The 118,486-nt window shown below is 51.0% G+C and overlaps 3 protein-coding genes and 2 non-coding genes across 19 annotated transcripts; 4 read left to right on the plus strand and 1 right to left on the minus strand.

Annotated features, from left to right (window-relative positions):
- Positions 1 to 2,841: 2,841 nt before the first annotated feature.
- Positions 2,842 to 82,076, plus strand: Prrc2b (proline rich coiled-coil 2B). Of its 15 annotated transcripts, XR_005976391.1 has the most exons (34): positions 2,842 to 2,960; positions 30,681 to 30,849; positions 31,309 to 31,486; positions 33,749 to 33,851; positions 35,686 to 35,758; positions 39,794 to 39,937; positions 42,244 to 42,485; positions 43,075 to 43,196; positions 43,525 to 43,664; positions 48,342 to 48,432; positions 50,552 to 50,744; positions 54,656 to 54,971; positions 56,955 to 57,178; positions 58,328 to 58,334; positions 58,939 to 59,136; positions 63,681 to 63,897; positions 64,509 to 66,554; positions 67,658 to 67,851; positions 68,180 to 68,325; positions 68,765 to 68,906; positions 70,372 to 70,454; positions 70,889 to 71,080; positions 71,162 to 71,380; positions 71,705 to 71,791; positions 72,609 to 72,713; positions 72,869 to 73,061; positions 73,770 to 73,867; positions 74,974 to 75,101; positions 75,435 to 75,675; positions 77,580 to 77,735; positions 78,178 to 78,269; positions 80,175 to 80,256; positions 80,802 to 81,050; positions 81,454 to 81,564. XR_005976391.1 is itself a non-coding variant. In XM_041675121.1 (33 exons), the coding sequence occupies exons 2-33, from the start codon at positions 30,735 to 30,737 to the stop codon at positions 81,583 to 81,585; spliced, it is 6,699 nt and encodes a 2,232-aa protein (XP_041531055.1). In that variant the 5' UTR covers positions 2,842 to 2,960; positions 30,681 to 30,734; the 3' UTR covers positions 81,586 to 82,076. The 15 variants fall into 15 exon arrangements, 14 of the variants coding, with proteins under 14 accessions (XP_041531055.1, XP_041531062.1, XP_041531057.1 ...); XM_041675121.1 differs by lacking the exon at positions 80,802 to 81,050 and having other exon boundaries at positions 81,454 to 82,076; XM_041675128.1 differs by lacking the exon at positions 80,802 to 81,050 and having other exon boundaries at positions 71,183 to 71,380; positions 81,454 to 82,076.
- LOC121463189 lies at positions 73,439 to 73,523 on the plus strand. Its single transcript, XR_005976407.1, has one exon. It is a non-coding gene; the product is annotated as a small nucleolar RNA SNORD62 (small nucleolar RNA).
- On the plus strand, positions 77,005 to 77,089 carry LOC121463190. The gene has a single exon (XR_005976408.1). It is a non-coding gene; the product is annotated as a small nucleolar RNA SNORD62 (small nucleolar RNA).
- Positions 82,077 to 88,554: 6,478 nt separating the features above from the next.
- On the plus strand, positions 88,555 to 107,132 carry Pomt1 (protein O-mannosyltransferase 1). The gene is made up of 20 exons (XM_041674390.1): positions 88,555 to 88,688; positions 89,277 to 89,428; positions 90,688 to 90,794; positions 90,930 to 90,980; positions 92,188 to 92,334; positions 94,683 to 94,794; positions 95,182 to 95,247; positions 95,336 to 95,429; positions 95,692 to 95,847; positions 97,156 to 97,286; positions 97,682 to 97,777; positions 99,206 to 99,298; positions 100,138 to 100,234; positions 102,350 to 102,442; positions 102,619 to 102,736; positions 103,245 to 103,342; positions 103,869 to 103,982; positions 104,917 to 105,043; positions 105,637 to 105,814; positions 106,368 to 107,132. The coding sequence occupies exons 1-20, from the start codon at positions 88,653 to 88,655 to the stop codon at positions 106,540 to 106,542; spliced, it is 2,241 nt and encodes a 746-aa protein (XP_041530324.1). The 5' UTR covers positions 88,555 to 88,652; the 3' UTR covers positions 106,543 to 107,132.
- On the minus strand, positions 107,127 to 113,421 carry Uck1 (uridine-cytidine kinase 1). The gene is made up of 7 exons (XM_041674391.1): positions 113,228 to 113,421; positions 112,905 to 113,064; positions 111,969 to 112,065; positions 111,715 to 111,857; positions 111,532 to 111,626; positions 109,098 to 109,146; positions 107,127 to 108,366 (listed from the first exon to the last, which is right to left on the minus strand). Exons 1-7 carry the CDS (start codon positions 113,333 to 113,335, stop codon positions 108,185 to 108,187), a joined length of 834 nt encoding a protein of 277 aa, XP_041530325.1. The 5' UTR covers positions 113,336 to 113,421; the 3' UTR covers positions 107,127 to 108,184.
- Between the last annotated feature and the right edge of the window lie 5,065 nt (positions 113,422 to 118,486).

Here is a 118,486-nt window from a genome sequence, read left to right on the forward strand (position 1 = left end):
ACCTACCTACTTACCTATCTATCTATTTATTTTTGAGACACAGTCTTTCAGTGAAGCTCTGGATATTCTGGAACTCGCTTTGTAGACCAGGCTGGTCTTGAACTCACAGAGACCCTTGCCTCTGCCTCTTGAGTGCCGAGAATAAAGGTGTGTATAACTGTGCCTAGCAGAATTGCAGTGTTTTTAATTGGCCATATAAAAATGCCTGCTCTTATAGAAATATGATGGTTTAATTACGGAAACATATGCTATTTTCCTAGCACCATTTCTCAGTATCTTTCTTTGTATTGTATTGTTGTGATGATTTGCTTTAAACTTTACTATTTGAAAGATGGATGGGGTGGTGCACACCTATAATCCTAGCACTTGGAAGGTGGACGTAGTTGGATGAAATCACCATACCTGGTCTCATGACTGGTATTTTTTATTTAGTGTGTTGAATAAAATCCATAGTTGTTCCACAGTGGGGTGGTAATGGATCTAGGACTCCTTGAGAAGACCAAAATGCAAAGACACCTCAGTCTCCTACGCCAAGATATTTACCTATGACCTACACACAGCCTCCTGGATCCTTTCATCATTTTCAGGGTGCTCTTGCTACTCACTAAACCTCAGGAGTGATGTAGAGAGATGCTCTGCCTTGCTGTCTTGGGAATAATGACAGAAATAAAGTCTGTTTATGTCCAGTATGCATTTTTTTTCTGTTCTGTCTTTTCTTCCTTCCTTTCTTTTCTTTTTTTTTTTTTTGTTTTTTTTTCGAGACAGGGTTTCTCTGTTGCTTTGGAGCCTGTCCTGGAACTAGCTCTTGTAGACCAGGCTGGCCTCGAACTCACAGGGATCAACTGGCCTCTGCGTCCTGAGTGCTGGGATTAAAGGCATGCGCCACCACTGCCCTGACTTTGAACTTCTGATCCCCTTGGCTTCCCTCTCCACAGAGCTGGGATTCCATACTTGTCTGTACCACCACACCCTGCTGTACTCATTTATTTTTTTTTTATTTTTTTATTTTTTGGTTTTTTGAGACAGGGTTTCTCTGTAGCTTTGGTGCCGGTCCCGGAACTAGCTCTTGTAGACCAGGCTGGCCTCGAACTCACAGAGATCTGCCTGCCTCTGCCTCTCATTTATTTTTGAAACAAGGGTCTTGCTACAAAGGTCAAGCTTTGCTGAACCTCACTAGGCAAGGCTGGTCTCAGATGAACAGCAGGCCTCCTGTTTCAGTTTCTCCAGTGTTGGGATTATGGACATGTGCCACTATGCCTGGCAGGTTTATTTTAAAGAGGAGATAACATAAAAGTCATCATGGACACAAAGCAGTAAAAATGGGAAAGCATGGGAAAGGTGGTAAAACTCCCCAGAACCTCACTCCCCATGCACTGGGCCTGGCATTCCAAGTTCCGCAGAAATGGGTTAACAGCCTTGGGAAAGCTATGTATGCTCTCGGTCCCTCCTTTTTCTTATCTGTTAATTGGAGCAATAATAAGTGCTCCGGGGTTGGCATTAAATCAGACAAACCCAACCCACTAACATAGGGCTTGGTAGCAGGCAGAGCTGGGATTTAGCCTTTCAGAAAAATACTCAAGATGCTGTCCGTGGCTCTACTCTTTTTTTCTTTCAGTAACTGAACCCAGGGCCTCCTGCGTAATAATCACGAATTCTACAACTGAGCTATATCCCCCCCCAACAATTCTCTTTTATTATTGCTTTTGTTTCTTTAATTTTATTTTTAATTACCAGGGTATCTGGAATAAACAGGGAGAACTCCCTACTTTGCATCACACTAGTAACCGCGAGGGGAGCCATTCTCTCTCGCAGACCTTTTGTTTTGCATCCACACAAATACAAGGTAACACCCAAGAGGGGTAGTGTATGACGTCTTTAACAAAAGGGGTGAAGTATTCATACTGTGCATTTGTTATGAAACGGAAACAACAATGAGATACTTCTTTCTCCCCCCCCCCACCCCACCCCCCGCGCCCCCTCAGACACCGTCGAGCACAGCCCGGGCAGTCGGGCTGTCAGGAGGTTCTATGGCTCTGTGGGTAGAGGGGCAGGATCCAGGCTCGGTCCCTTTTTTGAGCCTTCCCTCCTGCTTGCCTTCCAGGCCCTAAGTCTGCATCCCCTGCCTACTCAAGAGCCGCGCCCTTCCCACCTCCCCTTCCCACTCTCACCCCAGAGCTCTCCCTGGGGTCCTCTCTCGGGAGCCCCTTCTCCCACTCCATTGAGGGCCTCTCCATGGCGGGAGTGGTCTCTACCCAGAGCCCCTCTCCATTGAGGTTCCTCTCTCCATCCTGTTCCTTCTCCACTTTTTCTCCATTTGAGCCATCTTCTCCGTTGCAGCCCCTTTCAACCCGGGCCCCTTCTCCACGGGGGATCCCTCTCTCTCCAGGTCCCTTTCCACCTAGGCACCTTTCCTTCAAGATCCTGCACTTAGGTCTCTTCTCTACCTAGGACCCTTCTCCACCAAGGTCTCCCTCCATTTAGGCATCGTCTCCACCTAGGCCTCCTCTCCACCTAAGCCCCTCTTCTCTATCGAGGTCCCTCCCCACCGCGTCCCCGCTCCAGCCGAGCTAGCTTCCTCTTCATTGAGGTCCCTCTCTTCCGCAGCCCCTCTGCACCGCGGCGGCCCAGCCCGCTCCCTGCACCCTCCCTCCCGGGACAGGGGCAGCGCGGCAGGGGGCGCTGCGCGGGCCACCGTGCGGGCGGCTGGCGGCGGGCGGGGGCGGCGCGGAGGCGGGGGCGGCGGCGGCGGGGGGCGGGGAGCCGAGCGCGGGCGGGAGGCGGCGGCGAGCCACAGCGCCGAGGCTCCAGCGAGCGCCGAGGAGCGGGAGGAGGAGGAGGCAGGAGCGCAGAGCGCCGAGCCCCGCGCCGCCGCCGCGCAATCCGCCGCCATCCGCCGCTCCCGCGCCCGGCCGCCGCCCGACCGCCATCGCCCGGGCCCGTCGCTCGCGGACGCAGACCAGGTGGGCCGGGGCCGGGGCTGCGCTTTGTCTCCACTGCCGTGCGCTGCGGCGGGCTCGGGGCTGCGGCCTGGTCGGCGCTCTGCAGCTCGCCATTGTTGTGTGTCCGCGGCCAGGGCGGGAGGACGGCGGGCCGGGCGGGGCCGGGATCGGATCGCGGTCGGTGTCCGCGGAGGGCTCTCCTGCACCCGGGGACAGCGTCCTCGTAGGCCGAGGCGGGGGACGCGGGACCCCGAGGCCGCCCGGAACTGCAGGCCGAGCGCCGCCCCGGCTCGGGTGGGTTCGGCTGCGGGAAGTGGGGTGGTGTTTTCAGGGCACCCGGAGCCGCAGCTAAAAATGTTTGCTAATAAACAGGATGTCGCTGCTCGGGGCCTGCTAGATTGATGATTTTTTTTTTGTTGTTGTTTTTTTCTTCGCCTACCTTTTAAGAGAGAAACGCAGCCCTTTTGAGGTGGTGGGCCTTTTTGGAGAGGTTCTGCCTGCACAAAAGTGGACGCTGCTTTCCTTTCTTTGTAAATATCGTGGGGAGACGAAACCCACTGTTAGGCAAGAATAGGTGTCCCCCCCTGCCCCTCCAGGCAATGGTGAGCTTGAAGGAAGTGGGAGAAGGGGGGCGCCGATGCTCTCCGGAGTGTGTCATTTGCTAAATGGCTGCCTGGGAGAAGCCTTTATATACGCCTGTCTTTTGCAGCACAGTTAAAATTTACCTACGGTTTTCTTTCCTGGAAAGGTTAGCGTGTATTTTCGGTGTGTTGTCTATTTTATACATCTCCTTTGGGCTTTCAGTCCGTCCGTTTGAAGCCTTGGCGTCTTTTCGTGGCAGTACAACTGCAGGGGCTCGTATTGTATCGTAATGTCTGCACCGTCCTGCTGCAAGCTGGGACCTGAGGGGTACGGGCTGTAGAATGGGATACCTGCTGCCACCACCTCCAAACCCAGGGAGACATGACTTGGCATGCGGTCGTTGCTCTATGGTTACGGTGTTGTCAACCTAGGATAGAAGGTTGGCCACTTGTGGTGTCATCCATGCCGGAGCGTGCCACAGGTGCTGACTTTGGAGTGGCGACATTGGAGAAGGGATGCAAAACATTGGGAGGTGTAGGAGTTCCAGGTCAGCCTGGCCACATCGTGAAAACCTAACAAAATACCCACGGTATTTAGGTGCTTGGTCAGTGTGGGCTTCTGTGGGGAATGAGCTTGGGAAGACATGTGTAGCCCACAAGAACCTGCTGCCTCTCTAGTGCAGGCCTTTGTAGTGGTTGCCGGGTTTCAGAGGGCTGGAACCCTGGGAAGGTAACAGCCTTCCTTGGGGATAGGCAAGTAATTGGGAGCCTTCAGCTTGTTCAGGCAAGTGAGCCTTTGGAGCCCTGCTCAGGTACCCTTGAGTTACTTAAGTCTCTGAGCCCCAGCTCTTGCATCTATAAAATGGGAATAATTACGGCTGCTCGTGCATCTCGTGGGAGCCGCAGGTAAGATTCAACAGCAGAGCGTGTCCATCGGTGGGAAGGTGGTACGCATGCATGTTCTTGTGGTTCCTTGGTTGTATTGGTCCCTTTTAATTCCTTGCTTTTGTCCTTCTGTTGTGTCTTCTGCGGTGGTGGCCGTTTTTATAGTCTCTGTATTACCCTCGTGCCTAAAAGCAGTGGGCTGGTTTAGAAGACTGAGGGAGCCCAGCCAGATTCCGAGGTGGCTGGGAGACCATGGAAGGACCGAGGATAATACACGGAGGGTGGGAGGGAACCAGTATTTGTCTCACTGAGTGGTGACTGAGGCCTAGCTTGCCTCTTGGACTAGCCCTGAGTGACTCCTTCGTCCCCTTTGGATAAACAGTGACTTGCATCCGGGAGGGGGTGGGGGGGGGATTGTCTCACTTGGTTTGGCTTAATCATCTTGTTTAAGGAACTTCCTTGCCCCCTCCAGGCCCTTTATTCCCCTGCCTTTCGGCAGGTCTGTGTTTGGCCTCCTTCACTGGTCTGGTCCTAGCCTTCTGTGTCAGGGAAGACAGAGTCTGCTGTCCCTGCCTCCAAGCTTGAATTCGTTGTGCTGCTTGTGCCGGCACCCTGGTGGGGCCTGCCCTAGCCCTGCGCACTCTTCACTGGCTTGGAATGGGTGAGGGGAAATCCCAGGGCATTTACAGTCAAAAGCCTTGGAAAGTGGAGTTTCTGGAATGGCCGGTCAGAACTGGCTCCTGAGCCTTGGGCTTTGCTGAGGGATTTTTGTTTGGCCTCTTAACCGTCCTCCATCCAGTTTGATACACACACACACACACACACACACACCACCTTTTCTTTGAAAGATTATTTTATTATACTTTAAGCTTTCCTCCCCTTTCCTTACACAAAGTACCAACTCAAGTTGCCAGTGGCTGTGGGTTGGTTACCACTCCCATTGTTCTTTCTACCATTTAAGATTGGGCATTTTGGTGTTTGTTTCTATTTTAAACCGGAATAGGCTGGGAGGACCAGTGCATGTCTTTCTGAATTGCATACCGAGGTTCCTGTGCTGTCACATGTCCGGATCGTGTTACAGGCTAGCAGGTATTAATAGGGCCTGCCCAAAGCAGACCTTAAAACATTTTTCTCTTAGAAAAAGAAGGAAGAAAATGGCCAGCAGACGCTGCTGAGTTTTGTACTGTGAGCTTGTTACTTTTGGTTTTGAAATGAATATTGCATGCAATGGTAGGACTTAGTAAGTCTAAGGCCATTTTTTTTCCAAATCATAGTCAATTGTATTTATTGTGTGTGTCTGTTCATGTCCCATGGTACCCTAGTGGTGGTCCTAGGCAACCTGTGGGAGTTGGTTTCTCTCCTTATATTCAAAGTCAGGCTGTCGTTGTTGTTGGTCACCCTTCCCAGGAGCCATCTCTCGCACCTCAGTGTTTATTAGTGTTTTATTATTTGGGTTTGCTAGACTGGGGATCATTTGGATGGGGCCACACATGGCCTGTGTTGTGTGATGCTGGAAGCCTTGGAGAAAGGTGGTCAGCTTTCCAGAGCAGGAATATTGTTTACGATGAGCCTTTAGGTCTCCCAGGGCCCCCTTTGGCCTCCTCACCTGGGAGCTGGCAAACCTGGGTCTCACCGCAGGTGATGCCACTGTTTGCACCAGCGGGCCCGCGGGAAATCTGTGTGCCAGGAGGGTGTTTGCCTTGGTGACTTGAGTCGGAAGCCTCGCTTGAGCTTTGTTCTCAACTGCACTTTTTTTTAAATCCTGTGCTAGCTGAGAAGCGTGATTCCCAGACCTCCAGTGCTGTAGCAGTGCTGGCCTGTGAAGCGGCTCCTGCAGTGGAGGTGGCTGGCCACGCAGGGTGAAGTCCACCTTGATTGTGTACCTATTGTCTGAAGTGTTTGCCTCTGTGCCTCTCTGCAACCAGCCTTGGTCCTCTATCCCTCCTTCCGGACCATTGCCTTTCTCTGTGGTGCAGGAGAAGCTGAGGTGTTGGGAGAAGCCGAGTTGATTACGTTTTCAGTTCTCCCATCCTGCATCAGATACTCCATGATCACTTCTTTCCCTGCCATTGTGTAAGGCCCTTTAAAATAGCGTTTCTAAACCCTATGATTAAAGTGAAATTCCTGAGGAAAAAGATTAGAAAACACTGAGAAGGATTAATGAGGAAATAGGGAAGCAAACCATCTCTCCTCGCCCCTAGACTGGAGAACCAACAGGAATATGTTGTCATCCTTACACCCAGAACATTCCACATACACTGTGCACAGTGACAGCTTGGTTCTTCCTGTGAGTGTTGTATTTCGTGCATCTGCCGTGATTTATTTAATCTTGCAATTTGTTAGGCAATTTGGTTGTTACTCACTCCCCCACCCCCAAGACATTCCTCTCTGTTCTTATCTCTGGCTATCACTCCTGCAGTGGGATTTCTGAGGTCAAAGGGTGTGAGGACTGTTCTGGTTTTCTTCTGGAGTTTTTAGTCTGACCTTCCTCTTCCTCAGGTTTTGGGTGGCTCTATCTGGAAGAGGGGCATTTTATTTTTTTAAGGTTTATTTTGTTTAATTATGTGTATGTGGTATGTGTACAGGACTGCAGTGCTCGCAGAGTTCAGGAAAGGGTATTGGGTGCCCTGGAGCTGGAATTACAGGTGATTGTTAGCAGCCTGACGTGGGGGCTGGGAGCCTATCTTAATGCTTCCCCATCTCTCCAGTCCCTGGTTCAAGGGCTTCATCACAGACTGGACGGAGTGTAGGCAGCACTTGTCTCAAACCTCCAATTGTTCTGGCGGTATGGCAGGAAGCCCCTCCCAAGAGACTTTGGGGACCGCCCCAACCTGTCATTACTTTCTTTTTTTGGTATGTTTGGATTGAAGTTGTGAGCCACCGCCTCCCCAGGGGTGGGGTGGGGTGGGTAGTGGTTTCTGTTTGAGAGAGTCTCTCTTTGTAGCACTCTGATGAGGCCTGGAATAAGCAGTGTAGCCCTGGCTGGCTTCAAACTCACAGAACTAGGCATGGTGGTATAAGCCTTTAATCCCAGCAGATCTCTTTAATCCCAGGCAGATCTCTTGGAGAGCATGGCCAGCCTGGTCTACAAAGCGATTTCCAGGGTAGCCAGGGTTACACAGAGAAGAAACCCTGTCTTGAAAATACAAAAAACCAAACCAAAACAAGCAACAGAAATCCCCAAGTCTCACAGAGATTTTGCCTTTTCCACTGCCTGAGTGCTGGTGATTAAAGGTACTGGCCACCTTGCAGTCCCAGAGAGCCTCGACCTGGCCACTGCCTGCCTCCTCTTCCCAGGTACCGAGATTACAGTGTGTGCTACCATCTTGGTTCTGCTTTTCCTTATTGCACTTTTAACAATTGTAAACAAAGCTTTAAAATAATTTTTGTTTTATTTTGTGTGTGTGGGTACAGTGTATACGTATGTACATGGATGTGCGCATGCTTGTGGAGGCTTGCAGTTGAGTTTGGTGTTTTCTTGGATCGCTCTCCACCGTCTGTGTGGTGGCACAGCCATTGAACCTAGAACTCACCGATCTGGCTAATCGAGCTACCTCGTGCAGGTGGACCGCCAAGCTCGCTTAGCTTTTATGCTTTTCCATGCATGTGCAGCAGGCACTCTACACACAACCATCTCAGCCCCTAAGCAGTTTTTATTGTGCTAAAAAATTCATTGTTTGTGAGTGTCCAGGTCAGTGGCATGAGATCTGGTGACAGGGACACTCACTACCAGCCATCTCCAGGCCTGTCATCCTGAACTGACACTTCCTCTTCCTCCCTGCATCGTCAGGCAGCCGCCAGCCTGCTTTGTGTCTGAGTTTGGCCATTCTGGGTACCTTGTATAAACAGGATAACCCACAGTTCATTTTATTCCTGGCCTACTTTATTAGCATGCTCGCAAGGCTCATTCCATGTTGTAGTGTTTCTGAGCTTTCTGAGCTTTCTGAGGCTGAGACAGGAGGATCAAGAATTTCATTGTAGTCTGGGCTGCAGAGTCAGACCCTGCCTTAAAAACAAACAGTAGGATGGCCAGATGGCGCAGTACGTAAAGGTGCGTGCCACCTGACAGTGCAAGCCTGAGGACCTGAGTTCAAATCCAGATAAAACTAGGCGAGAACCAAGCCTCCAGAGTCGTCCTCTTGAGCACCACACACACACACACACACACACACACACACACGAGAGGCTGCCCCACCCCTCCCCTCACACTTTTCTGTGTGCACATGTACTACATTTTCTTCATTTCTCTGTAGCGCACAGCTACCCCGGGTGTGTGCTGTTGTTTCCTGTGTAAATGCACTCTGTGGTCACCTGTAAGTGCGGTGAGCCCAGAGTCAGGCTCAAGTCAGCCTGGGAAAGTTGGGGTGGTGGTCTGCAGTTTGGCAGAATTGAAGTAAGAACCCACTTGGAAGTAGTATGCTGAGGCCGGGGTGTTTTATGTTGAGATGGGTACTGAGGCCATTCGAGTATGGACATTCTCTAAGTGCTCCACCTCCCAGCATGCCTTGGGGCATGGCTTTGTATGGATGATTGGATAGGAGAAGGGGTCTGTGGCCAGCGTCCTTTCCCAGGTCTCTTTGTGTTCCACGGAGCTTTTTGGGCAGGTGGTGTTTACAGACCGTCCAGAGCTTAAAGAACAGCTCTGTTCCCACAAGGACAGAAAATACAGGCCTGTCTGGGAGGGACCGGGTCCCTCCTGCCTGGGTGACCTGAATGGGCTCAGTGTTTAGAAGTCACTACGGAGAGCAGAGGTGTTTTGAGACAAAATATGACATTTTCTGGTGTTTGTTTCCCCGATAAATTAATTACAAAAGTGCGTATGTGTGCATGCAATACTGGTTTAAACAAAAGAAGGAAAAAGTGAGTGAGCGCAGAGAAGCGCACGCTGTTTACAGTTTGCACTGTTGATGGCGGTGCTGGGGTGCAGCGGGGTGTAGAGTGTAGGTGAGCTCACACCAGGTCCTGGGTTGTTTTTTTTTTTTTTTTTTTTTTTTTTTTTGCCAAGGTTTCTCTGTAGCTTTGGTGCCGTTCTGGAACTAGCTCCTGTAGAGCAGGCTCTGGCCTCGAACTCACATAGATCTGTTTGCTTCTGCCTCCCAAGTGCTGGGATTAAAGGCGTGCACCACCACCACCCGATCCTAATTAAGTTTTTAAAAGATGAACAAGTATATATATAAAAAAACAAACAAAAATAACTCAATCCCATGGCCCAGATATTCCCAGTAGGCTTATTTATTTTAAAAAGAGGTCTCACGGGTTGTCCCACACAACTGATAGTGTAGACCAGGCTACTTTGACTGCACAGAGGTCCACCTGCCTCTACTCTGAGAGCTGAGATTAAAGGCTCATATGCCACCACACCTGTAAATACATAGATTAAGCTGGGTGTGGTGGCTCTTGCCTTTAATCCCAGCACTCAGCCGGCAAAAGTAAAAAATTTTTTTTAAGAAACCAATTAACAGAAGTGAAATGAAAAGCAGTACTAAGATGGCAGCACTCGCTGTAACCTTGGTACTTGGGAAGTGGAGGCAGGAGGATTGCCAGTTGTCTTAGAGTTTTCAAATTGGGGAGGGTTTATTTGGCTTATACTTCAACATTGCTGTCACTGAAGGAAGTCAGGACAGGAACTCAAACGGGGCAGGATCCTGGAGGCAGGAGCTGGTGCAGAGGCCATGGAAGGTACTGCTTACTGACTTTTAAAGAACGGGGGGGGGGGGGGGGGGGGGGGGGTGTGTCGCTGGGCGATGGTGGTGCACGCCTTTAATCCCAGCACTCGGGAGGCAGAGGCAGGTGGATCTCTGTGAGTTCGAGACCAGCCTGGTCTACAGAGTTAGTTCCAGGACAGGCTCCAAAGCCACAGAGAAACCCTGTCTCAAAAAAAAAAAAAAAAAAAAGAGCCGGGGGGCGGGGGGCTGGAGAGATGGCTTAGTGGTTAAGAGCATTGCCTGCTCTTCCAAAGGTCCTGAGTTCAATTCCCAGCAACCACATGGTGGCTCACAACCATCTTTAAAGAGGTCTGGCACCCTCTTCTGGCCTTCAGGCATACAGACAGAATATTGTATACAAAATAAATAAATATTAAAAAAAAAAACGAGGGGAGGACACGACACGACGACAACCAGCCCAGTGGCCACCCACCATGGACGAAAATGCTTTACAGCTGGATCTCAAGGAGGCATTTCTTCAACGGAGACTTCTTCCCCTGATGACTCTGGCTTGGTTCAAGTTGTCACACAAAACTAGCCAGTCCACCATTCAAGGCCAATTTAGGTTCATAGCCGAGTATGGTTGCGGGCACCTTTAACACCAGCACTGGGGAAGTAGAGACAGGTGGAACTCTATGAGTTCCAGGCCAGCCGTGGCTACATAGTGAGAGATCCCGTCTCAAAAATTGTGTCTCAGTGTGTGCAAGCATGAAGTGCATGTATGGAGGACAGCTTCCTCTTCAAAAGCATGCTGTATGTTAAATAGCCTATGAGCGGGTTGGCGGCTGCTACTTGAGCAGCAGCGTCTTGTTAAGAACCCCAATTTGCCTTTTGTGCGCCTGTTGCTGTTGGTATCTAGTAGGGGTGAGGTGGGTCTCAGTGCAAGGCCTCTGGAGTTGGGGTAGTAGGGCCAGAGGCTGTGAGCTGCTGCTCTGTTGCTCAGAACTGAATTGTGGATGTGGGTCCCTTGTGCAGGGCCGCTGCAGGAGCTGCTCTGGTGGTCGGTCAGGTGAGGACCCCTATGTGGCTGGGAGAGGGTGCAGTGGGGTCTAAGAAGAAAGATGATCCTGGAAGCAGAGGCAGGCAGATCTGTGAGTTTGAGGGTAGCCAGGGCTACACACAGAGAGAAACCTTGTCTGGAATAAAAACAAAACAAATTATATATTTGTGTGTGTGTGTACATGTGTGTGCACACGGATGTCACTGCACGTGTGGAGGTTAGAGGACAACTTACGGGAGTTGGTTCTCTTCTGCCGTGTAGGCGCCCCTGATTAAACTGGAATTGTCAGTTTGACAGGAAGTGCCTTTACCTGCTGAGCCCCCGTATTTTATTTATTTATTTATTTATTTATTTATTTATTATATATGCAGGGTTCTGTCTGCATAATACCTACAGAGCAGAAGAGGGCATCAGATCTCATTACAGATGGCTGTGAGCCACCATGTGGGTACTGGGAATTGAACTCAGGACCTCTGGAAGAACAGCCAGTGCTCTCAACCACTGAGCCATCTCTCCAGCCCGCCCCTGTATTTTAGTTTATTTTTTATTTTTTGGTTTTTTCGAGACAGGGTTTCTCTGTGGTTTTGGAGCCTGTCCTGGAACTAGCTCTTGTAGACCAGGCTGGTCTCGAACTCACAGAGATCCGCCTGCCTCTGCCTCCCAAGTGCTGGGATTAAAGGTGTGCGCCACCACCGCCAGCTCTGTATTTTATTTTTTTGAGACAGGGTCTTGTGTTGCTTAGGTTGGCCTTTGATTCATTAGGAAACTGAGGACGCTCTTGACATGGTTGTGACTTTACCACACCTAAAGCATAGAGTGACTGAAGAAGCAGATCTGGTAAGACCTGGGGCAGTGGGGGGTTAGGGACTGGGCTGCAGCGTGCCCAGAGAAGGCCTTTCAGATGTCAGGTCAGTGCTGTCATCTCTGCTGCTGCTTCTGTGAACTCAAACTCAGGAGTTTACTGGAGGAGAGGCATGGCCGCACCCCGCCTGTGCCCTCTGTGGTGGGTGCAAGATCTACTTTGGGGTCCACTACCTTCAAGTCCAGAGTACTTTAAGCCGATGGCCTTCGCCTGGTTGTTTAATCTTTTTGCTCTGCTCTGCTTGGCTCTAGAATGCTGCAGCAGCTCCTTCCTTCCAGACTGGAGGAGAGGATGTGGAAGGTCACGTACCTAGGTGTTTATAAGGCACCTGGCACGAGGCAAGCGGGCTCTCAATAAACAGAGCTATTAATGGCCCTGAATTCAGCACTCAAGGAGAGCCCAGGGGTTTGGAGTAGGCAGGCTGAACACTTGGGACTCATCTGTTTACTAGATGCTGAGGCTTCTAATTGTGCTTAGACCTGGATCCAACTCTACACTCCCTTTTCCTCCAGGGCTCAGACCCCTTAACCAACATTTGCCTTGCTGGGAAGCAGGTGCCCTTGGGCTCTTTCTGCCACTTACATCTCCAAGAATTCCACTGTTGTCCTCTTTTCCAGCCAGTAAGGGTGTTTGACCACTGGCTGGCCTCTTGGTGGGGTCTTTTTCTCTTGGAGAGAAAGTGAAGGCGGTTCTGAGGCCCCCCCAGTTCTGGCTGTGCGGCCTTCCCGCCCACCTGCAGTAGGCTGTGGACACAGGGCCTGTTAGTTCTGGGAGACTCAGTTTCTCTGCTGCTGTGTGGGGATGCAGCTGCCTCATTTCCCCAGCTGTGGCACTGCACTGGCGCATAGTGACTGCACGGGCACAGGGTGGAAACCGGGCCACCCAGCGGTGTTATGTGGCGTGGGTTCTGCATTTTGTACTTCAAAACACCAATGCCCCCAAAACAAGGCATCAGTGAACATCCATGCTTGTGACCAAAGTCTAAGCACTTGTATAGCATGGGAAGTAGAAAGTGAAAGTCATTGCTTCCTCCCTGCTGGTCCTCCTCACACACAGCCAGAGGAGTCCTGTCCTGAGAGCAGCCCCCAACAAGGCTGTTCTGTGCCCGGGACACCTGGCATGCTCCTGCCTGACCGCATGCAAAATGCCTGTCAGACGTGGGTCCCTGGGGAAGAGGCCGCTGTTGCTGCTCTGCATCCTGGGCGGATCATGGAGCTGGGCTGGCGACGCTGACTGGGAACAAAGTAGAGATTTAATTAGCTGAAGAGCCCTGCACTCCTGAGACCTCAGCTCACCAGCCCTGCACCCCTGAGACCTCAGCTCACCATTTATTTGTTGCTGACACTCAAGGCCCAGGGAATGGAACAGGGTGGGCCAAGTCTCCAAGCTGTGGACTGGTTAGGATAAGATTTTTTTTTTTTTTGGTCAGGCAGCTGTGATGGGGAGTTGTTTGTGGGATAAATGTGTATGAGCGAATGATGTGATATTTCTTCCTTTTTCCTCTTCCTAGACGGTTTCTCGGTGCAGCCCTGGCTGTTCTGAAACTCTGTAGACCAGGCTGGCCTTGAACTCAGAAATGTGCCTCTGCCTCCCCAATGCTGGGATTAAAGGCATGTGTCACCAAACCTGGCTGTGTGGTGTTTTTTTTTGTGTTTTTTTTTTTTTTTTTTTTTTTGTGTGTGTGTGTGTGTGTGTGTGTGTGTGTTTAGACAGGGTTTCTCAGTGTGTAACAGCCCCGGCTGTCCTAGAACTTGCTCCATAGACCAGGCTGGCCTTGAACTCACAGAGGTCCTCCTGCCTCTGCTTTACAAGTTCTGGGATTAAAGGCATATGCCACCACCACCTGGCATAATATTTCCTTTTAAAGACTTATTTATTTATTGGTTATTTTTCGAGACAGGGTTTCTCTATGGGGCAATCCTGCTGTCCTGGAACCAGGCTGGCCTTAAACTCACAGAGATCCACCTGCCTCTGCCTCCCCGAGTGCTGGGCTTAAAGGCCTGCGCCACCACCATCCAGCTGTTTGTTTTTGTATGTGTATTTTGCCTGCTTTTAAGCCTGTGTATCACGTGCATGCAGAACCCAAGGAGGCCAGAAGGTGGCGTTGGATTGTTCTGGGACTGGTATTACAGAAACCTGTGAGCTGAGTGCTGAGACCCAAACCTGGTCCTCTGCAAGAGCAGCACCTGCTCTCACCCGCTGAGCCACCTCTCCATCCCTGGCTGTGGTGTTTCACGTGAATAAGTAGGATCATGTATATCAGGGCTCATGGTTTGCTGGACCCATCAGCATCCTTGGGGAATGGCTGGCCCTTATAGTGAGTTTTCTCCATCAGTTTTCCTTCTGACCTGGTCTTGTCTGTTGGGGAGCCCACTGTGTGGATTCCCTATATAACCCTTTGGGGATCCGTGAGACTAATTCAGCCCTTTTCCCCATCCCCACCTTCAGAATTTTACCTTTCTTTTAAGAGAAGGGAGACCTTGTGGGGGCTGTTCGGGCACTGCCACCTTGGCTCTGAGGACAGCCACTTCCACAGCCCTTTGAGTTGCCCTGTGCAGTCAGAAGTGTTCAGCTAGCCTGATAGCTGGGGCCTCACTCAAGTTAGATGGAGCTCAGAACGGCCAGCTGAGAAGGAGTCTCCTTAGGGATTTTTTGTATTTTTTTATTTTTTTTAATCTCACTGTAGAACCCTGACTGGATTCAAACTCAAAGCAGTTCTTGGGTCCGCCTCTGCAGTGCTGAGATTATAGGTATGTGCCTCTACATCCGACCCCTTGGGGCGTCCCATGGCAGTCACCATTGCCAGCTTCTTCCTCTTCCGGCAGTGCAGCAGTCCGCCATGCAGAAAGAATTTGAGGTTTTGCTTTGTTTTGAGTGGACTGTGCTTTGCATCATCCCCAGAATTCTTAGTGCCACTCCCCACCCTCTCCTGCCTTCTTCAGTACTGTGAACACAAGTTTTAAATGTGGTTCATTGCTAGGCGGGCGGTGATGGCCCCTACCTTTAACTTTAAATCCCAGCATCCTGGAGGCAGAGCTAGACCGATCTCTGAGTTTGAGGCCAGCCTGGTCTACAGGGCAAATTGTAGGATGGCCAGGGCTGCACAAACAACCCATCCCCCCAAACAAACAAACAAACAAACAAATGGTGGTTGGGAGGAATGTCAGGTGGGGCACAAGTACTGGTCCAGGTGTGTAAGGTGTGGATGCTGTCCAGGAGCCCGGCCGTGGGTGGAAGAGAGCCCGTTCCCACTGGTTGTCCTTTGGTGCGCACATGCACACACACACATCAAAAATAATAAATAGATAAAGCTTAATAAAAATCATGTCTTTTGAGACACGGTTTCAATGTGTGTCCTTGGCTGGTCTGGAACTTGCTCTGTAGACCAGCCTGGCTAGGAACTCACAGAGATTGCCTGCCTCTGCCTCCTGAGTGCTGGGATTGGTGTGCATACCATCACTGTAGCTGTCTGGAAAAAAATTTTTTTTTTTAAAGCCACAAAAGTTTGTTTTCGCTCTCAGGTTTGAACTTAGGTCTGGTATCCTGCGTGTTAGGTAAGCAATCTACTCCTGAGCCACATCCCAGTCCTGGCTTCAACTTTTATTCTGTAGATGTAGAAAGTTACTAAATTATCTTACAGCAGGCGTCCATCTCCTAATGATAGTCTCTAGTCATCTCAGAAATAGTTTCCCAGGGTAGCAGATAAAGGCTCTTACAGCAAGTGAGCCTAGGGGTGGTTTGAGACAGACTGTCTCCCTGGTGGGAGCAGCCTGGGCTTTTAAAAAATTTTTATTTTCCTTGACAGGGTTTTTCTGTGTAGCCCTGGCTATCCTGGAACTCTGTAGACCAGGCTGGCCTCAGCTCGGAGATCTGCCTGCTCCTGCCTCTCAGTACTGGGACTAAAGGCTTGCACCCCCACCGCCTGGCTGCGGCTTCCTTCCTTCCTTCCTTCCTTCCTTTCTTCCTTCCTTCCTTCCTTCCTTCCTGCCCAGACTGGCCTGGAACTAATAGCAGTCCTGCTGCCTCAGCTTCCTTAGTGCTAGGATCATAGATAGGCATGGGCATCATACTTGGCTTCTATTTCGTTATTTTAGGCTCTGTGGTTGGAGATCTTATTTGCTTTTCTGAATTTGGGACTTTCCTTCGAATCTGCGAGGGCTCCTGTCTGAACATGTCTGTGCTCTGCTTTGTGAGCTGCTGTTTTCTCTTGTACCAATTTGAGTGGGCTGTATGTACCAGGCTGTGGAAACTTAAGTATATTTTTCTCTTGTGTTTATGACTTCTGTCTTTAAATTGCTCTGCATATTTAGGTTCATGTCAGTTACACTTTTTGTGTGTGGATTGTTCCCCACCTTTGTGGGTTTCATCCATGTAGCTTTGTATTTATTTGTTCTCGCTTCTGAATAGGTTTGGTTCTGTGAATACAGAGCTTGCCCACTGTAGCAGTGATGGGCATCTGGCCTATTTCCGTTTAGCTGCTCCAGATCACGAGGCTTCTACAGTCTCGGATGTGTGTGTGTATGTATGTGTGTGTGTGTGTGTGTTTGCGTGTGTGTGTGTTTGCGCGTGCGTGCATGCACGCGTTCTGTCAGTCATAGGCAGGGCTGTGGCGGTGTTGCAGGTGCATTCCCAGTCGCGGCTTGGTTAGTGCAGTGCTGGCAGTGTGGGAGCTGTCGTGACCTCACATGCTTACCAGCTTGTGGGTCCTTTAAGGGTGTAATTTCTGCCTAAACTGATCTCTAAATTCATGTAATTCCAGGGACAGTCCCAGCAGGCTTTTCTTCTCCTGTTGACATTTGTTTGGAAATAGACAAAGCGATTTTCTCACATTTCTTTGAAAATGCAAAAGCCAAGAATAATCAGGGCATTCCTGAAGAACATAGCTGAGGAACTGTCTCACCAGCTATGGAGATTTCACCAAAGCAACAGTAATGCGGGTGTTGACATACAGGCAAAAGGGACAGTCCGGCGAGGTGATGGGAAGGAGCCTAGAAACAGACGGCACGCTTTCAGATAATCTGGCTGTCTCCCTGGACTGTAACATACCTACCTGTGGTGAGTTACTCTGCCCGTGTGCTGGCTGTCTCCCTGGACTCTTAACATACCTGTGGTGAGTTACTTAACAAGGAGAAAGCCTTACTTTGGCCCTCAGTTTTTCAACTTCCAGTCCATGACCTTGTCCATGACCCTGTGACGAACCTGCCCGCTGTTGCTGGGAGTGTGTGACTCTCTACTCCTTACCTACCAGGGAGTGAAAAGAGAAAGCTGGGCGTGGTGGCGCACACCTTTAATACCACTGCAGGTAGGCGGATCTCTGAGTTTGAGACCAGCTTGGTCTACATAGTGAGTTCCAAGACAGCCAGGGCTGTTTGGAGATCCTGTCTTAAGAAGGATGGGGAGACCAGGGCCTCACAGTCCTTTACGGGTGTGGCTCATTTGATCTGAGGACCAGCTGTTAAGCCCCACTTCTTAAAGGTTCTGCCATCTCCTGTAGTGCCGTCTTGGGCTGGGAGGTGGGGATGGCATCAAGGCTTTGCTACCTAGGGGCAATAGCACCCTGGAGCCCCTGTCCTGGTCTTGGCTGGGCTCTTTCCCCACAGCGCTGCTGCTGTCCTGCCAGGTGTGTGTGGCTGTCACCCTGGAGCCTGTCTTTGTCTTTTGAGCCCGTATTTTCTAGATCCTATGTGTGTGTCATTTTCAGAGACTCCAGCATCCAAAGGCAGCAACTGTCTTAGACAGTGAGAATGTTTTTTATGTGAGAAAGGTTAAGTCCAGAAGCAGGCCGCAGAGGGGTTCACTGGCCCAGTGCTTCTGCCCCTGGGGACTTAGCGCTCTGATTTGTCACTAAAACCTAGGGACTGAGTCCGTCATTGGTGGGCTGGACAGAAATGGCTTGGTGATGTTGGCTGGTGTTTGATTAGAGGGCACCCTGCGCACCTGAGGGGGTGAAGGAACCTGTGGGCCTTGTGTATGAGTCTGGAAGGTGTTTTTTCCTCCCATCTGCTGACTGTTGGATTCATCACTGGCCCGAGTGCTGCTGCAGGATGAGTTCAGGGGTGGGCCATGGGGGGCGAGGCAGTCATGGCTGCAGGAGTGTGACGTCAGTGCCAGGGCACAGAGGGAGGTGGGCTCTGCAGCTCAGCTCACTTTGTCTTTCTCATTCAGTCCAGCACCCCAGCCCATCACCCCACTCCCCAGGCTGGTTTCCATAGTCAGAAACTGTTCCAGGCTGGGACTCATTGCTTCCTTTCATTTTAAGGGGGCTAGTGGGTGGAGACAGAGTGAGAAAAACCTTTCTCCTAACATCTGGGATTTTATGTGCATCGTGTGTTCTTTCTGTGCCCTTCATTCGTCTCTGATTTCTTAACTCTGGGGATTTTTCTCGAATATTTTTCTTTGAATTTTTAATTTTATGGTTTCTTTCACACTTGAGAGAGAGGGAGAGGGTGATTATTTTGCTGGGGCGGACTCCTGCATTACTGGGACATGGGGGGAGGACACAGGTAGTAGGTCCTCCTGGCTTCCTTTTTTTGCTCAGCACTCTGTCCAGCCCCCATGTCCTTGGGCCTTTCTTAGCCTGTTTATCCAGTGGGGAATCTGGCTGACACACTTGTTTGGTCCTCTTCCTTTCAGAGTTAGGCACCACTTCCTGGCACCCCGGGGTGCTCCTTCTGAGAGTAAAAAGACAGTCCCCTCTGCAGCCGTGTAGCATGTCTGCTGCTGCCAGAATTGCCCCTCAATTTCAGGTTCTTTACTCATTCTCATTTTGGAGGGTTCTAGAAGAGTGTGTGGTCCTTGAGCAGAACGCCCCTGGGGGTTGGGATGGTGTTTTTCGGAGTCCCGCAGAAGAGGACTATGTGGGCTAGCGGCCGTTCTGTAGATGTGTGCACACGTGTAGATGACACAGACATCGGAGTGTTTCTGTGAAATTGTCTCTCTGATGCCTCCTCTGCATTTCCCCTCTGGTCATGGCTCTGACATTCTGGTCCCAGAAGGAAGTCATTGTAACAGTCTCCTTATAACGCCTACACCGCCCCTCTAAGGAGAGCCCTAGGTGGATAGCAGTCCAAGTCTTCTGTAGCACAGGCTCTGTGTTCATTTGGGGTGTCGGCATGTCACCTGGCCACTGACTCTGAAGTCGCCATCTGTCCCCATCTCCCTGGCTCCTCTCATGCCCATGTTCTGGCAGAAAAGCTTTGGCAGGGGATTTGTCCCCTGCCAGAGGCCCCACTTTACCTCCGTGAGGTGGAAGTTAGCAGAGCAAGCCAGGCTGTTCCTGGGGCATCGTGGGAGTACTCTTGGGCTCTGCCCTCCATGCTGGGTTGGGTTGAACTGAGGAAGCAGTGACTGGACAGGCTAGAGAAAGTTGCTTCCTGCCCGAGGCCCACAAACCTCATTCCTGGCTGCCCAAACTCCAGCTTGCTCTGGGTGACGTCATCCACAGAGAGGCTCTCGGTGTAAACAGTCACAGCTGGGCCACTCGGGGACAGCTGCAGCTGGCCGAATGGCAGCCGCTGAGTGTCTCTTCAATTTCCCATCCGCATGTCCGCACATGCGCACACACAGCGCAGATTTGTTTAAAACTTGGGTGCAATGCTTTGTGAGCTTTATGGATGATGGTTTTCTTCTCCAGAAATTATTTGTATTTGTGTTTTGAGGCAGGGTTTCTCTGTGTAACAGTTAGCTGTCCTGGAACTCACTTTGTAGACTAGGCTGGCCTTGAACTCACAGAGTTCCACCTCTGCCTTCTGAGTGCTGGTATTAAAGGCATGCACCACCACTGTCCAGTTCCTTGGATTTCTTTTTTAAATTTTTTTTTTCTTTCTGTGCTGTGAATGGAACTTAGGGTCTTGTGTGTTCTGGGCAAGCACTCTGCTGCTGCACTACAGCCAGCCCTCATTGAACCCTTGCAATGGGAACCCAAACCATAGTAGATCAGGGTAGTAACTGGAAGCAGGTCATTGACATCATGGGAGGGTTCCTGAGAATCCCGGCGGCCTGTTGCAAGGAAGTGAGAGATAAGGCCTTGTGCCTGGGAGCGGGATTAAGTGTTTGTGTCTGTGTCTGTTCCGCATTTGTGTGGTGCGTGCACACAATTGTGTGGGCACCTGTGCTGCAGGGCTAAAAAAATCTTTCATTCTTTGCCTTAGGGCCTTGAGTCAGGGTCTCAAGGATCCAGAAGCTAGTCTTTTGGGTTAGGGTGGCTTGTGAGTGAGTTCCTGGTCCTGGAATTACAGGCATGTACAGCCATGCTTGGCTTTTGATGTGAGTGCTAAGGACACCCACATGCATGCATGAAAAATTTAAAGCTATCTCAAGTGTGCGTTTCATTTGTTAGTTAAAAACAAAAACCAAGCAACAAAAACAAAAATCAAACAATGTTATGGAAAGAAACCCAGGCAGAGCCGGTGAGCATCCATGCTTGTTGTCCATATTCCCCTCATGGACAGTTTGATGGTGTTTAAGATGCAGTCACGGTGGACCGCTGATCTCAAGGGATGCCGGAGAATTACAGCACACAGGCTTCCGAGGGCTCATAGGAGCTGTGCAATCTCAACCTGCGTCTCATGATTTCTGGAGGTGTACATGAGTGTGGGGACAGGTTCCCGGTGATGGAGGACAGGGCTGGGTAGCTGGAGCCCCAAGGTGGGGAAATGGAGGCCTCGGTGGCTACACAAGAGTCTGGAGAGAGCTGCTGAGAAGTCTGCAGGGTGGGTGCTGCAGTCCAGACAAACCAGTCGGCTTCTGCTGTGCATCTAGAACCCACGGAGAGCGAGACCTGGCTTGTGTGTGGTCTTTATGTTCCATGTAGCCCGAGGTTGGCCTGAAACTCTACATCCTCCTGCTTCAGCCTTAGTGCTGGACTTTGCAGATCACCGCCCAGCTCTTTTTTGTTCCTTAAAATAGAAGTGTGTGTGTGTGTGTGCGCATGCTATGCTCCGCATCCAGCCTTGTGCTGGCTAGGCAAGTCTTCTGTCACTCAGCTGTCCTCTGACCCTTTCATCCTTTACTCACTCTCTGAGGAATCTGGTGTGGGGTGGAGGCAGGTTGCAAACGCTGTGTTTCAGAAAATGACTGGGGAGAAGTTTAAGGAACTGTGTTGTGTAGTCAGCAGCCCCGGAAGGTGAGCGGGCTGCTCTCAGCATGAGCTGTCTGCTATCCGCACTGTGGTCCTGATGGAGGAAGGGGCCTGAGGATCAGGAATGGAGATCAATGTGTGGTCAGGCACGCGGAAGAGGCTTGTGAACTAAGTGCCGGAGGGTTGGGCCTGGGAAGAGGCTTCCTTTCTTTTTTTAGTTTTTGGTGCGTCTTTGGGCTTGGCGTCCTCCGTGGTGTCTGATATCCTGTAATAAATTCTGGCTCATTAGGATCCCCAGATAGAGCTGTTTCCTCACGTTTATTTGAAGCTTTTTTTTTCTTCTTTGAGACGGTGTTTCTTTGCAGCCCCAGCTGTCCTGAGTCTTGAATCTTGCTCTGTAGATCAGGCTGGCCTCGAACTCACAGAGATCTGCCCGCCTCTGCCTCCTGAGCGCTGGGATTAAAGGATGCACCACCACCGCCGGGCTCCCAATTTTATTTTATTTTATTTATTCATTTATTTATTTATTTATTTATTGCTTTTTCGAGACAGGGTTTCTCTGTGGCTTTGGAGCCTGTCCTGGAACTAGCTCTGTAGACCAGGCTGGTCTCGAACTCACAGAGATCTGCCTGCCTCTGCCTCCCAAGTGTCCAATTTTATTTTTTAAATCAAGTGTATGTCTGTGTGTTGTGTGTGGGTCTTGAGGGTTTGCACATGACCACTATGCCTATAGAGGCCTGCAGAGGGTTAGCTCCTCCAGAGCTGGAGTTAGAGGTGGTTGTGAACCACCTGCCATGACTGCTGGGAATTGAGTTCCAGTCCTTTTTAAGAGCAGTGTGCACTCAGCTGCTGAGGGATCGCTTGCTCATTCCTGCCTTTCTTATGCTGGGGTCTCGCTCTTGCTGAGTGAGGCCCTAGAGACAACACAAGGAGACTGGCCCATCCTGCTGTGTGTCTGTCGAGCCTTCTGTCTGGGGTTCATCTTCGTTTCCCTGTTTGACCTGTGCACCAAAGGGCAGAAAGCCATAGTCCTGTGTTCAGCCTAGCACCTGCTTTTGTGGATGAGGATTTTCTGCTCCCTGTGTTTGTTATTTTTATTTGTAATACTTACACGCCGTGGTGATGCATTGGGCAGGCCCAAGCAGTTCAACATTGCGGCTGAATGTTACTTGTTGTCTGGCCTTGTGTATAAGAAGTTAGGGGACTTCCTGCTGTTGGAGTACCAGATGGCTGCTCGGTGTGTCTGTGTTCCGCTGCACCAAGTGGTTCAGGGTCTGGAGCATTGAAGTGTCTGAAATAAACAATGGGATCTTTGTTTGTTTGTTTGTTCAAGACAGGGGTTTCTCTGTGAAGGCTTGGCTGTCTTGGAATTTGCTCTGTAGACCAGACTGGCCTCAAACTCAGAGATCCGCTTGCCTCTGTCTCCTGAGTGCTGGAATTGCAGTCATGTGCCACCACCACCCGGCTTTTTTAAATTTTTTGCTGCAACCCTTTAATACAGCTTCTTGTGTTGTGACCACAACCACAAAATTATTTTGTTGTTATTTCGTAGCTGTAATTTTGCTACTGTTTTGAATCGTAATTTAAACATCTGATGTGTGACCCCGAAAGGGTCACGACCCACAGGTTGAGAACCACTATCCTAGCAGTACCATAGTGAGGCACTGCTTTGTTTAACTATGTGAACCTATAGGGACATTTCTCATTCAGACCAGCACATGACCATGCCCCATGCCTAGCCAGCCTGCTGACCCTGCTGAGGAATCTTAATGACTGTGTTCCTGGTCCCTGTAGGTGTTTCCTGGATTGTTTGCTTACCTGCTCTCTTTCTGGGCAGGTCATGGTTTTGCCATCTTGTATGGTGATGCCCCTCCCCCCCTTTTTCTGTGGGTGCCTCTCAGCCGTGGCCTTGGCTGCACTCAATGTATGGCTTTTCCAGGTGGCCACTGTGCTCTGAGCTGGCAGAGATCCTTCACCAGTGTGGGTGATGCTGTTCTCGGTCTTGAGGGTGAAGACTGAGAAGGCAGGCCGTAGATGTACTAGCACCAGGGAGGCTGTGAAAAGAATGGGCTTTCCCTGAGGAAAGCCTGGATATGAAGCCAGGGTGTGGATTAGAGCTCTCTTTTGGGGTTCCTCATCCAGTGCTGTCACCTTGCAGGTGGCCAGTGCAGTGCCTGAGGTGACGGCTGCGACAGCCTTGTGTCTATGCCCTTGATCCTTTGACCTTTGACAAGATCTCTCTGTCCTGACAACTGGACATGAACGCTCTCCTGTCAAACAGGCTGACATGGGTATCTTCTAAAAAGGGTGGTGGATAAAAAGTCCGGGGCACGTGAGTGCCCAGGTGGGTGCCTGGTGCTCAGGAATGCCCACGACTGCCATGATCAGCCTGAGTGCCCAGCTGTCGCTTCTCCCCACCAGCCATAGCCCATCCCAGATTGCCTGGCTGGTCATCTGACGCTGGCTTATCCCCAAATGCGAGTGAAATTAATCCTGTTACCCGGAAATGGCTTTTGATGAAATAGTGTGTGGGGAGCCAGACCCTGTGAAGGACAGACAGCCGAAACCTGCTGGACAGGCGGGCCCTGTCTGGAGAGGCGTGGCCTGGGTGTCAGTGTCTTTGTTGGCTTTTGTTCCTGCCCAGCCTGGGCCTCTGCTATCTTTAGATCACGTGCCAAAGTGTGCATACTTACTTAGATTTCTAAATGGCTTGTCCTTACTAGTTCTTTATAGCTGGCTTCATGAGGATTCCCCCCCTTCATCTGGCTAAAAGCAGCATTTTCTCTTTGCAGAGAGCATCTGGACCCTTTAGAATTGCCTAAGGTGGCTGCCGTGGGACAGGAGGGTCACAGGCTGGGCAAAGCACCTGCAGTTTCTTCCAGTTTCCCCTGTGGTATTGAAGTTCCCGATTAGATTTTGTTTGGAGATAAAAAGAGCTTGTCACCTACACAAAAGAACAGACGGCAGCAGACAGCTGTGGCTGGGAGCCAGGCTAGGCCACGTTCCCAGCCAGGACCTGGAGGATCTGGGCCAGTCCGGTCCCACAGACCCAGGTGTGAGTCAGGCTGTGGGCCCTGACCTGCCCAGCAGGCCTCAGCAGCTTTCTGAGTGACAGGCAGTGCCTGCCCAGGCTTGCTTCCTGCCATCCTGGCCAGTAGGCTGGGGGAGGGTGGAAGTGTGTGTGGTTGAGGAGAAGATGGGCAGCTATCTGGAGCCGATTAAAAGCCCACTCGTAGCCAGTGCTTCTGGCCTGTGCTGTGAAAACCAGCTGGCAGGTGGGTGCAGGCTGGGCCAGGACCCAAATACCACAGGCTTTGGGCGAAAGATAAGTAATTTGGGGGGATTCTAAGGGCTACAGTTTCCTTCTGGAGTTGTGTTCAGTGGGTTATAGCTGACTGAAGGTGCTCTGAGCAGGGGCTGTAGACTATAAATAAAAAACCAGGTGTAAGCTGACTCCGAGTAGGGATTCCTCTGGTGCTGTGTGCTGGGCGGACCACCTGCCACTTGTGTGGTCTTCACCTGGGATTATTGCCGGAATGTGTGCCAGGCCCTTCCCTTCCCCTGGGGCGTTTCCATAGCAACTCTTCCCTCCCCTTCCTGTGGGAAGAGATGGCTGGTTTGACACAAAGTAAGAGTCACATGGCTGTACTTGGCTACAGTTGGCCTGCACTTGAGTGTTCTTGACCAGTTGTTCAGCAGTGAGGTGACTGAAGTCTGGCGGTACTAACGGAGTGGCCAACAGGTGCAGAATTGAGTGAGCTGGACCGCACCCCACCCTGCTGTGCAGCGCTGGTGCAGCCCTGGTGTTTCCTGTGTTGAGCTTACCCAGGGCCCTCCCTTCCCACGCTCGGGATATTGCAGGTACACAGTGCTTTCGCGAGGCTGAATTGTCTGGGAATACACAGTTCGAGACCGACCTCCCAGATACTTGTAACTTCTCAAGAGCGGGCCTGGCTTCTGCTCTGGGACTCCTCGGGTGGGATGGGTGACAGTTAGCTTCAGTGCTGACTATCAGGTAGGCATGCTGAGGGTGTGTCTTTGCCCTGGGCCTAGTCACTTGCTGTCAAGCCTGAAGACCTGAGTTCAGTCTCTGGATTCCACATGGTGTGAGAACCGAGTCCTGCAACTTGTCCTTTGACACAAGTATTTACTGGGTGGTGGTGGTGTTTGCTTTTAATCCCAGCACTCAAGTGGATCTGTGGGTTCGAGGCCAGCCAGGTCTATAGAGCGACTTCCAGGACAGTCAGGGCTGTACAAAGAACCCTGTCTGGAAAAATAAATAAATGCTTTGGAGTGAAGCCAGCTACACTCACATAAGACCGACTGCAAAGGCCTCATCCACTTTTTACCAGTGTTCCTTTTGTTTCTGTTTTTTTTCCCCCTTATCCTCACTTAGTCTCACTACAGTCTCAGATTTTAATTAAGAATTTACCAGATAATGCCAGGCAGTGGTGGGACGCACCTTTAATCCCAGGACTCGGGAGGCAGAGACAGGAGGATCTCTGTGAGTTCGAGGCCAGCCTGGTCTACAGCATGAGTTCCAGGACAGCCTCCAAAGCTACAGAGAAACCCTATCTTGAAAAAAAAACAAAACAGCAAAATAAATAAATAACTTTTAAGCTAATGGTGCTAAGTCTAGCCCTGCACACTGTGTGGCTGGGAAGGAGGTGCCCGGACAGGCTATCACTGGTCATTCTCAGTGACCAGAGACAGTTGTGGTCGGGGACCACAGAAATGTGGTAGCCATTCAGCGTGTGTCCTTGTATCAAGGCTAGAGCTGACTGTGAGGTGGGGTTGTGTCTAGCTTGTCCTCTCTTATGTTCCAGGGTTAGCCTGTGTTAGGTGTATGGAAGCATGAGCACATCCGTGTACCAGCTTCTGTTTGTGTGGCATCTTACTATATATACTGAGTGGTTTGAAACACAGATTTCTGCTCTTCTGGCTCTGACGTTTAGAAACCTGAGCTGTGTCTCCCAGGCCTGAAGCCAGGCTGCCGGCAGTGCTGCCTTGTGCTGGGGGCTTTAGGGCAGAATGTACTTCCTGTCTTCTTCCAGCCTTTGGAGGCCTGTGTTGTGCCTGTCCCCATCCTTCCTCTGTCTTCCCAGCTCTCTGACTGAGCCTCTGCTCCTGTTGTGGGACTCTCATGACCCCATGGGGCTTCTCACATCATGCCACCTAGGACTTGGCTTAACCACACTACAGATCCCTCTGCCACCAGGCTCTGGGCACAAGGACTCTTGGCTGAGGGACACACAGCACTGAACTTACCTGCACACCTGCACACAGTCCCTGTTTGTGACCGCTCCCTAGCTCCCTACTCCACCTTGCCCTTGGCGTTACATTTCTTTCCTCTTTTTTTTTTTTTTTTTGAGACGGTTTTTCTGTTTATCCCTGGCTGTCCAGGAACTCACTTGGTAGACCAAGCTGGCCTCAAACTCACAGAGGTCCGCCTGTCTCTGCCTCCTGAGTGCTGGGATTAAAGGCATGCGCCATACCTGGTGGTATTTACATTTCCTTAAGACAAATGTTACGGAAAAACTAAAAATCTACCATTTTAGCCTGAGTGTACCCAGATAGATTATTGCTTGACCACGTTTCATTTTGGAAGCTACCCTATGAAGCAGGGTACAGGTCCCATCATGTGACCACCCCAAGGGTTCAGTCATCTGTCACATGCTGGTCTTTTTTTTTTATTTTTATTTATTTATTTTCAAAAATATCTATTTATTTATTATGTATACAATATTCTGTCTGTGTGTGTGTCTGCAGGCCAGAAGAGGGCACCAGACGTCATTACAGATGGTTGTGAGCCACCATGTGGTTGCTGGGAATTGAACTCAGGACCTTTGGAAGAGCAGGCAATGCTTTTAACCACTGTGCTATCTCTCCAGCTCCTGGTTTTTTTTAAATAATAGTTCCAGTTATTTCTGTGTATGTGTGCGCGTGCATGTGTATGTGTGTGTGCGTATGTGTGTGGATTGCACGTGTGCAGGTGCCCCTGGAGGCCAGGAGGTGGTGGTTGTAAGGCACAAGGCAGGTGCTGGGACCTGAACCGGGTCATCTGAAAGAACAGTGAGCACTCTTAACTGCCTGGCTATCACCCCAGGTTTTTGTCTGTAGCGGCAGGATCTTGAGGTTGGCCAGGTAGACTCTGAAGCCTCAGTGTCCGGCTTCAGCCTCTGCATTGTGGGGGTTCCAGCATGCAGCATCACGGATACCTGGCTGTGTTGGGCCTTATACCCAAGTCATCTCTTCTATTTCAATTACCAGTTTGAGTTGACAGATGTGTCTACTACCTAGCTCCTGTCAGTTGATAAGGAAATCCACTTTTTAAAGTTTTCTTTTTAGGTGTGTTTTGCTTATACGTTGTGTGTGTATTGTGTGTGTGCTTGGTGCCCATTGAGTCCAGAAAAGACTGTCGGATTTCCCTGGATCTGGTGCTGGGATTCAAACCTGGGTCCTCTGCAGGAGCGGTCAGTGATTACAACCAGTGAGCCTTGCTTGGCAAGGCAGTTGTTTTGTTCTGGAATGTGGTATGACTTCTCAATACATGTGCAGTGCATGACTGTTAGATCAGGGTGGCCAGCACATGTCACTGCAGAAACTGGTGTTTATTTGGGTAGGAGACTCCATATCCTCTGCCTGCTGTTTGAAATATTCCATTAATTGTTCACCCTAGCTCTCCTGCTCCTCTCCAGACTCTTATGTTTACTTCTCCCTCCTCCCTCCCAGACTCCCTGGTAGACACGGCTTTTCCGTCTGTTTCTTTGAGATCAACTTTTATATGTTTATTTATTTTGTTTTTGAGACAGGGTTTTTCTATGTAGCCTTGGCTATCCTGGAACTCTCTGTAGACCAGACTTCTCTTTGCTCACTCAGTGAGATCCCCGTCTCTGCCTCGTGAGTGCTGGGATTAAAGGCATATACCACCACTGCCCAGTGTAATCAACTTTAAAAAAATTTTATATGTTTATTTTTTTTATTTTTTATTATGTATACAATATTCTGTCTGTGTGTATGTCTACAGGACAGAAGAGGGCACCAGACGTCATTACAGATGGTTGTGAGCCACCATGTGGTTGCTGGGAATTGAACTCAGGACCTTTGGAAGAGCAGGCAATGCTCTTAACCACTGAGCCATCTCTCCAGCCCCCTTTATATGTTTATTTTGTACATTATTTTACACATGCATTGTGTGGGGAATATGTGGAGTCAGAGGATAAATTGTGGGAGTTGGCTCTTTCCCCCCTGAGGATTCTGGGAGTAGAACTCAGGCTGTTGTCAGTCATGGTGGCAAACACCATCTTGCCTCCATGTGTAGTAAGTCACCACATGTGAAATTTGTCCTTTGTCACCTGAATCTCCACACTTGACACAGTGACCTCCACTTCTGTCTGCAATGCTGCAAATGACAGCTTCATATTTTCTATGGCTAGATAATAGTGCATGCACACTTTGTCTGTCTGTCCACAAGATCCTGGTTAGCTGCCTTGGCACCGTCACCTTGTACTCGGGCGTGGCCCCGCTGAGCACTCCAGCCATGCGCGGTAACCATCTGCACTCTTCCTTGGTGCCTCCAGCTCATGCAGCAGCTGCTGCTTCTCCGCACCATCTCCAACACCTGTGGGTTTTTTCCTTCTTTCTTTCCCGTAATTAGTGATTGTGACGGGGTGAGAGGGTGTCATAGCAGTCAGTTTTGATATGCATTTCCCATTAATGGAGAATTTGGGGTCAACATATCCTTGAGGTCCTGTGAAGTTCTGGTTACTCTGAAGTGGCTTAAATTCAGGTTCCTCTCTTAGAGGACTTGTGGTCTATCCTGAGGGAAGGCTGCTGTTATTGGGTCAGAGCAGACTCATCCATAACGGTTTAGAGGAGGGGAATCCCACGACAAAGCAAGGGATGTGGCAAGAAGGCACCTGTGGGTCAGCTCCCCTCATGGTCGTGGCTGCTCACTGCTCCCGAGGTGTAACGCTAATCCTGGGCAGGACACGGCGCTGAGGGTTCTCACTGATCTTGGACAGTGAGCACGGGAAGTTTTTGGTCATCTGTTGTCTAAGTTGATATGTGGGTTTGGCTATAAATGGGCGTGGCACTCCTTGTACTGAGTCAAATATCCTGGTGTGCCAGGGCCTCCTCATAGCTGTGGGCTAGGATGTGAATGAGGAAGGGTGGCTGTGGCGAGAGAAAGGACTGTCTTTCCCTGAGGGAAAAAGTGCCAAGATGGCGAGAGGAATGTCCCTATACATGAGTACCACGCTCAATTTGCACTTTTAAAATTCAGATTGATTTGTGTGTGCGCAGGTGCCATGGTGTGCATGCAGAGGTCAGAGAACAACTCCAGCGTGGGTTCTGGGCATCAGGCCTTGAGGCTCGTTCAGCAGATGCTGTGACCGTCTACAGCCCCCTCTGCATTTCTTAAGGGCCTTTCCTGGCACACACTGTGCTCATCCACTCCTGCAGCAGTCTCAGGAATAGTCAGTGTTGGCTAATGGAATAGAGGGTGGTAAAACCTGGTTTGTGCCAGAGCTGACGCCTGTGCCTTTGATGTATGTGTTGGGGGAGACGCAGCTCTGTCTGCACAGATGTGATGTCAGTGGCTGTGTCTCGACTTTTGTTTTTTTGTTCCTGTTGTAAATGGTTGTTGCTCCCCGTGCTTTATGTTCTAAGGTCACGTTGTAGACATCTGTCTTAAACATCATCTTATTGGGTGCAAAATACCTCCCAGATACACTGATGTGTGCTCCTAGCCTGAGTAGCTTCAGGACAGAATCACAGAGTAGCAGACCTCACTATGCCATCGCCTCCCAGTCACCTTGTATTAGTCTACCTGTGAGGCCATTAAGGATACGTCCACGATTGTAGTGCCCGGTGGATTTGCTTTCAGTGTTGGGACCTGCACAGGCTGCAGGTTCAGCATCTCTAGGCGAGGCTGAGTGTGGAGAAGGTGCTCAGTCTTGGTCTCAGTTTCGATGAACACAGAGCTCACAAATCCTGGAGGAGCACTTAGTGCTGGAAGGAATGATTTCGTGAATTAACAAGAGACAAGGAGCATGCTAAGAGACAGGGAAAGGGTGGGAGCTGCTTCCCTGTACTCCAGGCTTTGTCTGAGTGGAGAGGAGTTGCCCACGCAGTTTCTCACCTGCATCCCGCCCTGGTGCATGGCTAGTCCTTGCCAGGTGCTGCTCTTTCCTCTACCTGGCTCCAAGGTCACTTTGTCTTGATGGGGTTTGCTCTCCTGACATGGCACCTGTGGCTCAGGTGGGCTGTGCACTCCCATTCGTCTCATTTATTAGCCTTTCGTGTGAGCTAGAAATCGGGAGTATTGTTTTCTGTTGTGGAGAGTTGTCCTTGACTTGGAGAGCGACCGAGTGTGTCAGGATCTATTTATAGTATGGCCATGGCAGCAGACTCCAGCTTGTCTCATCAGCACGTCATTAATGGGGGTGGGGTAGTCCAGGCTATCTGCAGAGCCAGCCACCTGGGGCGAGCACCTGTGGGTAAATGCTGAGGGCATTTTCCTTGGACAGTCCAAGAGTGTCTTTACATCCAGGATGTCCCTGATTACTGTAGGTGTTGTCCCTCTGAATTGGAAGGCTGGTGCTGACCTCCTCTTTTTCATTCCAAAGGCAAATCGGGAGCGGTGCCGAGAAAATTTCCTTACTAGATGACATTTCATCGCAATGTCCGATCGTTTGGGGCAAATAACCCAGGGCAAGGATGGGAAAAGCAAGTACTCGACTCTCAGCCTGTTCGACAAGTATAAAGGCAGATCAGTAGGCGCGGCCAGATCCTCAGGTAAGGAAGGCCTGGCCAGGTGGCTGTCCCTGCGACAGTCAGGAGGGCTGCTGGGTGGAGTGACAGCTTCCTTTCCCTCTTAGTTGCCCGGTTCTGATTTGTGGAACCTGGTGGAACTAGTTCATGTTGGACTTGTTGCTACCCACAAGGCCTTCCTGGGGGTTCTTGGGTTGTAGCCAGGCCAGCGTCTGGTGCAGGGTGGTCACTGTGGGCTGAGCTTTCTGGGTCTGGCTCCTCCCTGGGGGAGCTCATGCCAGCTGCCTCCTGCCACGGAGTTCCTGCCTGTGCAGTTCAGTGGCTCTTTGTCTCTGTAATCTGGGGAGGATCTGGCAGGGCCCAGAGCGACTGCCAGGCACTTCGTCGGCTTTGTCTTTCTCACTTGGAGGCTGAGCAGAGGTGCAAATTGGCCTCTTTCCTCCTGTGAGGTTTGTGTTCTGTCCCATGTACTTTCCCTTGCAGTTATTCCTAGACATGGCTTACAGAGTCTCGGGAAAGTTGCCACAGCCCGGCGTATGCCACCGCCTGCAAACCTGCCAAGCCTGAAGTCTGAAAACAAAGGAAACGACCCCAACATCGTGATAGTACCCAAGGACGGGACAGGATGGGCCAACAAGCAGGACCAGCAAGACCCAAAGAGGTGGGTAGTAGAAGGGTGTTGACCAGGGGTTGCAGGGGTTGTGTCCCATCTGCTCTATAGGAAGAGGAGGAGCTGGGAGTAAGAAGCATGGCCAGGCACCCTTTGACTGTGTGCACTTTGATCCTTGCCTTTGTTTGGATGGGCCTTCGAGCTGATGGGTAGCATTTCCCTGGATAACCATACCCCGCAAGGGATTGTGGGCAGCGATTCAGACTGTCCCCAGAGAGCCACTAGGTTGGGGCTGGAGCCCTGTGTGCTCCATGTTGGGAGAACGTAGCTTGGCAGCTGCAGCCTTAAGAGACTCAAGTCCTGAGTCGCGTGTCTCTAGAGACAGCAAAGGCACTTGGGCCACACGAGCCCTCAGATGATGAGCCACCTTTGATCTTGAGCCTCTGTGTGTCTTGATCTTTTCCTCTCGTCTGGGGAGGGGCTCCAGAGGCAAAAACTTCCTGGAGCTTGCTACTGAGTGTGAAAACCAAGACCCAAGACAGTCTGGCTTCCCCCACCCTTGTCCCTTGCATCCGCTGTGGTCCCTGCATGCTGACATAGGGAACCAGACAGTGAGTGAGAGTGATCAGCATGCAGTGTGCCGTCCAGTCCCCCATCTTTCAAGCTTGTGCTAGAAATGGCCCTGAACTCTGGGAAAGATGTCGCTGCAGTGTGACAAAAAGGAGGTACAGTGTGAGGGAACCACGTAGCCCCTGGACATACTGTGGAAGTGTGTGAAATGGGTCCTGAGCTGTTTAAACAGTTTGCAGTCAGGGATGGTGGTGCACACTTTTAACCCCAGCGCTCAGGGAATAGAGATAGGCAGATCTCCATGAGTTTGAGGCCAACCTGGTCTACATGGTGCATTCTAGGTCAGCGAGGGCTAAATGGAGAGACCCTGTTTCAAACAAAACAATATTTTGCAGGCAGTTTGTGAGGTGTGCTGTTAATTGTCAGGTAGAACTCGATCTTCAGATTGGACTTCCGTGCTGTTTCTAGTCAGACCAGTTTTGATTTGTTAGGACTTGGGGGATTAGTTCTTTTCTGAGCCTTCAAGGGGAATAGTCCCTAGCACCAGGGATGGCCACCAGGGCACTGTGGCACACAGTGGGATAACAACTTGGCACAGAGGGCACAGCACGTGCCAGCTGTTTTTGTCGTCCACCAGCTCTGTGATGAAGCAGATGGGGCTCAGTTCAGCGGGAGCTCTGCAGAGAGAGGAGGCCACCTTCCAGGGAGGAGGCTACCCCATTGCCTTGGTCTGGTCTTGTCTTCTATGGGAGGACTTGGAGCCTAGATTTGGGGACACAGAGGTGCCACTACCTGAAAGCTTCTGTTTTAGGTTAGAAGGTGGTGTGAGAGGAGGACCAGTGGCCTTCATTTTGTCATTCTCGTGACTATGGTCAGGTGAACTTGGAGCAATGTGTCTGTAGATTCCCTGGCAACCTCTGCCCATCACCAAGTGGGCAGCTACCATGCCTGAGGCTGTCAAGTTCAAGGTGCTGAGGCAGAGTGGAAGGCTCCACACACCCACCCTATTTCCACTCAGACAGGGGGGTGCACACTGCAGCCTGCATGGAAGACACCTGGTGATAGCTTTTAAATTGTAAGAAATCTTGGATCCGACAGCATCATCCGTATGTGATATGACTCTGTTAGCAGAGAGTGCCCAAAGACCTATGTGTGTGTAAAATGTATGTGGCAATTCTCTCTGTAATGGGGGAGAATGAGGAGCAGAAACTGATTAATTTATGGCCCATACAACTGCAGCTAGTCATCATTAAAGGTAGCTTATGTATGTAGAAAAGTTCTAATAGACTGGAAAAAGAGATTGTGGAATCATATACAAGGGCTGTCATGTGTTAAAAATTTTAACATGTATAGGAAAATCTATGGGAATCAAGAGTTTATGTCCGGAGAATGAGATGATAGTGTCTTTTATTGGTGTTTACAAATTTTCTTTTACTGAGAGCGTGCATTTTTTTTTTAATTCACTGAAGTATGATAGAAGTCCATTGAGTCTCAAATCAGGGCAGCTTAGTCAGGAGCTCAGGCCCCCCACACCGGTGACTCAGTTTCTCCATTGGTAGATCTTCTATTGCTTCCTTCAAGTTCATTTGACAGCTGTGAGACGCAAGCAGCAGACTTCCCCATGTCCTGGGCAGTGTCATTGCATCAGCCCAGAACATGGGTCGCCTCTTCTCAGAGTCACTGCTGTGGCTGCAGATGCCCTGTGTGACGTCTGACCCCGCCCTGCATCCTGCCCTCTTCTAGTTCCAGTGTGACAGCCTCTCAGCCGCCGGAGTCGCAGCCGCAGCCGGGTTTGCAGAAATCTGTCTCCAATTTGCAGAAACCGACACAGTCAATCAGTCAGGAGGTAAGTTCTGGGAACCCTGCCCGTCGGGGCCCTGCTGAGTCCTGCTGGGTGCCGCTTGGGAAAGGACAGAGACCCAGGGCTGAGCACAGGCGTTTGCTTGCTTGAGTGTGGATTGATTTGTCATGAGCAGGTCACTTGGGCTGACTCCAGGCTGGCTCAGTGCCTCCTAATATGCTCTGTGGACACTAGTGTCATGAGGATTCAGGAAGTGTCAGGCTGCAGAAATGCCCCGTTGTCGGGTGAGTTTGAAAATACAACCAGCTAGCCATGCTGCCCCACTTGGAGAGAAGGTCTTACTACGTAGCCCTGGCTGGCCTGACCTGGCCATGTACACCAGGCTGGTCTCAGGCTCACGAGATCTGTCTGCCTCTGCCTTGCTTTTGTTAGGATGCTTTTACCACCATACTGTTGTGTCGCCCTAACGATGTATGGCTGGAAGGGTGTGTGTCAGGGGAGCCTGTGGCTCCTCCAGGACCCCCTCCTCTTCAGCACTAAAGATCCCTGTTTCCATCAGATTCCATACACACTGGCCGCAATCCCTCGGGCCTGTGAAGTCACAGTGTGGAAGTTGATTTCCTTTTCTTTTCCAGATTTAAAGTCAAGTGGGATTATAACTCCTGGCACTTCAGACTTAGCCATGTAGAGCTTGGCAAACCCATTTGTGCCCCAGCCCTGACTCTGAAGCCTAGAGAGGGTCCTTGGCACCTCTCTAAGAAGGGTTTGGGATCTGACAGTTTTGGCCAGTAGAGGAGGGAGCCTGTGACACTGGTCATTCCACCTAGCACTCAACTCTTCTTTGATGCTCTGGGGTTCTCTCTGTAACTTAAGGGGAAGGAAGAGGACCGTGTGACTTAGTACTTTTAAAAGGCCTTGAGAGTTACAGTCCTGCTTTTGAAATAGAAATCGCCAGCATTATTGGCATCCCTCCATTAATGTTCCTAGTAAGGGCTGGGGCTATAGACATGGGGGAGGTGTGTGGTTCCAGTTGGCACCAGCTCTGGTGTGCCCCTCTGCTTACAAGAGGCCATCCAGGCCCAGCTGCATGCCCTACTGCCCCTTGGGTATATCCTGTGTGCTCAGGAGACCTTTGCAGACTTGACACAGTACCCAGTGAAGCCCTTGTTGTTGGTGCTTAGGGCTAGCAGACACAGGCAGACATTTTCTGCATGGGAGCAGTGGGTAAGGCTAGGTCCCATCACTAGTGCTATGTCTGTGTCGCTCATTCTCATCCCATCTGGGTTCTGACCAGACCCTTTCAGAGGCATGGTGGGATTTCACTTGATCCACCAGTTGCTAGCCTTATGAACTTTCAGCAAAGGCTGCTATAGTAGGGCCAAGGCTGAGACAGGCAAGTGTGAATTAGTAGAAGAGGAAGGCCACTCAGGGAGCCAGGCTGTGAAGGCCAGCAGCTATCACGTGGTCGGGCAAGTTCCTCAGTTATCCCTGGCAGATTGACATACGTGCTGAAATTGGGGATGGAGCAGGACAACTCGGCTCTGTGTGGGCACGGGACAGCCTGGCAGTGTTTGCAGAGTTCGGCATGAGGGCGGTGTGGGTTGAGTCGTCTGTGCTTGTTGATCAGCTGTGCTGCTCTGGGTCCCAAGCTCCGGACTCTGCCTGGGACGGCTGAGAGCCCCAAGAGTGGATGTCTGTCTTGTGTGTGAGGCCTGAGTCTAAAATGAAGCCCTCACCCCACCATCTCTCTGCTCAGGGCCCACAAGTGCCAGGCTAGTGCTCTGCCAGCGAGCACTGCTCCAGCTCTGAGTGCCACATTCCGAGGTGCTCAGTTGCACAGCAGGTAGCTGAGGTGCTCTCCTGGTTTTCTTCCTCTTAGAACACAAATTCAGTGCCAGGTGGACCAAAGTCATGGGCACAGCTGAGTGGAAAGCCAGTCGGACACGAAGGTGGTAAGTGGTGGGCGTGGCTCGGGTGGGCTGAATTTAATATTGGCTATTGGAAATATTCTTCTTGAACTGGGCAGAAGAACCCCAACTCTGTCCCTGCTGGTCCTTCAGGCAGCTATGCTGCTTGGGGTAATTATGGCCAGTGTCACGTTGCTGCCCAGCTGCTTCTCCCTCCTTGACCTTGCACTAGCCCCAGAGGAGAGAGCAGCTCCTTACAGATATTCATCCAGAGCCTTTGGAGGACTGGGTGGGATTGGTTACTGTGAGTGTCCTGACTGGCAGTAAGATTGAAAATGCCATCAGTCCCTGTGGAGTGTCCATGGAGACAAAGAGGAAGGGGTGATGCCCTGCAGGATAGCGTGTTTAGAGTAGTCCAGGAGCTTCCAAGACAGGCTCTGACTAGGTGAACTGGTTTGGGGTTGTCCGGTTAGATGGGCATAGTCCTGCAGCTCTGGAGGAGGTGAGCCCAGAGGCAGCAGGTCATTCTTTGTTTGTAAGGTTTATTTTTTATGTATATGGATGTTTTGTCTGTATACCAGAAGAGGTCATCTGATCCCACAAGACTATAGTTACAGATGGGTGTGAGCCACCGTGTGGATGCTGGGAACTGAACTCAGTGCTCTTAACCATTGAGCCATCACTCCAGCTCCTAGCAGGTGGTTTTGAGAGCGCCATGGATCAAGATCTTTCTACATGAAGTCTTCTAGGTTTCCTACATCAGCTGCTGTATTTCTGACAGTGCTGACCATCAGCAGCCCTGGCTGAGGGAGAGTCACAACAGTGCCAGGGGATAGCTCCAAGGCTCAAACTGCAGCCCTGACAGCCTGTTTTACTGTTGTTCTCTGCCCTGGGGGTACCCTCCCTCTCCTGTGTGTCCCTGTCCGCCAGGGCTCTGCCACACTTGATGTGCGGCTCATGGTGGCTCCAGTGGGTGTGGATGGCAGCACAGAGGACATGCCTCTGGCTGGATCCACTGTGATGCAGAGGACAGCCCACATAGAAGTGAATGCCCCAGCGTCTCCCAAGGAGTTCCACTCTGGCTCAGCTGCACGCTGAGAGCCTTGCTGATGGCAGTGAAGATAAATGGTGAAAAGCAGGGAGGGCAGGCAGCTCCAGGCAGAATGGCTACTGCGGTGTCAGCTGGGTCCTAGCTGTCTGCCTTCTCTGCGAAGTTAGGTGTTCTGTGTGTACGCATGCTTCGTGCTCATGTGGGTGTGCAGGCATGTGGTGTGGGTGCAGGCTTTCTTTTGGACTATCAACCAGCTCCCAATAAAGACATGGGGATTTAATATTATTTATGGATGTTCGCCTTAGCTTATACTTGTTCCACTCGTTCTTTTTTATTTTATAAATATTTATTTATTCATTATGTATACAATATTCTTTCTGTGTTATGCCTGCAGGCCAGAAGAGGGCACCAGACCCCATTACAGATGGTTGTGAGCCACCATGTGGTTGTTGGGAATTGAACTCAGGACCTTTGGAAGAGCAGGCAATGCTCTTAACCGCTGAGCCAGCTCTCCAGCCCCACTCCACTCGTTCTTAAAACTTTATTTAACCTGTTTCTCTTCATCTACGTTTTACCTTGGGGTTTTTGCCTTTCATTCTGTATGTCCTACTCCATGTCTGGTTGGTTGGCAACTGCCTGGCTGGCCCCAGGCGTCTCCTTCTCTTTCTCCTTCATTCTCTTCTGCCTTCTCTTAGTCTCTCTGCCAGGCTGCCCCGCCTATTCCTCTACTGCCTAGCTATTGGCTGTTCAGGTGCCTTAGGTAGGCAAAGTAGAACAGTAGCAGCACATCTTTACATGGTTAAAGCAATATTCCTCAACATAAATAAATGTAACCCATCCTTCCATAGTTAAATATTGCTCAAAATGCATATGTATGCGTGTGAAGATCAGAGGATATTTTTTGAGTGTATTTCCTTATGAGTAATCATGAGTAATGTACCTCATTTTTTGAGACAAGGTCTCTCTGACTTGAAGCTCACTGCCTTAAATTCCTATCGGCTGCTGTGGCAAACACCGTGACCGAAGCCACTTGGAGCAGAAAGGGTTTATTTTAGTTTACAGCCTGTCGTGAATGGAGAGCTCCAAGGGAACTCCTGGCAGGAATCCAGGAATCTGGAGGCCAGAACCGAAGCAGTAGTCACGGAGGAATGCTGCACACTGGCTCACTCAGTTTCCTATTTTATATACTATCTGCCCAGGGTGGTCCTGCTCCCCAGTCAGCTGGGTCCCCATCTCAATCGGTAATCAAGAGCACGTCCCACACACTTGCCCATTGGCCAATCTTCCAGAGGCATTTTCCTAGTCAAGACCACCTCTGCTGGCCGTAAGTGCACACCATTGTGCCTGGCTGTTGACTATTTTAAAAATTGTGTGTGTGAGTACGGATGCACGTGTGCCATGGTGCACACATGGGAGGTCAGAGGACAGCTTCCTGAAGGCTCTTCCTTCGCATCTTCCACCTTGTTGAAGTAGGGTCTCATTTCCTGCCATTGCAGTGCGTGCACGGAGCCTGCTGGCCCAGGAGCTTCTGGACGATTCTGTCTGCTCCTAGCGAGTGCTAGAATTACAGATCCCTGCCATTGCGTCCCAGATTTCCACATAGATGCCAGGGATCTAGACAGTTCATCAAGCATGCATTGCAAGTGCTAGGGCAGAGGTGGAAGGTGTGTGCCCCCTCCCTTGTGTGGCCATCTTGGTCACGGATGTAAAGAGCTGGGTCCTGGGATCCTAGAGTGCGGGTGTGAGGCTACGAGTGAGCTACCCTGTCTCACGTTTGATTTTTGTTGCTGTGGTAGAATAACCTCAGCAGAAGTGAGGGCTCATTTACCTTAGAATTCCAGGAAAGATGGCAGGCACTTGGAGCCACCTGTCCTGCCACTCCACAGTCAGGAGCAGAAGACAGTAAATGAATGAATGAATGAATGAATGAATGAATGAAATGAATGAATGAGGCGTGCTAGTACTCAACTTGCTTTTTTACTCTTTTCTTTTTCCTTTTTGGCTTTTGAGGCAGGGTTTCTCTGTGTAGCCCAGGCTATCCACCAGGCTGGCCTCCTGAGTGCTGGTATTAAACGTGTGCACCACCACTGCCTGGCTGGTTTTCTACTCTTTAACAATCCGCAATTCCATGAACTACCCACAGTAGGTGGGACTTCCTGCCTGATTAACGTATTCAAAATTATCTCCCACAGAAATGCTCAGAAGCCACCCTGATCTAAACAGTCCTGCCTTGAGACCCCTTTCCCAGGTTATTCCAGGTGTGTTGGGTTGACAGTTAAGATCAACCAGCCACCTTTGTAGTTTCTGTTTGTGGAGGGTGAGTTAGCGGTGCCATCATTTGGCAGGCTGCTCCGACCCAGCCCTTTCACAGAGTTTCCCGGCCGAGCCTGTTTGAGTCAGCAGGTGCCTGTGTACTGTACTGAAAACCTAGGGCATGGCTTGTCTGTACAGGGAGTAGAGTGACGACAGCGGGCATGGTGTGGGGTTCAGCATGGGCTGCAGAGCTGAGGAGGACCAGGTCCCATCCAGTCGCAGGATCTGTGTCAGGAGTGACGTTAAGACAGGGCTGCTCCCGAGGGTTGATCAGTGAGTGATAGTTGAAGAGAGAGATAGCCCTGGGATTACACCGGGACCATGTTCGCAGTGCTAGAAAGGTTGAGGGGAGCTGCAGTGGGGAGGTGTCTGACACTCAGAAGTCATAGACCACAGCCTTGGGGGCATCTCTTGGCCTGGCCTCACAAGAGGCAGTTTTCTTCAGGAGCTGATTTCGCTTATGGACTGTACTTGCTCACCACCTAGGCAGACACAAGTGCCGGGTGCCTCCTATGGGGTGGAAAGGGGCGTGTGCTGGAGCAGAGGCAATGCCCTGTCCGCTCGTCCTGTGTGACCACCTGCCACCCCAGGGGAACAGCTGAGGGCGTCACTGTTACTGCTCAGTTGGAGCCACTCCTGGCCATGTGGAGCCAGCAAAACTGACAGAGATTGGTTGGCTGTCTCACTCACTCTGTCTTCTCTGCCTCCCTTGACAGGTTTAAGGGGCTCAAGCCGACTATTATCCTTCTCTCCCGAGGAATTTCCGACGCTGAAAGCAGCTGGAGGGCAGGACAAGGCTGGCAAAGAAAAGGGCGCCTTAGATCTGTCGTATGGGCCAGGACCAAGCCTCCGCCCTCAGAGTGAGTGAATGGCAGCTTGTCCTCAGCCCCTCACTGCACCAGACCCCTTTCTTTCTGTCGTTCCAGGTGGGCTCCAGCTGCTGCTCCTGGGTGTTGCTAGCTTGTCAGGGGCACTGCCTCTCTGGCCTGTCCTTCACCCCGCTCTCTCATCCCTTTGGCTGAACCAGGTCTTGTTATTGTCCATTTACTAAGTTATGCTTCATGGACACATCCAGGATGCCACTAACTTAAATAAGTCTGCTTCTATAACCTGATCCAAGCCTCTCTGAGTGCTTCTTGTCACCCCAGCAGCTGTGACAGCCTGGCTTCCACCCTTCCTCAGCCACATCAGAATTGACCAGTGTATCTGCGATAGCCAGCGCTGTTGTCCCCTCTGTTGCCAGGGATTGGGGAAGACCCATGTGTGACGCATGTGCTGCTTTGCCAGTCAGTCTGTAGTGCGAAGTTCTGGCCTTAAGATCTGGGTTTTCTGTCTAGCCCGACCAAGGAAGGTCTTGAAATCCAAGGGGCTTTTGTCTGCCTGCCGTCAGAGGACTGTCCCAAGTCCTCTCCTGTTGATGTACTGCTGATGACAAGTCAGAGGCACTGGTCCTGAAAGCCGAGTGACCACCCTGCCACTCTGTCGAAACATCGACTTTGCTGAGAGTCCACAGTGCTCAAAGTGGATGGTTGAGTGTTCAGACAGATCCTGCGCTAAGATGGGCTACCCCGTGGGGCTAAAGTGTAGAAGTAGGAGCAGCTTCTCGATCAGTTCTTTTTGTTGAGAAGGTGGGAAGCAGATGATTTAAGGGGTAATCTTTGCTTTTCAGGAGGGCAGCAAAGTGTTCCCATCCTGACTGGCTTTTCTCTTGGGGGTGGCAAATGCTAAGTCCTTTTCTGTCTCAGCTCCTAAGCAGAAGAGGACAGAGAGGAGCCTGGGATGTTCCTGTGTGGGACCCCCCCCCCCCATTAGTGCCATTGTATGTCGTTTCTCTTTGTATATTTGTTACCTGCGGCCAGCCACATCTGCAAGCTGCTGTACACTATTGTGAAAGTGGAACACGCTCACACTGCTAGCGTTTGTCTTCTGCAGTTGACTTATGAATTAATCTTAAGTGTACATAAGAAAAACCAGTCAGGCCAGCCGTGGTGGCGCACACCTTTAATAAGCCCAGCACTTGGGAGGGAGACAGGTGGATCTCTTGAGTTCGAGGAGAGCCTGGTCTACATGGCAAGCTCCAAGCCAGCCAGGAATATATAGTGATTCAAAGAGGAAAAACCAGTCTGTGTTGGGTCTGGGAGAATCCCTCCTTTGGTGAGTGGGCTCCTGTAGGCATTGTCATGTGGCTGTGAGAAGCACACCACAGGGGGAGAGAGCTGTCAGGTTTGGAAGTTTGTTGTTGTCTTTCTTCTTCTCTGAGACAGGGTTTTTCTGTAGCTTTGGAGCCTGTCCTGAAACTAGCTCTTGTAGACCAGGCTGGCCTCAAACTCAGAGATCCACCCGCCTCTGCCTCCTGAGTGCTGGGATTAATGGCGTGTACCATCGCCACCCGGCTTGGTTTGGAAGTTTTTAAAAATTTTATTTCGTATGTGTCTTTGTGGGGGTCGGGATGACCATGGGAGCTGATTCTCTTTTTCCTACCACGGGGTCCTGGGGATGGAACTCAGGTCGTCCCCACTGAGGCACCATACGAGCTCCATCCTCAGGTGTTTACCTGTGAACAGTGTGTGCTCTTGCTTGCTGCATGTGATCACATGGTACCAGCATTTCAAACTGAGGCTCAGTGGAGACTGGCCGTGGTAGAGTGAGCCTGTCAAGAGTCATGCTGGCCTGCATGGATGGGTCAGTGCTGGCTGAAGGAGTGAGTCAGGCTGTCCTGCCCTCTGGGTGAGGGTGGTGTCAGCCATGGGGAGCAGTGTGTTTCTCTGAAACGGAGGTCTCTGTATTTCTCAGGCATATATCTGATGCCTTTCAAAAAATTCTAGCTTTCTGCTCCCCACTTACCCTGACAGAACTGGATTTTTTTTCTCTTTTCCTTGTGTTTGGTTTTTTTTTTCCTTGTTTGTTTTTTAAGGTTTATTTATTATGTATACAGTGTCCTACCTACAGGCCAGAAGGGGCACCAGATCTAATTACAGATGGTTGTGAGCCACCATGTGGTTGCTGAGAATTGAACTCAAAACCTCTAGAAGAGCAGCCAGTACTCTAAGCCTCTGAGCCATCTCTCAGCCTGTTTTTTAAAGCAAGTGGTAGTGTCCATTGATCTCAGAGCTTTAAAAATCTCCTCCCCCTTTCTCCTCTTCTTTTGTCCCTTTCCAATTTACAGATGTGACAAGCTGGAGGGAGGGTGGTGGACGAAACATCATTTCTGCCACGTCTCTGAACGCCTCCCCAACAGAGCTGGGCAGCAGGAACTCCAGTGCAGGAGATGGAGCCTCCTCCTCAGCATGCACCAGCGATTCTAAGGACCCCTCTCTCCGCCCGGCCCAGCCCATCCGCAAAGGGGCCTCACAGTTCATGGGACATATTTACCAGCCTCCCACTTACCATGACATGCTTCCTGCTTTTGTAAGTCTTCAGAGCATCTTGTCCCAAAGCTAAGTGTGCTTTCTGTCTACCAGGACTGGCTCACAGTTGCTCAGCCTGAGCTCTCTCTCACAGTAGTCAGAAACCAAGTGACCTACAACAAAAATCAAATCTTTTGTCTTTTTCAAATCTACTGCCTCTGGCTTCTTCTGCCTCTGCGGCTTGGATGGTGTTGTAGCTTTGATTCTTCAGAAAAAGGAGAGATGAATATTCCTAGCCTGATTGAATCCAAGGCAGATAGGGCAGTGTGCTGGGATTCAGGAGAAACTCTCTTCAGCCTTTTCTATGGTGTCCCATCCATTTTCTACTTTTCAAATGAAATCTTAATTAATTTATTTATTATGTATTTATTATGTATACAGTGTTCTGCCTGTATACCAGAAGAGGACTCCAGATCGCATTACAGATGGTTGTTAGCCACTAAATGGTATTGGGAATTGAACTCAGAACCTAAGGTAGAGCAGCCAGTGCTCTTAACCTCTGAGCCATCTCCAGCCTCCCGAGTGAAATCTTATTTAATATGTAACTGGGGCCAGTGCCAGAAAGTCATACTCTGACGTTTATGTTTCAGATGTGCTCACCACAGTCCTCAGAGAACCAGGGTACGGTGGAACGAAGCTCCTTTCCCCTCCCTCATCTCCGCCTGGAACCCCGTGTTCCTTTTAGACAGTTCCAGATGAACGACCAGGATGGGTAAGACTGAGGCTGTAGCCATCTGTGTTGCATGACAGCTCATGCATGAATGTGCTCTGTGCTCTGGAGATAGAGAACATCCAGGCCGAGGATGGGCCTGCAAGGAGCCTCAGCCGTAGGGGCAAGCCCCTCCCCCCCAGGAGTTTGACAGTGCTGTGGATGAAACTGGACCCTGTCTAGAATATTTTTAAGTGTCCGTTGCATATTTTTTTCTAAAAGGAAGTAATGCAGACTCAGATACCAGAGTGCAAGGTGCAGCCTGGTTTTGGAAAGTGACTGCTTCCCTCTGTAAGTCATGGGAGCCTATCATTCTTTTTCTGTCTCTCAGGAAAGAACGGCCAGGCCTGGCACGCCCCGTGCGCCCACTGAGGCAGCTGGTGGAGCGGGCACCACGGCCCACTATCATCAACGCAGAGAACCTGAAGGGCCTGGATGATCTGGATACCGATGCAGATGATGGCTGGGCAGGTGGGTGGCACCAGTGCGCACTGTATTTGTGCTGTCGGACCAGAGGCACTTCCTGCCAGGTCTGAGCTGTGGGAGAGTGCCCTTGAGCTTTTAAAAGAATGTCTGGAATTACAGGCATTTACACTGGCTAGAAATCCTCCATCCCATGCTGAGGATTAAACCCACGTGGGCTGTGCTGTGTGCTCACACAGTTTCAAGGAGCTCCCGCCCCTTTAAAAAGAAGGTTTCTTACGTTACGATTATTTATTTTGGGGGGCATTTGTGTGGGGGGTTTATATTCTTGTGTCATGGCACACATATGGTCAGAGGATGTCTTGGAAGTTGCTTTTCTTTCTGCCATGGGCGTCCCGGGTCACGACCTTGAGGACAGGCACTTTGACTATCTGAGCTACCTTGCTGCACCAAGCCTTGCCCTTTTTGAGGCACAGTCTTGCTGTGTTGCCCAGACTGACCTTGAACTCTGTTTTACTTCTGCCTTCTAAGTGCAAGGGTTACAGGGGAGTGCTACCCACCCTCCCTACATCTTAACCCTGAACCATTGCTTTAGTCCAGCTCTTCTAAACCTGTGGTCCTTGACCTTTTGGGAGTCGCAGTGTTAGGAAAGTTGAACCAGTGTTAGCCCGTTTTGGGTTCTTAGAAACAGGATGTTATGTACGCCAGGCTGGTCTCACGCCCAGGTTTGGGACCTCATTCTCCCACCTACTCAGTGCTAGAATGACTGGTGCTCCTTCTTCTCCACTGTCTGTAAAATCTTGGCCCAATGGGGTTCATACAGTTATACAATTTCTAGTCTTTTTTTTTAATTATTTTATATTTGAGTGCTTTATTGACTTCTTACAAGAAGAGAGTATTGGATTCCACTATAAATGGCTGTGAGCCACCATGTGGTTGCTGGGAATTGAACTCATGATCCTCTAGAAGAGTGGTCAGTGCTCTTAACCACTGAGCCATCTCTCCAGCCCCATGGTTTCTATTCTTACCTGACATTTTAATATTTTTCAGCATTTTTATATGTATGAGTAGTTTCTTTTCTGTTTGTTTGTTTTTGTTTTTAGTTTCTCTGTAGCTTTGGAGCTTGTCCTGGAACTAGCTCTTGTAGACCAGGCTGGCCTCGAACTCACAGAGACCCATCTGCCTCTGCTTCCCAGGTGCTGGGATTATGCTATAGCTGAATTGCCCACTGGCCGCCATAGTCCAAGTGAATGGACAGGCCTGTCCTCCATGTGCAGCGACAGTCCTCAAACCATCATGGTGTCCTTGGGCCTCACATTTGAGCGCCATCTATCCGGGCCAGTGGGATACAAATGGTGTTCCCTGATAAACCTAAGGGAGAGGAGAATTAAAGGCGTGCATCACCACCGCCTGGTTTATATCAGATGTTTCTGTGATATGTCTGTGTACTGTGTACTATACGTTATCCATTTTGAAGTCTTATTAAGAATGGTTTCTTAAGCCAGGTGTGGTGACTTACTCCTGCACTTGGGAGGTAGAGGCAGGCAGATCTCTTGAGTTTGAAGCTAGCCTGGACTACAGAGCAAGTTCCAGGACACCCAGGGCTACACAGAGACTGTCTGGAAAAAAGCAGAGAGAAAGTGTGTAGTGGTAGTAGTGGTACCAGAGGTCTGGCTTCTCTTACAGGGAACCTGGATTCTTTTTCCTTAACCTACATGACAGTTCTTAATCGTCTGTAGGATCCAACACCCTCTTCTGGTCTCTACAGACAAGCAAAACTCACATACATACGCGCACAAACACATGCATGAGCGCGCGCGCACACACACACACACTCATACACATATACAATTTATCCTAGTATGGTGGTACAGGCCTTTAATTCCAAAAACGTAAACAGAGGCGGGTGTATCTCTGTGAGTTTGAAGCCAGCCTGGTCTAGAGAGTGAGTTTCAGGATAACCAGAGCTACACAAAGAAACGCTGTCTCAAAGAACAAAAACAAAACAAAAAACCAAAAGCAAAAGTAGGGGTCAGGCATGGCTAGAGAGATAATGCAGTGGTTAAAAGCACTTGCTGTTCTTGCAGAGGACCTGGGTTCAGTTCCTAGCACCCGCATCAGGTGACTCACATACACCAGGAACTCTAGTTCCTTGGTATCGGAAGCCCACTGATCCCCCCCCCCCTCAGCTCCTGCATGCCAGTGGTACACATAAACTCATGCAGGCACACACACATCCATAATAAATAATTAATATACTTTATTTAATAGGCTGGAGAGATGGCTCAGTGGCTAAGAGCATCTCCTGTTTAGGAGGACCCACCTCTGACTCCAGCTCAAGGACATCGGGTGCCCTCTTCTGGCTTACATGGGCATCAGATTTATTCACCAAGATATACATGAATGAAAACAAAACCTCTAAGCCGGACGGTGGTGGCGCACGCCTTTAATCCCAGCACTCGGGAGGCAGAGGCAGGCGGATCTCTGTGAGTTCGAGACCAGCCTGGTCTACAAGAGCTAGTTCCAGGACAGGCTCCAAAACCACAGAGAAACCCTGTCTCGAAAAACCAAAAAAAAAAAAAAAAAAAAAACCACAAAACCTCTAAATCACCTTTTGCCTCCAGTCTGAATATTCTTTGCTTCCCTTAAGGGTAGTGATATTCCCTGGTGTCCATTAACACTTCAAATGTTCCTGTTTGAATTGGTTTGACACCCATGTAAATCCTCGTCTGTGTTTGAATGCTGTTATTTCCTTGAACCTGTTCAGCTAAGCCAGTTATAGTATATCTTAAACTCTGAGAACATGAGCTTTCCACCTCGTTTCTTTGCAAGTTTGATTCCTCAGATTCTTTACTGGTCTCTGCAAATTTGAACTCAACCCTGGCAGTGTTTACCAAGTGCCTGCTTCTGTGTCAAGGTCAGCCACTCAATCTTGATTCTTGAGTTCCAGAGTCCCAGTGAATCTGCTAGGTCTCTCCTCTAGTGTTCTGTAGCTGTCAGCAGAGAGAATCTTTCTTATTTCAAAGATTTTATTTATTTGTTTATTTGGTTTTTCAAGGCAAGGTTTTTCTGTAGCTTTGGAGCCTGTCCTGGTAAACCAGGCTGGTCTTGTAGACCAGGCTGGCCTTGAACTCACAGAGATCCACCTGTCTCTGCCTCCTGAGTGCTGGGATTAAAGCACGCCAGAAGAGGGCACTAGATCCCATTGCATATGGTTGTGAGCCACCAGGTGGTTGCTGGGAATTGAACTCTGAGCCATCTCTCCAGTCCCCTGATTCATTTTATTTTTGATTCTATATCTGTGTGTGGCTATGTGCACGTGATTACAGAGTCTCAGTTCAGTAGAGAGGATCACAATGTTTTCTGGTCATTTTATTCATGGATAGAAGGCCTGCTTAGTATGTGTTAGGAAGGCGCTGAGTTCAATTGCTGCTTATATGTGTGTCCCTCCCCCACCCCAAGACATACACAGGCTAGAGGTATTGGGAGGGGAGGGAAGCACATAGGCTCGGTAACCTCGGTACCTTGTTTTGTTTGGGTGTGACTTGGCTTGGCTGTGCTGTATTGAACTTCTCTGGCTGTGCGTTTGCACACGCCTGTCTTTACATCTCTTGGGCTTCTGGCGCATTTGCAAACATGTTGGCATTTAATCTCTTGGCTTTGCAGGCCTGAGGATGGTTTCTAGTTGGTTCTTGCCTTGAATCTCTTTGCTTCATTAATGCTGTCGTTCTTTAATTAGCTCATTTGTTTGTGTGTATGTTGTGTGTGCTGTGGGTGTGGTATACAGTATGTGGTTTGGGTGCGTTAGAGGCCACAGGTTGACACAGGATTTCTTCCTCTCTTTACCTCATACTTTTTTGATACTAGATGTATTTATTTTCTGAGTATGACCGCTTGGCCAGCATGCATATATTCCATGCATTTGTTGGGCCCCCTAGAACTGGGGTTTCAGATGATTTTGAGTCACCACATAGGCGCTGGGAACTGAACCCTGGTCTCGTGAGAGCAACAAGGGCTCTTACTGCCCCACCTTACTTTTGAGACGAGGTCTTTCACTGGACTGGACGTTTTCCATTTGCTCCCGACTGACTGGCCAGGAAGCCCCTGGGTTCCATCCATGTCTACCCCTGAGTGTGGAGTTACTGAGACGTCTGGCTTTCCTGTGTTTACTGACAGCCGCATCTCCCCAGTTTCCCACATTCAGGCCAAATGGCACTCTCCTGTGTGGGCCTGCCACATGTGTCCATCAGTGCTGGACACCTTCCCTGCCTGTGCCAGCCAAAGTGGGATTAGGACCGCTCTAACAGTGTCTGTTGGGGAGGTGGAGTGCCGTTGCAATTATGCACGTCTTCCTTTCCTTCTCCTTGAATTACAATGTCAGGCTGGTTGTGGTGGTGCATGCCTGCAACCCCAGCACTCTGAGGGCAGTCCAGGAGAACTGAGTTTGTGAGAGTCTGGGTTACACAGGGAGAATGTCTTTTGTCTTGATTTAAAACTTGTCTGTCAGAGGGTTAGTATTGCCAGCCATTTTCCCTTAGTGGAGCCCAATGCTCTCCCTCCCTGGTACCTGCAGGACTTGTGCAGGGGCGGCAGCCGGTTGGGGTGCGAAGCCCATCACCTAGGTCTGGGCACTTCAGGCTCAACTTTCAGACTGTCTTGTGGTACCCTGGGAGACATTGTCATCTTCATGCCTTCTCATCTTCCTGGGCCCTCTTGCTGTTGCAGGCCTCCATGAGGAAGTAGACTATTCTGAGAAACTGAAGTTCAGTGATGATGAAGATGAGGAAGAAGTTGTGAAGGATGGAAGGTCAAAGTGGTAAGTCTTTCAACCCTAGCTCTTTACAGGGTGTTCACTGTGCTAGGAGCAGTTCTTGGTTTCCATAGCAACCTGCAGTTTCAGGGATGAGGTCTGCTGAAGACAGCATGCTGTGGTGGGTCAGGCTTTGCACCCAGGCCTGTGCCCTGGTCCTTGCACCTCTGCCCTTAATCTCCCAGATTGCCGATGGGTGTGGCACCCTGAGAAACTTCTGTGAGAAGCTACCTCAGGTTTGTCTTTGTTAATTCAAGAACTTTCCCGGGCTGGGCCTTCAATAGCACCCTGGGGAGGTTCAGGAGCAGGTGTGTGTGCAGAGCCTGCATCCCTTCCGCCTCCCCCTCCTTTCTCAGATCATCCCATTGGACTAGTTGATGTCCTTTGAAAAATACAACACCGTACTTCAGTTCTTTTAGAGTTTGTTTTTTGAACATTTATTTTTTTCTGTGTTTTGGCACATATGTGCACACATGCGTACGTGACTGCAGGTGCCTGCAGAGGATAGAGGCATTGGTGCCTCTAGAGCCAGTGTGCAGATGATTGTGAGTTGCCCTCAGAGTGCAGCAAGTGCCTTTAACCCGTTCACCTCCTCTCCATCCCTATTTTTGTCTTAGTATTGGTAGTGGCCGCTGACTTGGCGTTTCTGGGGTACGCACACACTGCAGCGCATCCTGCTTCCAGGATGGACTCGGAGCCTCTGAGTCTCTACATTTTTGATTTGCTGCCTGCATTATTGGCTCTTGGAAGCTCTTCCATTAATCTCTGGAGTTTTGGGGACCAGTATTCTTCCTTGTCTGGACCACAGGGGAGAGTCAGTGTGTCTCCTTTCTTTTGGCCTGCCTCTCATGGCACAGCCTTCACATAGCCTTCCTCATGGGATCCTCTTTGGGTCTGGTAAGCCAGGACCTTTCTCAGAGGTCAAGTCAGATGTCACCAGCAGTTGTTTTTCTTCCCTTTTTAAACTTGAGACAGGGTCTCACTGTGTAGCTCTGACTGTTCTGGAACTCATTATGTAGACCAGGCTGCCTCAAACTCAGAGTTTTGCGTGACTCTGCCTTCTGGGATAAAAGACGTGCGCCACTATGCCATGCTTCAGTAGCAGTTTTTAATCTCTCTGTCTTCTGTGCCTCTCTAGCTGCCTGTCACAGGTGTGCATTCATGTGTGTGTACATGGTAGATATGGTTAGCTATGCGTGTGTGTCTGGTCTCTGTGTGCGTGTGTACATGGTAGGCGTGTGGTTAGCTATGTGTGTGTGTCTGGTCTGTGCGTGTGTACATGGTAGGTGTGTGGTTAGCTGTGAGTGTGTACGTGGTAGGCGTGTGGTTACCTATGAGTGTGTACATGGTAGGCGTGTGGTTAGCTATTAGAGGCTATATTAGCCTTTAATGCTGCCAGCTTTCCTGGCATCTGTGCATATATGGCTGTGTTTGGCCCCTGCTCTTTGTTCTGCCCAGCACACCCTCTCCTTCCTACAGAGCCTACAGTGCAGCCCTGTTGGGGACCATCTCCTCTTCTATACTGTGTGTACTTGCTATGTTCTTGGGGTTCACTGTGGTCTTCTGCCTCTTACTCCTTTGAGGTGCTCTGGGTGGGCAGTTGCCCTAGGTAGAGCTAAGGAGTGAGTTGGAGACTCTGAGGCAGAACCCTGCCCTTCTGTCTCTTGCTCAGGTACCTCCTTTCACCTCTCTGAGGCAGGGTCCCAGCTAAGATTTTTTATTTATTTTTATGTATGTGGGTGTTTTGCCTGCATGTATTTCTATGCACCACATGCATTCAGTGTTTGTGGAGGTCAGGGAGGGCATTAGATCTCCCGGAACTGGAATTGGAGAGAGCTTTGAGCCACCATGTAGATGTTGGAAATTGCACAGAAACTTAACAGCTCTCCAGCCCCAATTCCCCTTTTTCAGATGTGAGTCAGGGATGGGGGCTCTATGAGTGATGGTGAGTTGTGAACCCTCGGTCTGAATCTTGCAGTTCGCACATAAAGGATGTGAGTGTGATGTTGAAGGAAATTAGTCTATAAACTGGGGTAATATCTGACCTCAGAATTCCCAGAGGCCCCTGACCAGTGAGGTCAGACAGAATTGTCTGGGGAAACTTAATAATTGCTGTTTGTCCTAGGAACAGCTGGGACCCAAGGCGGCAGCGGGAGTTGTCTCTGAGCTCTGCAGACAGTGCTGATGCCAAGCGTACTCAGGAGGAAGGAAAGGACTGGGGAGAAGCAGCAACTGTGTCCCGGGTCGTCCGAAAGGTGCCAGAGCCTCAGCCTCCATCCAGGAAGCTTCACAACTGGGCTTCTGGCCCTGACTACCAGGTACAATGGCCCCAGGTCTGTGCCTGGCTGTTTGCCTGGAGCCTTGGAATGTGCACGTGGGCCTAATTACATGCTCCCTCTCGCTCTAACTCTTTCTCCCCATCCCTCCCTACACACATGAAGAGCCAATGTACTTAAACATTCCCAGAGGCAGTGGAGCTCCAGCCACTGTCCCAAGAGTTTGTACTATGTTGATGTCAGTGGCTAGCTTTCCAGAAAGTGCTGGGTCATGTTTCTTTTCTCTCTCCTATTTTTCCTTTTTTATTTAATTTTATTTTCAGTATGTGTGTGTATTGACATATATGTCATGGCATGCATGGGTGTTCAGAGGACAGCAACATTGTGAAACTGGTACTTTCCTTCCACCATTATGTGGTTCCCACACTTCCAGACGCACGTTGTCAAGCTTCAAGACAAATAAATAAATGTTCTACCTCTTGAGCTACTTTATAGGAAACTTGGAATTGAGTATAAAGACTGGCTGGGCATGGCAGCACATGTCCTTTAATCCCAGCACTGAGGAGGCAGAGATGAATTCAAGACCAGCCTGGTCTATAGTGAGTTCCAGGCAAGCCTAGGACTACATGTGAGACACTGTCCCCCATTAAAAACAAAACAAAAACAAAAACAAATACAGGGACTGTTGTGCAGGCTGACTGAAGAGTGTGCCACCTCGTGGTTATCTGCTCTCATTGCACGTCGTGCCGGGATCGTCTTCCTGCCTAGACAGCTGTGTTTTGTTAAGAACCGGAAGCAAACCAGAAAGCATATGTTGCTACCTTGCTGTGGCGCCTTCGAGCCCGCTGAAGTCCTTTATGCATGCTCACCTGTTACCACTGCAGCTCACTCAACCTTTTCCAAGTTCTCATGGCCTGGGTGCTGTGGAAGAGGGCGTGCTCCTCAATTGGCTCGCGCCTTGCTCCTGCTTAGGTCCAAAGCTTGTGTCCTTGGCCAGCTTCTCTGGACTGTTTTTTGTGGACCCCTCCTGGCTCTGGTGACTGGCACTTTGATCTCTTAGTTAATGTTGGTGGTGTTGCCAAGGCTTACACTGGGCAGTCCTTTCCTTCTGCTGTGATCGCTGAGAAACGTGGGCAGAAATAGTGAGGCTGGCTAGCCTATTAGTCATCATAGTTAAAACGTGTGTGTGTGTGTGAGTGTGGGATATGGGAGTGTGTGTGTGGAGGACGGAGGACATTTCGTGGAGTCAGTTCTTTATCACCTGTATGCAAGGCCTGGGGATTGAACTCCGATCAGCAGGCTTGTGCGCCAGCTCCTTTCCCTGCTGAGCCATCTCACTGGCCCCAGTCATCACACTTTCAGTTTATTCCTTTATTTCTGCAGTTGTGTTCTCACATCATCTGGTGTGAGGATGACATGATCTTTGATTTCACTTCCCTGTTGTGGGTTCTTGTTTCTTATCTTACTTGGAGATTTTCCCTACTTCCTGAGGAATAATTCCTTCACAACTTTTCTAGATCAGGTCTTCTGCAGTCACAGTTCTCCTAGGAACTCTTGGCTCCTTTGGGTGGTGGGAAGTACTTAGACGCTGTGCGAGCATGAGTGTGTGCGTGTGTAGACACTGTGTGAGCATACATGAGTGTGTGCGTGCGTAGACACCGTGAGCATATATGAGTGTGTGCGTGTGCGTGCGTAGACACCGTGAGCATACATGAGTGTGTGCGTGTGTAGACACTGTGAGCATACATGAGTGTGTGCGTGTGCGTGTGTAGACACCGTGAACATACATGAGTGTGTGCGTGTATGCGTGTGTAGACACCGTGAGCATACATGAGTGTATGCGTGTGTAGACACTGTGAGCATACATGAGTGTGTGCGTGTAGACACTGAGCATACATGAGTGTGTGCGTGTGTAGACACTGTGAGCATACATGAGTGTGTGCGTGTGTAGACACCGTGAGCATACATGAGTGTGCGTGTGTAGACACCGTGAGCATACATGAGTGTGTGCATGTAGACACTGTGAGCATACATGAGTGCGTGCGTGTGCTCGCATGTATGCCTGTGCAGCAGCACGAGTTCCCATCAGATGCCTGTGGAGGTCAGGGCACCTTTGGCGTCCATCTTTGCTTTCCACCCTTTTACAGCAGGGTCATTGTTTTTCTGTTGAGTTTGCCAGGCTGGCTGTCCCGAGAGCTTCTGGGAATTGTCCTGTCTCTGGTTCCCATCTCCCTGTGGGAGCTCTGGGGTCCAGACACTCATGACTTTTGCATGGATTCTGGAATTCAGATCTGGGTCCTCCCACTTGTCCACAGATCTATCCACTCAGACCCACCCCGCCCCCCACGGAAGTCGTGTTCCTATTGCACAGGTGGCCTTCCCCACCCTCACAGGTGCAGCTTCACTCTGCAGCACCCCGAGTTTCCATGCCATGTCCTGAACTATGGTTGTTCCAAACCAAGACACTGCTCGTGTTGTATGACCTTGCATGCTGCTGGGCTCTGGCCACCCACACAGACTCTGGGACTCCCCAGCAGCCGACACACCCAGTTACCTGTGAGCGAACAAAGGCTGGGGAAGAGAAAGGCATTGTTTGAGTTCTCTTGGGAAACGTGTTGTTTTTGGCTTCCATCCCTCATCAAATGCAGTGGGTAGCCTTTCCCTCCTGCCTTCCCTGTGTGCCTGGCACTGTGCTGGCTCCAGAGTTGCCTTGTACCTCCCCTCCTGGTAGTACCTCCCTTGTTGCTGAAAACTTCACAATGAACAAGGACCCTTTGAGTCTGCTTTAGTTCTGTGGACAGAAGGCAATCAGGTTTAAGAATACATAAAATTGGACTGAAGAACTGGCTCAGGGGGTAAGAACGTACTTCCAGAGGATCCAAGTTCGATTCCCAACACCCACATCAGGTGGCTCCAGCTCAAGGAGATGAGGACACTAATGACCTTTGTTGGTACATGCACTCGTGTGCACATACCCAACACAGACATAAACACATAGCTTAATGAAAAGAAATCTTAAAAAACTCCAAAACCACAATGCACAAAGTTTGGTTGTCAGGATTGCTCAGCGGGTAAAAGAGCCTGCTGCCAAGCCTGAGCGCCTGAGTCTAACCCCAACACCAGGATAGTGGAAATGGTGGAAGGAGAGAACACACACACACATATTAATGTTTTTGTTTTCTTTTAATGTAAAGACCCGAAGTGGTGGCCCAGGTGTTAGCAGTGCATTCTGGTCTGGCAGAACACAGGAGATCAGTTCCCAGCACCCATGTCCAACAGCTCACAGCGGTCTCCGGGGCTCTCACGCCTCTTTTGGTCTCTAAGCACCTGTCCTCACATGCAGATACATACATGAAAGCTATTTTTCTGAAGGCCGAACAAAGGTTGATTTTAAGGATCAGGTGACTTACCAGGGAAGCTGTGGTCAGTGGATAGCCATTTCCAAAGCCCGGGCAGATGTCTAGTACAAAGTGAAAGAAAAGTGTGTCCGCTGTCGCATTAGTAGGAGGAGAGGGTGTGTCTACGCATGTGCTTACATGCGGTCGCTTGAGTAGGAGAGGGTGTGTCTGCGCTTGCACGTGTCCTCAGTTGGTGTCCAGTTCCCTTTCAGTGGTTTCTGCTGCTCTGTGCCTGCAGCAGCATTGGTCACTCCCTCCCGACTAATGGGGCATCTCTCTGGTGTTGAGTTTTGCCCAGAGCATCCTCAACATGCTGCAGGAGACTCGGGGATAGAGAAACTATCCAAAAGAGGCGTTTGTTGTCATGACTTATCATTAATGGATAAGCATCGATTTGAAGTCACAATGTTGGGGTTACATCGCCTCATGGTGGGGGCCCCCTGTGGTCCTTGGAGACAGAGAGTCTTTCTGTTTTCCTAGTGTCAGTCTCAGTGGGGGGAAGCAGCCCTCATCTCAGGCTTCTGACCCCAGCTCACCCCCTCCTCCTTTTGGCAGAAGCCCACAATGGGCAGCATGTTCCGTCAGCAGTCCGCTGAGGACAAGGAGGACAAGCCACCCCCACGGCAGAAGTTCATCCAGTCAGAGATGTCGGAGGCTGTGGAGCGGGCCCGAAAGCGTAGGGAAGAGGAAGAGCGCCGGGCCCGGGAGGAGAGGCTGGCAGCCTGTGCAGCCAAACTCAAGCAGCTGGACCAGAAGTGCAAGCAGGCCCAGAAGGCCAGCGAGGCCCCAAAGCCACTGGAGAAGGAGGTGCCCCGGTCCCCTAGCATCGAGAAGGCTTCCCCACAGGAGAACGGCCCTATTGTCCGCAAAGGTGAGGACGCCCAATCCCACAGTGGTGAAGCCATCTACTGTCCCCACATTGTCATGTTTACCTCACTGGCTAGGAAGTAGCAAAACCTGTGGCAAAAAGCATATTCTACCAGGAAGCATCAGCCTGTACGAGGGTTGCCCTGGCTGACTGCGGTGGCACACACTTTTCAATCCCTGCACTTGGGAGGTAGAGACAGGACTCTTGAGAATTCAAGGTCAGCTGCTCTACCTAGAGACATTTGGATACATATGGAGACCCTCAAACACTTAAGCATACGTGTGTGCGCGCACACACACACACACACACACACACACGCACACTTCTGGGTACTTATCTGGGTTCTATCTAGACCCAACTCAGCTTTTTTTCTTTTACTCTTATTTTTTTATTGTGTCTGTATATGTGCTTGCATGCATGTGTGTGTCTGTGTGTGTGTGCGCGTGCGCGCTGCAAAGAATGTATGTGAAGGTCAGCCGGTGACTTTGTCCTGATTTTCTCCTAATTTTACATGGGTTCAGAGAGTTGAATTCAGGTCTTCAGGCTTATGCACTAGACGCATTTACCTGTTCGCCATCTTGCCAGCTCCAGCTCAGCTTTTTAAATTAGTTGGGTAAGTGTCTTGGCGAGGTGACTCAGCAGGTAAAGAAGATTGCTGCTGAGCCTGGCAGCAGTGGCGGAAGGGGGAGTAGATCCTGTAAGTTCTTCTCTGGCTGTTGTTAATGTATGTGTGCACGAACACACAGACACATAAATTTATCTCAAAGTGTGGGGTGTGGAGACATGGCTCAGAGGTTTTAGAGCACTGGCTCCTCTCAGAGGGGATGCACTCACATGACTGCTTACAGCCATCTCTAACTCCACTTCTAGGAGATCTGATGCTCCTCTGATCTTCCTGGGTACCCCCCCCCACACACACACAACACATGCAGGCAAAATACTCCTATACATAAATTAAAATAAATAAATCCGCAAAAGCAGTTTGTTTGCCTGCCCACCAGCGTGGAGGACTTGAAACTCGCGGCACACAGAGGAGTGATCTTGTCATTTCAGCTGCAATCGTGTGTGCTGCTCAGCCAAACATGATTGAGAACTTGTGACAACGGAGAGCATTGTTTGACAGGAAATGAAGGGGGGAGGTGTCTTTCCACATGTTGGAATACATTTCTCCTGGCAGTAACAGTTCCAGAAGAAGTGGCTGCTGTGGCTGTGGTGGAGCAGTGAGCAGTCCTTGTAACGAGCAGCAGGCCTGAGATCTTCCCCAGGAAAGCCGTCGGCTGTATCCGCTCAGATTGACTCTTGTTAGGAGATGCGGTCTGTTGGTTTCAGCCCCTGGAAATATCTTCCATGTGTGTAGAGGTGTGTGGCAGTTGAAGCTGCCGGTGCCCCCTGCTGTCAGGGAAGTGCAGTTGTCCTGCGATGTCAGTGTTTTACCCCTCGAGTGGAGCCCGCGGGCCTTGGTGCTTACGGAGGTGAGGTGGTCATGCCGACACTGCTTTGAACATACTGTTAATCTGGCCCTGTTGGCAGGACGGCATGTGTGCGGTGACACTGAGTCCTCACAAGAGCCCTGTGGAGAAGTCACTGCTGCTCTCAGCACTCTTAGACAGTATTGGGCAAGCTGAGGAAAGGGCTCAGGTGGCACCTTGTGGTTGCTGTTTCATTTGTCTATAGGGTCCCTGAATCAAGGACCTGTCCCTTTTCGGAGTCCTGCATCCAGATTCACCACAATTGTATACAGTTCTGAGCTGACTCAGCAGCCTCCTTTGGTGATTTTTGCTGGGGGTAGAACCTTCGTACTGGGCTTTGAGGGAGGAACGCACAGTCTGGTGCCCAAGGAATACTTGATACAAGCAGCTGGGCCTGGGTCTGTGACTGGTCCCCAGTGAGTTTGTGGAGTAGCAGACAGAAGCATTTGCTGTTCACCACACAGTTGGCCAAGCCTCTGGGCTCACTGTGACGTTTCTTTGCCCGCCTGTTTCCTAGGCTCCCCAGAATTCCCTGTCCAAGAAGCACCCACCATGTTCTTAGAGGAGACACCTGCAACACCCCCTGCAGTGGCTCAGAGCAGCAGCAGCAGCAGCAGTAGCAGCAGCGAGGAAGAAGCCAGGGAGGCTGAGTCCCCAGCACAAGAGTTCAGCAAGTATCAGAAGTCCCTTCCTCCTCGTTTCCAGCGTCAGCAGCAGCAGCAGCAGCAGCAACAGCAGCAGGTACTCCAATGGACATGACCACAGAGCGTGTGTTCTCCCCACTCATCTTCAGTTAGAGAAACAGCGGTACTCTATTATGTATACAGTGTTCAACCTCCATGTATGCCTGCAGGCCAGAAGAGGGCACCAGATCTCATTACAGATGGTCGTGAGCCACCATGTGGTTGCTGGCAATTGAACTCAGGACCTCCAGAAGAGTAGTCAGTGCTCTTAACCCCTGGGCCATGCTCTCCTGCATTTTTCTCTGGAGACGATGTGGCCAGTGGCTAAAATCACAGCAGTTCCCGTATTCTGGTGATCTCCTCTGCTCGAGTGTCGTGGCAGCTGAGTTCCTTGGAGAGTAGTAATCACTGAGTCTGGGCTGTGTCTCGGTTAGAACTTGCCCAGCATGAATGAGATCTCAGGTCAATTTTCAGCACCCAGCATACAAAGGAAAATTGTTCCTTTTGATGTGTGAGCTGTGCCTTTCGGAAACTGGTGATAGGGGTATTAACTTGGCAGCCCAGCTGTTGGATGTATAATGTTTTTATTTAAAACTGTTTTTAAATGGGCGTGCCTTGGAGAAGTAAACTTTTTTTTAGGCTTTTTCAGACCTTATGTGGATATACTTCCCTGGATGTTGGGCGCCATATGTAGGTGGACTTTTCTGTCCCACTTGCCAGCTTCCCAATAAACACATGGAGACTTCTGATTAATTGAGAAAGCTCAGCCAATAACTTAGGCTTGTTTAGCTAGCTCTTACAATGTAAGTTAACCCATTTCTGTTCATCTGTCTGCTGCCCCAAGACTCATTTGTCTAGTCTATTTATGAACTTCCACATTGCTTCTTTCGGTCTGGCTCAAGACTCCTCGGTCAGACCCCGCCCTTCCCAGCATTGTTTCTGTCCTGAAAATCATGCCTAGCTATCTATCAGTCATTTACCGACAGTGAGAGCGGCACATTTTCACAGTGTACAGAAGGATTATACCACAGCACAGAGCTCATGGAGATGGCAGCATGAGAGGTGTCTGGTGGGTGGCGTGAGGGTCTCAGATGGTTGTGTTTATCTCTGCAGATACCTTAGATCACAGTCTATGCAAGCTAAACATACTCCGCCTCTTACGGTTTAGTTAGGGAGACAGCCTCGAACCAGCCACCTACCATGAGAGCAGCAGCAAAAGGAGCGGGAGTCGTGGGAGTGAGGATAGGCCTGGTCAGGGCTGGCGGCTGCTTTCCAGCGGGAATGTGCCTGTGCTGGAAAGTCAGAGAGGGGCGTCCTAGTCCAAGGGCCTGCAGGACTGTGAAGCAGAGAGTGGGGTGTGTTGTGAAGGAGTATGTGGGGTCGGGCTGGAGCTTGGAGCCGCAAATGTGTGATGTGCAGTGGTGGCTGCAGAAAGAAGAAATGGCCATGTCCCTGGTCAGGGATTGGGTCTGGTCTGTGAGGTAGTCATTCAAACTATAATCCTAGTCTGGGGGTGCACAAATGCACAGTCCTAGTACCGACACCAACACCATCCAGTTCAGAGGGACCTCAGCCTGGGACAGTCTTCATTTTGACCTTCTGCCCCAGCAGGGCTTCTCTGAGTAGTTCTGTAGACCATGCTGGCCTCAGCTTGAACTCAGAGATCTGCCTGTCTCTGCCTCCTGAATGCTGGGACTAAGCGTGTACCCCTACCACCTGGCTTGTTAGGGGCCTCTCTGTGCCCCTCATGGAGGGCTGGAGGCTGTCCCATGAGTGCCTGTGTGTGCCCCACCCCTGTTCACTGCTTGTCTTCTCCCTAGGAGCAGCTATACAAGATGCAGCACTGGCAGCCGGTGTACCCCCCGCCTTCCCACCCCCAGCGCACCTTCTATCCACACCACCCACAGATGCTGGGCTTCGACCCACGCTGGATGATGATGCCTTCCTACATGGACCCACGCATCACACCCACGCGGACACCTGTGGACTTCTACCCCTCAGCTCTGCATCCTTCAGGTGAGCACAGGACACAGGTGACCGGCACGTGAGGGGAAGGCACCAGGAGAGGTAGACACACCGAATCCAGCCTGGCCTGTGTCGGGTCATTTGGTTGTTCTTTAGTTTTACAAAGTTAAAGACACAATTTTGTACCTGTCAAAAAGTTATTGGGACCTGAATATGGATGGTCCTGTAATTTCAGCACTTGAGATACTGAGGAGACAGGAAGGTAGCGAATTTCAGACCAGTCTGGGCTATGTATTGAGACTCTGTCTTCAAACAAGCACAATTGTTGGTATGAGTTAAACACTTGTATGTTGTTAGTTGCCCGAATTGCACTCAAATCTGTGCCCAGCCCCTCTTTGCATTCTTGCTTTTGGATTTTCTCTATTAACCGGATTGGAGGTTTCAGCAACTCTTGGTTTTCCTGAACCATTCTCTGTAAATCTGTTGGGTACCCGTTTGTTCATTGTTCCTCACTTAGAATAGGAACTTTATGGTGTTTCTGTTTCTGTGTTGCATGACCTTCTCAGCAGCCAGCTGTTTACCTCACTGGCCAGGCTGGACTGTTAGGTGGTCTCGATCTCTGTCTAGCCATATCGAAGTAGTCCATGAAATTGCACTTGCTAGCTGTCTTGTACAAATACTCATATCATTAGTGTTTTAAACTCTGATTGGTTACTGATGGGTGTTAGAATTGTTTGACTCAGGGTTTGAAGTTTAACGTAGGGGTAGAGCTCATTATTTCAGTATTCAGGAGGACCTGAGTTCATTTCTAGCACCGAATGAGAGAGAGAGACAGAGGGAGGGAGGGAGGGAGAGAGAGAGAGAGAGCAACAGAGAGAGAGAGAGAGAGAGAGAGAGAGAACATCCCAGTGTGGTTGTGGCTTTGTAAAATCCTTATAAGCCACTAGTACTTGTACATTTTTTTGTTTTGTCTTTTATTTTCTCACTTTGTAGCCCTCTAGTCTTTGAATGTGCTCTGTAGATCAGGCTGGCATACAACTCACAAGAGATCAACCTGTCTCTGCCTCTCAGTGCTAGGATTAAAGGCACCCACTGAGGCACCACCACACCCGCTGTTTTGCTTGTTCTTGAGACTTAGTCACTTGTAGCTCAGGCTGTCCTCACATTCATGGAAGTCCTCTCGCTTGGGTCAGCTTCCTGTGTGCTGAAATTACCGGCTGGGACCTCCTTACCCAGCTAACTGGCAGTTTTTGCTACGTGTGTCTAGCAGCACATGGAAAGGAATTATCCCCCTTCTTTCTGTCAGTGTGTAGCACTAGATACTTGGTTGTGTTTCTTGTCTTTGCTGCTTTGTCTGGAAGTAAAGTAATTATTATAGGTTTCTTCACTATTTCATACTTTTTGTCCTTGACTTTTGCCGTGACCTCTGGAAATCTTTTCCTCTGTGGCTCAGAATGCTCACTCTAATGGTCTGTGTGGCTGAGAATGCACACTCTGATGGTCTGTGTGGCTGAGAATGCTCACTCTGATGGTCTGTGTGGCTGAGAACGCTCACTCTGATGGTCTGTGTGGCTGAGAATGCTCACTCTGATGGTCTGTGTGGCTGAGAATGCTCACTCTGATGGTCTGTGTGGCTGAGAATGCTCACTCTGATGGTCTGTGTGGCTGAGAATGCTCACTCTGATGGTCTGTGTGGCTGAGAATGCTCACTCTGATGGTCTGTGTGGCTGAGAATGCTCACTCTGATGGTCTGTGTGGCTGAGAATGCTCACTCTGATGGTCTGTGTGGCTGAGAACGCTCACTCTGATGGTCTGTGTGGCTGAGAATGCTCACTCTGATGGTCTGTGTGGCTGAGAATGCTCACTCTGATGGTCTGTAGGATTGCTGGGAAGCTGGTTGTGATGGTATATACCTTTAATCCCAGCACCTGGGGGCACGTGCAGGAATGTCTCTGTCTTTGAAGCCAACCTAGTTTACAGAGTGAGATCCAGGACAGACAGAGAACTTCATGGGGAGACCCTTGTCTCAATTGCTACCCTTGCCCCCGCCCCCCAAAAAATGTATGCTGTCTGTGGGCTGGAGAGATGGACAAGAAGTTAAGAGCATTGGCTGCTCCTTCAGTTCCCAACACGCACATGACAGCTCATAACTACCTTAACTCCAGTTCGAGAGGATCCAGTGCCTCTTCTGAGCCTCTTTGGGTACCAGGCAAGCATCCATGTACATATATGCATGCATACAAAGATACATACATACATGCAAAAATGACAAAATATATCTCCTCTGCTACTCTCTTTTGTTTCTTAAATCTTCCCGTTGTCTTTGGTCTTGTTGTATTGTTGAAGTGTTCATCTCTCCACCCTCTGTGTTGTTCCAAAACTGCTGGTTTTGTGCCATCCTCGTGCTAGGACTGCAGATGATCCTTCCTGTATTTTACTTTTCACATGAAGGTACCAGTGTTGGAGAAGGCTGGGTTTGCTCCCTGCAGGAGAGAAGGGAATGTGAGCATGAAAATGAACCAATAGGAAGGAGGTTGCCATCTAGGAAGCCAACTTCAGAAACTGTCTGCAGCTCTTCCCCTATGTCTAATCTACCTTTTTAAATTTTAATGACTGTGTATGTTACAGGCATGAGCTACCATGTCAGGGCTCAGAATTGAACCGGGTCCTCTGGAAGAGCAGCCAGTGCTCTTAACCACTGAGTCACCTCTCCAGCCCCCAGCTCTATATATTTTGGAAACAGGATGTGCATCCCAAATCATTGTTTTAATTTTTCTTCTTCCTCTGCTTCCTTTTTAGCATTTACTTACTTGTTTGGGGAGTGGCATGCACACAGCACGTGGGGTTGCAGGAATTGAACTCAGGTTGTTGGGCTTGTCAGCAAGCACCTGCAACCATTTCACCAGCTTTTATTTTAAAGATGGGGTCTCTCTATTCTGCCATGCTTGACCTGAACTAACTATGTAGGCTAGTATAGCCTCAGACGCACAGAGATCTGCCTCTGCCTCCTAAGTGCTGTAGTTACGGGCATTTACCATCGTGTCCAGCAAATTTTTAATCGTTTATGCTTTCAGTCATTTAAATATAATTTTTTAGTGTTTGAGGTTGTTCTACAAAGTATCTAGTTATGGTGTATTACATATGCGTTCTGGCCATTTTGGATTTTAAGTTCAATTTCAAGACCTGGTAAGGTTTAAATTCTGGACCTTTATTGGATTCCTCTCAGAGCCCTTAACAACCAGTTTTGTTTTATTTGAGAGATCTCTGCATCATTCTGGGAGGCAGAAATTTGAGTGAAGCCCCCTTCAGAACCCTAATAAAGCAAGTAAGAATGCGATTGTCTTCTGAATTCCCAAGGCTGGTGGTTTTTATCCTTTCCTGGACTGGACTAAGATGGACATCTGGGTGGGAATCCCCTGTGCTTTCGTATGTGCAGTCTTTCAGAGGCAGTGGAGGTCCTCGGAGTGTGCCAAGGATGGGCCTGCAGAGTGGAGAGGCTGGGGAAGTGTCTCATAGCCGCTGGCATCATCACATTACCTGTGTCCTAGTCCATCTGGGCCACTCGCTCCACACTCTCCCTCTTCAACAGCCAGAATTCTCAAACGACAAATGTAGAGTGTCCGCGTCCATCTTCCCATAGGGGTAGGAGGACGTGAAGCCAAGTCTCTGTCTAAATCTTCTGGGAGGGTCGGAATCAACCGAGTGCTGGCTGGGTGGTCTTTGTGAGCTGGCTGGGGTATAGCTCATCTCCTGCCTGCATAGCTCCCCAGTGTTGTAGGTTCACTGACCAGCCCCGCCAGTATGACATCCGGCTTCCTTACCTTTCAAATAGATTTCTTTCTTTATTTTTTTAATATTTATTTATTTATTATGTATACAATATTCTGTTTGTGTGTCTGCCTGCAGGCCAGAAGAGGGCACCAGACTCCATTACAGATGGTTGTGAGCCACCATGTGGTTGCTGGGAATTGAACTCAGGACCTTTGGAAGAGCAGGCAATGCTCTTAACCTCTGAGCCATCTCTCCAGCCCCTCAAATAGATTTCTTTTAGGTTTTTCAAAACAGGGTTTCTCGCCGGGCGGTGGTGGCACATGCCTTTAATCTCAGCACTCGGGAGGCAGAGGCAGGTGGATCTCTGTGAGTTCGAGACCAGCCTGGTCTATAGAGCTAGTTCCAGGACAGGCTCCAAAACCACAGAGACCCTGTCTCGAAAAAAACAAAAAAAAAAAACAGGGTTTCTCTATGTAAGAACCCAGGCTGTGGCTGTCCTGGCACTCACTCTGTAGACCAGGCTAGCCTCGAACTCACAAAGATGCGCCTGACCCTCTTTCTCAATTGCTGAGATTAAAGGCGTGCGCCACCACCGCCCTACTCAAATGGATTCTTCTTCCTGGAGCCAAAATTGGCTCCCACGGGCCATAAGCAGGTCATATGGTGTGCCTGTGTGCTGCAGGGTCCTGTCAGAGAGTGAGGACTTGAATGCTGAAGGCGTAGCTGCCATGCCCACGCGGTGCTGCGACGGCTGCCTCTGCTTTGCTTGGAGGTCGCTGCCAGACACTGTCAGAGGAGAGAGCTTGACCCTTTGCCTTCTTCAGGATTGATGAAGCCCATGATGCCCCAAGAGTCCCTCAATGGGACTGGCTGTCGCTCTGAAGATCAAAACTGTGTGCCCTCACTCCAAGAGAGAAAAGTGACCGCCATCGACCCAGCTCCTGTGTGGAGCCCAGAGGGCTACATGGCGCTGCAGAGCAAAGGCTACTCACTGGCCCACCCGAAGCCTGCCGACACTTTGGCCATGGACATGCACGTCAGGTGAGCTGGCTCCTCCTGCTGCTCTGCGGCTAAAGGAAGACTCTGCAGTCCCCATGGAGGGCCCTAGGAAGAGGCCCCGTCCCTGGAGACACTGCCTGGGGTGGGTGGAGAGGAGTGCAGTGTGCTTGAATGCTTGGTGTGAGTGGCTCTTTCTGATGGCCAGGCTGATGCTCAGGAAGAACCCTGTGGTCGTCGAACCGTGGGCACTGGGTAAAGGGGCAGTAGGGTGGGCTCAGTGGGGTCTGGACTGGCTCCTCCTGTGTGAATGCAGGAGCTAGCCCTGCCACCCCTAGGCCCAGGCTCACAGACTCCCAGGCTCCAGCTTGTTCATTGCTCCAGGGGATTGCCAGCTCCTCTCTGTCTCCAGGGTGGTCTACCTGAGCTGCCACTGCCATCTCCACGCTCACGGACTCCAGGGGCCACCGAGCAACGTGTCTTAAGCTAGAGCAAATGTTTGCTTGTGTTTTCCTTTCTTTTTTTTTTAAAAAAAAAAAAACAAAACTTTTTTTTTTTCTTTAAAACAAAACAAAAGCAAAACTAAGCCCTGTTCAGCATGGAAACCAGGAACCAAGCTCCAATCACATTGACTGATTTTTCTGGTTCCTTTTCAGGAGTGAAAGGTCTTACTCTGCCTCTCCCGGAAGGGCAGGGGCCATAAGCGCCCAGCGCGGTCTCTTTGAGGAGAGAGGGGACGAGTACTTGAGTGCTTTTGACAAGAAGGCCCAAGCAGACTTTGACAGCTGTATCTCTTCTCAAAGAATAGGCCAGGAGCTTTTATTTCCACCCCAGGAAAATGTTCAGGAGGTGGGTGCTCCAGGGGGGCGTACCCCAAACCTCAGGTGTTCCCCATTGGAGCCCGACTTTGTCCCAGCCGAGAAAAGGCCAGAGTATGGCAGTTGGGATGTTGGCCACCAGCCAAAGGCTGCAGACACAGCCAACAGTGTCGAGCTGGAGGCACCTCGGGAGGAGCCATCCTTCCATGCTTCCTCTTGGGAGAAGGAAGGGAGCCCCAAGAAACAGCCAAACCCAGAGCCCGAGTGGACACCCGAGCCCCGGAGCCAGCACCAAGAGCAGCCGGGCAGGACCCGGAGGTCGGGACCCATCAAGAAACCCGTCCTCAAGGCCCTGAAGGTAGAAGAAAAGGAGAAGGCACTGGAAAGGGTCAGGCAGGGCCTGGGAGAGGAGAGCTCCCAGCTGGCCGTAGACCAAGAGCCTGTGGGCAGGGCAGAAGAGGACGAGGATGAGGAGAACAGCCCTGCCCTGGCCAATGTCTCCTCTTCTGCCCTGGAGGACAAGGCTGCTGCCCGGGCTGGGTTTGCTCATGAGGCCAGCAAGCCAGATGAAGATGCAAAGGTTGATAAGACCTGCGAAAGCAGGCCCTCGAGGGAGACCAGCGACGTCCCCCCAACCAAGAGGAACAACTGGATCTTCATTGACGAGGAGCAGGCCTTTGGGGGCCGGGGCCAGGCCCGCGGCCGTGGCCGTGGCTTCAGGGAGTTCACCTTCCGAGGTGGCCGGCCTGCGGGCAGCAACACAAGTGGTCTGTGTGGCACAGGTGTCCTTGGGTCTCGTAGCGTGTACAGTGGTGGCCAGCGCAGTAGCCGGGGCAGGGGCCTTCGTGACTTCCCCCTGCCAGAAGACTGCCCCAGAGCCAAACCCAGGCGCCGGATCGCCAGTGAGACCCACAGCGAGGGCTCCGAGTATGAGGAGCTACCCAAGAGGCGGCGTCAGCGGGGCTTGGAGCCTGGCCATGACAGCATGCTCCTTGAAAGGGACGAGGGTCCCCTGAAGAAGGACTCTTGGCGCTCCAACAGGACTTACACAGAGGACCAGGGTGGCCTAGACACCCGCAGCCGGGGACCTCGTACCTGCGGGAGAGCCCTCCCACCTCGCCTAAGCAACTGCAGCTATGGCCGCCGAACCTTTGTCTCCAAAGAGCCTCCCCACTGGCAGAGCAGGAGCCCAGGCAGTTCCTGGCAGGAATGTGGCCCACGGCGAACCACTGACAGAGATTACATCCCAGAGTCCTACAGACACTCTGACACATTTGGCAGCAGGGTCTTCGAGGACAGCCGCATGGAGGATAAGAGGTCCTTTTTCCAAGATGACCACGGGGCAGATTCTGAAAATGCAGAGAACAGGCCCTTCCGTCGGAGGCGGCCACCACGCCAAGACAAGCCCCCTCGCTTCCGGCGCCTCCGTCAAGAGCGGGAGTCCCTGGGCCTGTGGGGACCTGAGGAAGAGTCCCACCTGCTGACAAGTCAATGGTCAGGCCGGTCCAAACTCTGTCCTGGGGAAAAGAGTGGTCCTGGAGGTCACAGGTCCCCAGAGCTTTCCTACCAGAACTCTTCTGATCATGCCAATGAAGAGTGGGAGACTGCCTCTGAGAGCAGTGACTTCAGCGAGCGCAGGGAGCGGCGAGAAGGCCTTGCGGCTGAGCCTGAAGCACAAGGGGATGGTGGCCTGTCAGGGGCCAGTTTGGGTGAGAAGAAGGAGCTGGCCAAGCGGAGCTTCTCCAGCCAGAGGCCCCTGGCTGACAGACAGAGCCGCAAGCTGGAGCCGGGAGGGTTTGGGGAGAAGCCTGTTAGGCCAGGTGGGGGTGAGACTTCCCCCCGCTGCGAGAGCCAGCAGAGTGGGACGCCTCTGAAAGTCAAAAGGTAACACACCAGCACCATCGCGGTCCTTTGTCGTTGTCCTGTTTGCAGCAGCACCAAGTCCATGCATGCACGCCCTGCCAAGCCTGGCGGCCCTGGCCGCTGTGTGTGAGCGTCTCCATCATTTGCTCCTGCATTGCTTGTCCGCTTCTCCATGGTGTGTCATTGTTGATGTCGTTGTGGCTTGATCAACTAAATCCAAAGTGCCCCCATACCCTGTCCCCCACAGTCCAACCTCCGAATGTATTCTCAGCCCTACAGCGATGACTGTTGCTTGTGGTGCCCGGAGAGCCCTGCCCAGTCTGCCTGCTTGTTCCTTCTTGGAGCTGGCAGGAGACATCACTCGCCTTTTGACCATGTGGATCTAGCTCTTAGCCTTAGTGGTCCTGCTTCCCTCTTGCTGCCTGGGCAGGTCTGGAGCCACCAGGAGTAGAGGGGAGCAGGCTGCTTGCAGCCCATGATGAACCTGGTTCTCGAACTGGGAGCTTTTGAGTAGAATAGTAGTCTGTTAGGTATTGGCCCGTTGCCCCAGGCTTGCTTGAAGATGAGCTTGCTGCCCAGTCAGTGCCTCGGATTGAGGTTCCAGGGAATGCGCAGAGGTTTCACCCCTCCTTTCCTCATAATTCAGGGTTCACAGCCAGGGTGTACATACCCTGAGAAAGTTTACCCGAGAAAGCGTCTGTTCTTTCAAGCAACCACACTCCTGCCCCCACAAGGCATCATGAATGTGCTCAGGAGCCCTTCAGCGAAGAAAGCCTGTGCAGAAAGGCTGGTGGCCCTGTCCTGGGTGCACCTACCCAGCCCCTTCTTCCCACTGCAGTCTCCTGCAGGCAGCATGCAGTGGAGGGGGTGGGGTTGGAAAGCTGGGAGGGGGTGCTGACAGCCACCTTCCCCTGTTGAGGTGGAGCCCTGGCCCACAGAACTGAACCGGCACGTAGCATGTACTGTTGGCAGGCCCTCCTGACCCTTGATGGCTCAGCAGAAGGAACTGGAGCTAGATAGCTGCTGTGTCTGTGTGTGGGCCTTGTGCATTGGAAGTTTTTTCTCATCCCTCTTTCCTTGCCTTTGAGTGATGGTGAACTCATGCGCTCCCCCTTCCTTTGCAGGTCTCCAGAAGAGGCCTTGCCTGGAGGCCTTGGTGGCAGCCACTCATCATATGCCTTGGAGCGGACCGCTCATGCCAGCTCCGACAGTCCTGAAGCCACCAGTAAGAAAGCAGAGAAGGAGGCCACCTTAGCTGCCCAGAGGGCTGGTGAGCAGCAGGAAGAGGCCCGGAAGCAGTTTGACCTGGGCTATGGAAGTGAGTTGGGGCTGGGCTCTGGAACTTGGAGAACCCCTATCTTAAGACGCTTCTAGCCTTGCTGAACCCGTGGTGTGTTCAAGGCCACATGGCTGGCAAACAGACAGAACTGGGTCTGTGAGTTTTCTCCGTCATGGTGCCTGAGCACCTCTGGGTTGTGCTTGCGATGTCTCAGGCAGTTAGGCAAGAGAGGGGTGGGGGCACCCTGTCCAGGCTTCATAGGCACCAGTGAGACTGCTCTTTGATAAGTGGACTTATGAACCAGGCAGTGCTGGGTTCCAGGTGCCTGGAGCATGACTCGCCTGTTCTTTCTTGTGACTTGGTTCAGATGCCATCATTGACAACTGCGGGTCCAGCCCTGGGGAGGAGAGTGAAGTGGGCTCCATGGTGGGCGAAGGCTTCATTGAAGTCCTGACTAAGAAGCAGCGCCGCCTGCTGGAAGAGGAGAGAAGAAAGAAGGAACAGGCTGCTCAGGTGAGAGCCATGGACCAGAGGACAGCCTGGGTGGAAGAGGAAGGGAGGAAGGGAGAGAGTCAGGCACGCATTGTCTCCGACCCTGCTACTGCTGTCCTCAGACAGACAGCAGGAGATGGAGTCACAAAGAGGCTGACCTGTCAGGGTCTAACAACCAAAGTGTGACCTTGGGTCTCAGCACCCCTTTTCTTTATCTTTTCCTTAATGTCCCAGCCGGGCTTGGTGACTCCTGTTCCTATAAGTCTCAGGGGCCCAGAACCCTGTGCCAAAGCGCTTGAGACTCTGTACTTCTTTCTTGAGCCTGCTCCTGGGCCTGTCTGAGGTTTTGAAGACAAGCGTCAGGCATCACAAGCTAGTCCAAGTGGTGTTGTGAGCCAAGACACTTTTCCCAGGAGAATTAGTCTTAGGCTAGACTGCATTAGCCTCTTTTTTTTCCTAGGTCCCTGTCAAAGGTCGAGGCCTTTCTTCACGTATTCCTCCTCGGTTTGCCAAAAAGCAGAACAGCCTGTGTCTGGAGCAAGGTGATGTGGCCGTGCCTGGCAGCAGCCTGGGCACTGAGATCTGGGAGAGCGGCAGCCAAGGTGAGGTGGGTGCCCGGCTCAGAAAAGGTGAGGCTCGTTTCCGAGAGTCACGCCTTCGAGCCTGGAGCATGAGTGGTCCTGGCAGAGCTGGGGTTGAGCCTCACCTGGATTGAGGCGCCGAGGCAGCTGCTACAGAAGTCGCAGGCGTTGACATCCCTGGTGCCAGTACGGTAGACTAGGAGAGCCAGTGGCAAGCCTTAACTAGAGGAAGGATGGCAGATGGCAAGGAGGGGTTAGGGAATGCTCTTCTCCAACAGGAGGAAAAGGGCAAGGTTCAGACTAAAGTAAGTGTGCTTTCCTTAAAGTAGTTTTGTTTGTTTATAATGTCCCGCTCGAAGCTGTGCTTCTGAACTTGCCATTTAAAATGCAAAGCCATTCCAGATGATCAAGTTGTTCTTGAAGCCCTCCTTCGAGTGGGGACTGCTGTGAACTGGAAGATTGTAGTTGACTGGAAGGTTTTCTGTGGCTTGCAGAGGAGCTAGGAGAGCCCACTCTGCAGAACAATAGCCGACGCCAGGCTGGGACAAATGCTGCAATGGCTGACTTAAGTTCCTGCAAGTCTGGTTTTTCATAGTTTCACTCATCCTCATATTGCTGGTGAAAACTTTGTTTATAGTATTTAGCAAAACAATGCCACATGGTGTTCGACCCGGTAAAGACAGAACAGTGGGTAGAGGTGTGGCTCAGTGACGGGGTCCTTACTTAGCATGGCACCAGTGGACTGCAAGCGTGCATATGCAGTAAGTTCCTAGAACTACCAGCAGCCAGATGGGCATGGTAGCATGCAGCGGACCGAAGAGCAGTTGTCTTCAGAGAAGTCAAGGGCTCTGCAGTGCTATTGTCCAGACCAGGCCCCTGTGTGTGTGGCTTTGTTGGGCATAGACATCTTCTAGGCTCTAGCTCTGGCTGTGGTTGGATTCTGGGAAAGGTCTGTGGGTTAATTGCTTGGACCTTTCACAGACTTAGAGAAGTTGCTGACTCGCAGCTTTGCTGCAGGGTGGTGTCCGCATGGGGCCAGTGGAGAGGTGAAGGGAGGAAGGACCAGGGAGTGCACGGGTGTGGGGCGCACACCTTTAGTCTCAGCACTCAGGAGGCAGAGACAGGCAGGTCTGCGAGTTCCAGCCAGACCTATTGAAGACCCTGTCTAAAAACAGCTTTCCTTCTCCATGGAGCTCCCCCATACCCCGCAAAAAAAAACAAAACAAACCAGTGTAAAATGGATTAGATTTTGAGCAGGTTTGGGTTTTTCACTTCTGTGTTTGTTTACATGTGAAGGTTGTTGAGAGAAACTCTCGGCAGTGCCTGGATCAGGTCCAGTCACAAGGGGAATGCAGAGCACCTGGGCCGTGGGTCCGTAGCTTGTTGTTTCAGTGGTGTCCACGCCAGTGGAAGGGAACTCAGAAGCCTGTGTCTTCCAGACTGCCTGTCTCTCTGGTGCCCTGACTCTGTCTCCTCTCCTTGGCAGCCCTCCCTGTGCAGGGCGCAGCCAGCGACTCGTGGAGAAAAGCTGTTACTGCCTTCAGCAGTACTGAGCCTGGCACCTCAGAGGTGAGTGCCACCACCACCCACGTGCCCTTCTGCTACAGTGCCCTGCTGTGGTCCCTAGCTTGTCATCCTCGTTAGCCTTGGTCTCTGGTTTCTGTGTGGTGCCTGCGTGAGCAGAGAGACAAGGAAGAGACATCTGGATTGAAAGCCACCTTCAAGGTGGTCTTAGCTGGCACCTGTATGCTTTGAGTGAAACCCATTTGGGAGCCTAGTCTCAGCCCATGCAGTGTCTATGGTCACGAGCTTGAGTGGCATTGACGCTTTCATTAAGCTGGGCGTGGGCCATGGGCAGCCACTGTCAACAGGTCGGGACTGCAGGGGTGGATGGTGGTGGTCGGGGAGGAGCGCCAGTGCTGCGTGCACACAGGCTTGCCTCCCGGATGCTTGCGCTTTGCAGTTTGGGGACAGGGCTCTAACCCAGTTTGTGCTCTGCACAGCAGGCTTTTAAGAGCAGCCAGGGAGATAGTGGCGTCGACTTGAGTGCTGAGTCTCGGGAATCCTCCGCGACCTCCTCACAGCGCAGTTCCCCGTACGGTACACTCAAGCCAGAGGAGATGAGTGGGCCTGGCTTGACAGAATCCAAGGCCGACAGCCACAAGGACCAAGCTCAGAAGCAGTCTGAGCACAAGGTAACCCGAAAGTCCCCTAGTGGGGCCAGAGCCTAGGTGGAAGGTTGATGCCAAGGGCACCTGGAAGCCTGTGTGTCTCAGCCTCTCTGCTTTCTCACCCAGGACTCAGAGCAGGGGTCTGGACAGAGCAAGGAGCACAGACCAGGACCCATCGGCAATGAGCGCTCCCTGAAAAACAGAAAGGGCTCGGAGGGGGCCGAGCGGCTGCAAGGGGCTGTCGTCCCGCCTGTTAATGGGGTGGAGGTTCATGTGGACTCCGTGCTGCCTGTACCACCCATTGAGTTTGGAGTCAGCCCAAAAGTGAGCTTCACTTTTACTCTTTTCTTTGTTTTTTGTGCTTAGGTGGACAAATAGGATTGTCTCCTAGAGGGGGAAAAAAAGATAGAAGCTGAGCATTCTTTTGGGAAAAGTATTGGCACAGAGTCAGGGATAGGCAGGTATTACAGGATTGCTTTGTAGATGACCAGGGTAGGCAGAGACAAGTCAGGTGACTTCCTTTCTTGTGTGTGTGGTCACCCCTCTTGTAACTCTGGTGAGTGTTGCATAGTGGACAGCCTCATTGGTGTGGGCCCAGTGACAGGTGAGCTGGGCGGGGCTTAGACACTGTGTACCCTTCTCTTCTAGGACTCTGATTTCAGCCTGCCCCCTGGTTCTGCTTCTGGTCCTGTAGGGAATCCAGTTGCCAAGCTTCAGGATGTCTTGGCTAGTAATGTAAGTCAGCACGTCCTCCTCCAGCTCTGCCCACGCCCATGCTGGCCGCTCCGTGGTGGGACTGTTGCTAGGTTTGGGGGCCTTTGGCTGGAGCTGGTATCAGTCCTCTTAGGGTCTGGGCTCCCGTTGGGCCAGCTGTGGTGCAGACTGCTCTCCATAGGGAGAGAGCCCAGACAAGCACTGTAACACTGAGCCACACACGCCCGTCCTCAGACTGGCCTTTCATGGCCAGCGGGTAACAGTGGTTAAGCAAGGTTACCTCCTGGAGGCTGCTCTCCCCCACTTTTGCTCAAGAAAGGGAGCTTCAACCTTGTGAACTGCTTGGAGAAATGGTCAGCTTCTGCATTAGTTGATCTGTCCTCTGTAGACCTGTTGGATGAGGGAGGACACCCAGGCAGCATTCCCTAGAGGGTTGGAGAACATTGCCAGGCATTGAATGCAAACAGTTGAGGTTCAGTGTGTTTGAAAGACTGTGTTAGCCAGGTCTCCTGACTTTGGGAATCCCGAGTGGATTATTACAGTTGGCTAATAAGCCCAGCACTCTATGCTTGGTCCAGTGACTGCATTTCCTACCTGTGTTAGGAGGACCCAGAGAGCTGAGTGACAGTCACCACTTTTGCTCTCTGGACCTGGCCATCTCCCAAGCCAGACGTTAGGTTTCTGTCAAACCAGGTACTTGGCAGCGTGGGTGTGTGGGTGACACTGAACTACGCAGCCTGCTCTAGGTAGTCTGGTCATGGCGTTGTGTTCAGCTGAGCAGTTACCCTGTGTCCCTGAGCCCTGCCTATGCCCATGACTTCCTTGCTCTCCTCTTCAGGCAGGACTGACGCAGAGTATCCCCATCCTTCGGCGGGATCACCACATCCAGAGAGCCATTGGCCTGTCCCCCATGTCTTTCCCCACGGCAGACCTCACATTGAAGGTAAAGTCAGGCCTGAACTGGTCTAGGGTCCTCACCAGTGCCTCAACTTGTGACGAGGTACAGAGGGAACCCTTCTGCGCCCCTGGCTTAGATTGCTACTGTCCCCTTTGTTCCCAGTAGTAATTTGCATCCCTCCCCTCCTCTTGCTTCCAAAGATGGAGTCTGCACGCAAGGCTTGGGAAAACTCCCCCAGTTTGCCGGAGCAGAGCTCTCCAGGAGGTGCAGGCTCGGGCATCCAGCCTCCTTCCTCTGTGGGCGCCTCCAACGGAGTCAGCTACAGCTCCTTTGGTGGAGTGTCCATGCCACCCATGCCTGTGGCTTCTGTAGCGCCTTCTGCTTCGATACCAGGTATCACATCCCCTGAGCCAGGCTCGGGAGCCTTCTCCATTCGCTATGGAGAGAAGCTGGATTATCAGCTCTGCTCTCACAGAGTGACACTTGATTGTAGTCAGGGTTACAGCTTCCCACCTGCTCTGTTGTGGGAGGAAGGATTGCTGTACCACAGGGAGGGAGTGGCCAGAGAGGAGTGAGCAGAGATACGGCTTTCAGTCAGACCCTGGTTAATGTCACCTCTCCTATAAAGCAGGCTGGTGACCCTGTGCCACGGGGTGACTGCACCATGACTCAAGGGCTTAAACTCGGGTCCCCCATTGCTGGTAGCTGTTCTGCTTCTTTTACTGTCATCATGCTTGTTACTGGGGATTTTGAGGGCCCAGCTGCCAAGGTCTCAGTGATGCAGTTCCAATAGATCCTTCTGACCCTCCACTGTGGACTCAAAGCAGGGAGATGAAGAGGACAGAGACTGAGAGACCTGAGCAGCTCTCTTCCATAGTAAATAGCCCTCCCAAAGGCCCAGCCCTGCTGGTGAGTGGTTAAGTGGTCAGGAACTCTGCTCCTGCACTGCCTGGGTTGCCTGAGGTGTGTGTTACAGCAGAGAATCACACAGCCTCTGCTCACACGTGTCCTCAGCCCCACTGAGTCCCCTGGGGAACGTGGCCGTGTGCAGTGAGGAGACTTGATCCTTTTCTTCCTTGTCTGCCTTCTGTCTCCTCCCAGGCAACCACCTCCCACCTCTGTACCTGGACGGCCACGTGTTTGCAAGTCAGCCCCGGCTGGTTCCTCAAACCATACCTCAGCAGCAGAGTTACCAGCAGGTGAGGGTAGGAAGCCAAGTGGCCAGAGGTCAGAGGCAGCGTGGCCTTGGTCTCGGCATTTCTTTGCTGGTCATCTTGCCCCCTGCCTCCTGTGATCCCCAGCACTGGCAGACCATAGCACCCAGAAAGTGTTTGTAGAAAGAATCTCTGAGAGAGAAAGAGGCATGGAGTAAACATCCCAGATACTGTTACTTGCTTCTCTTAGCTGGGGTCAGCTACAGTGGGGGCACATTGGCTATAGGGGGCCTGAAAAGTCTGGGTCTCTGGGCACAGATGCATTAGAAAGAGAGAGTTTTAGGAACAGGCAGGGTGTTGACTTTGCACAAGATTGACATTCTGTCTGTGCTGAAGGCCAGTCTGTTTTGGAACCTCCTCCAAAGACTGATACTGGCCTCCTACACACCACGGCAGCATTCCTTCCTACTGCGAGTCTTGATCCAGAGGATGGGGGCTGTCACAGCTCTCAAGACATGTCGTGCTTAGTTTTCCAAGATTTTGATCCAACTAATGAATCTCAGTGCTCCCTTTTATTCTTTAAAGGGTTATTTTCAGTTTTTGATATGGGTGTTTTGCTTGCACGTTTGTCTATGTGCATATACTGCGAACAGAGGCCAGAAGGCGGCATCAGATCCTCCAAACTGGATTTACAGACAGTTGTTAGCAGTCATGTGGCTGCTGAAAACTGAACCCAGGTCCTCAGCAAGAACAAGTGCTTTTAACCACTGAGCCATCTTTCTAGCCCCTATGATTTTTGAATCTTACTCTGTGGTCAGGCTGACCTATAACCCACTATTTAGCCCTAGCTGACCTGGAGCTTAGAGAGGTTTTCTAGCCTCAGACACCCACAGACTGTTGTTACAAGTGTGAGACACCACACTCACCTTGCACGTATCCGCCCCATTGATGTGTATGCCTGGCTGGATTCATTTCTGCCGTGCACTGTCCCAGTGTTAGGGCTCCACCGTGCCTTGTCTTGCTGCTGATCTTTGGCTGTGGGAAGCCAGATCAGATGTGTTGGGACGCACCCTTGCTGACAGGCCAGGAGCAGGTGGAGGTGGGGAGGCGTGTTGGGCTCAATGCAGCCATCATCTGGTTCCTCTTTGCAGGCTGCCACTGCCCAGCAGATCCCGCTCTCCCTCCACACATCTCTGCAGGCCCAGGCGCAGCTTGGGCTGAGGGGTGGGCTCCCTGTCTCCCAGTCCCAGGAGATCTTCAGCTCACTGCAGCCTTTCAGGTGAGAGAGACTCCGCGCTTCCCTGCTGTGCTTGCCTGTGCTTCTCTGCCGGGTAATGTTCTTCCTGTGCCCATCCCTCCTACCCAGTGCCAGCTCCTACCCCCACACCCCACTCCCACTCAGTATGCATGATGGCCTCAGCTTTGGGCATCATTGTGTCTTCCTGGGCCTGCCACAGCTTGGGTGTGTTCATGGTCCCCAGTCACCCCAGTCAGCAGTGTTGGGCTCGTCCAGGCCCTCTGAATAGTTTCCTGGGGAAGTCGGATCTGTGTGCAAGCTCTCGGCCGCTGTGCTCCCCAGTGTTGACAGCTAACGTCCACCTGGCTTTTGCAGGTCTCAGGTGTACATGCATCCCAGCCTGTCACCACCCAGCACTATGATCCTCTCTGGGGGCACGGCCTTGAAACCCCCGTACTCTGCGTTTCCTGGCATACAGCCCTTGGAGATGGTGAAGCCACAGTCCGGCTCACCCTACCAGCCCATGAGTGGAAACCAGGCACTGGTCTATGAGGGCCAGCTCGGCCAGGCTACCGGCTTGGGTACCTCCCAGATGTTGGATTCCCAGCTTCCACAGGTCAGTTTGCTTTTCTCTCAAGCCCCTGCCTTCCTCGACTCTCAGCTACCCCTGTGATGTCATGTGAATCCCTCTGCTGCAGAGCTCTTCTCGTTGTCCCACACCACTATGTTCTACTGACCTAACTTTCCTCGGAGCTCTGTTGGAGAGACGTTTGCAGCCCCCAGATGGAGGCTGTGGGAATGGAAGTGGGGCAGGTGACTTTGTTCCTCCCTTCTTCCAGTCTCCGCCTGAGCCGTAGATGGCAGGCCTGCCCTCTCTGCATGTTGGAGCTTTCTACTGGCCAATCTGTCATTGAGCCCTTCCTTCTTGTGGGCTCCTGGTTGACCCTCTTAACTCCATTTCGATGCCCTTGACCATGCCCACAGTGTTGGTCATACATAGTCACCAGCTCTACCTTTCTGACTAATAGCTCCCAGTGGTCCAACCCCACACTACTGGAACGAGCTCTCCTCAACCCTGTGGCATGGCTTGTTTTCTCCCCAGGGTGTAGACCCTCAGAGCCATGCGCTCCCTCTGTCTGCCAGCAACCCTACATCCAAACAGCCCACTTCTTGCTTGCTTCTCCCATGTTGCCCCCTCCCCATTGCCTTGCTTCCCATCACCATAGAAACAGGTGGTGATGGTCCACAGAAGCCCATGGTCACACCTCCCTGCCTGTGTGCTTCTGGCCTACAGCAGCATCCTATTCCTAGGAAGCCCCCCCTCATCCTGCAGGCCACCCTGGCTAGTACCCTTCTCTTTCCTATCAGTGTAGATATAAGTCTAATTGAGGGTCCTCTTTGGGCTGCACCCCAGCCACCCATTATAACATCCCCCAGTTGCCCCCACTCTTCAAGTTACCTTCTTCACACTATTATCCCTAGCTCACCTTTCTCCTCACGCCCTCTTCTCTCCTTCACCTGCCCCTGCTGCTGTCCGACTGTGGATGTCACCTTCATTCCTGTCTTTGCTCTCCTTTCTGGTCATCATCCAAGCACTGCCCATTCCCAGATTCATTTCTGCAACCCTGTGTCTTCTACTGGCAGCTCTAGCATGCTGGGTCCCTCTCATTCTGCTCATCAGTCTCCATTATCCCCCATCCTCCTATCATTGCCTCTGCTGGTCCTTCAGGTGCTCCTGCTGCCTCAGCCTGTAGGAAAGACTCGGTGTTTGTGACACACACATCCTCACTACCTGTGCCATGCTGTCTCTACAGGGACTTAACTCTTTGCCCCTTTTGCCCATGGTCCCCAATAGACTGCAGTGAGTATAGCAGCCCAGGCATCTCTTGCTTGACTTTATCTGTTCCTGCTGGACTCTGCTCTGAGGTCCTGGTGCCACCACAAGTCTCAGTGATGCAGTTCCAATAGATCCTTCTGACCCTCCATTGTGGACTCAAAGCAGGGAGATGAAGAGGACAGAGACTGAGAGACCTAAGTGGCCCAGCCCCCCCCCCAGTTCTTACCCCCCCTCCCCCCATCTTTTTCATGATCGCTTGGGCCCTGTGGGAGCTGCTGTTCTGCTGTCTGGTATGCTCCAGAAGGGTCTCTGAGGCTCCAGTTTGGTCTTGTTTTTTGCCACTATTGGTGCAGAAGAGTGTGCTTCATATCTTTGGGCCACACAAAGAGACATAAGGAGAGACTTCCTGAGCAGCTTCCCTTGGGGGAGCTCTCTGCTGTCTTCCCCTGCGAGCCTGCACTCCAAGTGCCATCTGACCTTGTGACATGTGATACATGTGTCATGTATGGTGTTTTGTCATTGTCACTGCTCAAGTCTGCAGGTTAAACCTGTGGCTTCCCCAAGGCCACAGAGCCCCCTACAGGTTCCTCGAGCACCCAGGAGTGCTACACACACTCCCACCTGCATGCTTTAGCTTCCTCCCCAGGGTCATTCTGCCCCTTGACTGTCCTGTGACCCAACAGCTCACCATGCCACTGCCTCGGTATGGCTCCGGGCAGCAGCCACTGATCCTGCCACAGTCCATTCAGCTGCCTCCAGGACAGAGTCTCTCTGTTGGGGCCCCCCGAAGGATTCCTCCACCTGGCTCCCAACCACCGGTCCTGAACACCAGCAGAGAGGTAAAGGTGGCTCCAGATTGGGGGCTTTGTTCAAATGAGACTCCTAGAGCAGAGCTGATTACAGGGAGTGCAGGCTCCCAACCTCATGTGTCTACACTGCAAAGTCTGCAGAGTCCCAGATGCCATAGGCTCCTTGCGTGTGTGTAAACTAGACAGATTCTGGCATGTGAACAGTGTGCAGCCACTGCCTCAGCCAATGGGGAGGAGCCACTTGGAGCCACCACAGATGCAGGGCCCAGACTCTTGAATAAACACAGGAGTCTGCATTTCTTATCAGGCCACTGGAGCTCTGATGTAGCTGGTATCTAGGTAATGGGCCACAGAGAAAGCAATAATAAGCACTAGGAGACAGTTGTCCCTTGAGCCTGGTTGGGGTTGGGACCACTGTGGGCTAGGCTGTCTCTGCCTGCTGAGTGACCATGTTGCTTCTTGACTACTCTAGTCCGCTCAGATGGAGCTGAAAGGCTTCCACTTTGCCGACAGTAAACAGAATGTTCCTTCCGGAGGCTCCGCACCATCCCCGCAAGCCTACAGGTAAAGATGAACCCTGGGGGTGGGGCCCACTGCTAGGTCTTCGATAAGTCGCTCCCAAGAGCCCTTGTGTCCGAGGAGAATGGCGACAGCACTGCAGCATGGCCCCTTCGCATACCCTGGCATCACTGCGGCATGTAGCGTGCTGTGCTTTAGTTAACTGTGGCAGAGGGAGTCCTAGGGAAGCCGGGTTTGATCTGCAGAGTAAGATGTTCAGAGGAGTGAGAGGGCTTTCTGGGGTGTCAGCCTCAGCCCCAAGGTCTCATATCCAAGCTTACCCTCTGACCCCTCTCAGAACTTTTTAGTGCTGGGTGTGGGTGGCCTTTCTTCCCATACCACAGACTGGTGCCCACTGTTTTCCTTAGTAACCACCCATGTTCTCCTTGGCCTGATTCAGAGGTATCTGGGTTGTGCAGGAGCTCCTGGTCCCTGTGCTGGGTTAGGGACATAGCTCTAGCCCTGGGCCTGATGATGTGTGCAGCCTGATGCCTTGTGTTTACACACGGAATGGGACAGACACACCTGCAGTTCAACACAGTCTGCAGGCAGAGTCCTGCCTCCACTGTGACTGTTTGACCTGACACTTGGCTGTGTTGGACCGGAACTTACTTCCGTTGTGTCACCTCCACAAACGGGGGGTTGATGGACACCCCCCAGTTCCTCTTATTCTATGTTCTTGCTGTTGCGGCTTCTTTTTGTTTGTGCATGCGTGCATTTTGTTTTGCTGTCATTACCTGGCAGCAGGCCCATTTAGCAGAGCTGTGTGGAGGACAGCCCAGCACGGTGTGCATGGAGGGAGGGGAAAGGAAGCTTCAGAAAGGAGCCCACACCATAATGCTGCCTGCCCAGCATGATTGCAGTACTCTGGGTATAGTAAGGAAGCAGCTTCATCCTCGGGAGAAACTGTTGGCTCTCTATCTGCAGATTGGAAATATTTGGGAGGACAAAAATGGTTCTTGTCCTTATTGCTAAGCAATATACTGTACGTACTATCTACATAGTGTTGGTATGCAGTCTAGAAGGAGCTTTCAAGTATATAGGAGGAGCTGCATGTTGTGGGTCAGTATCGAGCATATGCTAACTCGAACTCATGAGGCCTATTACCAAACGAGAGCTTACTGGAGAATGTGGCTAGGTCACATGTAAACACCATGTTAACTGTCTGAGGGATTTGAGTCTTCGTAGTGGGGTATCTGAGGTCCTAGGAACTATCTCTTTAGAGATGGAGGGGCTGTTGGGTGTCATGTCACAGGCATCGTGGTGGCCAGAGAGATTGCTGGGACTTGTATAGTTTCCCAAGGTTTTGCGTATGGGGCAAATGAGATGTACCTGCCTTGCAAAAAAGGGAGCCCTTGGTCAGAAATTGCAGGGGTATGCTGTCCACAGGGTGCCTTTTAGCAGGGTGGTGGGTCCCAGCACCTCACAGCTGCACACTCAAGACACCCACTGACATCTGCCTAGTACTCTTTCAGACACAAGACCTTTCTTCTTCAAACATCTAAGGGGTTCGGGGACTAAAAGCAGTTGTGGATTCCTCCCCTTCCCCAACGGAGAGCCGATAAGATCACTCCCGTTATAGTTCCTTGGTGCTGGTTGCAAGCCTTTATCTGGGCACTGCATTACACTAGTCCAGACGCTCCACAGCCTGAGGACGGCCACCGTCTGCCTGTTCACAGCAAGGGCTGCATATCCTCTCCTGGGTGTGTCTCCTGGAAGTGCCGAGGGACACTGGTGACCACCCTTCTCCGCGTCCTGTGTTCTCAATTGTCTCAGGTTTCTGCTTTCTGTCTGCTAGGGCCTCTGACCAGAGGGCTCTCCCTGGCTCAATCTGCCTCTGTGTGCTGCTAGGCTTTGACTCCATCTCTGGTGACACGTGTGTATTCTCAACCCTGCCTTTGGTTTTTTCAGGCCTAGCTCTGCTAGCCCCAGTGGGAAGGCCTCTGGATCAGCAGTTAACATGGGCTCTGTGCAGGGACACTACGTTCAACAGGTAGAAGATGGCTTTCCAGACCCTGCAGCCCTGGACACTTAGGCCTGTCTCCCAGCGCCATAGGAGAGGGGACTGTCCATCTGATGGATGCTTTTTAATAAAAATAGGGAAATATGCCCTACTGCTTAGAGCTGGGCCACCTGAGTCCCTTCTGGCGAAAGCATTTCTCTTGATGGGTATCTGAATCATTCCTTGTCCGGCGGAGAAGGGAAGATACTGGTTCCCACAAGAGGTGACTCAGAAGGAGTGCTATCCCCAGCCATTTGGGACTGTCATGGCGCTCTGGGAGACCTATTTAGGCCTGGGGTAGCTCAGAGGCTGGGGTGTGTGTGCGTGCTAGCTTTAGTGAGTGGTGTAGCATGTCTCTGTCTGCCTGGGTGGGATCATAGTTGGGGTGCAGCTCCCCCACTGTGGGGATTCCTCAGTGTCTTTCCATGTAGGCCCTTTTTTCTTCCTCCTGTAAAGCTGGGCTGGGGCTTGATAAATTTGTCACTGGCAGGTGGAGGTGTGAGAGTGATGGCTCTCCTTTCACCCCTCTTTCCCAGGATTCCTTGGTGGGACACACCTCCTACTATGGAACGGTTTCTGACCCTCTCACCTCCCTAGCACATGTGAGGCCCTGATTCCGTCCTTGGCACTGACAAAAAGACAGAAAGCCACCCAACAAAGTTTCCTCCCAGAATTTAGACCAAATGAGGAGCAAACCTGCAGTGGTCACTCCACTGTGCAGAGCTGCGGACAAATGGAACCCTGCTTGGGAATCTTGATCAAATTGGGACCTGGGGAAAAGAAATGTAATTATTCAGAGGCATTTGGGATGGGTTTGAATCATGGGCCAAGATCTGGGAACTCCAAGTCGGCCCTATCCCTCTACGATAAGTGGCCTGCGGAAGGGGCTGCTCGCTTGCCAGTGGGGCACTGATGCAGAAAGGTTCTTCCCATCAGCCTTGGCACCGGAAATGCTTCACCCAGGATATGCTACTGCTGAATTCTCTGTAGAGATCCCAGAGTCTTCCTGCCTCTGAATCTTGCACTCAGTGCCTGTTTGGGGGAGGGGCAGGGCAGTTCTGGCTACGCACCAGACTCCTCCCTGGGCTTTTGAGGGTAGTGTTTGGTCTGACTCAGGAGCAGGGAGGGAGGGGTCTCTACACATCTTGCTCTGTGGTCACTTTGATTTTCCTGTCTGTCTGTCCAAAGGCAAAGCGAGTGGATGAAAAACCCAGCCTGGGAACCGTGAAGCTGCAGGAGGCCTCCTCAGCCACCTCCCAGATGAAGCGAACCGGAGCAATCAAGCCCCGGGCGGTCAAGGTGGAGGAGAGCAAAGCCTGAAGGGGCCTGGCGTCTTTGCCTCACCCTGACAGGGACGGGTGGTGCACCAGCCTGGACAGAGCTCTCTCTGCTCCCAAAAGCTCCTGAAAGTTCCATCGTCAGTCAGCCCGCATCGTGGATATATGGCCTCGACCTGCTTGCTTTGGTACAAAAGAGCAGACTCCCTCCTTCCCACCCCTCTGCCCAGTGACTGTCGAGTGAGTCTCCTGCGCAGTGCAGACCCGCCCGCCCGCCCCATCCCCAGGCACAGTGGTTTGGCAGCAGGGTCATTTTAATTTTAGCTGGAGGCTTTTTGTTTTAAAAAGCAGCTACGGTTTTTACAAAGGGGAAAGAAGAACAAAATGCTAGCTACGTCTGTATAGCTGAACTTTTATACGTTCCTTGCTGTCCTCTCTCTGCTCTGCTGTCCCCAGTGGTCTCCTTTTATCTCTGTCCTGTTTGACATGTCCCAGTGCTACCTTTAGAGGTGATTCTTAAGAGTGTCCACACACATACACACACACACACACACACACACACACACACACACACACACAGTTGGCTAACCTTTGGCGTTATTAAGGATGTAACTAGTCTATCTGGTGGCCCCTTGCTACCTTCGGTGCCATAAGGTTGGTATCTGAGTTCAGTTCCGGCCTCTGGCTTGGAGTTGATGTTTCAGCATAAGAATTATCTGTTCTGGGCCCTTCTGAAGTCAGTGGACACACTGAGTGTTGGGGATCAGAGAGGAATTGTGGAGTTACAGTTAGCATTGGCAGAGGTGACCAAACCATAGACCCCACTAGGGGACTGTGCATTTGAGGCTCTATGCCTTAGCCTTCTGAGTGGCCGTGTTCCCCACTTCCTTCCTTTCCTCTTCCTGCTTTGTCCCTCTGGATCCCTGTTTATCCATCCCTCACAGCTTATCACCAAAACCAGTAGGACAGAGGTGGACACCTGTTAGTTTGCAACAGCAAAGGCTATGGGACATTCCTCGTGTCCTTCATTCCCAGTAACAAAGCAGGGTGGGTAGGTTGCCAAGTAACCTATCCTCAGACAACTGGGCAAGGTCAAAGTACAGTGGCCTGCAGAGAAGCCAGTGAAGCCTTCCTAAAAGGATGGTTTCTTAGTACTGCCCCACGCAGAAGGTTCTGTGTGAGTGCCTGTGTGCTGGGCTTTCTGCTCTCACTAAGAACAAGGAAATCATCCCGTCACTCAAAGAAAAGTGGAGGGGGATTTCAAGTTGCTCAGATACTCTTTGGGATCCCCAATTAATCACCCACCTGGGGGTGCTGGAGACCACCTGCCTCAGAACTCAACAGTGGTGGCAAGGCTGGGACAAGCATCTATTGCCATTATTGCTATGGCTGTGAGAACAGAAGCATTTTGGGTGCTCCTGTAGGGGCTGCATGCTGCCTTGCCAGTTGCTGGAAAGAAGCACAGTCGTCCCGGCTCCCCCCCCCCCCCACTGTCCCCAGGGTTACCTGACAGGGCAGGCCTGTGAAAAAAGCATCTGTTGTTCTCAGCTCCTCTCCCTTCTTGCCTCTGCCCTCCAGCCTTTAGTCACGTCTTTGTCCCGGCTCTTCCTAAAAAGCACTGCCCACTTAGAGTCCCTGGCACAGATCTGCCTTGTCCCTCACCTGCTGTCCCCTCACCCTGGAAGTATCTGGTTACTGTCCCAGTGATTGAGCCCTCTGTCCCACTGCCAAATCTCAGTAAAAGCCACACACAGTCACCTTTACCTGTCCTTAGAAATGCGGCTAGACCCACCTCCCCTAATGCTGGTGGGCGTTATGTGTCAAAAGAAACGAACGCTTTCTCCTTCAGAATTTCACAGTCCAGGACGCTGTTACAAACTCAGAATGTGCCCTTTCGGGAGCCTGCTGTCAGAATGATGGCACTTCCTGTTTGAGAAGGGAACTTAGGAGGCTGCCTGTTTCCAGTCCTTTCTCTCACCCTGTTTCCCTCCAGCCTCCCACCCCAAATAAAAACAAGAAACACTAGAATTTATTTATATGTATTGATGTTGTAGGTCTAGATGGAACAGAAATAAGTAAAGTCCCACTGCTCTGTTTATCTGATGTCTGCTTGCTCTGTGCAGGGAGGCAAGAGATTGCATGTGAAGTTGTGCTCGCGCCTCTGACCTCAGCTGTGGGCTCCTCCCCACTGAGATGCACACTGCAGCCAGACTCTGGGGACAGGGGGCAGGCTTCAGGCCTCCAGACGTCCCTGCCCTTCGTATGATCTGGTCAAGCCAAGTTCTTAGTGCAGTGTCTCTTCCTGTGGATTTTAGCACCAAGCTCAAGGTATAATAGGACTTGGGGTCTTATTTTGGTTTCAAACCCCCTCTTCAGATCATAGATAAAACATAGGAGTTCTGTCTAGGTGCCATGGCCTTTATGGGAGCAGGCAAAACCCAGCACCTGTCTTTTCTACTGCTGAGATGGGTGGAGGTGGGGCAGAATTATTTACTCCTGCCTACTGGAGTTACCTCCTAATGCTGGTGGCTTTGTTGGGCCACTGATGGTGCAATCCATGGCTTGGCATCCAGGAACTCTTCAGTACTGTCGGTCCTGATGGTGTGTTCAACTGAAGATGGCTTCTTAACAGTTGCTTTCCTTGTCTTATTCCCAAGTTTACCATTTTCAAATTCAGAGTTCACAGAACACTTCTGGGTCTAGATTCCTTAGGGGGCAAACAAAGGATGGCTGCATTACACATTCTGAAAAGCTGGTTCATGTCTAGAGCCATGGTCGCTCTCCTGCTGCTAGAGCTACGGGGACATCTCAGTGTCGACATTACTCTCCTGTCCTCTGGAGCTGTGATGGCTTCATGAATGTCGGACCTCGGAGTTCAGGGCACAAGAGTGCCTGCTGAGGCCATGAGGCAACTCTGGCTAAGCCCACCTCCCCACCCCCTCCCGACATCCATTGGGTCTCCCCTCTGCCAGGTATTCAGGTTTATTTGCCCTCATTTCCAGCGATGCAAGCCTGGGTTAGAGGGCCTACTGGGCATCGTTTACAACCAGTGGCACAAAAGTGTGTCTTCGTTGTATTCTTTGATGAGTGGGAAGTGGAGACTTCCAGAAAGTCAGCTTTCTTGTGCGTTGCCTCTTAGACAAGTTATCCGGAACAGAGCGGCCCTGTGTTGGGGATGAGCGCGTCACCGGCTGTGTTCTCCACTAGGCCCACCAGCTCTGACTGGTGACTTTCCAGGCACGTGACCCCTGCAGCTTCCACCTGCTTCAGACCTGCTTCATCCCCAGGCCCCCTGTTGGCACGTCACAGTCCTGGAGCAGCAGTCCGTGCAAGGCTCCTCAGTTGTTAAAACGGGTCCTGTGCCCTCAGCTTTCAACCTCATACCCTTTGTAGAAAAAGATTTGGGGGTTTTTGTTCTTTTTGAGGGTCTTTTTTCTTTTTTTCCTTTTATTTTGGCCTTTCCTCTGTCTTCACTAAGACCAGATATTTGAAAGGGCAGACGATGTTAAAGGTGTACCGTGCAGCTTGTTTAGACGTGATTTGGGGAACCTCTTACCTCGGATGGGAAATGGAATGGTGAATTCACCTTCCCTTCCCTCCGGTTCAATCCCTGTTGTTTCTCCTTTCAAATATGTGATTGTACTAGCTCTTTCCGTATGAAAGAACTCTCCTTATTTAAATAAAAAAGTATAAAAAAATAAAGCCAACCATGCTTTCTCAGATTGTGTCCATTTTATTTCTCAGTCATTGGGAAGGTGGAAGAGTTCTACTGTTTCCGTAGCTTGCAAACTAGGAGTGGCTGAGAGAAATGTCTTAGCTGAGTGCTGCACTGTGTAGGGTTCCAGGGAGTCAGCCAAGCGGGGGTCTCCAGAGAAACAGCTTTTCAGTACACTAGCAGTCTCTGTGGGACTCTTGTATGGTTTTTTTACATGTGACTTTTGCTTCTTTGTCTCCCATAATTATATTTGTTGTTGCTGGGGGTTTTTTTTGTTTGTTTTCAGTTTTTTTATTTTATTTTTTGACACGGTTTCTTTGTACTTTTGTTTTTTTTTTTTTTTAAATATTTATTTATTTATTATGTATACAATGTTCTGTCTGTGTGTATCCCTGCAGGCCAAGAGAGGGCACCAGACCTCATTACAGATGGTTGTGAGCCACCATGTGGTTGCTGGGAATTGAACTCAGGACCTTTGGAAGAGCAGGCAATGCTCTTAACCACTGAGCCACCTCTCCAGCCCCTTCTTTGTACTTTTGGAGCCTGTCCTGGAACTCAATCTATTGACCAGGCTAGCTTCAGACTCAACGGTCCACCTGCCTCTGCCTCCCGAGTGCTAGGATTAAAGGCGTGCGCCACCACTGCCCCACATGTCCTGTTTTTTGTTTGTTTTAAAGCTTTAAGATGAGAATCTAAAGATGTCCCCAATGTGGATGGAAAGTTGTAGGGTAAAAGGGCCAGCCAAAGAAACACACTCTAGTCCTCAAATCAGCCAGTGAAAGAAACACCCTGAAACCAGAGCCAAAAGCTAAAAAGGAAGCGACAAAAAAAAAAAAAAAGAAGTTTGGTCTTGAACACAGAACCAGGTCTGCCCCCCTGATCAACTAATCAGAAAACCAACCAATCCCTGAGCAGAGATCTAGCCAATCTGAGATCAAGGGACTAAAACCTGACCAATTCTCAACCTGAAAAATCTCCCAGGAAAAATTGCCCCTAAGAAGCCCTACAAGCCCTGCACTTCTTCACTCTGCTACTGTGCTTTTTCTACCCTGGGAGAGGCAGCCACTCTCCTGCACTCTTCCCTCCCAATAAATCTCTTGAATGAGGTTTGGGTGAAGACCTTTAGCCGGACCTTAGACAGAGTGCCGAGCAGGGCTTTAACTCTTTAGCTGGGGAAATCTTCCCCTAGCAGAGCAGAGTTGTCAATATTCCTGGAGTCAAAACAGCCAAACTGCAACAGCTTCACTGGGGAGGCCTTCTGGAGCAGAGCTGAAGCCTTAGGGAAACCTTTCCCTAGAGCAAGACTGTAAGCTGCTACACTTACTGTACTGTGACTGACAGAATAATCGTCCACCTGAGCTGTAACACTCAGTATTCCCTGGCCCCCAACAGCCAGCATCCCTTTCCATCTGAGCCACAATGCTTACAATGTTGGTGTATGTAAGTGTGCAGGGTGCCCTCAGAGGCCTGTGCTACATGAGTCCTTGCTGCAGTACTTACAGAGGTGGCTTGAGGGATGTAGCAGACACTAAAACACATGGTAGTCCTTCCTTTGGGATCTTTGGCAGGGTTGACTAAGGAAGGAGTTGCAGATCACTGTGTCTATCCAAGGACATTACCTAGCCTACTTGGCAGTTTTTTTCTTTTCCCTGGGTCTAGGGGACTTCCTACCAGAGCATGGGGGCACCACTAAGGTGCATCTTGAAAATGGGCAGCACCAAGAAGCCCTGTGCTCCCTGTGGGCCGTGTGCATCTTCTGTGTCCCTGTCTGACTACTGTGTCTGGACTTCAGCGGAACTGGAGGAGTGCACTGCACATCTGTGAAAGATTAGGTCTGGGGCAGAAAAGGGTTGCAGGGGTTCAGATGGGTTCAGGCAGTTGTACTTGGCTGCACCATCACCAAGCTATGTAACCTTGGTACAGGGCTCTCTTAGACACTCCCAAGTTTATTAAATTTATTAAATGTGATTTGTTAACCCTATCTAAAAGGGATGGTGTGGACTCATAGGTCACCCACTGGTAAGCACAGTGAGTTCTAGACCAGCCAGGGTTAGAGAGAGACCTGTCTCAGAAAGAAAAAAAAGCGGTTGACATGAGAAATCCAATCCTTCAGACTCTTAAGTCACTTGCTACAGAACTGGCAGGCATCTGGGCAGTAGTAACTACAGCCAAGTCCACTGCTCAGGTTTCCTGCAGGCAGGATAAGGTCCTCCTAAGACTGTGCCTACGGGCAGCCGTGAAGCACCAGCATGGCTTACATGCTCAGACTAAACCTCCGGAGCCCAGGGAGCTCTCTCCAAAGTCCCAGTGCCCTTTCTCTGCAGGAACTTGGGTAGACCATATTCTCATGTATAAGCTAGGAACAAACTTTCCCTCCATTGTTTTTAAAAAATGGTTTTTCAAGACAGGGTTTCTCTATGTAGCCCTGGCTGTCCTAGAACTCGTTCTGTAGACCAGGCTGGCCTCAAACTCAGAGATCCACCTGCCTCTGCTCCTGAGGGCTGGGATTAAAGGTTTGTACCACCACCTCCCAGCTCTTACATTCTTCCTTATATAACCCTTGTGTGTCTGCAAACCACTTGCCTCCCCGGTGCCTGAAGAGCCCATCCCGATTCCCTAGAACTACAGTTACGAATGGTTGTGAGGGGTTGTGAGAAAGTGTTTTTAACCACTGAGCAGTGTCTCAGGCGTACTACAGTCTGGATGTCCGCCAGCGAAGAACCAACTTGTAAAAAACAAAAATTAATTTTGACAAAACAAAAGCATGATTAAAGATCTGGAGAGAAACTTCACTCGGTACAGCTAAGCATGACGACCTGAATTTGATCCCGAGAACCCACCTTGTAATACCTACGCTGGAGAGGAGAGGCAGAGGCAGTAGAAACAGACCCTCAAGGCCATCCTCGGCCACTTGAGTGAGTCGGAGACCGGGGAGCCGGGGGTGGGGTGGGGTGGGAAATACAATCTAGTCTGAATAGAGCTGATGAGGGAAAAAAATGTTCCCCCACTATCTGCCCACACCCGTGCCCTTCCTCAGCCAGCGCGCTGCGTGACAAGAACGCTGGGGTCGGCTCGAGACCCGAAACGGGGAGCTCCAAGCACATGATGAGCTCGTGGGCGAAAGAACACTGCTTTAAAATACAAAAACAAAACAAAAACGCTATTGGAGTACTCAGACGTCGCGGGGATAGACGCCGTCCCCCACCGGCACGCCGGTTGAGCTCCCGCGCACGCGCGCGCCTAGCCCTGAGCTCCTGTTGCGCACGCGCGCCGCTGAGTGCCTCGGGCCGCGCAGGGACGACTAGTTGAGCGTCGGTCGGTGGGCGGTGAGGATTGTGGAGCGGCCTCAGCCCCAACGGTCGAGCCTGCCAGGTGGTTCGCAGGCGTGGCCCCAGATGGGGAGCTACTTTGCAGGACTCGCAGAAACGCTAGTAGGTTTTGGAATGCCAGATTCGAGAGCTCTGCTGGGGCTCAGGGGTCCGGCTCGGGGGCGCTAGGGTCGGTGGATGTTCCGGCGCAGCAAGGGCGGTTCCAGGGCGGCCTCCGGATGGACAGAGCTGTAGAGAGAAAAAGGGCTCGGGGCAGGTGCAACTAGGAGAGGAAAGCTCCGGGAGAGGACGGGAAGGTCCATCCAGGTCACTGGGTTATGACGGTACCAGAGCTCCCCAAAGTAGGGGTTAGTTTGCGACCACACTGGGAAATGACGGGAGGGCCACATCATTCATTAGCAGCCCCGCTCCTAGCTAGTGCCCAGCAGGTATTCATGAAATGACTTATAGAAATGAGTGAGTGTCCAGTTCTGAGTTTCCTAAATTGTTCCCACAAATGTCTTTATGTGGCCCCTGTGCTTGAGTCCTCCAAAAGGTATGTTCTAGAAGAGCCCTGATTTGATTAACCTATGCTGTAATTCTCTCTAGGTGCCTTGCGGAGCTAGGCCGCCTCAGGATCCTTTTCGTCTCTTTTGAACCTTTCCGGGCTGCTGTCCATTTACTTTTAATCAGAGTTCTTCTCTTTTCCAGGGTGTCCCCCCAAGCTTGCTTTTCTGCAAAATGTTGAGATTTCTGAAGCGGCCTCTAGTGGTGACTGCTGACATCAACTTGAATTTGGTGGCCCTGACTGGCCTGGGACTACTGACCCGACTGTGGCAACTCTCCTACCCACGGGCTGTGGTGTAAGTGGAATGGGGAGGAGAGTATATGATCCAAGAGGCATTGGAACTAGTGATTTGAAGCACCTTGCTATACGGTGCAAAGGGAAGAGAAATTCTTTTTTTTTTAAGATTTATTTATTATGCATACAATGTTCTATTAACATATATACACCAGAAGAGGCACCAGATCTCATTATAGATGGTTGTGAGCCACCATGTGGTTGCTGGGGATTGAACTCAGGACCTCTGGAAGAGCAGCCAGTGCTCTTAACCTCTGAGCCATCTCTCCAGCCCTGAAAGGGTGTTTATTAACTAATACAGACATTCTCTTTTTACTTTGTTAGAGATATCAAGTAGAATATGATCCCGCTCCAAATAAATTCATTACCCAGCCTCAGCAACCCTACTATAGTAGATTAGTTTGAAGAAAATCCTAGACATTATATTCTAATAATATTCCATTTAATTAAATATATATAATTTAATTTAATCTATATATATATTCTGAAAGATGAGAATTTTTTTTTCAAGATAGAGTTTTTCTATATAGCTCTGAGTGTCCTGGAACTCACTCTGTAGACCAGGTTGGCCTCGAACTCACAGAGATCTGCCTGCCTCTGGCTTCCCAGTGCTGAGATTAAAGGCCTGTGCCACCACCACACAGCTAAAAATAAATAATTTTTTTTTTCGAGACAGGGTTTCTCCGTAGCTTTTGGTTCCTGTCCTGGAACTAGCTCTTGTAGACCAGGCTGGCCTCGAACTCCCAGAGATCCGCCTGCCTCTGCCTCCCGAGTGCTGGGATTAAAGGCGTGCACCACCACTGCCCGGCTAATAAATAATTTTTTTTTTGTTTGTCTTTCAAGATGGTTTTTCTTGTAGCTTTGGAGCCTGTCCTAGAACTAGCTTTTGTAGACCAAGCTGGCCTTGAACTCACAGAGATCCTCCTGCTTCTGCCTGCCTAGTGCTGGGATTAAAAGCATGAGCCACCGCTGCCTGACAAAAAAAAATAAATATTTTTAAAAGTTTTAAATAACGGCAAAGATTTCTAGTTGGCTATAGAAGTGTTTGTTTGGGGGCTGGAGAGATGGCTCAGTGGTTAAGAGCATTGCCTGTTCTTCCAAAGGTCCTGAGTTCAATTCCCGGCAACCACATGGTGGCTCACAACCATCTGTAATGAGATCTGGCGCCCTCTTCTGGTCTGTAGGCATACAGACAGAACATTGTATACTAAATAAATAAATATTTTTTAAAAAAAGAAGTGTTTGTTTTTTTGTTTTTAGCTTTGATGAAGTGTATTATGGGCAGTACATTTCCTTCTACATGAAGCGCATCTTCTTTCTGGATGACAGTGGACCACCTTTTGGTCACATGCTATTGGCCTTAGGAGGTGGGTAAGAGAAACAGCCATTGTCTTTCAAGCCCGAAATATATTAAGTTTATCAAGTAAAATTTCTCAAGGGCAGAAAATCTGTGTGTTGTTTTCTTGCTTTATTTGGTCCATATTCCAAATTTTCTGTTTTAGGTTATTTAGGAGGATTCGACGGTAACTTTTTGTGGAACCGGATTGGAGCAGGTAAGGATTTTAACTTTCCTTATTAATCTACACATAAAATAATGGAGACATGACACCTTTTATAAGAACCAACAATTGCTATTTATTAATCTGAACCAGGGTATGATTGACTATTTGGATTGAGTTCCAGGATAGCTAGGGCTATTACAACAAAAAACCTTTCTCAAAAAAAGAAAGAAAGAAAGAAAGAAAGGAAAAGAAAAAGAAAACTTTGGTTAAAGGGGCTAGAGAGAGGGCTCAGCAGTTAAGAAACCTGTTCTTCCAGAGATCCAGGGTTCGATTCCCTGCACCCACATGGGGGCTCACAACCTTATCTGTATCCAGTTCCAGGGGACTTGACAACTTCTTTTGACCAGGCATATACAGTCATATATGCAGATCCGTATAGGTAGCTGGGAAGTGGTGGCGCACACCTTTCATCCCAGCACTCAGGAGGCAGAAGCAGGTGGACCTCTTAAGTTTGAAGCCAGCCTGGTCTACAAAGTGAGTTCCAGGACAGCCAGGAGTGTTATACAGAGAAACTTTGGGGGAAAAAGAAAACAAACAAAAGCACCCGTATACATAAAATATGTAAAAAAAAATTTAAAAGAGAAAAGTCTGGTTAAAATTTGAGTGTTTTGTGATTATAATCGCTGATCTCTGGCTCTGTGCATATGTCCTGTGGGTTTGGTAGCCTTTTCTATGTATGAACTTTTATGTGGCCACAACACTTTTACTTGGGGTAAATATACTAAGTCTCCATTAATTCCAGGATCCTTACTCATCATTCCTATGCGTGGTGAGAGCTGGGACTGTGTAAAGCTGGTTTCAGTATACTGGGCACACGGTAGTTAATGCGTGCGTCCCGCCTGCACAGAGGGGCTGAGGCAGGACAGCACCTGAACTCGGGAGCTTGAAAACCTCTATTTTTTTTCCAAGATGGGATTTCATGATGTAGTTCTGGCTGGTTTGGAACTATGTAGACCAGGCTGGCCTCAAACTCCCAGTGATCCTCCTGCCTCTGCCTCTCAAGTGCTGGAATTTAAGGTTGCATCAGTGTGCCCAATGGTGAGACCCTGTCTCTAAAAATCACCCACCACAAAATCCCAGCGCTCATTTTAAAGACTTTACCCCAGGTTTCCACCCTTGGTTGTTTCATTTCAGAGTCTGTGAGCTGCCGTGTGTTAGTATGCATGCTCTCAGTTCTGCTGTGTGATTCCCTTTCCAGAATACAGCAGTAACGTGCCGGTGTGGTCCTTGCGCCTGCTGCCAGCCCTTGCTGGGGCCCTGTCAGTACCCATGGCCTACCAGATAGTGTTGGAGCTCCACTTTTCTCACTGTACTGCCATGGGAGCTGCCCTGTTGATGCTTATCGGTAAGCCTTTGCTTCCTGCCTGCCTGCCTGCCTGCCTGCCTGCCTGCCTTGGGCAGAGTACAGGAAAAAAAGCAAACATTTTGTGGCGTTTCACCACGAGGCTAGAAGACCTGGTGTTAGAGAGTGCACTGCCCTAGTGCACACATCTGCTTCATCCTGTTCCAGATTCGCCTCCACAAGACCCACACTTCTGGGCTGCCCTCTGATGTAGATTGATGATGGACTATGAACTCAGATTCTTATCAGAAGTGGAGATGTGGCCATAATGATTAGATTAGAGGTGGGACACTAGACAGTGCTCAAGGGCCTATGTACACCATTGTATAACACGTGCACACACGTACACACACTAGACAGTGCTCAAGGGCCTATGTACACCATTGTATAACATGTGCACACACGTACACACACTAGACAGTGCTCAAGGGCCTGTGTACACCATTGTATAACACGTGCACACACGTACACACACTAGACAGTGCTCAACGGCCTATGTACACCATTGTATAACACGTGCACACACGTACACACACTAGACAGTGCTCAACGGCCTATGTACACCATTGTATAATACGTGCACACACGTACACACACTAGACAGTGCTCAACGGCCTGTATACACCATTGTATAACACGTGCACACACGTGTACACACTAGACCGTGCTCAACGGCCTATGTAACCATTGTATAACACGTTCACACACATACACACACTAGACAGTGCTCAACGGCCTATGTAACCATTGTATAACACGTGCACACACGTACACACACTAGACAGTGCTCAACGGCCTATGTACACCATTGTATAACACGTGCACACACGTACACACACTAGACAGTGCTCAAGGGCCTGTGTACACCATTGTATAACACGTGCACACACGTACACACACTAGACAGTGCTCAACGGCCTATGTACACCATTGTATAACACGTGCACACACGTACACACACTAGACAGTGCTCAAGGGCCTGTGTACACCATTGTATAACACGTGCACACACATACACACGCTAGACAGTGCTCAACGGCCTATGTAACCATTGTATAACACGTGCACACACGTACACACACTAGACAGTGCTCAACGGCCTATGTAACCATTGTATAACACGTGCACACACGTACACACACTAGACCATGCTCAACGGCCTATGTAACCATTGTATAACACGTGCACACACGTACACACACTAGACAGTGCTCAACGGCCTATGTAACCATTGTATAACACGTGCACACACGTACACACACTAGACCGTGCTCAACGGCCTATGTACACCATTGTATAACACGTGCACACACGTACACACACTAGACAGTGCTCAAGGGCCTATGTACACCATTGTATAACACGTACACACAAACACATAAACACACAATATTTTGTTTTGTTTTTTGAGACAGGGTTTCTCTGTAGCTTTCGAACCTGTCCCAGAACTAGCTCTTGTAGACCAGGCTGGCCTCGAACTCACATAGATCCTCCTGCCTCTGCCTCCTGAGTGCTGGGATTAAAGGCACGTGCCACCTGGCACACACACAATTTTTAAAAACATTTTAATACCTAAAGAAAATAACCCTGAGCTTGGTGAAGTAACACAGTGATCAATCACTTGCCTATCATTTATGAGGCCGTGGGTTCATCCCCAATGCAAAAGCAAAACAATGCCATACTGGTTCTTGCTGAGTCTGGAACCCTAGCACCTGAAAGGCTGATGTGGAAGAGTCTTGAGTTTGAGGTCAGCCTGGGCTATATACCAAGAGTTTTTCTCAAAGTTTTTTCAAAACTCCCTTCTGCATCAACTATGTAAAGGCTTTTTTTCTTGGGGACTGGAAAGGTGGCTTAGATGTTAAGGGCATTTACTAATTTTGCAGAGGTCTGAGTTTAGTTCCTATCATCCAAATAGTGGCTTACAACCATCTGTAACTCCAGTTCTAGGGGATCAGTGCCCTCTTTTGATTTTCATTGATACCAGGCTCTTACATGGAACACATATGTACATATAGGCAGACCACTCATGCATATAAATATTTATAAAAGAAGATTTTTGCCCCCTTATTTTTCCCTTAAAAGACAGTAAATTAACTAGGTGCCATTTATATGGTATTAGGCGTTTGGGTGATTTGTAAATGATTTAAAATATACAGCAGGAAAAAAATATATATATACAGCAGGAGAGGTGAAAGGTTATATGCAAATATATGTCTTTGTACAAACTGGGCGTGAGCATGCATGGACTGGCATCCTCAGAGGGGTCCTCAGTCCAGTCTCCGTGGAGACAGCTGTCTGTATCTCCTGTGCGTGTGCTGCTCAACACTGACAGCTGTTCATCTCTGTAACAGAAAACGCGCTGCTCACTCAGTCCAGGCTCATGCTGTTGGAGTCCTTACTGATATTCTTTAACCTCTTGGCTGTGCTGTCCTATCTGAAGTTCTTCAACTCCCAGACACACAGGTAGGCAAGTGAGGCAGGCCTCTGGCGAGGGTCTGGCTGTGGCGCCTAGCTGAGCAGCCCCTCCACCTCAGCCTCCAGAGTGCGCCAGCTCTGGGCCACTGCTAGTGTCTTGTATCTTGAGGAGCTGCTTGCAGAATGCCTTTTGATTACCTAATTCTGTGGGTCGGCCCTGAGCCCATGACTTATAATGACACCCTTTTTAACTTTAACCCACAGTAAAATTTTTCTTGACAAAAAGAAAAATCCTTTTGAGCCCCAGACTGGGAGGCGGGTTCTTTTTATGTGGCTGGTGCCAGGGCTGGGCAACCTCGAGCTCTCAGAGAAACATGCCTGCCCCTAGTGTCAGATGAGTCTTGTAAATGCTTCCTTGTCCTGTTCTTATCGCAGCCCTTTCTCACTGCACTGGTGGCTGTGGCTAATGCTGACTGGGGTCTCTTGTTCCTGCTCAGTTGGGTGAGTTAGAGCCCCTGACTTGGACAGTATTCTTCCTGTCTATGGGGTTTTCTGTCTTATAACCTTCTCTCATTTCTGTCTTTTTCAGTATCAAATACATGGGTATTTTTACCTACTTGCTTGTGCTCAGCATCGCAGCCGTGCATGCCTGGAACCTGATCGGAGACCAGACCTTGTCAAATGTAGGTGGTCCTGTCAGTGTCACGTGAGTCTGCTGTGTGTGGGGTTGGGGGTATAAAACTGTCCTAGGGAACTGCAGGCTCAAAGGGTGGATCCTTGGGGCTTCAGGAGCAGGTGGCAGTGAGCCCGCTCACCTGTGCGCCTCCACTAGTGTCTGCATGAGAGGTGGGGCTTCTCAGTGACTTTCCCTAAGCCTGCATGCAATGTCTGAAAATGGTCCTGCTGCTCCACAGACAGGAGACCTTTCCTCTCCTCCCCTGGCAGATCTGCGTGTTCGGTCACTTGCTCGCCAGGGTAGTGGCCCTGCTGGTCATCCCGGTTTTCCTGTACTTACTGTTCTTCTATGTCCACCTAATGCTGCTCTATCGCTCTGGGCCCCATGACCAAATCATGTCCAGCGCCTTCCAAGCCAGCCTGGAGGTAAGAAAAATGATGTCCAGGTTGCTTCAGAACAAAGACAGTCAGAGGCTCAGAGTGTCTGTCTAAGCATGGTCAGATCCAGCCCAGGTGATTCTTGTAGCTCCCAGAGGATCAGATCCAGCCTGGGTGGTTCTTGTAGCCCCCAGAGGATCAGGTCCAGCATGGACGGTTCTTGTAGCCCCCAGGAGGAAGCGATAGGTGGGTCACCATGGGTCAGGGCCAGCCAGGGCTCTATACAAGACCCTAAAAGCAAAATAAATGAGTAGATAGATAGATAAATAGGTAGGTAAGTAAGTAGATAGATAGATAGATAGATAGATAAAAATGAAGTGTCGAGTGCGCAGTACAGTCAGGTGATCAATGCCGAGTGATCCAGAAGAGTTCTGAAGTATAGACTGTGGGAACAAGTGAGGCTGCCTCTCTTAGTCTGACTTGCAGTTAACCGCGTCCTGAGATAGACTCGGGCCTGGAGTGTGACATTCTGACTGCAGATGTATCAGGTTGAACATCTCTAACGTGGAAGTCTGAAATCAGCATGCCCATCTCCAGAACCTCTCGAGTGCTAGCACGACACTCAGACAGCTTTGGATTGCGGAACATTTTGCATTTTAGACTTTCAGATTGTGGGTGGCCCCAAACCCCGCCACCCCACCCCCGACTGGAACACCTCTGGTTCCAACATTTCGAATAAAGGGTACTAGGTTATAAAATGTACCAAGCGTGGTGAGGAGTATAGCCTTGGGCAGGCCGGCTCATGCATCCTGGCTCTGCTGAGAAAGTGCATGTCCCCACACCTTGGTCTCCTCTCCTCAGCTCTTGGACACAGCTGCTTGGCTCACACAGAACACCTGTAAAAGGAATTTGTGAGCCGGGCAGTAGTGGCGCAGGCCTATAATCCCAGCACTCTGGAGGCAGAGGCAAACGGATCTCTGTTGAGTTTGAGGCCAGCCTGGACAAGTTCCTAGGACAGGCTCCAAAGCTACAGAAAAAAACCTATCTCAAAAAAATGAAGGAAAACAAAAAAAAAAAAAAGGAATGTGTGGACAGGTCACCTGAATGCACACACAACAGTTTGTAATTCAGTAGGACTCAAGCCTACAGAGTTAGTTACAGCTGATTCTATGACCATATTTACCACTACCCCATCTGTCATCAAGGCCAGTTGAGAATTGCTGGTCTCCGTTCAATGAGATGGCTCCACAGTAAAGGGGCCGCCATGAGCCTGACACCTCTCTCCATCCAGGACCCAGAGGGTAGAAGGATAGTTCGTCTCTTGAGCTCACCTGAGACCTTTTCTATTTGTCTTAGGGAGGGCTAGCCCGCATCACCCAGGGCCAGCCCCTGGAGGTGGCCTTTGGTTCCCAGGTCACTCTGAAGAGCGTCTTCGGCAAACCCTTGCCCTGCTGGCTTCATTCCCACAAGGACACCTACCCCATGATGTAAGGAAAGTGACCATTTTAATTTGCAGTCACAAATTGATTTACTAGTCACAAAATGTTTTGTTTTCTCCCAGTTTGCTTATATTAAGAGTTATCAGTTTCTAAGTCTAGAGGGACAGAAGCAGCAAGGCCCAGGGCCCAGGATCATGATATCTGTGGCTCCCAGTGTGGCACAATAGAAGGGCTGTGACATACCTTGTGTCCTGCAGGGACCGCTGAGCAGCTCTGCCTGACAGCAGTGTTGTGTTTTCTATGCCCTCTGGTCTCTGAGACAGGCTGTATGATTGAGTGACGCATCAGCCTGGGTGGTCTCTGCAGAATGCAAGGCAGAGCAGAGCAGCCCATGTGTCTCGGCTGCCTGCTTCAAGTGCATTCTTTGTTGGCGTCTCACACAGATATGAGAATGGCCGTGGCAGCTCCCACCAGCAACAGGTGACCTGTTACCCCTTCAAAGACATCAATAACTGGTGGATTGTAAAGGACCCTGGGAGGTGAGTCTGGTTCCAGCTGCTCACAGCACGACTGGACAGATTGTTCTGCTGCGTCCTGGGCCTCCCCTTCCTGGGTGCTCCCTGAGAGACCAGCCTTAGAGCTAGAGTATGTGCCTGTTAATTCGTGAGCTGTTAGTGCAAGGCCAGGGCCGGCTCTGGGTCCTCAGTGACCTCCTCAGCATCTCTTAGTTGTAACGGGGCCGGTCGCTCCAGTGCCCTTCCATATCTGCTCCCCTGAGGAAGGCCTTGTGAAGGAGCCCTTCCGCACTCAACCTCTGTCTAGGCCAAGGCAGTCTACCTGTTCATGAGCTTCCACCCTCACTGACCATTCCAGCATCACAGCCTCTAAGAAGGCCTAGACCAGGTTCTCTGTCCCTACAAATGAGTGTCATAGCTTCCAGTGGCACACACTTACCATCACCAGATCCTTTGCCATCTCTGCATTCACCACTCTTGCCAGGAATGTGAGGGCTGGATCCCTGGGGAGGCCTCCTAGGCCAGTCCATCTGAAGGTGTACCCTCCTCTCCCATCACTGTATCCACCTGTACATGGTTGCTGGCTTGGTTTGCATGTCTACGTGTAAACCAACTGCAGTGAGTGAGGTTTCCCTGATCACTGCTGGAGACTTGATAAGGTCTGAGGGGTTGGGTGGCCTTTTTGAGGTTTTTGAGAAAGGGTTTCTCCGTTGCTTTGGAGCTTGTCCTGGAACTAGCTCTTATAGACCAGGCTGGCCTTGAACTCAGAGAGATTAAAGGCATGCACTACCACCTGGCTATGGGTGGCTTTTTTGTTTGTTTGGATTTGGTGTGTGGTTTTTTTTTTTTTTCTATCTTTAAGACATCTCTCCTTATAGCCTTGCTTCAGTTTCCCAATCCCCTTTCCTCAGCCTTCAAATGCTGACATTATAAGCTTCTTAATGTATTTATTTATTTATTTGTTTATTTGGGGGTATCAAAAAGAGTATGCTGTCAACATAAGGATTTGGGGGTATGCCTAGTTTATTCTTCATAGACAAATGTGGCAATGACAAATGGAATCACATTTGGCAATTTGGCAAGTGACCTTAGGTTAAGAAGCATTAGAGGGGGGCTGGAGAGATGGCTCAGAGGTTAAGAGCATTGCATGCTCTTCCAAAGGTCCTGAGTTCAATTCCCAGCAACCACATGGTTGCTCATAACCATCTGGCCTGCAGGCATACACACAGACAGAATATTGTATACATAATAAATAAATAAATATTTAAAAAAAAAGCGTTAGAGGAAACGTAAGTGCCTTGATTCTATACAAAGTCACCTCACACAAGGTATGCATACATTGGGGTGCACACTCCCCAGTGTCTGCTGGGAGACTGGAGCCTTGGCATTCCCAGGAAGTCTATGGTAAGTGGGTACTGGGCTGGATGGCATCCTGACAGTGCTGTCTTCTAGACACCAGCTGGTGGTAAACAACCCTCCCAGGCCTGTTCGCCATGGAGACATTATACAGCTCGTTCACGGCATGACCACCCGCCTCCTTAACACGTGAGTGCTCGCCATGCTTGCTCTATCAGGATGTCTCCTCTCGCTCCCTCTCACCGCCCCACTCAGCCTGCTTCCTGCAGTCTGGCTTCCTACCTCTGCCTTACTCCACTGAGGCCGCACTGGGCCCTTGAGAAGACAGAGTGGAGTTTCACTCTCTGCCCACAGCCCTCCCTCTCGAGTGACTCCCTCAACTCTCCTGAGGCCTGGTGACCCTGACTTGTGTCACCCTGGGCATTTGGCCTCCCTGCTAGTCCTGCAGTAAGCAAACACAGCATCTCTGGGCTGGTCACCATACCAGAAGTCCTGCCTGGGTACTGTCCCATCGTCCACAGCCTGTGTGCTGCTGTCTGACTCCACAGGGCACCCGGTGCATCCTGTGAAGTGACTCCTGCCTGAGTGGCCAGTGACGGGCTACTTCTGGCCACTGAGGCTGAATCACACCAAGAGCCTGCTCTCCTACCATGAAACCACTCTGTACTTGCTGGCCCAAGGCTGACAGTACTGCTCTTCTAAGTTCTGCCAGGCCAGTGACTTGGTTCTTAGACTTAGGACTTCCACTCCCTGTGGCAGCCATCTTTTCTCTGAGATTTGCTTCACCTGTCCAAAAAGTGAATGACACCCATCGATGGTTTTACATCAGCTCTGGCCAACAGGACAGTCCCATCTGTCAGCCCGCCAGTTGAGACTCCGTTCTCAGATGAGTCCAGGCTGGAGGAGTGGCCTCTGTGGGAGACACCTTTCCAGCAGCTTCCCCAACCTTGGCGGGCAGAGCCAGCTTTGCGCTGAAAGCGCCTCTTCAGGCTGTGACACTTGGGGCAGCTCTGCTCTCTGCTCTTCAGGCACGATGTGGCAGCCGCCCTGAGTCCCCATTCTCAAGAAGTCTCCTGTTACATCGACTACAACATCTCCATGCCTGCCCAGAGCCTCTGGAAGCTGGTGAGTTCCATGTGGGTACACCTATTTCTACCTCGGAGTACCCCAAATGCCCCTTTGGATAATGTGTTCAGATGCCAATGGGGTAGGGAGCTGCTATTCACAAATCAAGCCTGAGATGTTGCCTTGGGGAGCAGCCCCTTCAGCAGGTCTAGAGTCTTCGGTATGTCAGGGATGGAGAGGAAAGTTCCAGGGGCTGTGACTGGTCTGTGAGGCCTGCAGGGTCAGGGGCTGCAGCTGGAGCTGCTTCCTGGCCTGCTCATTGCTCACCTGCTGTCCTTGTTTCATCCTCTTGTGCCAAGCACCATGACCAGGACCAACCAGGAGGGCAGTCAGGGCAGAAGCTCAGCAGGAACCAGAGGACTGCTGTTCCTGGCTCACTCATATCAATGCTTAGCCAGCTCATGTACCACCCGGGACCACCTGCCCAGGGAAGATACACCACAGTGCACTGGGCCTTCTCCTGTTAACCACCAAGGCTACAGACCAACACGACAGTCCCATCTGGGCAGCTCCTCAGTTGAGCCTCCCTTCTCAGATGACTCTGGGCTGTGTCACATTGACAATTAAAGCTGATTAGGACACCCTGTCGCCACAGACAAGAGCTCCAACCACCTTGTGACCCAAGGGAAGCTTCTCAGCCAATTCTCAGGAGCTAATAGGAGCCCTAGAAGTTGCCTGGTGAAGGACTTGACCATCAGAGGGTGATTTTACTGAGACAGTGGCCTGCATTCACCTTCCCTTCTGGTGGCGGTCACTTGCTCCCCTTACAGTCAGGTCTCCTGGGAAAGTTGCTGTACAGAAGCGTTCTGGACCCGCAGACTGAGTACTAACCACTGCAGTCCTGGGCCATTGCCTAGGAGAGGTCCTGCTGCCCTAGCTTCCGACTGACTGCAGCAGCCCTGGTCACTCAGCTTCCCTCTCTAGGGAGTTCCATGCCAATTTGATAAGGCACCCCTTGCTAGCTCCCGCGGCAAAGCTGTCCGAGGACTTTTCTTTTCTTTTCTTTTTTTAAAGATTTATTATACATACAACATTCTGCCTGCATGTATGCCCACATGCCAGAAGAGGGCGCCAGATCTCATTACAGATGGTTGTCAGCCACCATGTGGTTGCTGGGAATTGAACTCAGGACCTTTGGAAGAGCAGGCAATGCTCTTAACCACTGAGCCATCTCTCCAGCCCCCTGAGGACTTTTCTTAGACATATCTGGCAACATCTCTGCCGTTTTCCCCTTGTTTGTGCCGTGCGTACTCGTGGCCCTCCTGTTCTCCAGCCTTTCCTGAGCGGCTCTGCCTGGGGACAGTCCTGCGCCCCTTCTATGAGAAGCTGTCTCAGTAGGAATGGCGCTGAATCTCCCTGACCTCCCTGCTACTGTGCTATTAATGGCTCCATCACTGATCCCCTCCCCTGCCCACTTCCTGACAGCCCTTTGAGTACCACTTGCTACAGGTCAAACAGAGATCCCAGATAAGGGGAGCAAGCTCAGGAGTGGCTACCCATTCGGTGCTCCAGGATGCCTTGCCCCGCTCAGCCTCTTGAGATCTGTGGTTCTCATCAAGAGTCACAGTTGAGGCTCTAGCATATCAGACTGTAACAGGCAGTGCTGCCAGGGCCAGGACCCTCCTGGGCCAGTCTTGCGGGGCAGTGCGGTCCTGACCTCTAGAACCACCGTATACTGGCCAGATAAAGTCTAAGAAACTCCCTATTTGGGCTAGAGTTCTGAGTCATCTTGTGACTGACTAGATGGCTTTTGAGTGTCTGTGGGAAGTGCCATTTCTACAGCCTCAGACAGGGACTGGCTCACATGCTGTATTGTGAGGGCTTGTGGGGGTCTTGGAGTCCTCATGGCACCAAGGCCAAGGACTTCCTAGTGTGCTTCCTTTGTATGAGACCCACACTGGTTTCATAGCTGTGTGATTGCTCTTAACTAAGACAAAACACCGAGAAGCAGTAGGTGTTTGGTCTTTAGCTGGTCATTTAAGGCAATCTGAAAAGGATGCTATGACTCGACATATTTGGTTTTATCCTTGGTGTGTGGTGCTGGGGATGGGCCTCACAAATGCTAGGCAAGTACTCCACTGCCAGCCCCCAGGGTGATAAGATCTCTCTCTGCAGGACATTGTGAACAGAGAGTCCAGCCGGGATACCTGGAAGACTATCCTGTCGGAAGTGCGCTTCGTGCATGTGAACACGTCCGCCGTCTTGAAGGTGAAGGGCAGCTCCTGGTCGGCCTGTGCTCACACAGGCCATGTGACTAAAGTCATCCTGTGCTTACAGTTCACGTAGTGGCCAAGAATCCTGGGAAGACCTGGGGCGGGATCTGCTGACACAGCCCTGCGGTTAGCCAGCCCTATCACGTTCATTCCCTTTCTTGGTTTTGCTAGCTCAGCGGGGCTCACCTCCCTGACTGGGGGTTTCGGCAGTTGGAGGTGGTTGGGGAGAAGTCACGGGGCCACCACGAGAGCATGGTGTGGAATGTGGAGGAGCACCGGTATGGCCAAAGTGAGTTGGTGAAGTCCTGGGTCATGATACCTGGTTGTCTGTGGAGCTTGTGGCACTCAAGGAAATACCAAAACAATACTGTTGGTTTGGAGGAACCAGAGTCCCTTGCACTGACCCATGATTACATGAGAACAATTGGGAGAATGGAACTCATGCTTCCTGGGTTCACTAGTCCCGACTTGGGGAGAATGGAACTCATGCTTCCTGGGTTCACTGGTCCCGACTTGGGGAGAATGGAACTCATGCTTCCTGGGTTCACTGGTCCCGACTTGGGGAGAATGGAACTCATGCTTCCTGGGTTCACTGGTCCCGACTTGGGGAGAATGGAACTCATGCTTCCTGGGTTCACTGGTCCCAACTTGGCAGGGGAGTTCAGGGTGTGGTGGTGGGAACCAAGTGGAACCATAACAGTCTGGTGAGGTGTCCTTGTGGGTTATTGGAAAGACCTGGGGGCAGCCTCTGTCCTCAGCTCTTCAGCCTGTGTCTCTTCCTTGGCGTTCACTCTCAGGCCAAGAACAGGAGGAGAGGGAACTGGAGCTGCATTCACCCACCCAGGTTGATATCAGCAGGAACCTCAGCTTCATGGCCAGATTCTCCGAACTGCAGGTGACAAGTAGCTGGAGGGACGCCATCCTTGGTCAGCGGAAGCCAATTTCTGCCCATGAAGGCACTGCGTACTGCCGAGTTCTGAAGTTCAAAGTCCTCCAACCTGGAACTTGAGACTCTGTAGCAGAATGAGTGTCTCTCCCTTCTGCAGGCTTCGTGAACCTGCACCCAGTAGTCAGGAACAAGGGGTTTCTGCATCAGTGTGACATTGCAATAATGTCAGGGTGTCTTAAGGCCTCCCATCAGGTCAGAATGGGCTACATTCAACTAGTCTAAAGTCAGGCAGTCTCAGAGAGTCCATGGCATGACTCCTGTCTCTTAGCCTGCAGAGTAAGTGCTCATCCATGAAGTCAGCCCTGAGCCCATAGCCCAGCTTAGCGTGCAGGGCCCCTCCTGCAGCACTTGCCAAGTGAGCTTAGTCTGGGCAGCAGTTGACATGCAAGGGACAGTGGTTTTGTCACACACTGACATCTTGGCAGCTGGAGGCATGGCCATCGTCTGCAACCTGTGCTCTGTTCTGTGGCAGTGGAAGATGCTGACGCTGAAGAATGAGGATTCAGAACACAAGTACAGCTCCACCCCGCTGGAGTGGGTCACCCTGGACACCAACATCGCCTACTGGCTACATCCCAGGACCAGTGTAAGCAAGCATGTGTGAGTCCTGGCTGACTTCCTGAAGGTGGCTGGGGTTTCTCCAAGGCATTTTTTTTTTTTTTTTTTGGTGTGGGAGGGTGATTACTGGGCAGTCTGAGGCCTGAACTGCTCATTTCCTCGCTTTTGTGCCGTCTGTTGAGAGATTGAGAGAATCCCCCGGTTAGCCTTTGTGGGTGCCCACTGCCGCCTCACTCCTGTCAAGACCGTTTAGAGCAGTGTTGCCCTGCAGCGTCCAGCTACTAGGCCGGCTGGTGCTGGCTATGTTCTGTACGTTATGGGTGTAATGTATGTTCTATATGTTATGCTATGGCCCTGGTTATGTCACCTCTGCCACAGCAGAATGGAAAGAGCATGGGCTACATGGAGGCAGAGCTGGGCATAGAGTCACCTAGGGAGTAAATGCTAAGACCTCCCCGACACACACACAGTGGAACTGAGGGCAGTTACCATAGATGGCATATGAAGTAAGTCCCAGGGCTGCCCTGTAGCTGTGTGTATGCAAACTGAAATCTCTTTCCAGGTATGACCTTCCTGTGAATAACTGCGTTGTTAAAAGAGGAGTCCCAAGCCAGGCATGTTTGAGACAGGGATCGTATATATGGGGCCAAGCTAGGCTACCTAGGAGAATCTCACATGAATAGGGGCTGCGGGTAGATCTGTGTGCTCAGCATGCACAGATTTCCAGATCCGTGCTCAATTCCCAGTCTCCATTACTCCTAATTTCAGTTTTGACAAACAGGATTGAGAACCCTAGTGCATGTCTAGAAGAGTGGCTGGGAAGTTCATCCAGATGTGTCCAGGCTAGAGTTCCAGATGTGCCTGTGTGGTTTTGGACTGCTGAAGTCCATTTGGTTTCTCTCATGGCCATCGTCGTCCTCTTTGGATGAGGGACAGGTGGTGAGCGGCTCCTTGTCTTTCAGGCTCAGATCCACTTGCTTGGAAACATCGTGATCTGGGCTTCAGCCAGCCTTGCCACAGTGACCTACATCCTACTCTTCCTCTGGTACCTGCTCCGCCGGCGAAGGAGTATCTGGGACCTCCCTAAGGGTTAGTGTCTCCTCATAGGATGGATGTATAGGTGACAGCCAGCAGGTAGGGGCCCTGAAAAAAACCTGTTGTAGTTAAGTTCCACACCACAGCTGAGACTTGTTTAGCAGAGAGTGCAGGGGACAGAGGCCTAGTTCTGGGTTGCCAGCAGGAACCAGCCATGCTAGCTGAGGCACAGCTGTCAGCAAGAGGCTTAGGGCCGTGGTGGTGAACAGCTGACAGAAACTGCATTTGGAAAGAAAACTTCAGCGCTGGCTTACCATCGCCCGGTAACCTCCAGCCCAGAAAACATGGCCCCTCCTTTCTCCTGACTTTTACTCCCATTCTCGGCTGGTCACAAATGTGTGAGAGGAGAATTCTCAGATGAGAGCAGCCTGTCTTTACACTGGTCTTGAGCTAAGACTGGGCCTGGCCTCACTCGAGGCCTGCGGCCTTGAAGAAGAGCTGTCAGGACCTAGGAAGAAACAGCAGTGTCATGGATCAGTCCACTTGGTCCTGGGGGTTGGGAGGGTGAGGAGCTGAGGACAGTATGACAGGAGTGAGCCCATGACTAACCCAGTGGCAGTGCTGCTCTGAGATACACTCTTCCACAGATGCCTGGTCCCATTGGGTGCTAGCTGGAGCCCTGTGTACAGGTGGCTGGGCGTTCAACTACCTGCCCTTCTTCCTGATGGAGAGGATGCTCTTCCTCTACCACTATCTGCCGGCACTCACCTTCCAGATCCTTCTGCTTCCGATTGTCCTGCAGCACGTCAGTGACCACCTGTGCAGGTGCGGGCAGTCGGCCTGAGAGAGGCTTCACCACCTGCAGACCAGCATTCCAGGACAGCAGAGGCTCACTGCCCAGACTGGGGGTAGTGGCAGGCAGAAAGCCTTTGGTTGACATGGTGTGGTGGCACACACTTTTAATCTCAGCATTTGGGAGGTAGGGGCAGGCAGATCTCTGTGAGTTCGAGGCCAGCCTGGTAAATTCCAAGACAGCTAAGGCTGTTACACAGAGAAACACTGTTTTAAAAAAATCAAAAAGAAAAAAGAAAGCGTAGGTTTGGAGCAGAGGGCCTTGATGTGGAGGGCGTAAGGCACACAGCTGGCATTGTAGGTAGAGTCATAGTAAATCCCAGAAGCAGTGATGAGGGTTATGTGCAATGTGTCCAGGCAGATAAGGGCTGGTGGGGGCACAGAGAAGCAGGGGAGGCCTAAGAACACACAGGTGAAGTCCACAGGTGTCAGCAGATAGACAGCAGGTTCCTGGGAGATGGTTGGGCAGGGTTGCTGTGGGGAGGCAAGCAAGATGCTCTAACCTCACTCACCCTGCTGCCCACAGGTCCCAGCTGCAGAGGAATGTCTTCAGTGCCCTGGTTGTGGCCTGGTATTCCTCTGCATGCCATGTGTCCAATATGCTACGTCCACTAACCTATGGAGACACGTCACTCTCACCAGGAGAACTCCGGGCCCTTCGCTGGAAAGACAGCTGGGACATTCTGATCCGGAAGTACTAGAGAAGGAGAGCACGAAGACAAGCATGCAGAACAGGATCTCAAAAATGGCTTTGTCTCCCACCAGCAGAGGCCTCAGCAGGCAGGACTGGCTGGGTCCAGGAAGGACTCCAGGGATTAACTGAAGAGCCCTGTTCACTGGTTTCTCCTCAGAAGTGACTTTTTCCCTCTTCACACAGTGAAGAGTATGCCCTGCCACAGCATCACCCATGAGGCCCAACTCTGACCCAGCCAGTATTTGAGCTGCCAGTGTAAGAACACCAACACAGGCAGGAGCCCCCAGCCAGGGACAGGACTCCTGATGAGCCTGAGCTTCCCCAGCTGTGGGCTAAGCCCCTCGCCTTTCCCAAGGCCTGCAGTCACACCAAACAACTCACTGTCTGCAGGCACAGCCGACCTTTGTAAAGCCTACGTGGAAATCTGACAGCGCATTAATACCAAGACTCCTCACTGATCTGTATTTTAAAAACCCCTTCTGGGAGATTCCACCAAGTGTCTTCACCTGTCTTCCACAGCCAAGATGTCATCCATACACTTCTTTGCCTTGAATTTGCCTTTCCTAATGTAAATAAAAAGGAACACATTGATAACCATTTTTTAGTGTTATTTATTGATTCTTCCTCCAAAGAGGAGTTTCAGTTCAACAGAACTAGTACAGCACTAACAGAAACCAGCCCCTGAGCTCGGTATAGCTCAGCTGCTGTCACAAGTGGGAACCACAGTGGTATTAAGCAAGAACAAAAGAGTGTGTGCGCCACGGCCTGTGACAACAGCCAAGGACACTTTTCCAGAAAGGGCCATCCCATGACATCATAGATGGACCATTGTGAAGCCGTGAGCTCAGGTTTAGTGTGCAGGAGAATGCTGGTTTCAGGCAGCCATGCTCACATGACTGCTCTGCACTTCCGTGATCCCCTGGCTGGAGATAGCCTACCCTGGCATGCTAATCATGAACTGTACCAAGTGGTTGTATAGACAGCCCTGGCACTCAAGGCTTCCTGCAAAATTGTGAAGACACTACAGCCACAGGAGACCTAAGGGCCTGCTGCTGTCTATCCCACAATCCAGGCCCCCAGAATACCCAGGAGTCCTTTATATTAAGTGTGATGTCGCTTGGCTTCAAGTGGAGAGACTTAGGGTTCTTTGCTGCCTCAAGCTCCTTAGACTGGACTAAGTCTAACTACCCAGTGGTAGGTTGTTAAACTAGGTTCATAGGTCACAAACAGCCTGCCACAAAACAATAAGGATATATGACATATCTTCAAACTTTCCTTCTGCAACACCACACAATACTGGGAAGCACGTCACTGTGGTTCACTGTCAACACCAGGCCAGCCAGTGCCAGGGCTGTTTCCTCAGCTGCCCCATAATGTATGTCCTGCATCCCTCTGGAAGCTGGCACCATGGGCTTTCTATGCAGTCTGGGACACTTCTCAGTAACCCAAAGACCTACTGGCTCCTCCAATGAGAGGAAGCGGAGGACACTGGAATGCTCTGTCAGCATGAATCTGCCCTCCCAAGTAAGGCAGGCCTTGGTCCTAGGTCATGCTGAGAGGAATCACTGACTGTGCTTTTAAGAGCAAGTGGTTGTCCCCAGGCCCAGACCCTTAAAGTAGGGTCTGTGGGGAACCTACATATGCTGGTCTCAGTGGGGCCTGCTGCTAGACTCCAGGTGTGAGCGCTTGCCAGTGGCCAACACTCCAGGGTGCTCTCCTGGTTCAGGGAAGGTCCTCTTGTAGTTGCGCCCATTGGGCCCTCCTCGGTGCCGCTTGCACAGGTCACCATTGAGAATGTCCTGGATGTGCTGGACAATCAGGTTGATGGCAACTGCAATGAGACATGGAAATATCACATTCACTCCTGGAACCCTTGTGGCCTGCCCTTGCTCCCCTACTCTGTAAAACACTCAGCATGCAGGAAAGCCACTGAGCCTGCCTACCTGCCTGCAATACCGACTTCCATGCCTGCTTGCAGTCCCAACCTCCATGCCTGCCCGCAGACCCGACCTGCCTGCCTGCCCGCCCACAGTCCCGACCTCCATGCCTGTCCGCAGTCCCGACCTGCCTGCCTGCCCGCCCACAGTCCCGACCTCCATGCCTGCCCGAAGTTCCGACCTGCCTGCCTGCCCGCCCACAGTCCCGATCTCCATGCCTGTCCGCAGTCCCAACCTGCCTGCCTACCTGCCTGCCCGCAGTCCCAACCTCCATGCCTGCCTACCTGCCCGCCGGCCCTCCATGTCTGCCTGCCTGCCCGCCAGTTCTCCATGTCTGCCTGCCTGCCCGCCAGCCCTCCATGTCTGCCTACCTGCCCGCCGGCTCTCCATGCCTACCTGCCTGCCTGATATCTCATCAGACGAAGGCTTTTGTTGACATTGACTGAGTCTGATAAAAACACATCTCTATGGCCTAACAGGCCCTGCCCAGCAGCTTTAAATGTTTGCAAAGTACACATGAACCCATGTCCCAGGTAAACACTGGCAGCGCCCATGCACGTACTTGGGAAGCCTTGCTAGCTAGGGTAAGCCGTCTCTGCCTGGGAGTGGGGCTGGGGCTGCTTACCCATATTGTCTACCCCTCGAGGGATGATCACGTCAGCATACTTCTTGGTCTGAAAGACAGAAGGGTCTCCTGAAGCTGTTTCCTCTGGGTGACTTTAAGGTACTCAGGAACAAGGGATGAACGCCTGGGTGTTGGTAGCACTGGCAAGTTGGAGACAGCCTTACACAGGTGAGAGGCGGGGTCTCAGCCATGAGGCAGATTACACTGGACTAAACTTGAACATCAGTGTCCCACTGTGTCTGCCTGGTCCCAGCTGAATCGCTGGCCTAGACAGGTGTGACACCTCCCACAGTTCTTGGCCTCTGAAACTGGGACTGAAGTCTGCAAATGTCCTATAGGAGTGAGCATGACAGGACAAGATCCTTGCTATGCACAGGCCTGTTACCTGGCCCTGCACTGCATGGAGACACACATGGCACCTGTTCCACACATGTTCTAATGCCAGTGACAGCCCAGCAGACGCAGCTGAGGAAGTGCAGAACCCTGAGGAGAGCAGAAGGAAAGACCTCGCTGAGGGGACATAGCTGAACCAGGCAAAGCCCAGAGAGGGTAAAGTATACTATGGACCCAGGTTGATACCGCCAACCTGTGTGTTTGGGTCAGGAAGGCCTGTCCCTTGCGGAAGACAGGTTGCGGAAGGCAGTAGAGACTCTTCCCATGAGAGGCAAGAGCAGACCTGGGCTGGTACCCACTCTGGCAGCACTATCAGGTGAGGGGAAGAGGGGCTGAAACCCACTCCCCTTCCCCACCAGCCTGGGAAATGGTTCTGAGGGCCGGCTGGCTTGAGTGATGGGGAGGAAACTCCGAGGAGGTGAGCAGCACCCGGTCAGGGAAGGACGCGGCAGGCTGCTCAGGAGGCTGCTCTGAGGCAGGGTGCAGGGCTTGGCTGCCAACTTACCAGCTACTCAGCAAAAGCCCAAGAGTATAAGACTACACCACTTCACACTTTCCAGAAACGTCAGAGAGCATGAGTATTAAAGAAAAAACTCTGCTGGGCATGGTGGCACATGTCTTTAATCCCAGCACTCGGGAGGCAAAGGCTAGTGTGGTCTACAGAGCGAGTTCTAGGACAGGTTCCAAAGCTACAAAGAAACCATTTAAAAAAACCAAAAGAAAAGAAAAAGAAAAAAGAAAAGGTTCTTTTAGCCTGGTGTGGTAGTGCACTTTAATCCCAACACCCAGAAGGGGCCTTTTCAGTAGCGGCAAATGGAACTTATTTATCCTGTTTTTGATAGTTCTCGTTCCTTTACTTTCGTGGCTGGGGGAAGTCTCCATTTCTGGGGCACGTGCAGGTCTCTCCATTTATCTCTCTCTGGCCTGGAATCAAGCTGGCCTTGAACACATAGAGATCTCATGCCTCGGAGCTCTGGGGTAAAAGCGTGCACAACCATGCCTGGCTTTTATTTTCACCTTTAAGGGATAAAATACTGGGGGCTGAGAAACGGCTCAGCAGGGAGTTAAGAACAATGGCTGCTCTTGAGAGAGGACTCACGGTCGTGCCCAGAACCTACATCAGGCAGGTAACAACACCTATAACTCCAGCTCCAGGGGACCCCACACTCTCCCTGGCTCCCATGAACACACACATGCACATACACAACACACACAATACTTGTTCTTTTGTTTTTTTGAGACAGGGCTTCTCTGTGTAACAATCCTGGCTGTCCTGGCTACTCTGTAGACCAGGCTGGCCTCCAACTCAGAGATCCGCCTGCCTCTGCCTCCTGAGTGCTGGGATTACAAGCACGCGCAACCACCGCCTGGCCCCAAGTAAGTACATATGTACATATTTGTATGTATATACATGTGCGTGTTCCTTTTTTCAAAGGCAAAATACTACTAAGCTTCTCTTTAAAATGCTCCAGTCTGAACTGAGCATGACGGCACACACTCGAGCTCGGGAGGCTAAATGTGGAAGCCTGCCGTGAGTTCAGGGCCAGCCAGCGTTAGAACCCTCAGCTCCCTGTCTCCTCCCTCCACCCCTGAACTGGGTACACTTCACTTCTGGTGAACTGGGTACACTTCACTTCTAACTCCAGAAATATAAGATGGCCAACAGCAGACCCCTAATGTAAGTCAGCAGGCTCTGAGTATCTGGTCCAGAGCAGCCGGGAGGCCTCAGACCCTGGAGATCGGTCAGAACACCCAGGAGCTACTCTAGGCTCTGAGTATCTGGTCCAGAGCAGCCGGGAGGCCTCAGACCCTGGAGATCGGTCAGAACACCCAGGAGCTACTCTAGGCTCTGAGCAGAGTCCAAAGTCCTTACAGAGCGGCTCCAAGGGGAGTGAGCAAGCCACGCAGGTCAGGCTTCAAGGGGAGCTGCGAATGCAGATGCACCAGGGTCCTGCCTGAGGCGAATAGGCAGACAGTGTAGGCAGGGACAGGGGGGTAGAGCTGGGACCCATGTTCAGTTCTGAATGGATAAAGGCAGTACCGGCAGGCAGAACTCCTCAAAGGCTGGCTTCACGAAGGTGGTGTACTGGGTCAGTATCTGCTCCAGGTCCCTCCCTCGATGCACGTCCCGGAGAACTGCAGCAACAGGAGCAAGGCACCACCATAAGCCCTCCTTGGGACCCTAGAAGACTCCAGCCCCAGCCAGGGACCTAGAGGCCCTTACCTCTTCGAGACAGCCGGACATCAGAGTCTGTGTCCACAAAGAGGCGCAGGTGAAACATGTCCCGGATCTCCTGAGTGTAGAAAACCAAGATGCCCTCGAATAGAACCACGTCAGCTGGGTAGACCACTGTGGTCTCTGGTAACCTGTCAGGGAGAGGCAGACGAGGCCCTGCTTGATAGTCCACAAAACCAGAGAGGTGGGATCCACCAGAGGACAGTGGGTGTGGCCAGCCCTCCCAGGAACTACTGGCTTACCTTGAGTGGGTCACAAAATCATAGGTGGGGACCTCGACAGTTTTGCCTTCGACAATGTTTTTTAGGGTCTTGTGCATCAGATCATTATCAAAAGCATCTACAAAAACAGCAAAAGCCAGACTGCCCAGCTGCCCTGGGGAGAACTGCCCCTGCCCAGGGTCAGCACAGTGGGAGGCGGGGCTACTGAAGCGGCCACAGCACACCACCAGGAATAGACTTTCTCCTCTGCCCCTCTTTGTATCTGGGAAGAGTCGGTTAAGAGTGTGTTCTCTGACCTTCTTGTGTCCCTAGGACAGCTGACTTTCTAGGAATCACTGGGCACCTCCAGACCAGGAAACAGCTCCAAGGCCTGGTACCAGGCTGGGCTCTGCTTTGACTACCAGCCTCTCTGAAGATTGCTCCCAGCCAGTTTGGGGAATCCATAGGTCACCCAGGCAGTAGGGTGGTGCAAAGAGCCCCCAGCAGCAAGGTGCTGAGAGGAGATTTCAACACATCGAGAAGTGACCTGAAGACCCCTCTGCTATCTCCTTCCCAAGTGGCTCTAGCCAAGGCCTTGAGCCCCATGACCACAGCAATTCAGCAAATCCTCCTAACCTAACATGGGTCGACTACCATGGGTAATGAGGGCGAGCTTCACGAAGCCTCTCTGCTCCTGTGTTCTAGTACAGCCTTGGCAGTTGGTATCCAGCAGCTCTGTTCAGCCTTGGTCTCTCTGCATCGCATCCTACACACATGCAGCCTCCCATGGCCGTCTGCATCCAGCAAACAGCTCGGTGAGCCCCTAATCTGGCAGCCTGCATCCCACAGGCATCTCCTACAGCCCTGGCCCAGCAGTCTGCATCCACAGGCACCTCTGTTGTCCTGCAGTGTGCGATCCCCGGAGAGCCCGCGTCCACCCTCCACCCCCACCTCTCCAGGCAGGCTGTCTGCATGTACCTGGGTGGTCGAAATTGTACTGTCCCTTCAGGGCCTTGGCCTTCTGCTCGGCAGTCAGAACCTTATAGAAGCAGTCCTGGCTCAGGATGACCAACTTGCGCTGCCGGCGGTCCACTTCGTTCTGTCCCAGCAGCTCCATGATCTTCTCGCACACAGTTGACTGGGGACAGAAAGGGCCGGGAGTGGGCTTGGGCAGTGACCCACCAGCCCCCGGGGGCGGCCCCTTGGCTGCTAGCAACAGGTGACGCGGCTGGGCGGGAGGCAATGGCGCCCCAACCCGCGGCCGTCAGTCCCTCCGCGAGGCCCGGGCGCAGGCCACCCACCTTGCCGCTAGCGGTGCCGCCGCTCACGCCGATGAGGAACGGCCGCGGCTGGGGACGATCGGCCTCGGGCGCGGTGCTCTCGCAGCCGCCGCCTCCCGCCGAAGCCATGTCAGGCGCCGCGGCCCTACATCCACCGACTCTGCCCGCTCCCGCCGGGACGCAGGGGCGAACGCCGTGCGCAGCTCTTCCGGGGACCAGCACGCATGCGTGCGGGGGGGGGGGGGCGCGGCTCTCTGGGTGGAGGCCTAGGAAGGCATGGTGACTCCTGGGTGACCCCGTATCTGGAGGCGGGGCCTGGATGTGGCTCCACCTCCCTCCAAGAAGTTTTTGGTTTTGGGTTTGGTTCTCTGTGTAGCCCTGACTGTTCTGGAACTCTCTGTAGACCAGGCTGGCCTCAAACTCACAGAGATCCTCCTGCCTCTGTTTTCCCAAGTGCGCCACCACCACCTTTCATTTTATTTTATGTGTATGGGTATTTTACCTGCATGTGTTTGTGTACTACATTCGTGGAGTTCCCACAGAGACTCTTAGAAGAAGGATACTGGCTCCTCTGAGCCTGGAATTTCAGTCAGATGTAAGCTACTGATGGATGCTTGGAATTGAACTTAGGTCCTCTGGAAGAGCAGTATCTGCAGCTCTCGCACCTGGTTTTTAAATTCTTTGTTGTTGTTTGCTTTGTTTGAGACAATGTCTAGAACTTGAAATGTAGACCAGGATAGCTTTGAATTCACAGAGACCTCCTATTTCTGCCTTCCGAGTGCTGGGACTGAAGGCGCGTGCCTGGTTTTAAATTCTTATTGTAAGCATGCTCCTGACGTTCCTCTACTGTGAATAATGAAGGTGTGGGAGATGGAGTAGCTCAATTAGCTGCAAGCTCCTGGACTCTCGACCTCGCTGCCTGCCCTGAGCAAAAGCTCAGGCCGTCCAACAGCCAACTCAACGATTTTTATGCCAGCGCTAACTTTTCTAACAGTTGGCAGAGGCCTGAAGAATGCTAAACAGTGACCAGAGCTCCTGAAGGCACAGCCTCAGCCAGGGCTGTTCCAGTTTGTTCCAGACTTTTCCAGCATAAACCTCTGTAAACGTCAGATGACGGCAACAATCCCACCTAGGCCAGAGCAGGAGCAGGACCAGATCATCCAACTGATCAAAGCAAGCCTAGGAGGGGAGCATGGGAGAAAAGGATAGCCCATCTCAGAGCAGAGTCAGACAGGCTTCGGGGAGTCAGGGAAGGACCTGAGAGACTCAGGACTGAAGAGAACAACCGTACCACCCGGCTGCTCCCTGCTCTCCCCCACCCTGTCCACATCTGCCTGCTCATTTAACTCCCTGTCAGCTTAGCAGGCCAGCTAGGCCCTCGTCTGTTCTTGCCCGTATCTCTCCCCACTCCTCACGCTCCTATTCTTTCCATTTTTACTTTCCCTGAGGACATACCTGACCTGGTGTGAGGAGCTCTAACTCAGTCTCCTGAGAGATGGAGCCCTTCTGCATCATCCGATTGCATCTGTGCCTCCCTGATGGAGGAAGGTCATTGGCTAATAAAGGAACTGCCTTGGCCCATTTTATTGGTTAGAGGATAGGTGGGAGGAGTAAACAGAACAGAACGCTGGGAGGAAGAGGAAGTGAGCTCAGAGACTCGACAGCTCTCCTCTCGGGGGCAGATGCCTCAGAGAGACGCCATGCCCCGCTCCCGGGATGAAGCTCCCACCCAGGAAGGACATAGGCTAGAATCTCCCCGGTAAGCGCATCTTGGGGTGCTACACACAGATGATTAGAAATGGGCTAAATTAATATGTGAGAATTAGCCTAGAAGAGAATGGGCCAAGCAGTGTTTAAAAGAATACAGTGTCCGTGTAATTATTTCGGGGCATAAGCTAAGCGGGCAGGCGGCTGGGGTGTTGGGGACGCAGCCCCGCCGCCACCCTTATTACTTCACCTCCCTTTATCTACCTATAGCCGAGCTCCTCCATCTCCACCACAGCCGAGCTCCTCCATCTCCACCACAGCTGAGCTCCTCCATCTCCCCCACAGCCGAGCTCCTCCATCTCCACCACAGCCCAGCTCCTCCATCTCCACCACAGCCCAGCTCCTCCATCTTCACCATAGCCAAATGTACAAATGGAACATGCTAGATCTTTGGGACTCTATGAAAATGAATTATGAACATAAAAGGATGAGAAGAACCTCATTCAAAGGATAGGAAACATTTTCTGTTTTTTTTTCGAGACAGGGTTCTCTTCCAAAGGTTCTGAGTTCAATTCCCAGCAACCACATGGTGGCTCACAGCCATCTGTAATGAGGTCTGGTGCCCTCTTCTGGCCTGCAGACATACACACAGACAGAATATTGTATACATAATATATATATGTATATATATATATATATATATATATATATATATACTTATCCCCAGCATACAGAGGGGAATCCCACATCATGCCTCTGCCTCCCAAGTGCAGGGAGTAAAGGTGTGCCACCACCACCCGGCAAGAAATATTTTCAACAAACTCATAGCAAAAACATTTGTCAAATCCCTGTCCAGGTCAAGAGGCATTTAGAACACAAATGGACAAGTGAAGAAAGTTCACTCATCAAGTTATAGTGAAAACACTAAGAATAAAATATATTAAATGCTATAAAGGAGTCAATATAAACATAGGCAGCCCCCTGAGAATAACAGCTGATTTCTCAATAACATCTAAAGTCAGAATAGATCAGAATGATGTATTTCAAGTTTTGAAAGACCACAGCAACCTTTATACCCAGCAAAACTGTCATACTTGAGAAAGAAAAAATTTCCATGATAAAAGCATGCAAAAGAGACTGAGTGGTGGTGCACACCTTAAATTCCAGCACTCGGGAGGCAGAGGCAGGGGGATCTCTGGGAGTTTGAGGCCAGCCTGCTTTACAAAATTAGTTCAAAGATAGCCAGAGATGTAACACCCAGGTTTGAAAAAAAAAAAAGCAGGCAAGCCGGGCAGTGGTGGTGCACGCCTTTAATCCCAGCACTGGGGAGGCAGAGGCAGGCAGATCTCTGTGAGTTCCAGGCCAGCCTGGTCTAGAAGAGCTAGTTCTAGGACAGGAACCAAAAACTACGGAGAAACCCTGTCTTGAAAAAAAAAAGCAGGCAAAAGGAATTTATGAAGACTAATCTCTATAGAGAAAACTAACAAGAATGGTCTGGACTGAGGAGAAAGATAAACACACCCAAGAGGCTAGGGGGAAGCATCACCATGCTAAAATGAGAAACAGGAAAGCAGGCAGCACAAAACTGGCAGGTATGTGCCAACATCCAGGCTCAGATTGAGTCTGAACTACCTGAGAGCCTCTGTAGCTGAGAACGACCTTGGAGTTGTGAGATCCTGCTTCAACTTTCAAACCACTGGGACGGCAGGCATGCTACGCCCTGCCTGGTTTATGTGGTACTAGGGATTGACCCCAGTATGATCGCCAAGCACTCTACCAGCTGAGCTATTTTCCAGACACAATGACTTACTTTTTATTTGTTTTGTGATCTCCTTCCCTTGAATATAAACCCCACAAGGCAGGAGTGTTAGTCTGTTTTGTCACCTGTTTTTCACCCCTGGAATTTAGAGCCCTTAACACTTGGTGAATGAGGGAATGAACAAATGAATGAGTGAACGAATGAGTGACACAAATGGCAGCTGGGTAGCTATAGTTCCGCGCTCTTCATACTCTAGCCCACTTCCATATCACCCTAGCACCCAGCTGATGGGTGTTCACCAGCCATGCAGACATCCTTCATGAAGCGGACCCTTCTGTGAAGAGGTCACCACGGACATCAGCTACCCTCTCTCACAGACAGTGCGGTGAAGTCACCGGTACTCTGTCCTGTGTCTGTGTACACCATGCTGAGCTTCCCTGTACAGCCACAAGTAAAGCTGAACAGCAGCAGGCTGGTGTGATCGTCACCTTTATCGCCACCGTGGCAAAGAACCTGAAGGAAGCTACTGGGAAGGGCTGCTGTGGCTCAGGGAAGGCCCTGCGGTGGGACTGGGAGGTCACGGCCACGTTACAGCCATAATCAAGACGCAGAGAGAGACGAATGCTGGCACTCAGTGTTCACCTTTAAAAATATATTTATTTATACTTATCTTTCTTTTATATGCATTGGTGTTTTGCCTGCACACATGACTGTGAAGGTGCTGCATTCCCTGGGACTGGAGGTACAGACAGCTGTGAGCTGCCATGTGGGTGCTGGGAATCGAACCCTTCTCCTCTGGTAGAGCAGCCAGTGCTCTTAACCACTGAGTCACCTCTCGAGCACCCCCAGCTTTCACCTTTGTGTTTGATCTGCGATCCCAGCCCATAGGGTGGGCCTTCCTTCTGTCTTGGTTAAACCTTTACAGAAACACTCTCATAGACAAACCCACAGGTGTTTCCATAGGATCCTAAATCCAGTCAAATTGACAGTGAAGGTGGACCATCACAATCAGCATGAAGGTACATACCTATAATCCCATCATTTAAGAAGCTGATGCAGGAGGACTCCAAGTTTGAGTCCAGCAGCGTTATATAAGAAGACCCAGTCTCAAAGAAAAAAAAAAAGCAACCAAACTCGTACCGATCATCATATCATTGGCATTGTGTTTTTTCTGCAGCTTTTGCTCGGTCATGATGAGTTCTGATCTTTAAGCACCACAACAGGAAGCAGCCTTCTCCCAGGGATGGTCTGGATAGCAGGACCACGGACGTCAGTCACACTAACCTAATGGAGTTTCTGAGTGGTATACGCTGTCTGTCCATGAGGACACTGGGGAAGTCTGTGGAGGCTGATACAAGAGCTGCATATGAGGACCACGGTGTGATAGTAAGATAGGACTGTCTGGGGGCCTTCCAGCCCCTTTAGGGCCTCCAGAGCAGGCTGCAGTCCGAGTGGACCTCCTGCTACATGAACTGTTCTCTAAGTGGTCCCACCTATGACCCTTTCAGAAGAATCCAGAAGAACCCCAAGATGGCAAGACAGGCCCAGATCCTCCCTGAAAAAAAACAAAAACAAAACAAAACAAAACAAAAAACAGCTGGGCAAGTTTGCTGACATCAGGGAGGAGGGAGGTGGGGCAGGTCAACTCCAGAGATAGAAGGAAGTCAACTGTCAACCAGGGTCAGGAAGACTTCCTGGGGAACAGCCAAATCAGGTCTTCTGGGTGATGGAGATTTGAGACAGCGTTGACATTTATGATCAGAGAGCACAATGGAGAAGTTTGAAGGCAGGTGTGCAGTAGGATTTGTGAGGAC

Source organism: Microtus oregoni, unplaced genomic scaffold, assembly GCF_018167655.1.
Source record: "Microtus oregoni isolate MIOR12 unplaced genomic scaffold, Mior012 000025F_ref0000491, whole genome shotgun sequence".
Lineage (NCBI taxonomy): Eukaryota > Metazoa > Chordata > Mammalia > Rodentia > Cricetidae > Microtus > Microtus oregoni.

What these genes read in the sequence shown, in the direction of transcription:
- Prrc2b (XM_041675121.1), top strand. Translation starts at nt 30,735, where the DNA reads ATGTCCGATCGTTTGGGGCAAATAACCCAGGGCAAGGATGGGAAAAGC. An exon ending in CTCAGCTCTGCATCCTTCAG is followed by an intron (nt 59,137 to 63,680) that starts GTGAGCACAGGA and finishes TGCCTTCTTCAG; the next exon opens with GATTGATGAAGCCCATGATG. An exon ending in CCATCCCCGCAAGCCTACAG is followed by an intron (nt 78,270 to 80,174) that starts GTAAAGATGAAC and finishes TGGTTTTTTCAG; the next exon opens with GCCTAGCTCTGCTAGCCCCA.
- Pomt1 (XM_041674390.1), top strand. Translation starts at nt 88,653, where the DNA reads ATGGGGAGCTACTTTGCAGGACTCGCAGAAACGCTA. An exon ending in GGAGCACCGGTATGGCCAAA is followed by an intron (nt 102,737 to 103,244) that starts GTGAGTTGGTGA and finishes GTTCACTCTCAG; the next exon opens with GCCAAGAACAGGAGGAGAGG. An exon ending in GGCTACATCCCAGGACCAGT is followed by an intron (nt 103,983 to 104,916) that starts GTAAGCAAGCAT and finishes CTTGTCTTTCAG; the next exon opens with GCTCAGATCCACTTGCTTGG.
- Uck1 (XM_041674391.1), bottom strand. Translation starts at nt 113,335, where the DNA reads ATGGCTTCGGCGGGAGGCGGCGGCTGCGAGAGCACCGCGCCCGAGGCC. An exon ending in GTACAATTTCGACCACCCAG is followed by an intron (nt 112,066 to 112,904) that starts GTACATGCAGAC and finishes CTGTTTTTGTAG; the next exon opens with ATGCTTTTGATAATGATCTG. An exon ending in TCGAGGGGTAGACAATATGG is followed by an intron (nt 108,367 to 109,097) that starts GTAAGCAGCCCC and finishes GTCTCATTGCAG; the next exon opens with TTGCCATCAACCTGATTGTC.